At 56.2% G+C, this 139513-nt stretch overlaps 3 protein-coding genes across 20 annotated transcripts; 1 reads left to right on the top strand and 2 right to left on the bottom strand.

Annotated features, from left to right (window-relative positions):
• Positions 1 to 25922: 25922 nt before the first annotated feature.
• Positions 25923 to 83273, top strand: IKZF1 (IKAROS family zinc finger 1). 14 transcript variants are annotated; one of them, XM_087821445.1, is made up of 8 exons: positions 25923 to 25962; positions 30587 to 30706; positions 57742 to 57801; positions 61396 to 61656; positions 65365 to 65532; positions 69883 to 70008; positions 74130 to 74264; positions 82564 to 83273. In XM_087821445.1, the coding sequence occupies exons 1-8, from the start codon at positions 25923 to 25925 to the stop codon at positions 83271 to 83273; spliced, it is 1620 nt and encodes a 539-aa protein (XP_087677571.1). The 14 variants fall into 14 exon arrangements, with proteins under 14 accessions (XP_087677571.1, XP_016053803.1, XP_016053808.1 ...); XM_016198317.2 differs by lacking the exon at positions 57742 to 57801; XM_016198322.2 differs by lacking the exons at positions 57742 to 57801; positions 61396 to 61656 and having other exon boundaries at positions 74130 to 74234.
• Positions 83274 to 96957: 13684 nt separating this feature from the next.
• On the bottom strand, positions 96958 to 100424 carry FIGNL1 (fidgetin like 1). The gene is made up of 3 exons (XM_016198284.2): positions 100263 to 100424; positions 99352 to 99439; positions 96958 to 99016 (listed from the first exon to the last, which is right to left on the bottom strand). Exon 3 carries the CDS (start codon positions 99004 to 99006, stop codon positions 97012 to 97014), a length of 1995 nt encoding a protein of 664 aa, XP_016053770.2. The 5' UTR covers positions 99007 to 99016; positions 99352 to 99439; positions 100263 to 100424; the 3' UTR covers positions 96958 to 97011.
• A 4146-nt stretch (positions 100425 to 104570) lies between these two features.
• On the bottom strand, positions 104571 to 135253 carry DDC (dopa decarboxylase). Of its 5 annotated transcripts, XM_016198333.2 has the most exons (13): positions 135053 to 135253; positions 133287 to 133400; positions 130886 to 131005; positions 125819 to 125953; positions 124168 to 124311; positions 121470 to 121536; positions 120497 to 120591; positions 116950 to 117017; positions 109414 to 109490; positions 109128 to 109147; positions 107962 to 108060; positions 105605 to 105706; positions 104571 to 104771 (listed from the first exon to the last, which is right to left on the bottom strand). In XM_016198333.2, exons 1-13 carry the CDS (start codon positions 135251 to 135253, stop codon positions 104571 to 104573), a joined length of 1443 nt encoding a protein of 480 aa, XP_016053819.2. The 5 variants fall into 5 exon arrangements, with proteins under 5 accessions (XP_016053819.2, XP_016053821.2, XP_016053820.2 ...); XM_016198335.2 differs by lacking the exon at positions 124168 to 124311; XM_016198334.2 differs by lacking the exon at positions 133287 to 133400.
• Between the last annotated feature and the right edge of the window lie 4260 nt (positions 135254 to 139513).

The following is a 139513-nucleotide window of genomic DNA, read 5'->3' as shown; positions in this document are numbered from 1 at the left end:
TAGTGCCTTCGGGCTGCTGTAACAAAACACCACGGCCCTGGCAGCTCATAAACAGCAGATATTTATTTCTCACAGTTATAGAGACTGGAAGTCAGAGATCAGGGTGCCAGCCGCGTAAGGCGAAAACCTCCCTCCTGGTCACAGGCTTCAAATTGTGTCCTCACGTGGTGGGAGGGGCGGGGAGCTCTCGGGGTCTCTTCTATGAGCGCGCTGATCCCATACATGAGGGCTCCACCCTCATGGCTTAAGCACCTCCCACAGACCCCGCCTCCAAGACCATCACATTGGGAGTCAGGATTTCACATGTGAATCTGGGGGGGCACCAACATACTTTTATAAAGAAGCCCCTGGCTTCCTCAGGGCACTCAACATGCTCCTCTCGTCTTCCACACGGCAGTCGCCATCCTGAAGGGCATCTGATGCCATGTGTCTTCCTCACTGAGCTTTGGGGCTCTTGAGTGGAGGCGTCGTATCATAGTTTTCTCTTCTATGTTCCAGGCTTGGGGCCCAGCCTAGTACCTGGCCTGTAGCAATAAACAGTTGACAGTAGATGGGTAAATAAATGATGGGTAGAGAAAAAAAATTGGAGGTGGGAAAGAAAGGGAGGAAGGAACTGAGAGGAAGGAAGGGAGGGAGGAAGGGAGGGAGGGAGGGAGGGAGGGAGGGAGGGAGGGAGGGAGGGGGTTCAGAAGACCACAGGGAGCATGGGGGCCGTGTCCGGCTGTTCACCTCTGGTGTGTGCCACCTTCTGCACCAAGCAAAACATCACCACAGAGCTGCTATTTGGCTTCACCCAAGAAGCTAACAAGCTCGGCCCGGGGCTAAAAGCTCCAAGCGTCATGTTGGTTTGGGGAATTCCCTGCCCCTCTTGTGCACCCCTGCCCTCTGCTCAGGTTTAACAAACACCCCCAACGGCATCCTCCCTGGGTACGCAGCCTCCCCAGCCTGGCTTCCCTCACTGAGTATAAGCATTTAAGGTTCCTCCATGTCTTTTCATGGCTTGATAGCTTCTTTTGAGTGCTGAGTAAGATCCCATCGTCTGGATGGACCACAGTTTATCTACTCACCTCCTGAAGGGCACCTTGGTTGCTCCCAAGCTTTATGACTAAAGCTGCTATAAACATCCACATGAAGGTTTTGTGTGGATGTAAGTTTTCAAGTCCTTTGGGTAAAGACAAAGGAGCATGACCGCTGGATCATACGGGAGAGTATATTTAGTTTTGTAGGAAACAGCCAAACTGCCTTCCACGGACGCTGCACCGCGTTGGGCTCCCACCAGCCAGGCGTGAGAGTTCCCGCCGCTCCGCGTCCTCGCCGGCATCAAGGGTTGTCGGTGCTCTGGATCCTGATGGGTGTGTGGTGGCATCTCAGTGTTGGTTTAATTTGTGTTTTCCTCATGACGCGACGCTGAGTGGCTTTTCCTGGCCTACTTACCACTGGCCTCTCTTCTTTGGCGAGGGGTCTGCATTTCTGTGCTTTTTCTTTCAGCGGAAGGAGGTCTCTGACAGCAAATCCTGTGCGGTCCTTACCTCACAGGGTTATTGAATTACCTCCTTCTTAGTTTTTATTTTGGAACAGTTTTCTCCAAAATTGAAATCACATCCGCATTTTATAACACTCAACACAAACCATTCTTGTAGCCTATGACTGGATGTTGTCAAGCATGTTGTCGTATCTAGAATCCCATCAACACATCGGTCCACATCGCTAAGTAATAAGAACACGTTGGCACAAAATCACACGCCGTTTTCCCAACTCGCCCACTTTTATACCAACAAAATTTTACCCACTGTGTAAAAACCCTTTGGGGTGATAGATATCCATTTCAAAATATACCCCACGGGTCATTTTCTTTAGCCTGTTTTGCCTGTTAAACCAAAGACAATTTCATTGGCTTCGCACGGTTTCTCGACTACATGCCTGTCACTCTTATCAGATTCTCTTTTCCTACAAAGAACGTTCTCTTGACTCAGAAGTTTTCTCTCACTCGTCACGTTCTCTGTGCTGGGCCCTGGAAGACTGCAGGCCTTTGAACCTAAAGGCAGCTGTAATTCTTATTTCCACTCTGTGGCAGCTCAGTATTTCCAATGAAATGGGTTTGTGCTGAGATCTGAAGGTTTTCCTGTGAATTTTCCACATTGTAGGCATTTACATAGGCATTTGGGGAAGTTATGGGTTTTCCCCAAAGCATTTCCCACTTACCACAGGGGCCTAGCTCACAGCCGTAGTCAGGATTTCCCCCAGATCAATACACTTATTTTAGTCCTGTGTTAGCTCATCTGCTTAGTTCCCCCCCTTTGCTTCTGCAACAAGCAGCCTTTCCCAAGAGTCCTGGTCTTCACCAGGTGTCTCTCTTCTTTTACTCAGGTGGACTTTCCAAGGAAAATCCTGCCACTGGCCAAACATAAAACTCCTCGGTGAGGGCACTGCCCAGACTAGTCAGGTGGCCCTGTCACCTACAGCACACACCTGCTTGATTTATGCTTCGGGTCGGGAGAGCTCTGAAATTCTTCACTCTGCTCACCAGGCCCGGGTCTGGCCAGAGGGGTTCAGTCACTGTAGGTTAGTAGGTGGTGAAGTCCGTGGCTGTGTTTGTGCATCTTTGAGGGTGTGATAAGTCCTGGCCACGTTCAGCAAGGTTAGCCTTCGGCGCTTGGGGTCTTCTGGGGTGACACAGCCCTGAATGACAGAGGTAGGTAGACTTGGAGATGACAGGGCTTCCCCCTGAGGCTGTCCTCAGTCCCACGCCAGTTTCAGAAATAAATGCATCGCCGAAGCCAAAGTCAAGTCATGAGGACCCATTAGGAGACGTCGCAGTGATCATCTTGTCAACCACGTTCATTTTGGGAAGGAAGAAACCAAGGCTTAAGAAGGTCAACTGACCCACTTGTTCAAGTTCAGAGAGAGAAGCATGACCAAAACCAGGTCTCCTGACTCTCACTAGTGACCCTCTCTACCTACCCAAGCAACCCAAATTGTCCCTGGATCCTGACTCTCTCCATCTACCCAAACTCTACTGAAGCTCGGGAGGCGGGTGGTGCCTCCCTGAAGCAGGCCCTGTTATGGACAAGCCTAAAATTGCCCCAGTGGGGTTGGCCACTATCATCAAACTACTTCCAAGGGACTTTGAATAGAACTTGCTCAATTTGAGTTCTCGCCTATTCAAGTCTAGAATCCTTCATCATGGGCCTCGGGAAGATGGACTTAGAGATGGCCCCGTTGGGTGAGTGGATGTCTACTGAGACAAAAGAGAATTGTGTGCATGATTTAGATGAAAAATACACCTTGAAGAGAATAGATTGTTGGCCCACATGTCCTCAGGAGGCCCCATTCCAAAGCTTACCCTTGACCTCCTCCATCCTTAAACTACTTGGTCTTTTGTCTTTGAATCGGCAATAAGGTTGGGTCTTTAAGAGAAGAAATAAATAGTCAGTAGTTCTCTGGGTTTTGTGCAGCTATGTCTCGCATTTGACAACCGTACGCTCCCCGATCTGACAGTCTGCTGTCACTAACCCGTATGCATATAAGGTGTATGTTACCCCCATGCCTACCGGAGTCTCATTTAGCCAACGACATCTGTCTTCGAACTGTCATGAAGAGCAAGAATAATTATTTTTCTTTTGTGGTGTCAATTCCTCTTTCTGTCATTATTAACCTCGTTAAATACCCTCCCCCCTCCCCCTAGGAAAGGCATGAACTGAGAGCTGAGTTTTAAGCGTATCCCTCATCTAGCTATCTGCTTAATCAAACACCTACTTCTACCCCCTCAACGGGGAGTAGGCCCTTTTGTACATTTAACGAATTCAGGCAATTTAGCGATGGGGTTGAAGTCTATGTAAAGTGCTCCAACAATGAGGGGAAGGAAGACACTGGCCCTCTGTCTCAGCCGGTTAATGGAAGACGTGAAGTCTCAGAGCGCGCAGCGCGGTGGGTCTTGCCGAGCTGCCTAATGCACTACTGGGAAAAGCCTGCGAAGTTCTCCACCGCGGCGGGGGAGGCGGCTGACAGTCGCTGCCGTCGCTGTCAGCTCCACTGCGGGAGGCTCCTAAACGTGTGATGCTGGGAAATGTTTCCCATGCAAAGCTGTCCTGGAGGAAGCAGAGGAGCCCAGCAGCACGGTCTTCCACGCGCGTTGTCCGTGGTTACCCCAAGGCCACGGGGCAGTGACCACAGACACGTCTCCATCTAACCCGGTCAAGGGGAGTCAGAGCAAGGCATGGGTCCCATTGGTCCATCTACATACATCAGCTTGCCAAGCCTTAGCTGAAATCTATCTATCATCTACCTATCATCTATCAATCTATCTATCATCTATCTATCTATCTATCTATCTATCTATCTATCTATATCTATCTATCTATCTATATCTATCATCTATCTATCTATCTATCTATCTATCTATCTATCTATCTATCTATCTATCATCTACCTATCATCTATCAATCTATCTATCATCTATCTATCTATCATCTATCTATCATCTATCTATATAGTGTCCCAAAAAATGTATACACACTTAACAGCTGATAGATCAATTGATGTTTCTTTCTTTTCAGTTTTAACCCATTGGAATTAATAATTATTCAAGCTGTGTGTACGTTTTTGGGGACACCACGTATATATCCATGGAGTCGAGCGGAATCCTCGTGGTGGAGCGGCGTTGCTCCCCAATGGTGTGAGGGTCTCCCTAGGATGCCGTTTCAGCCGAGGAATCAAACACTCAACACCGTCAGGTAGAAGGTCAGGTGTCCAACAGAACTTTGGGGCCGTCAAGAGGCAGCTTTGTTTCCTTTTGTTCCGCTTGCCTGCGCCCGGCAGCTCCTTCCTCTCAGTCCCCTCATCCAGCAAGGACAGAACCACAACCTGATCCACCGTCCTGGGGAGGAGATGGATGAGCCGATGAGGGCTTTCTGCTGATGGGCTCTAAAGCCACGCAAACATAAATCACAGGGCCCTGGGCGCCTCACCCGCCCCAGGTGCCCGAGCTCCCACCAAATCCACGGGGGCGCGGGAGGGTCCGAGAGGTGCGTGCGGGGGGAGCTGGGCAGCAGCCTCGGGCTGACTGCGGAAGCCCCCCCCGATCCCCGATCCAGCGGCAGGTGCTGAGTGTCTACTATCGACCGCCGCGCTTGGACTCGCTCTGAGAGCTCTGCAGGTCCAGGCGTCCGGCTCAGAGGGCATCAATCATTCGGTGCAGCTCCGTGTCTTACGGGCTTAATGGCCTCGGCATCCTCAGGGCCAAAAGCTGCCCTGGGAAGAGCACAGAGGGCTCTTCTCGGGCTGGAGAAGCAAGTGGATCTGACTTTCGCTTCACAGATGATAGCCCGATGGTCACGCAGTAATGACCGGCCTGCAGGTGTGTGATCTGCGTGTAGTACCCATGAAATACCCTCTCCATCCATGTCTGTGTCTCTACGGCTCGGCCCACGGGGCCAACCCCTGGCTCCACCCCCAGGTCAGTCACCTGGCTGGTCGCCCTTAGGTGCCAATGGAATGTGTCCCCAACTCTAGTCAACAGTCTTACCACCATGTACAAATCCCCTACCTCAACTCGCTCCAAGGAGTGGACACGCATTCTGCAAATTCTCCTGACCTCTCTCGTCCAGAAGCCGCGACATCACCCCTTCTCCCAAAAGGCAGGGCCAGTCCCTACCGTGCGCTGGGAAGCAGGGTGCTCTGCAGAAAATCTCGGTGATATACGATCACAGAAAATAAAGGGACATTACAGCGAGGAGTCAAGCCCTCGGTTTACTGCAAAACGCCATTTAAGCTAAAGGAAATTGTGTGTTTCGCTCTGAGGTGGAAATAAAGTTGCCGTTTCCTGAGACGCGCAGCCTAGAAAATGAGCCCTGTGTCTTTGCTGGGAAAACACCTGCGAGGGAGAAGCTTGTGAGCGGAGAGCCGAAGACCGCGCGGCCTCCGGGCTGCAGGAGCTCCAGGGCCCGCTCCACGCTCTGTTCAAACAGCTTCCGACTCGCCCGTTGGGAGGAGGCCTTACTAAGCTACACCTGCCTCTCATCCTGCAGAAACAAAGGGGGATCGGCTCCCTTGGGGTGACTGCCCCCCGGCCCGCGGGGGGTGAGAGAAAGCTCATCGTGAGTCGGGAGTGTTGCGTTTTTAAATCATTCTTTGCTTCCTTCTTGGGAAATGGCTGGAAAGTGGGACTGAAGCGCGTGTGCGGACGGGGTGGACGAGCCGCCGACTTCCCCAGGCCCCCAAAAGGGGTGGACGGAGGCCCCCTTTGCTGAGGGAGCAGCAGGAGGGGAGGAGGGAGCGTTGCCACGTGCAGGGTCTCACAGGTCCCGACCGACAGACAGACGGACGGACATAAGGGAGGCAGCCCCTTCGGCTCGAAGCCTCGGAAACAGTTCCACGCAGACTGGAAAACCCTGTCCTCTCGGGAAGGAAATCGCGTTGCCTCAGTTAGAAAAGTCAGATGAAACCTTCAAAAGTAGGAGCGATGAGTGGAAATGTCTGAGGAGCGACGGGCTCCAGGCACTGAGGAAACAAAACAGAGGAAAAAAATATCTATCGTCACAGAAAGTAGACGAAATAAATGTCAATTAGACCGCACGTTAGAGATGCTAAGTGCTGGGGAAACTAAAGAAAAGGGGAGCGTGGGGATGGTTGGGTGGGGGTGGGGGTGCTCGGGCAGGGTGGGGGTGCTCGGGTGGGGATAGGGGTGCTCTGGTGGGGATGGGGGTGCTTGGGTGGGGGTGGAGGTGCTCAGTGGGGGCTGGGGTGCTCGGTGGGGGTGCTCGGTGGGGGTTGGGGTGCTCAGTGGGGGTTGGGGTGCTCGGGTGGGGGTGGGGGTGCTCGGTGGGGTGGGGCTGCTGCGCTCTGCAGAGGGTGGGCAGAGACAGCCTCAGCCCAGCTGACAGCTGAGCAGACTTGAACCGGGGGCCAGTGTGCAGCGAGCTGTCCCGGGTGTTTGAGGGCCAGCACGGCAGAGCGAACTGGCTGGACACCTGTGAGCAAGGGGACAGCAGCTGGCAGGCGTCGGGGGGGGGGGGGGGGGAGACAGGTGGGGAAGGAGGGACAATCTCACGTGCTCCTGGGACTTGGGCTGTTCCTGGGGTCGGCCGGCCGCCCTCCAGCACAGAGGCGCAGGATCCGAAGGGGCTTCATCTCAGGCTCCCGGCGCTGGGAGGGGCAGGGACAGAGGTCAGCAGATGAAAGGGGGCCTGGGCTTGGACCAGGGTGGTTGCCGTGGAGACCAGAGGAGGCCGGATGTGGGTACCTGTTGGAAGCCCAGCCAGTGGGAGGTCCTGATAAACAGGATGGTGAGAGAAAGACAAGCCTCAAGATGCCTCCAAGGGGTTTGGCCTCAGCAGTGTCCGGGTGCCGTCGGAGGAGATAAAGACGGCGCTGCGAGGCAGGCTCGAGGGACAGACCCGGGGTTCAGTTTGGGGACATGGTAAATGTGAGAGGCCAGTGAGACCTCCAGGTGAAGGAGTCGAGGAGGCAGTAAGATGTGTGAGTCTTCGTCTGAGAGGGGGTGTCAGGACGCATTGATGGCGTGGAGAGCCCCGTCCGGGGCCTCATTTGGGAAGGACGCTGAGAGGGAGCAGCAGTGACCCAGGGAAAACCAGGCCCCCGTGGGCTCCCGAGCGCCCACCTGCCGACACCCTCAGGTTCAAGCACAATGTATGTGGGAGTTTACTGCAAACTTCCAAGCCGCAGATACATGTTCCTGGGGCCAGCGGGATGTTGTACCAACCACCTGGGGAGGGTTCTTCCCAGCTCTGCCCGGAGATGCAGCCTCCTCAGCTGACCCTTGAGGAACACGGGTTCGAACTGCACACGTCCACTTGCACGCCAGCGTTTTCATCTTACGAACAAATGGCATAATGCCCAGTACCGATAAATACGGACAGGACCCTCAGTGCATTTTCTCTTCTTTATAATTTTCTTAATAATGTTTTCCTCTCTTTAGCTTACTTTATATGTGTGTAATACATATATGTGTTATATACACAAAATACGTGTTATTGGGCTGGTTATGTTATTGGTAAGGCCTGGTCAACAGTAGGCTATTAATACTTAAATTTCGAGGAAACAAAAGTTACATGCAGCCGGGCCGGGCATGGCTCAGCAGGTTGAGCATCGACCTAGGATCCAGGAGATCGTGGTTCAATTCTCAGTCAGGGCACGTGCCCGGTTTGCAGGCTGGATCCTGGGTTGGGGCCGTGCAGGAGGCAGCCGACCCATGACTCTCTCATCATTGACATTTCTCTCTCTCTCTTCCTCTCCCTTCCTCTCTCTGAAATCAATAAAAATATTTTTTTAAAAAAAGAAAAGTTACACGCAGGTTTTCAACTGGGAGAGGGTTGGTGTCCCTGACCCCTGCATCATTCAAGGGTCACCTGTATTGGCAACTAGGTCAAGGTTAGTCCCAACTGGGAATCTGGTTACACCTGCGTGCCCTCTGCCATCGTCTTCACCCATTTTCTACTGGACGTCGCCTTCTGAGCATCCCCATGGGGAAGGGAAGGAGCGGGAAACAATGCTGATCACCGGGTGTTCCCACTGAAGACCTGTATTCACGCTCTTGTGTCATCTTTACACCAGTGCCAGCGGCAGGCTCACTGCCCCGTTGTAGGTACGAGAGATGAAGTGACTCTAAGTTCCTGCGGGGAGCTGTGTGCGGCCGGGACAGGCACCAAGATTATTAGGACACTTCCCACCCCCCCTCCAAAACTGTCCCACCTCCTTTACGACTGGGCAGGTGAGATTTGCGACTTATTAACACTGAAGAGAGAGCGATGCTATAACAATACACAACACCTAGACTGGTTTCCCGTGTATTTTACAGATTGAAAAGTCTGTTCACAACCTTACTCTTTCGTGGATGTGCCCATCTCATGATTCCTTTATCCAGGCTGGTGCTTGCTGCCGATTCCGCCTTAAGGGAAATGAACACTTGAAAGAACTGGAGAGGGACATTTTCCGCCAGCTGGAGGACATGGTAGGGGAATGAGAGCTCCAATTTGTTTTCCCCTCCAATGTGCTTTTATTGTGGGTCTTCCCTGGTTGCGCCATGAGTTTCTTCTGCTCCACCTGTTTGGAGGTGGGAGGAGTGGGACTCGGACCCACATGCTTCTCAGCCGGCTGCCCATCTCCACAGGACACTGGTCCTCAGCCGGTAAATAATCCGGAACAGTTACTACTCACAGGGCCCTCCTCTCTGCTGGGCGCATGGCAGGAGCCTCCATGTGTGATCCATACAATCCACACACAGTCCCATGAGGCAGCTTATAGCATTGCCACCGATTTATAGATGGGGAAACCGAGGCTCAGGGAGGGTAAGGAACTTGCTCAAGATCACCCACAGCCCAGACTGTCTGGACTCTCACCTCATGGTCTTCCTGCCCTCAGATTCCCACTCCTGGGGACCACACACAGGTTTAAAGAGACTCCAGGAGAAGCCTGCAGCGGGCATCCAAGGAGCAGAGGAGCCCACGACCCCTCTGGGCCTCGCACCTTACGCTTATTGCCTCCTTTGGTCCTGACAAGAGTGCTTTAGGGTGAAGTAGTGTTTCTTTCTTTTGCAGGTAGGGACGACCAGGCTCAGGGGCCTTGGATAACCTGCGTGAGGTTGTGCAGGAGAGGGGAGGTCTGGGCGCCAACGCCCTGAGCCTCTCACCAACCCTGCCTCCCCTGGGCTTTGAGCCAGGAGCTAACTGGCTCGGCTGGGCCCAGCAGAGCTCCTTTCAGGAAGGGTGAGCGGTGGGTGAGGCACAGGGGGTCTGGGAACCATCTGGCCAGATGCTGTTCGTGGAGGGCGGGTGAGACTTCCAGGTGGCGCTAGGCAAAGCGGTCAGCGGGGTACCTGGGCCCTGCCACCAGCAGCCGCCTTCAGCCAGGCACGGCCTTCCCTGACCTCAGCCGTTCTTGCCACAGGTAACTGCTCTGAAGGGACATTTCTGGCATGGTCCTCTCCACCTGGGAGCCTGCACCCCTGTCCCCAGCCCCAGCGCCCTGCCTCACACTCGGCAGGAAGTCGCTCCGTCCCCTGGAGCTGCCCGAGGCCCAGGCTCCTGCTCGCAGGTGCTCCGGCCTCTATCCCAGCCTTGCCTCCGGGACACGCATCTCAGGCGCTCCTAGTGATTCGGTTGCATCCAGATCCCTCTGCTCACGCCCAGCGCTCGCTGGCTCCTGCCCAGGTGCCCGGCTGGCATACGGACGGCTCGGCTGTGGGCACCCCTGCCCCGGACCCACCGCCCCCGTGCGCGCTGCGGGCCGCGGAGGGGGGGCCTGAGGCGCGCAGAGCCGCGCGGGGGTCGCCGTCCCCGTCGCCGTCGCCGTCGCCGCCTCGCCACCGCCCTTCACACCTGCGAGTGCGCACGGCCGGGATGGAAGCGCGATCCTAACTTGTGCGGCGCGGGGGGAGGGAGGAGAGCCGAGAGGTATTCCATTGGTTGTCTGGGAAAAGGAGCCGCACTTTCCCTCCCCCTCGGGTGGGCACTGAGAACGCGGGGTCGCAGCCAGAACCCGGGCGCCAGGAGGCCCCAGACCCAGGGCAGTGCGCTTGGCTGGCAGGGGACCCCCCCCTCCCCCAGATTCTGGGGAAAGTGCTTCCTGGCGTCCGGAGTCCCGCGAGTGTCCCGAGCCCGGCGGGCATGGGGGGCCCGAGAGGAGCGGCCCCCGGCGAGGGGTGGCGGGGCCCGAAGGCGCGTGTCCCCTCCGCCCGCGGCCCCGCGCGCGCCGCCCGTGCCAGGCGCCCAAGGGTTAAGCGCAGGTCCGGCCGCGTCGCGGGAGATCCCGCCGCGGGCCCGGGGCGCAGAGCGGCGGCCCCCGCCTGGCGCGCGGGGCTGCGGGGCGATGCGGCGCTGGAACGAGGAAGCGCGGCGGCGAGGGGCGGGCCGGGGCGCGCGGGGCGCGGGGGCGGCGGAGGCGCGCGGGGCGAGGCGGGCGAGCGGGCTGCAACCGGCGGCGCCAGCAGGTACGGCCCGCGCCCCGCCCGCGGCCCTGGGGGCAGCCCCGCGCCGGGCAAAGTTTGCGCGCGGCCCCGGAGTTGCGGTTGGGACGGTGCCGCGCGAGCGGGCGCCTCGCCGGCGGGGCGCGGGGCGGTGCGCTCGGGTCTGTGCGCGCTCCGAGCCCCGCTCCGCGCCCAGAGCCATGTCTCGCTCCGCGTCCCGCTCGGCGTCCCGCTCCGTGTTCCGAGCAGCGAGCAGGGCGAGGGCCGGGCGGGCGCGCGCGGCAGGTGGAGCCGGGACCCGCGTGCGCACAGCCCCGAAGTTTGCGGGGCGCGGGGCCGCGGGCGCAGGTGGCGAAGCGCCGGCCGGCCGGCGGGGGCGCGGCGCGGAGGGCCAGGGGCGCGGCCCGTGGGCGGCGCTGTGCGCTCAGGGCAGCCGCCCGGCAGGCAGCGGGAAAGCCGGTCGGAGCCGCGGGGGGTGGGGAGCGCGGTGGAGAAATGGGGAACAATGCGAGTGAGCAACTCCAGGAAGTCATTGTGAAAGAAAGCCGGGAAGAGCGCGGGGCCGAGTGAGCCGGGCGCTCTAACAAGTGCCTGCGCGGCCGCGCCTGGGCCCCGCGGAGCGCAGCCGGCCGGCCGGACGCTCGGCCGCCCCCTCGCCGACCCCGGCGAGCCCGGCAGGGCGCCCACGGAGCCCAGCCTCCGCGGTTGCTCTTGGAGCCCGAGGATCAGTCTTGGCCCCCAAAGTGCGACGCACAAATCCACGTGAGTGTTTTCAATTGAATTTCAAAAGGAAAACCTGGGGTAGCTGGTGGATTTGAGAGAGAGAGAGGGAGAGAAAAGACAGGGCGGGGAGATTCCTAACCCTTGGTTTGGGTCCGCGCCGCCTCTCCTCTGTGCCAGGGGCGCAGGTGCCCGCCTGGCCGGGGCGGGACGGCTCTGAGCTCCGAGCCTTCGGCGCTCCTGCTGAGAACTGTCTAGCTCCAGCCACGTCTAAATTGATATATACTTACACAGCGAGATCAGAGGTCAGCCCTTATGAAGTCATTCATAAAGAGCTTTTTTTTTTTTTTTTTTTATTTGGGGGGTGAGAGATTTTGCTTTTACTGTACAATAAATGAGACGGAGCCTGAACTTGCTTTCTGCAAAATAGAATTATCCCGGTTTGAAAAGTCAGTAGTACTTTTGCTGACTGCGATTTTGGCTCTAGGGTTAGGAGACGCTGGGTAATCGGGCATCAGGTTACTTGAGACTGCATTTGAAATGCGTTTTAGAAACCTGTCAGGGATTCTCGGTGTTTCCTAAGAAATCTCAGGAAGGTGTGAGGGGTTTTGGGGGTTTTCTTTTTCTAATTTGGAGGCACAGAGTATGGCATCTAGGGAGTAAAAAAATGTCAGAATCTCCTCCGGTCTGATCAGGCCCAGCTTTCAGAGGCAGATGCCAGCCTCTCTCAGGGTGCAGCAGGCCCAGAGTGAGTTCAAGGCAGTGTGCCCACCCAGGGTGGGGGCTTAGTTCCCCACCCTGCTCCCCACCCAGTATCCAGCTCTGAGGTACCTTGTTTTGAACTTGGGGAGACAAACTGCTGTTGAAGAAATATCTCCTTACTGGTCAAATCAACTTCTGTTCAAAGAGAAAGAAACTGTGGAAGTTGAAAATATTTAATATGCATGATATTTAAACGTCAATGGAAATGGAAATGATTTAAGGATTTGGTTCACTTTGGTTAATTAGTTGAGAGGAGAGAGAACCCTGCAGGAAAAGGTTGCAGCCTCTTGAATTTGTTTCTTTGTTTCGAGGTGTTTGTTTGATGAGGTTAATGGGACTCATCTTTTACATGGGATTTCGAAAGTAACAATTTAAATATTATTTATATTAAATGTGTCGGAACTGTTTCAGTGACAAATCAGATTATTTGGTTTGTGGCTTAAAATTTAAACAGTAACAAGTATCCACGACAGGAGGATTGCCTGCTTACATCATAAAATATGCAGAACATGTTTTTAAAAAATAACTCGTGTGCACAGATAAAATAATGATGTCACATTTTACAGGCCTGTGCTATTCTGCTTTGATATAATGTATCTGATTTCAAAATCCCTTTTTTACATGAGGAAAAAAAAAGTGCTTCCTGTTCTAAAAGTCCACCAGAGCTGACGCCTAATACATGTTATAGAGTGAAAGGGTTGTGTGTTCTTCCCTTTTTGCCTTGTGGGGATAGTGGAAGGCAGGAGTTTTAGAAACTCCATGGCGCTTGTCTGCGTAGTTCGCCAGCGTCTTCATTAAGCTGCTACATGTTGCAAAGCTACAGAATGCCAGAGCACACTGCCGGCCATAGCCCCTGCTGGGAATGAGCCCGCGCAGTCCGGGAATAAAGCGGGGCGTCACGTTCCACCCGCTGAGCAGTTGGTCCTCAGGCTCCTGAGAGAAGGGAAACTGTGGCTGTCCTTGAAGCCACCCCTTGTTGGAAGATGAAGGTCACTGTGAATTTCCTGGCCCCAGGTCTGAAGCCCACGGGTGCTGGGGGCCGTCACGTCTTCCTCGCCTGGCTGGAGACTGAGAGCCTGAGGACGTGGGTCTCTGGATTGGGGTTTTTCCCCACCTGACTTGGGTCTGTGTGTTTCACATTTGGCTGATGTGGTAGCAGTTTGTCCATGTAAATGACCGACTTGGAGAGCACACCATGCATATGCTGGCTGCTGCAGGACAGGACCCTCCACCCCCACGTACACGTGTGGTATGCACACTTCACGGTTATGTGTGCATCAGTGGATGTAGGAAATACACACACACACACACAACGTGCACACTTGTGCAGAGAGCACATGGGGGTAGGTGGGAAATAGCGCTAGCATCTCCTGGCCCCCACCTGAGTAATGCAGCCCCTTCTTCTTGATTTTTGGGGTTTTTTTTACCTTTTACTAAAACAGGATGGATTTTTAAAATTTATAACGGTCAGTTTGGCACGAATGATGTGAGCAGCTTGGGTGTCTGCCTGTGCTGAAGGCCCGTGGAGTGTGAGTGCGGTCAGCCCAGAATGCGCCGTGATGGCACCGTGTAGGGGCGTTTGGGGTCCTCGTGTCCTCCAGTCTCTGTGATTATGGGTGAGCATCAGCTGTACAGCTGCAGTCTAAGGCGGGTTCCTGGCTGCGGGCTCAGCTCAGAGAGCAGACCCCTGAGAACCTCGCTGCCTCCTGCCAGACGCTGCCCCCCCCACCCTGGCCTTGGTGGCTCCCCGTCCGCTGGCCCTGCCTTTGCGTCTGCAGAGCCCCCCCCCACACACACACACACACACACGTGTGAGGTTCCATCTCATGGGCGAAAACGTGAGATGTCACAGCAACAAGTAACCCAGCCTCACAAGCACAGACGCTCTGGTCCCGGCTGCACCCCGAGACAGCAGGCTCTGTCTTGCTGCAAACAGGCGCATGGAAATGTGGGGTGCAGGGTTAGCAGGGCCACGTTTCCGGGTATCAGCGTCCTGCACACTTTCAAAACTCAGATGAGGAGGGAGATAGGAGTGGCGCCAGCAGGGACTCAGGGCAGCTAACAAGACAGTGTCTGGTGCTGGTGCTGCGGACTCACCGCGCCCGCCGTTGCTCGGGGAGACCTGCTGCTGCTCTGTGCGGCTCAGTGAACGGCTCCCTGCCGGAGCTCGTCCTCTGCGACAGGTTCACAGCCTCGATTTCCCGCGCTGGGCTTTCCTGGCTGATGGTTCACGTAGTTTTTAAATGTTCGATGGCATCTGACAACTATGAGTAAGATCTTATGGCACATTAAGAGTGAAGCGAAACAGCAAACAGAGGAGCGCTGCAGACATTTCTGAGCGGAGACGTGGCTGGCCCGCCCTGCGCGGTGTGTCCCTGCCCCTGTCCCAGGGGCCTGGAGGGAAGCAGCCGAGGCCTGGTCTAGGGCAGCAGCCTCATGGGTTCGTTTTTCTTCATTTCCTCTTGCATTTTACTGTGATAAGTGGGTGGAGGCCATGGGTGCCTTCAGTGGCCCACCCGTTGTAAACTGTTCAACTCCGTGAGAGCCCCGAGTGCCCAGCCTGGGGGCCACTGTCGCCCTGCTGAAGGCCTGGCCCCACTTCCTGTCTCCCATGGCATGTCTGTCTTTGGGGACCTTGAGATTCCTGTTGACTAAAAGGCTCCCCGTCCCACCACAACCTGTCGAATCAGACGCCTGAGTAATAATCTCTGAACCCACTCTGGTCGGGGCAGGAAGCTCGGGCTCCCTTCCTGCCACTGTTTTCCTGGCAAAAAACAATCTTCCCTCCGTTTTTGCATATTTGGCAAGTGGGTCCTCCTTCCTCTCCGCCCCAGTGGAGTGTGAAGGCGGCAGTGAGGAGAAGCCTCCAGCGGGACAGCAGGGTCCCTCCAGGTGGCCGAGCAGAGGGGACTCCGTGGTCCAGGGACCCCAGTCGTCCACGTCAGGACTTGTGTGGGAGGCGCGGGCTCACCGGTGAGTGCCCCCCCCGTGCTGGGTTGTTTGCTGGGCTCGCCTGGACGAGGTGGCCAGTGGCCGGTGTCTCCTGCACCCAGTGCCTGCCGCACCCTCCGGGCATCTGTCTGGGTGACGGAGAGCCTCAGCCACTAAGGTCCAGGGCTGTCTCTGCCTTTAGGTGGTCCCCCCACCGCCGGCTCGCGGCTCCTGTGCGGGCCTCGGGGTAACAAAAGGCTTGCCGTGGGCCCGCACTCGTGGGAAAGCGCGTTCATATTTTCTCACTGGAGGCTGCCATGATCCATTTTTGCTCAGCAATCAGCTCGCTGCTGAAGGAAATCTGATGCTCTTCCTGACATCTTGGCGCCAAAAGTTAGCTCTCCTGGACAGACATGGGTGCGGAGCTTATGGGGGCAACGGGGGGACAGCAGGGGGGACCCAACGTCACTCCTTAGTCTTGCCCCTTTCTCCTCCTGCCCCCCTCAACCCCCTTCCTTTCACGTGTGGGGTTTTGCGGAGACGATTAAAACAACTAAAAAAGGCATAAAGTATTTTTAAGCAGCCTTATAGATACTGAAATAGATTTTTATGTTTCATTTCCGAGATCACAGGCTGAGCCCAACACTCTCAAGCATTCTCTGTGAGTTTGGAATTGTTTAATAATGAACAGCATAGAGTGGATTAGAGTCCCCGTCTCAAGCGAGGTGTTCCGCCGTGAATGTGGATTGGCCAATTTGGGGTACATTTTGGGGGGTTTGATCGGATTTTTACTGGCAACCTTGGAGCAAATGAAACAGCATGTATGATCCCTCCCCAGCAGGAATGGGGAAATGTTTAATTTAGGAGAAATGAAAGGGAGGAATCAATTGCCCAGAAGCTTACTTGGCCACATCCTGAAATGTCCTCCACGGCTTCTAATGGAGCCAGAGCCAGCGGCTCCCCCGCCGAGAGCCCCACTTTTAGCCTGAAAAGTGACCACTCTCCCCTCCTCTGGGCTGAGTTCTGTGCAGGGCAGAACATTAAAGTGAGATGCAGAGAGATCCACGGTGGAATCGTGTTGATAAACTGAGTGTCCCACCTCATTAAATTAAAATCATGCCGCTAATTACCCCAGGTTGTTAGAGATAAGGCAGCTAATTACCATTTAGACATGATCTGGCGGGTTCCAGTGCTTTGCTGCTTGTGGTGTGTTCTCCGGCTTCTGCCAGGCGTTATGTATGTTTCTCTGAATTTAAAGAATTTAAGGAATAATTTAGAGCAGACAAGGCTTTTGTAAATATATATATATATATGTAAATGTATATATATTATTTTCTAAGAAAGAAAACTTCACGTAAAACACTGAAAATAAATTATCTAAACTGTCTAAGCAGGAAAATCCAGCTCCAGCGTTTAAAATGAGTTTTTCTCTCTTTTGCTCCCTGAAGGACGTGGGCATTTTCTGGCCGGTTATAAATAAAGACAGGCCGATGTGTGTAGCCAGCAAATGAGGAAGTTGTAGCTGCTCTGAGGTCCTACGGATGCCACCCCCTCCCCCTGGGTTTGCACGGGGACACTGAAGGCTAAAGGTTGTGGGTTACAAATGGGCTCCAGGCCGTCCTGGTGGGGCCCGGCGCCCGCTGCAGGTCCCATTCGCGTCAGCCTGTTCCCTGTTCTGTGGGGCTGGGCAGCCCCGTCTCCCGATGCTTTGAGGTTTGGGCTGGTGCTGAGCTCTCTTTTACAGAATAAAATGGAATCGAGAACTGTGCTTGCTGATTTGATCCGACTAAAGAACCAATCAGAACACCCAGTGGTGTTTTCTGTAATTATTTGGTTTCTTGCCCGTAGCAATCCTTGTTGCCAAATAACCGATCAGTGTATCAGCTGACGATACATTGTATCACTTGAGACGCCCTGACTCTTCCCTCGGCCCTCTCAGGCGCGGAGTAATTTGACTGTAGCTAAGGCATTTGGAGTTGGGGTGAATGAGGTGAATTTCAGAGGCCTGAGGCCACTAAAAAACTGAACTAGATTGAGGGAAGCTAATTTTTGGGTCTCCATTCTGCCTCCTGTGAACATAATTTAAAATGTGAACATGGATCATTTCTTCAATAATTTTTACGAAAAGTTGCTTCATTTTAACTGACTATAGTTGATAGTTTTGTGGGTGTTGTAGAAGAACTGAGCCCAGAACGCAAGTTCTTTAAGGAGGATTTTCCACTAGCCCGGGGACCATGTGGTCTGAACAGTTTGAGGGCGTCAGAGAGTCACGGGAAGGCTGCACCCTCCTCCCTGGAGCTCAGACAAAATACTCCGCCTTGAAGGTTGGCCGGGGAGCCTCTTACTCTGCGAGGAGCAGGAGCAAGAAGGCATCTGGGGGACAGCGACCCTGTGATGTGTTGGCTGCAGAGCACGTTTCTCTCTGTGTTTGTATCTAGATCCCGTCTCACCGCCAGCCCGACGGTAGAGACTTATCGAAACAAAGTGAAAAACAGCTTCCAGTGCCCGAGACCACGTCCTCAGTGGGCAGCTCGTAACTGCTCCCCCGGTACCGTTAACACGCACTTATCTGTGGATTTATACACAACTGGACATTCCCATCAGGATTTGCATAATTTTACTTCCTTGGGTCTAAATAAAACAGAGCTTTCGCCAAAGACACTTCTGCAAACCCTTCTTTAAACAGAAGTCGAAGGGCCTTGTGGAAACCTCAGGCCTACAGGTGCATTCGGGGGAATGTTACGGGCGCGCAGGCAGCTCTTCCTGCCACATTCAGTTTTCATTTTGAGTTTTAACATGTCCGCGTGAGGCGATCTGCTGGTGGGCGGAGATAACTTCACCCTGAGCAAAAAACTTAGCAAATGTGGAGACGTCGTATTGATCTATTTTTTAAATGAAGGGGGAAAAAAAAACCCTACTTTGAAAATAATAGGAAGGCAGGTTGTTCCTGGGCTCCTGCCTCTTTGCTTTATACTAACCAGAGATGGGCAGAGATGGGGTGTGTCTGAGTAAGTCACGATGCGGGGGCAGAGTTTATACTGTTTTAAGACGCAGGTCTCATTTTGTAGCACTGTTGCCGGCCACGCACGAAGGCTTCTAAAATCGGGAAGGGGGTAGAAGAAAATGAGTCTAAACTTAGATTTTTGCACTTAGGTGATAAAGTGTAAAAAGCCACTTATATTTGAGGAAGCTACTTAGGAAGTGGCTACTGCAAGGGTCAGAGCCAGGAGAAGTCCTGGCCCGGTGCATGTAAATTGTGAGTCTGGTGCCGTGTAAACAGGACCCACTGCGGGTAGTCTGAGAGCTGGGGGCCAGGACGGTCCCCGCCAGGCAGCCTGGTTCCTCCACCGGAGGGGCACATGGGACGGGCTGGACACGGGGGGCGGGTGATGCGGGACAGTCCTGCCAGCGGCACCCAGCTCCACGCCTGTCCTAACAGCAGTCAACATGCCTCCAACCCCATTTCCTCTGTCTTTTTAAAATTCTAAGAGCCCTGGCTGGTGTGGCTCAGTAGTTAGGGCATCGGCCCGTGGACCCAAGGGTCACAGGTTTGATTCCCAGTCAAGGGCAGGTACCTGGGTTGCGGGTTCGGTCCTTGGCCTCTATTGGGGCACATGTGGGAGGCAACTGATCGATGTGTCTCTCACATCAGTGTTTCTCTCTCTCTCTGTCTCTCTCTCCCTCCCTCTCTTCTTCCCTTCAACTCTCTTTTAAAAAAAAATCAGTGGAAAAATATCCTCAGGTAAGGATTACCAACAACAACAAAAATTCTAATACATCATCTCCCATCTCTGTTTCCACACCCCTGTGGTTCTTTCTCTTCTGGATGAAACGCTTCTTGCTAAGAATGTTTGCAAACAGCGCGGCTTGTAGCCGGCTCTGCGGGGTCCCCTGGTCCCCTCGAGCCGTCCACCAGTTCCTGCCTGAGGGGAAAACGTGGGCTCAGGAGCACCCATCTGAGCTGCTCCGCCCTCAAAACGCAGGTCCTCATCGAACAAACCACCAGAGGCCTTTTCTGGGGCTCAGTTAAATGGGGGTGGGTAGAGCCAAACGGGACCCCGCGGCCCTGCCTGGAGCTTGGTTTCGATCTTATTTGACCCACAGTCCCTGTGGGACAGTCGTGAGCACATGCAGATTGGCAGCTCGTTTCTGAGAAATGAAAAGAATCCAAAATGAGATGAGTGAGCGAAGTTTTTCTGGGCTTCTGACCCATTTTGTCAGGTTGCCAGGAAAACCTCTAAAGTCCCCTGGATGCGACGCGATGACCCGTGGGCTGCCGGGCTTTTCTGGGGACGCCGCCTCTTTGAAGGGACGTGTGCGTCCCGGTGAGGGGAGGGACCAGTGGAGATGAACCCTGCTGGCTGGGAGGTGAAAGCACCTTCCCAGGCTGGGGCCAGGGCCTTTCTCAGGGCTGTGACCTGAGGCATCGGGAACAGGCCACAGGCTCGGCCCCTGCTCCTCCCCCACAAACCCGGCCCCTCCAAACCAGCGTCACTGTGCGCAGCAGGAAGTCACCCCAAATGTGACCGCAGCGAGGAGGAGTCGGCAGTGGACAGTGGCCCCGATAACCGGAATGTAAATATGTTGTAGCAGCTTCGGGGGAGTTTGTGCCGATTGCAGAGTATCCAGAGAACACGCTTGTTTCCTGTCGAGGGGCAGGTGACATCATACATTTGGGATTTGGGGCGACGGCAAGGGTAACAGACTGAAAAGTGTCACCATCCCCTGGTCACGGGTTCAAATATCAGCCCCCTTGTCTACGAGGCGTGTGCCCCTGATCTGGCCACTTCTGTCTCGGTCTCGGTCTCCTCATCTGTAAAATGGGACTAATAATGCAAATTACATATAATAATAATACGGTTCAGTGATGCGGCTGAAGATGAAATGTACACGTTTAGCACATGAGTATTGAGTGCTGGGCACCAGGCCAGACACTCAAACCAGAGGCGGGCAAGGGAGGCCAGGGCCACGGTCCTGGGGGCCTCAGCGGTTTCCCTGTGAAATGCCAGGCGCACAGTAGGGTGCTTAAAGCTACCGAACACCAGAATCTTTTCCTTTACCAAGGTTTTCTGGCTTGTGTAAGGTACCCAAGAAACGGATGAAGTATCACTGGGCAGACAGTTACCTAGACAGTGTCGGGGAGGGGAGAGCACTTGTATGGAGGTAGGTATGTAGCCATGTGTGTGCATACATGTATGTGTGTGTGTGTGTGTACGTGTATGTATGTGTGTGTATATGTGTATGTATGTGTGCATGTCTATGGATGCATGTGTGTATATATGTCTTTTTGTTTTTTTTATTGAGATATAATTGATACATAACATTATATTAGTTTCAGGTGTATGATGTAATGATTTAATATTTACATAATTTTATATGTTGCAAAATGATCGCCACAGTTGGTCTGGTTAACATCTGTCGCCACACACAGTCACAGAAACCATTTTTTCTTGTGAAAAACTGTTACGCCGACACCCAGTGACTTTTCACTTTGCCGTGTGTGGTTATTGACTGCGCACCATGCGTATGTGGCGGTTGGCTTTTCGAGAAAAGGAGAGTGTAGCTGTTTGAACCTCGGAGAACTAAAGTTTGGAGGCCGCGCTGGGTGCTCAGCACCTGGGCCAGTGCGGGGCCACCGGCAGCCGGGCAGGCTGTGTCCCCGGCAGGCTGTGTCCCCGGCAGGCTGTGTCCCCGGCACACTGTGAACCCGGCAGGCTGCGTCCCCGGCAGGCTGTGTCCCCGGCACACTGTGTACCCGGCAGGCTGTGAACCCGGCAGGCTGTGTCCCCGGCACGCTGTGTACCCGGCAGGCTGTGTCCCCGGCACGCTGTGTACCCGGCAGGCTGTGTACCCGGCAGGCTGTGTACCCGGCACGCTGTGTACCCGGCAGGCTGTGTACCCCACACTCTGTGTCCCCGGCAGGCTGTGTACCCGGCACGCTGTGTACCCGGCAGGCTGTGTACCCGGCAGGCTGTGTACCCGGCACGCTGTGTACCCGGCAGGCTATGTACCCCACACTCTGTGTCCCCGGCAGGCTGTGTACCCGGCACCCTGTGTCCCCAGCAGGGGCAGGCTGTGTACCCGGCAGGCTGTGTACCCGGCAGGCTGTGTACCCCACACTCTGTGTCCCCGGCAGGCTGTGTCCCCGGCAGGCTGTGTCCCTGGCAGGCTGTGTCCCCGGCAGGCTGTGTACCCGCTGCTTCGGGAGCATGAACTGGGCGGCTTGGAGAGGAGTCGAGCTGAGGTTTTGACAGGCATCTTGTGCTCGTGACTCCACTAATCCAGACTCCGTTTCAGAATTACGGAAGAGCCAGGATCTCAGAGCAGATACCGGGAAGAGGGGAGCTCACCATAGACAAGAGGGGGCACTAGGAGGGCCCAAGGACCGCCACCACCCTCCCCTGACCCTGGCCCTCCGGCTCCTGGGCTCTCAGAGCCGTTCCCAGGGCCACATGCCCCCTGTAGGCAGCAGTGAGGATGCCCCTCGGGAAGCTCCCCGGCTCCTCCCTCAGATGCCACCCCGCCCGGGGCCCCTGCCGCTTCTCCCCGGAGACACCCAGCTTCCAGTCCCTGGTGGGAGTGGCAGGAGGAAAGACGGGCAAGGTCATTTCCCAAAAGTCTCATTGTTCCCAAAGGAAGCTCCTTGGAGGGTCACCCTGGGCCCAAGTACAAGTTCCCCTGGTCTGGCCGCTGGGACCACGGGGCCGTGGGCCTGTCCCTCCTGCTGTTTGGGTCTTTGCTTCACCCTCCACATCCCCTGTCCCCTGAAGTCATCAAAACGCCAACTCTGCTGAGCTGAAACTAGGCAAGTCCTGATGGACCCTGTGAGATAGAAGGACCAGAGAGAGACACAGAGACAGAGAGACAGAGAGAGGGAGAGACAGAGAGACAGGGAGAGACAGAGAGACAGAGAGACAGAGGGAAACACAGGGAGGGAGGGAGGGAGGGAGGGAGGGAGGGAGGGAGGGAGGGAAGGAGGGTCTCCCAGATGAGCGAGCCCTTGGATTTGGAGGGAGGGTGCCTAGTGACAGTGGCTGTGTCTCCTCAGTGGTCGGCCGGCCTCCACGCAGCCTGTCTCTTGCCTTCACGGTCTCTGCGCCCATTTCCCACGCGCGAGATTTAGATGTTCTGGCTTCGAAGAGACAGCGAGAGGGCTTGTGTTGCGAGCTCCCAGGCGGGACGCTCCAGGCCTCGCGCTCTCTGCAGTCAGGGGCTGAGCTCGGCCCTGGTCACTGACCCTCTGGGTTTCCAGGCGGGGGCAGAGTCACGGCAGGTTTCTGTGAAATGGTGACCCCCTCGGGCACCTGCCTCACGGCCCTGCCGGCCTTGTTGCTCTGTCAGGTGAAGGTTGGAGAAAATAATTTGTTAACTCGCTTTGTGGTCAAGTCCTCTCTCCGATTGTAAACGCCTTCCAGCTGAGACCCTTCTCTTGCTACTGGGCCCCACTTCGTGTGGGAGCAGGGGGCTCAGGGAGCTCAGAGCCGGGGTGCTGGAGCCCCCAGGGGTGGGTGGGGTGTCCCTGCCCTCCCAGGGGCAGGGCGGCATGCCACTGCCCTGCTGGGACCCCCAGGGCTGCCCCTCGGTCGTGCAGGGGGCAGTTTCCTCTCTCTCAAACAGTCCCACTCTTGGATCAGTCCTTTGGTCTTAGCCCAAAAGCAAAATGACTGTTACAAAAAGCCACTTTTTTTTTTTAAATCCCAAGATATGCAAATTTGGAGTTTGGGGAAGTTTGAGGGAGCTTGTCAAGTCCCCTTGGTGTGTTGTCAGAGAAGACAGGCCAAGGAATTCACAGGGTCCGGTGCAGGCTGAGACGCAGCGTCCGGTTCCCCAGCTCCTCAGGGTGTCCGATGGTGGGGACCAGCAGCCAGGGGTCCCAGCCAGGGGTCCTCTGGGCAGGGCCAGGACCGTCCGGGCCGAAAGCCCATGGAGCAGCCATGACGTGCAAGTGGGGCTGGCGGAACGTGGGTGAGAATGGCAGTGAGGCCTGCGACCTGAGTGAGGTCCATGCGCTGGGGGCGGGCCGGGCGGGGACATTTAGTGACCGTGGAAACTGGGCTGTTGACACAGCTCCGGAGTCCTCTGGCTGAGTGTGGTCAGCTCCGTAACATGTCCCTCCCCAGCTGTGCACACAGCTGCCGCCCCATCCGAGTGTGCGGACAGCTGCTAAGTCAGGGCCGGTCCCAAGAAGGCGCCTTCCCCCACCCCCCCGGGGTCACAGCGGGTGCCAGCGTGAGGTGACTGCCCAGGGCGCGGGCATTCCCGCCGAGCAGAGCCTGCGCTGGGCCCCGGCCATGGCACAGAGCAGGCGTTTTCTCCTATATGACGTGTCCTCCCACCCACCGGCCTGGACACACGGATGTGTGAAGGGGACCTCAGTGTTGAATTCGGTGTCCACGGATTCTGCCCCTGACAGCAAACTGGGAGGGTCCCCCAAAGGCGCACTGGCAGGCGCACCCTCGGGTGCTGCGTAGGCGGGGAGCCAGGCCTTAGGAAATATGTTTTTCTTTTCATGGGAAATAGCCTGAGCACACAATAGGATATCATCAGTTAAACCACTTCCTACACTGAGGAGTGCATCGCCTTTAAGACAAAGGTGTCAGTGTATGTTTGTAAAATAAAATTATATGGGTGGTATTAAGTGGAAGATACGTTTACAACAATGTATTTGGGATATGTGGAGTATCCTGTTTTTCTGAAAAGCTCTGTGTGTACACATGGAAAACATTTAGTAGTTCTAAGTGGTGGAAATTATGGGCATTGTATGGCCTTTATTAAAAAAAAAAAGTTGTAAGAAATGTATCACTTATGTAGGGAGACGTCCAACATTGAAACAGTGTTGCTGGAGCGGGACCTGCTGCACGGGGCCTGGGGTTCTCCCGTCGGGCCCACCCGTCAGCCCAGGGGCGTCTCCAACCTGGGTGGGAAACGCTGGACGCGTCTTCCGAAAACCGAGCCCACGGTCATGCTGCCCGGTAACTGCGGAGCCGCTTCTCATTTGAGTCCGTCTGGTTTCTCTGTAATTGTTTTGACACGTTTTGAAAGAATCGTCGATGTTTGCCTCTTCGCAGTGGAAGCGTGTGCGACCACGGCACCCGGCTCCTGGCCCTGGGCCGGTTTCCTGTTGGCCTCCGGGGCCCCTGTGTCTGCTCCGGCTGCTCCGGCTGCTCCGGCCGCTCAGTCCCAGGGCAGAGGCGCTGGTGGGCCACGGAGCCTGTTCCTTTCTGTGGTCACCAGCTGTGCCCAAGCCACACGGCAGCCTGGGAGACTCAGGCCGTGCCTCCGACTCCCTCGGGGGCTTTCACATGCAGGCGGACGCCCCTCCCATCCGGAGAGGCTGGCAGTGGTCGCTCGTGTCTTCGTGACCAGTGTCGATACCTCTGGGCCTGGAAACCTGTGTTCCGCGTGCCCCGTAAATACACATGTGGCCTCGGCCTGCTATTGTCAGCCTCGCTGGAAAGGGTGGGGTCCCCTGAGCCCTCCCCCCGTGCCCAGGTCTCTGCTGAAAACAGGCCACAGGGCCCGGAGCCGCACACCTGAGCCAAAGAGACAGAGGTGCCCCGAAAACTGAGACCTGATTTAGATTCAACGAACAGGCCCGGTTGGCCGGTTGGGGCGAGATCGCTGCCAAAGGTGGCCAGCAGAACAGAGTCAAGCAGGATGGCTGCAGTCACCTTTGGTGCCCGGGGCCACCGGAGACCTCCCGGGGCAGCCCAGGACCCTGCGCACACACCACAGCACCCCAGCCCTCTGCCCAGGGACGCCTGCCTCCCGGGTGTCCCCCGCTCTCTGTGGGGGTGGCGGGCGGGGGCGGCCTGTGGCACGTTCGCAGTTGCCACCCAGGGGCAGCTCTTCCCGGCTGGTTTTCTCTTCTTTCTAAACCCATCTGCGGAGCCAGCCGTCCGTCTGTCAGCAAAACAGGAAGGCCCGGGCCTCTCCCGGCCTCCTCCCACCGCGGCGGCCTCACTTCTCCCCGTGGGAGCCCGGTGGGGTGTGAGGCAGGCCCGAGCCGCCGGGGACGGAGGCGGAAGCGCCTGCCGCCTGCCAGGCGGGCGCTGTATTCATTATTGATGGACGGGGCGCGCTGCTCGGAGATGCCGCCCGCCTGGGTAAATGAGACATTCTTCAGCAAATTGCCTCGTTTTTTCTGATTGCTGATTGTGCGCGTGTCACCACGCTGACTCAAGGTTCATCGATGCATGCTCGGTAAATTAGAGAGAACATAACTGTGGATCAGCCCGGGGAATGAATTCCGTGCCTACAATGACCTGGGGCCATTTAATTTTCTGCTTAATTTTGTTGCAGTCAGTTTGCATTTTGGGTTATTATGCAGCAGGAAATTAACAATAAATAACAAATTTGGTCTTTCCGTGCCGGTAATGATATTTTTATAAATCTTTGTAAGGCCGTTTTTTAAAGGATCAAGGTCTGTGCCCGTCTAATACCCCGGCGAGAGCGCGAGGAGGAAAACGCATCCCTCTCGGCAGATAACCTTGTGGAGCGCGCGGGGCTGACTCATCCCGCGCTCACATCCCGCCGGGCTCGCTTTAAACTAAACGCCTTCCTCTCTTTCTCAGGTGACCCCGGGACAATGGATGGTGATGAGAGCCAGGACATGTCCCAAGTCTCAGGTGAGGAGCTTCTGTGACTCCCTGTTGGGGGTTCCAGGAGGAGCGCTGCCCGGGGCCGGAGGTCACAGTCATGTTCGGGGGGGGGGGGGGGCAAGAGAGGATGCTGTGCAGAAGGGGAAACTGAGGCGGAGTTTGTGTCCGTGTTTCATGCTAACTCTTTGAGGCCATCCCAGCGGGAGAATCTGAGCAGAAACCCTTCAAGTTAAAATTGGTTTTACTGTTAAATCTGAGAGCCACTGGGAAGGATTTAACGTATGTCGGTGCTCTCGGGGGGCAGTGACTGATTGATCTCCTCTAGGCCCCAGACACACGCCAAGGGCCTTGTTTAAAAGGGAGGGAAAGGGGGGTGGGGAGAAAGCAGCTCGGAGAAGTTTGGGGCAGAATCTAGAACATGTGTTATGTGTGGAGGCCGCATTGCTCTCTTCCCCGCATGTTTCTTTCGGGCCACAGTGGGCGTAGCTCTTCTCACCCCAGGGCCCAGGAAGTGGAGCAGTAAGTGGCGGGAGGTGAGGCCTGAGGTTGGGTCCCAGGCTGTCCCGCGGGGCGACTCTAGCACAGCCGGCCCAGCTCCCAGGTCCGGAGGCGAGGGAGCCCCCCCCCGTCTGTGCTGTGCCTGGGGGGGGACAGCAAAGGCAGCCTCCAGGGCGTGTGCTGGTTTGTATTTCAGAGCCTCCCAGCTCACGTCAGCCCCGGTTGGCCCCTGTGGACAGTGGCCTCTCAGCGTCCTCTGGGCTTGGCTGACCTGCCCCCGCTGGCGCCCAGCTTTTCATTGGGTTCTGCCTCCTGGTCTACGTCGGGCCGGGTGATGGAACCAGGGCGGGGGCGTGGGGCTGCCCTGAGGCCTGTGTGCGGGAGAGGAGACGCGGGTCCCGCCCCCTGGAGACGGCCCGCTGCCCAGCACAGGGCTCCCCCTCTGCCAGCCCCTCCTGTCGCGGGCAGAGCCTGGACTTTACTCTGGGCTGCAGCCAACGCGCCAAGAGCTGGCTTTCCCATGGTGGCACCTGAGGTACAGCTGGTGGGAGGGACCGTTGGTCAAGCTTGGCCTCATCTCCGTAAACTGAAGTTCACAGGTACAGCGTCCAAGCAGGTGCCGGGGGCGCTGGTGCCGACACTCAAAGACCATGGTGCCTCGTGCCCTTGCTCACGCGGCTCTCAGCAATGAGGGGGCACAGACATGCCAGCCTGGAAGATGCCAGGTACATGCGGACGGGAGAGTGTGCAGCCCATGAACCCGTTCCTTCCTGTGACAGCAGGCCATGCACACACATGCACACTCACATACACACTCACGCACACACTCACACACTCACACACACATGCACACTCACACACTCACACATGCACACACACACACCCACTCACACATGCACACTCACACACACCCACTCACACACCCACTTACACATGCACACACACATGCACACTCACACACACATGCACACTCACACATGCACACTCACATGCACACTCACACATGCACACTCACATACACTCACACACTCATACACACTCACACACACCGAGGAAAATCCTAGAGGATGTGTATTAATTCCTGGCTTCCTCCTGGAAGACTGGTGACGGAAGGAAGGGCGGGTTATGGAAGAAACTCGGAAGACTCAGCTTCTCACCTCCCACCTTTCAGCATTATTTTATTTCCCTTAAGCACGTACTTTGTTTTGTAAACAGAACTGTCACAACAGCAGCCAAAACTATGTGAATGGACACAAGCAGCTCAGGCTCTCGAAGCCTCGGGTGGCTCAGCAGGGCTCTGGCTCCTGCTGGGAGGGGAAGGCTGAAGAGACCGAGATGCGGGGTCCTTCCCCCGGGAAGGGGCCCCCTCAGTGCTGTCCTGTGGCCGGGGGTGGTGACAGTGTCACAGACGAAGGAGGTTAAAAGTCCCAAAGGAGAGAAGAGAGCCTCCCGTTGCTCCTGCTCCTGTGCCTCCCTCCCCGCCTCCCCGTGGGTTTACAGGGTGGACGATGCATCTGCAGAGGGGACCCCTGCGACCCCTCGGGTCCCTGGGCCCGGTTGGGACCCGGCCTGGGCGGCATCTCCACAGTGATTTGTATGCGGAGCAGCTGGTCAGCATTCTGATCTAAGCTTGGTAACAAAAATTGCAAAAGCCTCTGTTTCTCCTCATATTTCTCTTGCCCTTCACATTATATTCACCACCCCCTGGTCCTGGGCTCGGCCGTCAGAAGGGGAGGGTCTCTGGGGTGGGAACCTCACGACACGAGACCGCCGAAGGGAAGCGCTGGCCGGACGATGGGAGGTTCGGGCTGAGGCCTGGTGCGCACGGAGCAGTCATAAAGCGCTGACGACTCCGCTGGGCCGTGTCGAACCCGGAGCTCTCTGTGCCGCGACCGGAGCCTTTACAGTCAGCGTTTTCGCTCAAGATTCGAAAGGTGCTCCTTCTGCTTCCCGCTGCTTCTCCCGTTCAACCCAACGCCAGCAATTTCTCTTTATTTCTAAAACTGAGGGACGTGGCAGTTAGTCATGGAACAAGGGTGGACCCTGGGCCAGACAGGAGCGGACGTCCCGGATCTGAAATCGGAGGGAATGTGTTACAGAACCGCCTCCCTCCCCGTAAATTACTCAGTGTGATGTTCTGTCCACAGGAAAGGAAAAAAACAGATCTTTCTAAGTTGCACCCTATGAAATTGCCACTTTCATGGGTAAAACAATGTTTCTAAATAAGTGAAATCATGTTGCGCCTCCTAAGCTGTTGCAGCTCGAAGCCTGCTTTCCTGCTGTCCCGGCTGTCCCGGCGCACGCGTCTCCGTGTCCTCCTGCCAGCACCTTGGGGAGAGGGGCGCTCGGTGTGGCACATGCCTTATGTTTCTGCGGATGCAGTTTCCAAATAATCCCGTATTACGTAGCACGTTCGCACCCACACACGTCACTCTCATTTTATTCTCGCAGCAGCCCTGTGAGCTAGGCCAAGACCAGGGTTTTTCCCTCATTTTATTCCTGAAAGAGCCTTAAAGGGCTGACTTAGTCCCAGAATTGGTCCCACCGGCACCGTATCCCGAGCCGACGAACTTCTAGTCCCCGTGTGTCAGTATTTGGGGTGCGCTGACTTGATTTAATATCCTTGTATCTTTTATCATCTTCCCGTGGTTTTCCATTGTAAAGGGTTAATTGGGCAGATCTGTTTAAACTCCACACGTGGAGCTGTGTTTGCCCGTCACGAGGAGGGTTCCCGTGGAGGGGCTCGTGTCCGGCGTGGAGACCTCCCGCGGAGGACGCGCCCGGGGTCACAGCACAGGGCCCACGGGAGAGATCGACATCTCAGCGGTTGCTCCGCACACTCGGGGGCTTTTAGGCAAATCAGAGGACCTCTTAAAACTGTCGCTGAGGGAAGGCGGGTGAGGCTGAATTACAACAGGGCTCTCGCGGGTCACTCTCCTGCAGGCCTGGCTTGTTTGCGGGGGGCCCCACTCAGGCTGAGGCCGATGTTTTACCCACCCCCACCCCCCGTGCCCACACAGAGGGGCCTCCTATTGATCGGTCTGGCCCAGGGTATTTTAGAGTCGCCATCCCCACTGTTTTCATTTGTTCTCTCCCTCCCCCACGTAGAACACAGTGACCGTGTGAGCTGGAAAGTGGGGGCCCTGGGGAGCTGGCAGTCCATCCCCTGCTGGAGGTGACCGGTCATCCTCAATAAATTATAGTTTGTCTTGTTTGGTAATAAGCAGATCAGTTAAAATTTTAAAATTATTTTTAAATCATTTTTTATTTTTCAGTTACAGTTGGCTCACAATAGTGTATTAGTTTCAGGTGCACACCCCAGTGATTAGACATTATAAACCTTATTAAGTGATCATCCCAAAAAATCTCACACCCACCTGGCCCCTACCTAGTTATTAGGATATTATTGACTGTATTCCGTGTGCTGCGCTTGACACCCCCATGACTGCGCTGTAACTACCAATTTGTAATTCTCAATCCCGTCACCCCTTCACCCACCACCCCAACCCCCGCCCAACTGGCAACCAGCAGAAAGGTCAGTTACATTTTTTAAAAAGGCAGTCGGGAGTTACCTGGACATATGTGAGCATGGCTTCGGCAGAGAGCAGGGCGTCAGACTCCTGGGGATTCAGACTCTGGCAGTCATCAGGACCAGGTGAAAGGAATGCTCAACACGGGGCTGTGTGATAAAAAAATCTCTAAGTTCAAAACTAGAAGGATTTAAATTGCTGCTCGTGCACCACGCAGTGGGAGTGACACAGACGTTATACTAACGTGGAAGCGTGGTCACCGGCGTGGAAAACTGTTCGTGACAGTGGCTTAAAAAGACATGTATCACCCATATTATCTACGGTATATAAGTATGTGGGTGGGTGCACACACGCACACATATGCACACACGCACACACGCACACACATGCATGCACACATGTGCGCACACACATGCACACGGCTGCACACGCACACGCCCGTGGCTGTAGCCGCCGTCTCTGGCGCCACAGGTGGCCTGTGTATTTGGCCGCCCCCCTCCCCCCCCCCCCGCAGCCCAGGTGCAGGCCAGGCGCCCGGCTTCCCTGCTGGCTCCTCTCCCCAAGGCCACGTCCCCGGCGGTGGCCGCGTCCCCGGAAACTCATGCTCCGACCTCTCTCCCCAGGGAAGGAAAGCCCTCCCGTCAGTGACACTCCGGACGACGGCGACGAGCCCATGCCCGTCCCGGAAGACCTGTCCACCACGTCCGGAGGGCAGCAGACCTCGAAGAGCGACAGAGGCATGGGTGAGTCGCCCTGCTGCTGGCCCCGCGCCGCTCAGCCTGTTCCCATGAGCCCTCCTCTCCCTCTCCCCCCAGAGACAGCGAGGAGGCTGTGGGGTCGTTCCCTCTGCTGCCCTCAGCCACGCGGGAGACACAGGGCGCAGATCAGTAGGACGGGGCCTTTTTTAAAAATTTAGTTCAGTGATTAATTGTACAGACAGACAAGGACTGTGACTAAAGCCATTTGATGTAGATGGGCCAAGAAAAGACGTGTCCCTATGAATCTCTCCCCCCATTAGCAAAGGGCTCCTGTGGGCGAGAGAAGCATTCGGGGGCCTCCGCTCTGCTCACGCTTCATTCCGGGGGCTCTCGAAGCTGGCCCGCAGAGCAGGCTGGGCGACGGCCGACGCGTCTGTCGTTAAGATCGTCTCCCGTTAATCCCAGCGATGCTGGGCCATCCTGCACCGTGCAGAACAAGTAGGGTCGATTCGAGAGTCAAATCTAACTAAGCATAAGCCAGGGAGGTGCACGGGCTTGCCCAGGTGGCCCGCGAGAAGCCCGCCTTGTCCCGTCGGTCCAGTGCTTGGAGCAGCTGATGGGACGGGCCCTGTTCCCTGCACTTTCACATCAACACACGTGCTCTTAACTTACGCACGACCCAGAGAGGGGCTCAAGGACCGAGGGCCAGAGAAACTGTGTGGATGCCTAGCCACTAACCATCATGAGCCGAGCGCAGACGTCACGGTTAGGGCACTGGGGGTCATTACGGAGGAGCTGTCCCCAGAGTCCCCCGCAGCCTGTCGGTGTCACCAAGACATCCCTCAAGGAGCTGAGCCAGGCTAATTCCCGAGGGCTGGGGACAGCACACAGGTGACCAGCCACGTTAGAAAGGCCTCCACACGCTCTCAATGTACCACCCTGATGAACATGAGAGGGTTGGTGGTTCGCCCCCGGGGAGAGGCCACCCACCTCCTGGCAGGTGCCTCTGACTGTCCCCAGGCTGACTGTGTGCCCCAGGGGAGCTCTGAGCTGCAGGTAGTGCCCACACCAGCGCAGGGACAGCTGCGGGTAGGGGCCGGCCCGCCATCGCCTGAGACCTCCTGGGCGCCTGGCCACGTGTGACAGGATTCCCATCTTCTCCTTTCACGATAAAGTTCATAAAAAGTGAATCTCGGGGTTTAAATTTTAAAACACCTGAGAAGCCTCTGTTGGCTTGTGTGCAGCAGCTGGCGTGGGCCCCGGAACACTGTCGGGGAGCAAGGGCTCCCATGGGGGCTGGAGGCCCACGGGGGTCGGTCGGCCACGGCAGGGAAGCCACAAAGCGCAGACGCACAGGTGACACTCGGCCACTGGCGAGGGGACAGGTTTCAGGAGAGAAGGGAGCGAAAGGCCCAGCGAGCAAATCCGCCCTTGCCCGGCACCTGCGATTTGGGGTGGGGCTCTGTTAGCATGTGGGAGCTGATCACGTATTTGACGCGTAATGTGTCGCTGGAGGCGAGCTGAGTGTGTGGCGAGCTGGGAGACCGTGTAAAGGTGGGGAGTCAGCAAGTTCAGGGGGAGGGCTCCCGGGAGGAGCCCCAGAGCGTGGGAGCGGGCGGAGGGCAGGAAGGAGAGCGGCCGCCCTGCGCAGGGGCGGTGGGGCCCGAAGGGAGGCGCCTGTGGGGACAGGGCTGGACCTGCTGGGGGCCTGGCCGAGCCCAGGGGGCGCCGCAGGCTGAAGGCCGCGCCCAGGCCCCTCTCTGGTCACACCCCTCCGGGCCCGGGGTTCCTCGTTTTAAAGTGGCAACAGCCACAGACGCGTCCGCAGAATGGCTCGGGGTTAGGGAAAGACGTAACCGAGCTTCGCGGAGGACACAGAGCGTGAGGAGGGCAGGACCGGCCGGAACGGTGGCCGCTTATGCGGAGCGGGTCCCCCGTGGGTGGAAAGGGTGGAGGAGGCCGGGCGGCCTCGCCCGAGAGGAGGGAGGGAGAGCCGGCCGCGGGGGTAGCACCCGGATGGGAGAGGAGCGAATTGGTCTTAAAATGACCCGTGGAATCAGCAAACTGAAAACAGAGCGAGGCGAGAAGGACGGAATCACTTAGAGGGAGGCGGGGCCGAGAGAGCTGAGGTGCTGGCCACCCCGGGCTCAGCCGAAAGCCAGGGGCCCTCGCTGTTTCCGAGGAAATACCGGGAAACGGGGAGGGGCCGGCAGGTGGGAAAAGGTGGGAAAACACCCGGAAATATCAGCCCCCTGGGGTGTCTGTTTGATGACGAGACAGGGATACTTTTGAGAAGCTCCGAGCTCGAGACAAATCTAACCGCAGCCGGAACAGCTACAGTTACGGACAGATCGGTGAGAAAGCGCAGAAATCAGATGAGAGGGGCACTCGCGCTGACTCGCGGACCTTGGTTTCTCACCTCCTCGCTCCACCCGGTGTTGAGGGGACGCCCGTGGGACTGTGGAAGTACGTTCGCCTGGATTTAAAAAGCAAACAAACCAACCAGCAACCCACACGCCTGGAAAACAGGTGTCGGAGAAACGAGGCCAGGGCAGGCTGCGGCCGCCTGGGGCTCCGCTTTCTCCTGGGCCCGAGCAAGAGGCGAGAAGGAAGGAATTACTTAGAGGGAGGCGGGACCGAGAGAGGGCAGCTGGGGGGATGTAAGTTAGACTCAGAGAGCACCTCCGCGGACTCGGCCCTCGGCCCCCGGCAGAGGCGAGAGCTGCTCCTCTGAAGTGGTCTCTTTAAAAATGAGAGTCGCACCTCTCTGAAGTGGTTCTGTGCGAAACTGCGTCGCGCTGGGGGTGCACTCGGTGACCTCGAGGCGCCCCACACCCACTCAGTCAGCCCGGCAGGTGTGGGAGCGGGGGGGGGGGGGGCCTCGGATCCCGGCAAACGGCTCCTGACCAGGGCCTCTTAAGAGGGGCTCCCGTAGGGATGGTGTTGGGATGGGTGTGTGAAGAACAGATGGCCCGGGCCGGCCCGGCTCCGCGGTTAGCCCTTCGGCCTGTGCTCCGGGGGGGTGTGGGTTGGGCTCCCAGTCAAGGGCGCGGACCTGGTTCCATCCCAGGCCCCGGTTGGGGTGTGTTCAGGAGGCAACCAATCGATCTCTCTTCCCCCCCTCCCGCATCCCTTCCGCTCTCTCAAAAAATCAACAGAAATAATATCCTCGGGTGAGCATTTTGGAACAGATGAGTGTTTTGTATTAAAAAAAAAAAAAAAGAAGAAGACTTAGTGATGTTCTGCCTTTATCCAGCAACCCTGACCTTCCTTCCTTATAGCCTGGGCCGTTCCCATTCCTGCCTTGCCCCCCCTTGCTGCGTGGGTTCCAAGTCCTAACACTGAGCAAGGACCCTGGAGCCCTGGAGCTGTGGGTAACACCCCCGCCCCGGAGGTGTGTGTCCCCCTCAGAGAGGAGGGGCTGGGGCAGGGGCAGCCCCCCCACGAGTCCAGGAGGCTGGGGCAGAGGGGAGGGGGTCCGGCAGAGATAAGGGGGACCCGAAGCAGGACACCCGCCGAGCTGGCCGCGCTGGGAAGGAGCAGCAGATACGCTGAGCATTTAAGAGTCGAAATGCAGGGGAGCCCCAGGGCTGAAGCCCCAGGAAGCTGAGGGGCTGGCCGGGGAGGACCCCCCTGAGCACAGGGGCGGCTGAGGCAGAGGGAGAGGCCGGAGCCAGAGGCCCAGGGGCCGGGAGGGCTGGACTGAGGCTCAGCAAACGGCGTGGCTACCTGGGCAGATGACGGGGACCTCGGACCTCGGGCAGCAGCCGCTCACGTAGAGGCCACTGTGAGGGTGGGCAAGGGCGTGAACCGGGCGCGAGGGCCGGCGGGTTTGCGCCCAGAATGCGCGGCGTTCGCCTCTGCTCGCCGGGTGCCCCTCCCCACGCTGCGCAGCAGCGGCCCGCGTCAGGACCTCGTCACCGCAGCCTCTGTCTGGAGCAGGGGGCTCTCTCGAGGCCAAATTAACTCACCTGGGTCCTTCCCTTCAAGGAGCTGGACCAGGGTTCGATTCCCCCTGGCAAGGATGGAAATAAGAAAGAAAAGTAGGGGGGAAATCTTTATTTCCCCCCCTCCCCTTGGAATCCGGAAAAATGCTTAAGTGTGGAAAAGCACATTTTCTGTTCCCATCCATTCCCTGCAAGTAAAAATCCCCCACTCCACCCGGCCTGAGGGCCACAGGGGGACTGTGAGGGGTTCCTGTGTTGCTACTGGCTATTCAGTGTCAAATCTCACCCTCTTTGTAAAGTTTCCTGCAGGATACAGAGACCTCCCTGAGGGTGGAGGCGAGGCCACAGCCCCTCCTCCCGCCGGCCCCCCGCACAGCCGGGGGGGGGGGTACAGGCGGGTTTTCACAGTGGAAGGAGAAGCTACTGGGCTTCGATAGGCTGGAGATGGGGCAGTGGCGTTAGAATACGGATGCTGAGCTGCTTATCTCATCAGCAGTTGGAGGAAGTTGCTCTATCTGTGCAGTGCATCACCTCTGAGCTGATAACCCAGCGAGGACGTTTATCTGGCAGCATCTGAGGGAGGTGCAGCAGCTCAGCACGTGCAGCCAGGAGGCACTAAGAGCCTCCCGGGGCAGAGCCCTGCCTGCTGGACCCCAGGGGTCAGGCCCAGCTCCGAGAGCCGCCAGCCCAGAGCACTGCCCGCTGCACCTCAGGGGCGGCCCTGGCATGCAGTTCCTTATTCTCTTCTGAGAGATGACTGTAAATTTACCCCCTGGCTGCTGCTCGCCTCCCTACTTTAGGGCTTATTCCTCTTCGTAACTGAAGGATTTGGGGATGGTTCGGGCAGGGCACCGTTTAAAAAGCCTGGTTTCCATCCTGCGGCAGTCTGTCTCTGTGGGAACACCTGGTGCAGACAGCAGGTGTCGTCACCAAGACGTAGCCCCACCAGGTGCCTCCAGTCGGAGAGACTCTCGTTTTCCTGAAGTTCCAAAAAACACAAGACCCAGCATTCAGAAAAATCCTGGTGCTTACCTATAAGTTTCTCAGTTTTTGGAAACAGGCTGTGATGTAACAGGCTCCTTGCTTCCATTTAGAAGTAAATGTTAGGGTTCGCGTTACCTCCCTTCAAAGGTCAGTGGGAAATATTCGAAAGTCATGATCTTCACAGAGCATCAGGACATGCTGGGCAATAACATTACATCAGTGATCGTGTGAGCGTCAGGGACCCGGCGGGATATGTGCATGGAATAATCTAGAAGAGAAGGCAAGGAAGGAGGTGGAGGATGAGGGGTTTCATTCAGGGAAAATGTCCAGAAAGAAATACGATGGAGAAGACGCTGGGAAAAGGAAGGAGTAAATGAATGAGTGAGTGAGTAGATCAGTGAGTGAGTGGATGAGTGAGTGGATGAGTGAGTGAATGAGTGAGTAGATAAGTGAGTGAGTGAGTGAGTGAGTGAGTGAGTGAGTGAGTAGATGAGTGAGTGAGTGAGTAGATGAGTGAGTGAGTGAGTAGATGAGTGAGTGAGTAGATAAGTGAGTGAGTGAGTAGATGAGTGAGTGAGTGAGTAGATGAGTGAGTGGATGAGTGAGTGAGTAGATGAGTGAGTGAATGAGTGAGTGAGTGGATGAGTGAGTGAGTGAGTGAGTGAGTGAGTGAGTGAATGAGTGAGTGAGTGAATGAGTGAATGAGTGAGTGAGTGAATGAGTGAGTGAGTGAGTGAGTGAGTGAATGAGTGGATGAGTGAATGAGTGAGTGAGTGGATGAGTGAATGAGTGAGTGAGTGAGTGGATGAGTGAATGAGTGAGTGAGTGAGTGGATGAGTGAATGAGTGAGTGAGTGAGTGGATGAGTGAATGAGTGAGTGAGTGAGTGGATGAGTGAATGAGTGAGTGAGTGAGTGAATGAGTGAATGAGTGGATGAATGAGTGAATGAGTGAGTGAGTGAGTGAATGAGTGGATGAGTGAATGAGTGAGTGAGTGAGTGGATGAGTGAATGAGTGAGTGAGTGAGTGAGTGGATGAGTGAATGAGTGAGTGGCTGAATGAGTGAGTGAATGAATGAGTGAGTGAGTGAGTGAGTGGATGAGTGAATGAGTGAGTGGCTGAATGAGTGAGTGAGTGAGTGAGTGGCTGAATGAGTGAGTGAATGAATGAGTGAGTGAATGAATGTGATGGTGGTCCTCCCTCCTTTCTCAGGTGGAGACTGTAGTGCTGTAGAGAGAACTTCAGGTTGAAGGGAAGGGATTTAAGGTTCATCACGCAGATTAATTTAGGTCAGTGTTTCTCTGTGGGCACAGGTGGTATTGGGGGCAGAGACTATTCTACCCCTGGTGGGATATTTAAGTACCCATGTCATACCTCTCCCTGGTCATCATGACTCCCTAAATGTCCCACATATTTCTCAGCTGAGACCCCAATGGAAGCCCCACCATTTCACTTCAGCACCTCATCAGTTACACGGTTCAGTGCCTCTCAGTCACAGGAGCTTTGCACATGAAGGGGGCCATTTGTCGCTGATTATTTAAAATTATTTTAAATATAGACAGTATGGTCCAAATCCTGACATATGAATCATATCTGTAGAAAAACTGGACCAGAAAAGTGTGTCAGAACTCACTCCTGGCCTTTCTGACCATACTTCCAGTTTTGACTTCCTGCCTCCAAGGCACTAACTGAAAAGCTGTTTATTTTTACAAACAGAAACCAGTGTTCGTCTCATCTTCATTTTATTCCGACAACTTACACTTAGGATCACCTGGTGCCCAACTGGTTTATGGAGGGAAACACAGACTCTTGTCCCCCAGAGTAGAGAGAGAAGCAGTCTGGTCCCAGTTTTCTCCTCTTCTCTGTTCCATCTGTGTTCAAAGCGTTCGCTGTGTGTCTAAAACAACCAACCGACATTTCGTTAACTTTCCTTCTACATGGGGTTTCAGAAAGAAATGGAAAAAAAAAAAAAAAAAAGGCTTTGAGCTGTGGTTGCCAGTTGCCACCTGTCCTATCTGGTTAGGACATTTTCTGATTTGGGAAGTGTAAATATAACCCAGAAAGAAAGAAAAAAAAAGCTTCCCCTCCTTTTATGCAAAAGCAGAAAGGTTGAGGCACAGCAGAGCCTTACCAGGGCCCCGCAGTTTCCACAGAACCAGTCCCATTTGGTGGAAACAGGGCCCTGGGGAGCTGGCCCCCCAGGAAGCTGCTGCCGGCTCCCACAGCCCCAGCCTGCGTACTTGAGACCAGGACTGTGCCCTCCAGATAAGCCCAGCAGAAACTACAGCATTACTCATTCACTCATTACTGCAGCTGGGCCTAGGCTCTAAACCCTTTGCCTGTTAGGATTTGGGGAATAGCAGAAGCTCATAGGGAGCTCAGAAAGTGCATCCAATTTGGTGGCAGGCTGGATCCAAGGGGAACTAGGGACCATGACAGATCCAGAGAAGCTGTGGGGCTCTGGTTCAGCTGTTGGCAGCTCAAAGCAACCGTGGGTGGAAGAATTTACACCACAGAAATTGGCAAATGCTATAATGAGAGCTTTTTGTTTTGCTCTATGAGAGCTGGTTTACCTAGAGTTTCGGTGTCTGGGCAGCTACTGTGCAGAGCAGGAGTTACTGTTTGGGGAGTGGGTCTTCTGGGAGAGGGAGCCTGTTGGGAAGCCCCTTGGAATAAGGCATAAATGTAGGTTGTCCAACAAGGACTGATAAAAATGATTCTTGGCTGTTGCTGTCACACACTGGAATTAAGGCCAACTAGACTGTTTGTAAATAGAAGACTTCTCTAGCAGTTGTTTTGTCGCTGGGAGAGTTTGATCAGAAGAGGATTCTGTGTCGTATGATTATTACTGTTGCTGTTATTGTGGTTTGAAGACCTTTAACAGGCAAAGCAAGACTTGTCTGTGTTCCGTTACTATGTTATTAAGTTGCAATGGTTTTCCCAGGAAAGCGTTCACCCCCTGACCTCCTTCACAATTTGGGATTGATCTTGGTGTTCTCGAAACAGTCTGAATTCCTTGGATTAAATGCAGCCCCGGGGGGTGTGTACAGGTCTGGGGGTGACCTCTTCCATCACCTCCATGTACACAGTGGCTTCGTTAGGACACTCTCTCAGCGGAAGCTTAGCCATGTGCAGGTGGCCGGGGGACTGTCAAACGCTGGTGACTGTTGAGGACGGGGGGGTTTTCCACATTCCCTGCCTGGGCACCTGACACTTGCAGCTACTGGATTAACTGAACTGCTGTTTCTGCCCTACTTTCAGGACTCAGCTCAGCTGCAGGGCCCTTGTCTCTGCCAGGCTGCCTGCCAGGAGGGAACTGCCCCTACAGGGGATGTGGCTGCAGGGTGTCGGTTCCCACTGAAGCCCCCCGGGCATGATTCCTGCAAAGCCTGGGCTGTTTTGTGTTTTCACTGCCCACCAGGGTGACGGAGGCCTCAAACCTAGGTCCCGGCTGCCGTTACAGTGCCTGGCAAAAGCCCCCATTCCCTTTTTCAGAATGAAGGACTGTCACATTAAAGGTGAAATCCTGCTAAAATGAGAAAAGGACTTTTATTAGAGCCCTGCAGGCACCTATGTGATTATTTTTATTATTATTATTCTTGGATTCCAGTAGAATTTTGCTGCTTTTGAAATTTCTCTGTGCTCTCCAGTTGAACACGATAGCAGTAAAAATATGATTGTGCCAGAGCCCCGAGCACTCTGCTGGCCTCCGTTCCCAGCGTAATGTTAGATAATGACAATTAACTGTCATCTGGTGAGCGGCCGCTTACTGAATCCTGGCGTCACAGTTTCAGAGGTCTTTGGTGAACTCTGTGCTCAGTGCAGAATGCTGTGGGTTTAATCCTGAGATGGTAACAGTTATTGTTTCCTTCTAAACACTGCCTTCACTCGAGATTTTAAAGTCATGCTGTTATTTCTCACTCCCCGTCTCAGTACTGATTTTTAAGTTTGACTTTGTAGCTGAGGGTGTTGAAAATTCTGTTAGGGGCCTTGCTTTGCTTTTCCTGTTTCCACAACTATTTTTTGTGACTGACAGGACGTCTCCCGACACTCACCTAAAAGGCAGCCTGCCCTGTGCCTGCACAAGCACACACACATGCATGAGCACACACACACGCATGAGCACACGCACACGCACACGCACCCCGTCTCGGTGAGGTCTGGGGTCTGGCCCAGCCCGGCCTGGGCAGGCAGCCCTCGGGAGACACGGCCGCCTGAACAGTCCCCGTTTGGGACAGAGGCTTCACAGATGAGTGATAACCAGCATTTCCGGGGCGTATTTGTGAAATATGGGAACCAAGTGCTCTAGGGCAGCTCAGTGCCATGAAAGCAAAACGGGACCCGCATAGGTCATTCTCAGTCTTCAAGTAGCCACATTAAAACAGGAAAATGGCACAGAAAAATAATTTTAATATATTTTATTTAACTCATTTATACAGGCACTCAGTGTGAACAATCAGGGAGCATGTTAGTCTTTTTTTGTGCTGAGAAACTAGGAACTGTTTTATGCTCACAGCACATCTGGGTTCGGACTGACTCAGAAGCCACCTATGGGCAGGGCTACCTGTGGGCAGAGGTATCTGTGGGCGGGGCTACCTGTGGGCGGGGCTACCTGTGGGCGGGGCTACCTGTGGGCAGGGCTACCTGTGGGCAGAGGTACCTGTGGGCGGGGCTACCTGTGGGCAGGGCTACCTGTGGGCAGAGGTACCTGTGGGCAGGGCTACCTGTGGGCAGAGGTACCTGTGGGCAGAGGTACCTGTGGGCGGGGCTACCTGTGGGCGGGGCTACCTGTGGGGTCACATCCAGGGCCATGTGGAAGAGTGTGTCATTATATTATAGGAAACCTTTTAGATTAATCCTTGCTGGAATTTAGCTCAGAACTAGTCATTTATCAAGTCGCTGAAGTGGTTTTTAAGTCAGTTTTCTCTTCAAATCCTTTCTCAGTCATCATCATGAATGACTATGAACGTTTGCTTTTGGCTGTCCCATTTTGGGGCCACATTTGATTTAGAGAAAATGGGGGTCCAGTCCCATTTTCACATCATTTGGGTTTATTTCCTGTAGCCCTGTTTTACCTCTAGGTCTTGGAAGCATTTGATTAAGTACAAAGTAGTGAGGATGGTCAGCACCTAAACCCATAAAACAACCTTTTTCCGAAGCACAGGAGTGAGTTAGATACAGGAAGGCACTGTACTCGGTCTCAGTTTTCGGCCATTCACTCGACGCTCACACCCTCTCTGTGGTCACGTTCGGGGCGAGGAATCCCTTTGAATTTTTGAAACAAGGCGGTTGCTCTGTAGACACAAAGCCCATTGGAGCAGAACACGGGGAGGGCGGGGCTGAGGGGACCAGCCTCCTGGGGACGCTGCAAAGCGAGAAGGGGTTTGCAGGAATGTGCGCGGGGAACAGAGCTTCCCGGGGTCTCCCTGAGCTGAGTGGGCGGCATGGCAGGTGGCCAAGGCGGGCTCTTTGTACTTTTTAGGGGGAGAGGGAAGCAGAGTGAGGGGCACCGCCTGTGCTTCCCCTCAACCCCGCGTCCTTACAGCCCTGGACCCCAGACTGTGTGCAGCCCCCCAAAGCCGCCCTGGGGGAGGGACACGTCCTGGGCAAGGAGGCCTGGTGCTGAGGGCCAGTGCTCCTGCGTTTAGGGAGACGGTGTGCACCCACGTGGCCGCTGTTCCTGAGCAGCCGCAGCCCACGGCCACACAGCAGCCTGTGGCTTTGACTCTGCTGCTGTTGTCTTAGGATTTTTTCTTCTCTCTGCCTCTCTCTCCGCCTCTCCCTCTCCCTTCCCTCCTCCCTGCCTGTGTTTCTTGCGCCCTTGCTTTTAAAACTGATCTCAGATACAGCTCCATCAGGACTCTAGTCCCTGGCCAGGCCGGGCGTGGCTCAGCGGTTGAGCATCGACCTAGGATCCAGGCGATCAGGGTTCGATTCCCGGTCAGGGCACATGCCCGGGTTGCGGGCTCGATCCCCAGCAGGGGGCGTGCAGGAGGCGGCCGATCAATGACTCTCATCATTGATGTTTCTCTCTCTCTCTCTCTCTCTCTCCCTCTCCTTTCTTCTTGCTGAAATCAGTAAAGATATATTAAAAAAAAAAAAAAAAAAGACTCTAGTCCCTGGCCCGGGAATAAAGCACTTGAGAAGGCAGAAAGAAAAGGCTCCCCCAGCGCCTCAGGCACTGCCCACCTGTGGGGCAGGTCGCCTAAAGTGGCAGTGCAGGTGCCGTAATGAGAAGAGCCAGAGCCCCGCAAATCTCAAGGCCGCTAGCTTAGCTCTTGCTTTCCGCTTGTTTCAAGGATTAGACAGGCTGGCCGGTGCGGGAGCTGTGGGCGAGAGCTGCTTCCCGCACAGAGCTGCCCCTGGAGGAAAGGCTGCTGGCTGTCGCGTGAGGGCCGGTGGTCCGCGTCTCACCTTGACATTCTCTGTGATCTAGGAGAGGTACTTTACGACTTCCAGGCTATTTACCTGAGCTCACCTTAGTGCACTTGGAGGCCTCCCGCTCCCGGGGACCAGACAGAGCGGAGCCCTGCGATGCCCACGCCAGCGTTTGGACGCCCGGGCTCTCGGGCCCGTACTTACAGCCAGACTGCGGCACCCTGCGGGCGGGCCCCTCTCTTCACGGTCTTCTTGTGACCCGGGCGGTGCAAACAGATCGTCTCTGGAGGGAGCAGAAAGTCAGGAAGCCACATCCCACCCATGGGATGAAAGTAATGAAAACGAAAGGGCAGGGAGCGGCCCTTAAACCTGTCACCTGGGCATTTCAGTCAGATGCAGACAGAATAAGGGAAATGGACATTTTCAGTTTTGCTGCACAGCTGGAACTGGCTCCGCAGCCTGGAGCCCCCGCAGGTCGCCCCCTCTGGCCTTCTCCCGACCCTACGGGGACACGTGATCCCAATTAACGGCACCCGGGGATCTCAGAAATGACTCGTGTGCCCTGCGCAGACTCCCCTTGTGCAGATGTCCACAGGTATATATTAGGGTTTTTTATCCCGTTCAGCCTCGAAAACGGAGGAGACATCTGAATGCTTGTTGACGTGGATTTCAGGCCATGTCTTCACGGCGCAGTCACTGCGTCCCGCACCAGCGACTGGGCTGGACGCCCGGGGGTCAAAGCTGGTGGACACCCGCTCGGATCCCCACCCCGGGCTCCCGGGCTCGCTGTCTACGGCACGTGAGGCAGGAAGCAGGGCGCGGGAGCCTGTCTGTGAACCAGGCCTAAGGTCAAGGCCAGGCTCTTGAAACCATTGGAAACTATGTAGCAAGTTCCTTAAAAAGAGCGAACCTCGCAGCTCCCGTCCAAGCAGGAGCAGGAAACTACGCCGTGGCCCTGGCTGGTGTGCTCAGTGGCTGGAGCGCCGGCCGGCGCCTCGGGCGGACTTGCAGGTCTGATTCCTGGTCAAGGGCAGTGACCCGTTTCAGGGTCAGCCCCGGTCTGGGCGGGGCGGGGCGGGGGCGGGAGGCAACCAGTGGATGAGTCTCTCTCACATCCATGTTCCTCTCTCTCCCGCCCTCCCACCCTCCCTTCCACTCTCTAAAATTCAATGGGAAAGTAATGGGATTAACCAAACAACACAATTGTGGTAAAATACATAGACCTCAAAATTTGCCTTTTAACCATTAAAAAAAAAAAAAAAAAGATCCACAGAGAACTGAGGGAGCCGGGCACGGAGGGAGAGACATTTTACTCGAATCTAAGTACGAAGCGTGTTCTTATGTATTAAGAATGGAGAAAACCCCACGGTTTCCCCGCGATGTCCCAGGGGCGTTTCCGGGAGAATTCCCACGTCAGAGCAGCGTCTCTGTCGATTTCCTGTCCGCGGGCTGTGCTTTCCAGATTGTTAATTCAGAAATGGGGAAAGGAGTTCATTTTCCCAGTTTGTCGGAGGTTCAGGCTCTGCCACAGGCAGTGAGTGGCCTGACTCTCGGGAGCCGCGGGGAGAGCCCGGGAGCCCTGGGCGAGAAGGGAAAGATCGCGGGCGCGGGGTCTCCGGCGCTGCCCCCGGGGTGGCCCTCCGCGGAGGCCTCGCCTCGGGAGGAGAGGGAAGGAGGGAGACGCTCACCGAGAAACGGCTGTTTGGGACGGGTTCTTCTAGGCGAGACGCCCCTGGGGGGCGCAGCTTCCCCCTGATGGTGGCACCAAGATCAGAACTAGAGTGTGGTGGCTGTGACACCGTGGACCTCAGAGGTGGCGGACGCCGGGCGCGTTCTGTGTCAGGGATGAACAAATGGGACCACCGGCCAGGCGTGGGCCCAGGCGGGCAGCGTTTCTGAAGGTTGACATGGGAAAAGGCAAACACAGCAGAACTCGAGCGGTCAGTGCAAAGCAGGCTCAGTAAGCGAGATGTCAGCCCTGGCCGGCGCGGCCCGGTGGTTAGCGCGCCGGCCCGTGGACCGAAGGCTCTCGGGTTCAGTTTCCGGTCAAGGGCCCCCAGCCCCGGTTAGGGCATGTGTGGGAGGCCACCCTTCAACCTGTCTCTCTCCCATCAATGTTTCTCTCTGTCTCTCTCTCTTCCAGTCTCTGAAAAGCAATGGGAAAAATATCCTCAGGGGAGAATTAATTAAAAAAAAAATAAGTGAGTGTTGTTTTTGCACATGCCCGTTTGCTAAGGTGCGCGGGGCCAGGAGCGACAACGCTGGAACCCTGCCCTGGATTCACTGGGATCGCCTGCCAGGCGGAGGCGCTGGCGGCCCCGGCCCTGGCCCCTCGGTGCGCCTGGCGCGGTCCCCCGGGAGCAGTGCCCTGCCTGCCTCACAGGCGAGGACGCTCCCGGCTGTGTCTGCGCTGCCGGCTGCCCAGAAACGCCAGTCGGTACTTGGAGTTCTCCAGCCTCCTCCTTGGCTCCGCGGTTGGTTATAAAATGAACAAGGTTAATTAACTGATTGATCTTCAATCTCAACCTGTGTGAGCCCCGCTTTCCCGGTGCCCAGTCTTCTGATTTAGACTCTTAGCTGTTCCGTTTCTTACTCTAGGCCTGTGTGTGACCTGTTACCATCCACAGAGCTGGCATTAGCCGGGTGACCTTGGAAGACACTGGCAGGGACTTTCCAGTGGCCTTAGGGGCTGGTGGGAACGGGCTCGCAGTGCCTACTACGCATTCTGGAGTCCTGCGTGCAGTACTTGTTGGGCACACAGTGGGACAGAGGCCTCCCTAGGCACCCACAGGCCTCCCCACGGGGCCGGGACACACAGATGCCTCAGTGGGAGTATGAAACCCACAGCAAAGGCCGGGATCGAAGTCAGTTCCGATAAAACAGGCGTGGGCTGTTTTGAAGACATGACATTTGGGGGGGTATCCCCAAGAATATAGGGTGTCCCCAAAAAATCTGTACTGTAACAGCTGATAGCTCAATTTAAAAAATGAAATGTATTTTAATAGACATTGCCTCTATAATTATTCAAAGTGTATATGTTTGTGTATACGTTTTTGGGGGAACACCCTATATTCTGTCCCCTCAAGAAGGGTAGGATTTTAAGAGACTGACAGGAGGAAAGGGTCACGTTGGGGGGCAAAATCCTGGGCCCGGGGAGCGCCGTGGTGGCTCTGGTGTCTGCGTGGGCCGAGGGGACGATCCCGGTCCGACTTCAGAGAGGGCCTCCCGTAAACGTGTCCCCTAGGCTGGCAAGCGTGGGCGTGAGGGGACCGGCTGGGCGCCCTCGGCAGAGGCTGCCCCCTGGAATGACTGCTGGTTTGAACCTTCTGTTCTGTTCACTTTTATCAAGAGATCTTGTAGGTGCATCACCCTAACTGAAGCCTTGTCAGAAGTAGGGGATGATTCCTGTATTTTAAATAATGTTGTGGGGTCGGCGAGAAATAACTTTGGGGCACAAGGGGCCCCCCAGTGCAAAGTACGAGTCAGGGCTTAGGAACAAGGCAGCTTGTCTCACGTTTTCATTTAGGTTTGAAATCCCAGGGACCCATGTGAGAAATGAAAGAGAGGGTCCCCGAGTAGCTGAGGTGTGTGAGCGGAGCCGCGAGAGGGGCCCTCAGCAGGCGACCTTGTGGCCTGAGCCTGCAGCCCCTCCTCCTGAGCAGCCACATGCTGATGGCCCCCCATCCAGGGGAGCAACATGGGGTCACACTGGCATCCACGCTGGGGTCCGTTTCTCATGAAGGCAGTGCCAGCCTCCCCCTCCCCGTCCTTGCCACCTCCTCTGGTGCTCACGGTGCCAGGTGTGATGTCCAGGCCCTCTGGGAAGGGAGCCACCTGAGCGGGCGGGAAGGTAAAGTTGCTGCAGCCACCAGCAGCATCTTCCCCGGTGGCGAGGAGTGTGTGGCAGGTGCCTCTGCAGCTGGACAGAGGCTCCTCGGGCCAGGCTTGGAGGCAGGTGGACGGGAGATAAACGGGTGATCGTGTGTTACCCCGGCGACACCTGGCATCACGCACCCGTAACCGCCTCCCCGAGCCGTTAGATACGTGCCGCCGAGGTGTGAAAACGTCTGTGCTGTGAGGCTTGCCGGCGTCTCCTGTGCGCTCACCCCTCTCATTTGCGTCGGTTACTCATAAACGCAGGGCTTGGGTGTGATCGGCACACTGCCCCCGTGAAGAGAGAGCTCCGGGCAGGCCGAGCTGCGGGGCCACTGTCCCCGCCTGCTGGGGCTCAGCAGTGACCCCCGCGGTCGTGCCACGCGGGCCTCTACCCGGGCCATTGCGCGTCCGTGAACACGAGCAGCGTGGGCTCCCGGTTTCCCACTTACGGCTGAACCCCTGCTTTTCCTGATGCTGGCTGGGGGTCCTGGCGCGAGGGTCGGGGTTTGAACGCGGCGGTCCTCGCTGTCTAATTCTCTGTGCGTCACATCCCTGAACAGCACCAGCCTGCGACGATCCCCGCAGGTTCTGAGTCGAGCTCCCTGAACCGCTCGCCACCCCACACTTGGCCACGACGACGTGCTCTCTCTCCTGCTGTGTATTCACAGGACACACCCGAGCACCAGCTCCTGCAGTGTTAGGACGTGTGAGGGAGTGCATTTTAGTACCTGGGTGTTTTCATTTTCAAAAGCCATTTATCACGAGGAGAAATCGTGTGTCCTAAGAACCTGATACATTGGGCTCTGCACGATTGCACCTTGGGGTTGAAACATTTCATTTCATCATTTCCCAGAAGGGGCACCGAATTCACCCATTTCCTGTTTTTAATCTCAGAACGTTCTGTGTGTCCTCCAACTCGACCTTCCTGGCAGCGGGACCCGGGAAGCAGCTGACACCAGACTCCCCGGCCCCTGCCTGAGGCTCATGTACTTTACACGCGGTTGCAGCCAAATCTGCTTCTTTGCACAGAAATGGGGACGTGAGGGGCGTTTCTGTTGCCCTGATTATGTGGGAAACCATCCAGCAAGCTGGTCGGCGAACCCTGTAGTATCTGAGCCCGACACCGGTCGCTCATGCTCACAGCCTGCGCCCACCGTGGTGTCCTCAGCGCCCCCAGCCAGCGTCTCTTCGTGTAGCATCGTGGGGGTGGCGTTTCTTTACAGTGACACTTTCTAAACCGCTCAAACCTGCCCCATTCTGTGTTTGGTGTATTTTAACCCTGCTGGATAAGGGATCTTTCTAGAACCTACTAGACCCACTGTAATTGTTTCAAGAATAGTTTGGAAATACCTTGATCTTTTCTTCTGAACCCAAGTTTACTCTTGCCAATGCTGACCCTGGCGTTACGGAGAGACGTCTGCGGGCACCTGCTTGGCACACTGTAGCCCGTAAGCAGGGAGGGCTGTGTCATTATTTCATTCACTTGCTCATTCATTCATTCATTCTTTCTTTCCTTTGCAAACATGTATCAAGCCTCCAGGGGAGCGGGCCTGGGCTTCCAGATTTTCCATAAAGTTACAAACTGCAACTATGTACCCAGAAGGCCCACTGCGCCTTTGTCTGACCAGATGGGTCCTGAACTCGCCTTCAGAAGTGTCACTGCATGTGGAGAGCGTCTCCCTGTCCCCGCATGACCCTGACTTTGAATTCTCCTGTCCATTGGCTTCATCCCTTCGGCAGTATTTTCTGTCTGTCTCTCTCCTTTCTAATTTGCAGCTTCAGATGTGCTGGGTGTTAGATAAGAAGGGGCCCTTGAATTATTTTCACGACTGTGCAGTAGAGGAGGGCACAGGGCCCCCCTGAGCAGAAGGACTCACCCTGAGTAAATAGGTGAATTTTAGTTCAAAGACTTTTTACTTCACTTTTACTTGATTGCCTCAGTGGCCGGTTTTACTTTCTTTCTCCTTGACCTATTGCCACCAGCAGCTGCAGATGGAGCTTCACTTGTCTGTGTAATGTCAATGGGGTGAGACCAACCGCGAGACTCTGGGAAATCTTTATTTTCCCAGGTTTGCATGGTTGCATTTCACAACTCAGAGTGAGGCAGAGGGGTCACGTTTTCAATCTCTCTGATGCCCACGCCGACCACAATGGGCCTGGTGTCTGGCTGCCCACCCGGTGGACCTCTGCTGGCCTTTCCATGTTCCTCACATTTGACCTTGAGGCCTGACCTCTGCAGTGCCTGCTAACGCCGGTGAGGGGCATGGCATAAGGAGGCGGCCTCCTCCTTGGGGCCTCATCTCCAGCCAGACATTAGGGGCCCTCTGAAGTCACAGACAGACTGACTGACTGTGGAAGCTGGTCCTCCGGTGGGGACACAAGGCCGGACGTGTAGGAGCTTCCACGTGAGACCAGGCCCTCTGGCCCCAGGGGCTGTGGGCAGCCTGATGCCAGCCAGGGTCCCCGTGGGTCTCCACCTGCCTCCTGCTATTGAAAGGTCTCTCTTGCTAGCAAATCTCTAAATCTACCAGCAAGTTACTAAACTTTCATTTATTGAAAAGTGTAGATGACTCATTCATGTGTTTCTTCCAGAACCCCCATGACAAGGTGGGAGACGTCCCAGAGCTGGGATGTGGGGACTGTATTAAAACCCAATGGCTCTTTGTATGTTTTCTTGGGAGAAGTCTCTGTCCAGAGCTTCTGTCCATTTTTTAATTGGATTGTTTGTTTGTTTGGTGTTGAGTTGTATGAGTTCTTTAAATATTTTGCATATTAACCCCTTGTTGGAGCTATTGTTTGCAAATATCTTCTCCCATTGGGTTGGTTGCCTTTTTGGTAAAGAGTGTCAAGTACATGGTGGGGGAAGAAGGTTTGACTTTGGGTGGTGGGCACACAATACAATATAGAGGTAATGTATTGTAGAACTGTACACTCGAAGCCTATATAATTTTATTAACCAATGTCACCCCAATACATTTAATTTTTAAAAAACTCTATGGCAAAAGGATCCAGAGAAGGCAGAGTCTCCCCCTGCACCCACCCCCAAGTTCACCTGTAGCTCAGGTGCCTTCACTGGGAAGAGGTCAGTGATTCTCAGGCCTGGGTCCCTCCACAGCAGCCCAGCCAGAGCCCTCTGAGCAGATAGTTCATCTCATCTGAAAGGTAACCCTGGGGGCAGGGCAATGGACAGAGGTGGGGACTGGGCTTCGGTCTCACTTCTGAGCCACCTCAGGGACTGCATACAGGCGCCCCCTCGGCCACAGCCGTCCCAGCGAGGGTGACAGGGTGAGAACTGGCAGCTCTGGGTGAGCACAGCCCCTCCCGTCGCCTCGACGCCTAGGGCAGGGGACAGAGAGCACATGGACAGCAGGGACAGGGCCCGGGGTCACACTGCCTGAGGGGGCGAGAGGCAGGCTGGGGGGACCCAGGCGTCCGCAGCACACATGGTGCCCGAGGTGGCATCTGTGCTACCACATATATTTTTAGACACATGCACACACACACACACACACACACCCCAACAACCAGAAGAGAACAAGATTCAGAGATGAGAAACCAACTTGCCAAAACCAGAGGGAAACAGACTCGGAGGTTTGGAGTCTCAGGCCTTCCGCCCCCCCCATCCCCCCAGCATTGCTGCTCTTTTCCTGGTATTGAGAGGATTTTAAAGTAAAGAGCCGGTGCCCTCAGTGACAGGCCTGCAGCCACAGGCTAAGTGTGACATCTCAGCAGCACAGAGAGCTGGCCCCAGGCGCTCCGAGAAAGCTGGTCGCATCATCTGAAGTTCATCTCGGGGCAGAGGGATGTGGGGGGAAGATGTCAACCACCCTGGTTTTACTTGGCGTGCTCAGCCTGCTCGGGGTCACACCGCTGTGTCCCAACGGCCTGTGGGGGTGGAGACACGAGTGATGCAGAGTTAGAGGGAGCTGTCCCAGGACACCTTCGGGTGGGGTCACCGGGCATGGCAGAGGGCGGGAGGGTTTCAGGGGAAGACGGGCCTCCTCCCCCAGCAGTCCTGGCACTGGGCCCCCATGCAGGGAACCTCGACCTCCCTCCTGGATCTCGGGACGGTGGGGAGCCCGTCAGAGCACTCCCATCGGCGGGCAACGGCCAAGGGTTGAAGGAACGAGGAGACTGGACAGCAGGATGGAGGTGGACACGCAGAACAGTCCTCAGGCCGGCAGCCCCTCCCAAGTGAATTTGCACAGGTCTGTTTGCAAAGAATAAACTGAAAGACGATTCGGAGAAGGGGCCACTCCAGGGTCAGGCTTCAGGGGATAGTCAGCAGTTTTCCCGAGGAGGCCAGTGTGTCCCAGGGAAACAAGGAGGGAAATGGTTCGTTTTGCACCTGCGCCTGGGAGGGAGATTTTCCTTCGAGCCGGGAGGCCTGGGAGGTGGCGGGAACCCCTCCCGGCCGGGCCCCTCATCCGCGGGCCCTGGAAAAGCGAGATAAGGCCCCTGTGAGCAGCCTCCCAACCGCTCCGCCGGGAATGGCTCTGCTCGGCTGCCCCTGGTTATCTCCACGGACAGAGGCGCAGACGGGAAACTCCCAGCTGCTCCTCTGTCCCTGACTCCAGGCCCCGCGTGGCCTGGCCTCGGGCCCACCTGCACGGACAGGTGTGCTCCTGGTCCGTCCGTCCGTGTTTCGGTCTCAGCCCTGAAATGAAATTTTCGGCGAGGGTGCTAGGAACGGTTGCCATGTTTTGACGCTGGCTGTTTAAACACAGGAGAAAGCCTAACGAATGGCCTCCTGGAATTGTTAGGAATGTCTGGGTCTGGTACCGAGCGGGGCAGACGTGCCAGGGACACTTGGACCACATCCCCCGGGGACAGACTTGTCCCTGTCCCTCCGGTGCTGAGAGCTCGGCCATCAGGCCCTTTCAGGAGTCGGATTCAGATGCAAGAAAGGCTGAGGGAATTGGGAGAGTGTGTGTCAGTGTGTGTGTCAGTGTGTGTCTGAGTGTGTCGATGAGTGTGTGTCTGAGTGTGAGTGTGTCTGAGTGTGTGTCAATGTGATTGTGTGTGTCTGTGAGCATATATGTGAGTGTGTGTCAGTGAGTGTGTCTGAGTGTGTGTCAATGTGATTGTGTGTGTATGTGAGCATATATGTGAGTGTGTGTCAGTGAGTGTAAGTGTGTGTGTGTGTCTGTGAGCATATATGTGAGTGTGTCAGTGAGTGTGAGTGTGTCTGAGTGTGTCAGTGTGTGTGTCTGTGAGCGTATGTGAGTGTGCCTGAGTGTGTGCTGGTATGAGTGTGTGTCAGTGTGAGTGTGTGTCTGAGTGTGTGTCAATGTGATTGTGTGTGTCTGTGAGCATATATGTGAGTGTGTGTCAGTGAGTGTGAGTGTGTCTGAGTGTGTCAGTGTGTGTGTCTGTGCGCGTATGTGAGTGTGCCTGAGTGAGCGTGTGCTGGGACGAGTGTGCTGCGGGAGATGCCCGCGGCCCGCCGAGCTCCCTGCATCCCGCGGTCCCGCTTCCCTTTCCGTGGCTTCTCCGCAGCTCTTGCGCTTCGGTTGCCGGGCTTCCTCTTTCCCTGCATCCCTGTATTTCATTATTCGCCGGGTTCCTCTTCTGGGCCGGGAGGATGTGGACACCCAGTTACACTATGACACAGGCCGCCTGTCACAATCGCGCCCGGCCTGCCTCCCGGAGGCATCTGGGCCCGGCGGGGGATGGACGGCTGGGAGGGAAGATGACAGAATGCAGAAGTTGGGGCTTCTGGAGCCCAGGGCCGGCGGGAGCGGGACGCGTCTCCCTGAATCTGAGTTTCCATTGGCGGCGGCTCCAGACCAGACGGGGGGGGGGGGGGCGCGTGCTCTGCGGGGCTGGTGCCTTGGAAGCTCTCTTGCCGCCGGCTCCCAGCTTCCCTCTTTCTGTCTGTGGGGTGTCGGGATCACCTCCTGTGTGTCTCCCCTCTTTCAGCCACCGCCATCCCGACACCCAGCCCGGCTCCCACCGCGAGACCCCCCAGGGCAGGGCCGTCCTCTCGGCTCCCACGGCCCCTGTGACCCCCCCTCGTGCCTGCCGAGCCCCCAGGATCAGCTGCCCCCTTTCCACTGGGGACTCCCTCCTCCCGCTTCCCGGGGCGGTTGCCCTGCAGGAGGCCAGGCTCTGCTGTCACTTCCCCCACCGAGCTCCCTGCCCTGGGTTTGCTCGCGTCTCCGGAGGACATGGATCCCCAGCAAAGTCTTGGCCACGTCTTCCTCCCCCGGCCCCTCAGGCTCCCCTGTGCTCGGAGACTGGGTTTTCCTCGTCTGATTTCCTGGTGAAGCCCTTGGGCGTGGTGGGCACCCACCCTGGTGCACAAGCCCACGGCCTTGGCAGGTGGTGACCTTTCGGTGTGAAGGGGGTCACCTTGTCCTCTGGGGCTCCTTCCAGAAAGAGAGGAGCTGGTGTGTGGAAAGTGCGTCACAGCCGCCAGCCCCAGTGCCAGCAACAGATGTGGGGACAGCTGACAGTGCCCGGATTTGAAGTGGGACCCTCATGGCCTCGCCGGTTCTGTTCACACGTGTCCCAGGAAGTGGTGTTGAATCAGAAACTGCGGGGAGAGGGAAAGGGAGGCCGCGGGGCCCAGGTTCAAAGGAAAGCTGCTCCCTGCAGGAGGGGACTTCCTGAGACCAGCGCCCAGAGCGACGGCCAGAGCCTCCTGTAGGCCACACGAGTGCCCAGCACTTGTCCAGCCTCGCGCAGAAAGTGAGGAAAGATGAGCCGGGCGAGAGGGAGGGGAAGGGGAGGCCTTACGGCTCTTCAGTGGAAGAGGGGGAACGCTAGTGCTTCCCGTTTCTCTTACCCGGGGTAGCAGTCCGCTGGCACGGCCACTGAACTCCGTATCGTCAGGGTGTCACTTCCATTGGGAGCCGCGCTCCTTTCCCGGGGGCCCCTGCAGGAGCCCCCCAGTTAGGAGGAAGTGAGCTTGTGGGTGACCCCTCAGTGCCCGGGGCAGCTCTGGGTCCTGGGCATCCATGGCACTGAGCTGCCTTTGCAAATGTGTGAGCAGGAAGAGCGATCTCTGTGTGCCGTTTACACATGAACACACACGTGCACACATGCACACACACACGTGTGCCCTAGCGCATCCACCCCACATGCTTTCGCCCCAGCCCCAGCCCTGCCCTCTGTAACCGGCTCGGCTGCAGACACGCGGGGGTGTCTTGTGCACTCTGCTCCTTCCCACCCCAGACCCCCCAGCTGGCGGCCTGAGAAACATGCTTTTTGGGAGGAGAACAGGAAGAAATGGGAAAGTCAGGATCGAAGGCTTCGTCTCTACGCGGTGGCCTGCTGACTGCCCCGGGGTCCCCCACGATGACCCCGCGAACACTGACTGCCGTTCAAGCTCAGAGCCTGTGGGAAGACAGAGGGCTGCACCTGGGGGCTCAGGGACCAGGGACAGTGAGCTGGGGGCTCGGGGACAAGGGACAGTGAGACATGAGCTGTTTCTCTTCCTTTGCTGAGTCACCGCTTGCTTGGAATTCTGGCAGGGACGCCCCTGCCAACCTCTGGAAGGGAGGGACAGCGGGGCCCACCCTCTGCGTGTCCTGGGGAAGATTACTTTATCTCTGGCCTCCCTGAAGCCAAGCCTGGGCTCCTGGAATCTCTGGGGCCTGACACAGTGCCAGCCACGGGGACAGGAGGGAAAGGCCAGGAGTGTGGGCAGGGCCAGGGAGCCTGGAGCACTGGGCTGCAGGAGAATGGAGGTCAGCTGGGTCTCCAGTCCTCAGCCCCCCTCTGTCTGCCCACTTCGGGCGGGAGCAGCCTGGCCAGGCCTCCTCGTGGGGACAGCTGCCCAGCGACCACACTTTGGCCGGCGGGGGCAAGCTAACAGTCAGAAGGCTTCCTCTCGTCTTTAAGACTTCCTTTGCCAAACTCCCTTTTCCACAGGCACCAGCAGCTCATCCTGTTGCGTCAGTGAGAACATGCCGCCAGGAAACCCACATCTGAGCCCACACTGTCACACCAGCAGGGGTGCACGCCCAGTAGGTGACACTCACCCGCTGCGGGGCCCACGCTCCAGACACCCAGATGAGGGGTGAGGGCGTCGGCTCCACATCCCTTCACTGCCCTTCTTCCCCTCCCTCCCAGGGTTGTAGTGAACACGGGACTGTCCCGAGCCTGGCCTGTGTGGCTCAGTAGTGTGAGCCTCGGTCTGCACTCCGAAGGGTCATGGGTTCAGTTCCTGGTCGAGGGCACGTCCTTGGGTTGCAGGTTCAACCTCTGGCCCCAGTCGGGGTGTGTGCAGGAGGCAACCAATTGATGTGTCCCTCTCCCGTCGATGTTTCTCTCTCTCTCTCCCTCCCACTGTCCCTAAAATCAATGGGAAAAATATCCTGGGGTGGGGATTAACAACAACAAACCCGTCACATGGAGGGTGTGCCCAGTCCCTCCTGTCCTCACGGGGCCTGCGCAGGGCAGGGAGCCTCCACACACACCTGCAGGCGCAGCTCAGCGGCGACTCCGTGCAGGTGACAGCCACAGGGACGCCCCTGGCTCCGTGTCTGGGTCCAACCTTAGACTGCCTGTGTTTCAGCTCCCGCTCTGTGAGTCTAGACAGACAGCAGCCCCCGCGGCGAGCAGTCGGACACGTTGGCTCGAGCTCCCACCCCCTGAGCAAACCTCGAGCCCCCGCTTAGGGGATGATTTAAGGATGGGTGTCCCCTCCGGCCACGTCCAGTGTGGAAGAATTCCCAGAGGACCCGGGTGTGGCATAACTGGGTCTCCCGTGGGAGCCTGGCCTCAGCGTCCAGCTCCGTGCGGGGTGTCGCTTCCTTCGCCTCAGGGTCTCTTGCTCTAGCGTGACCACAGGTGACAGTGAAACGCATTGCAAAGGTCACTGCTAGCCGCGCTCACACAAGTTAATTAGAGACAAGTGGACTGACCATGCCTGGGAGGCTAATGTGATCTAAATAAAATGTATAAAAGCCAAACGCCAGCATATTTCTCAATTCCCCTGAGTACAAATCTAAACGTGCTTCCTGCCAGAAAATTGCGGGGATCGGTCTCTGACTTGAAAATCTCGAGAATGTTTTCACGTCTCCCTGCAGGAGCAACAGCTGATGTTTATACGCGTAGTTACATGCAGGCTGGCGGGGGGTGGGCAGGCTTCTTTCCAGAACGTTCTTCAGCTGGGCAGTGTGAACAGGACTCAGAATCTGAAGCAGAGACAGCGTTTTATCGGAGCACGTCAGCGATGATTTAGGCAACAGACATTCCCACAAGTGAACTCAGTTTACTCCTGATAAGAGGATGTAGTTCCTGAAATTTAGAAAATGAGATGTTGAGTCTTTTACTCTCTGCACTTTCATAACAATGGCCTGAAATCTGGGGTGGAATTTACTGGACTTGGAGACAAGGCCGAGAGCCGGTCATGGAACCGTCACTTCCCTGCTCCCTGCTCCGTGGCAGCAGCTTCTAGGGCCAGCGGGAGGGGTGCTGCGAGGACGGGCGTGTAGGGAACTCTGTTGGTAAATGCGCCCTTTCTCCCCTATGTGTCTGAGTGTGTGTGTACACGTGCATGTGCACGTGTGTGTGCTGCCGCCGTAGCTTGCACAGCTTCCCAAAGCCTTCCCTGCAGGAGGAGGCGGCATGTCTGGAATACTGACCGTAATGTGTGCATTGGACACGCTCTCAGATTTGCATATTTGCAAGCCAGCCACCAAGAGGGCACATTCCAGATCCACCTCGCAGCCCAGTCTCCTCCCCAGTAAACGGGTGATAGTCCCTGCCGCGTAGGACCCCGGTGGGGATGAGAGGTAGGGTATGGGAAGAGCTCTGTGTGTGCCTGGCATTTGCAAAGCTCCCAGTGACCCCTTGCACAGGTGCGGGGCTGACTAGAGACAGTAGAGTCCACAGGACAGGACAAGACACGTTGTCACATTGTCACATGTTCCTCTGGGACAATGACCTGTCCATGAGGACTGACCTCTTCTTTTTGGAACTCAGGAGCCGACGCATGTGAGCTACGTGGTGCGTGAGCAGCAGCGAGTTCCCGCGGGCCCCGCTCTCCTGGGAGCAGTAGATGGGCTCTGGAGCCACAGCTAGGTTTTGTTTTTTAGACTTTTCATAATTTTTAGGGAATCAAATATTAAGGACAAAACTTTCAAAGTTAGTTGGACTTACACTAGGCAAAGAACAGATCCTCCTGAAAACAGTTAACATGTAGTGTCCAGAGAAGTATTTGATATCATTTATGTTGAACAGTCATGGGTGAAATGGAAACATTGTGACAAAATTTCATATTTCAGGACTCACGCTTGGACTGCCCGAGGTCTGCAGTCTCTCGTGGTGGGAAGTTTTAGATACATTGTATCAGTTCTCACCCCTGAGCTCCCCCGCTAGCCAGTGTAGCAGTGAACTTGAACTCCCCGTGTCTGTCCTCGGCGCCACATGAGCCAGGGCCTCAGAGCTGGAGGGGTGAGCTAGGAACTTGACTTTCACATCAGTTGCCATCCAGCCCCTAATTGGCAGGGTCCTGGGGAACTGTGCAATTATTTCACCAGACAGTTTTATGTCACATCACATATTGCAATGTCCCCGTTTTAAAAAGGTAATACCTACCTTAAAACATCTTTGCTATTTCCCCCATCATTTGAGGTGGCTGTGCCTCTAGGACACGAAACGACCGAGGTTCAGGAAGTTGATATGAAGGGTCAGAGCTCAGTGAAGATGACCGATTGCAAAGGCCTCTGGGAGCCAGCATTGGACTGACAACTGCCTGGAGGCCCATGAGCACATACACGCCTGGCAGACCAAGTGGTATCAGCTCTGTCTGACCACATCTGTGACAGTGACTCTCTTTGTTGGATTTGGGCGACCAGGGAGCAGGACAAGGAGAGGAAGGCTAGACATTTGCTAGGAAAGTACTAAGCCCATTGGTTCAAGCAACAGCTTTGGACTCGTCTCCCAATTTGGGTTTGCTTGGTATCCTGATAGTTTAATAGACTTTTTGTGGGGAAAAGGGCATCTGTGGTTAGATCCGTTTGGAAAACATTGGTTTAAACAAAGTTCTGCAGGTCTGCTTCCCGCAGGATGGCACCATCTTAGTCTACTGACTCAGGGGCCCATCGAATGAGTTTAATTTAGCAGCCACTTGTGCAGGTACCTGAGGGTCACCGAGGTAGCCCTCGTGGAGAGACACTGTGAGTGTGTGCATGCACTCATGTGCCTATGTCTGTGTGTGTGTGCATGTGTACCAGTGTGTGCATCTGTGTAGACGTGCCTGAGGGTCACCGGGGTGGCCCTCCTGGAGAGAAACTATGTGCATGTGTGTGCATGTGTGGTAGCTACTAAGTCTTAAGACACAGGCACTCCCTAGGAAGCTCTGACCTATAAAAAAATGAGAATTGGAAGATTTAAGGTGGTGATCGCATTTATGATAAGACCCACATAAATTCAGTAGCTCTCTTTGAAGTAGGGACAATGCTCTTTCTTCCCCACTTGGTGTGGGCATGAATGTTTTCTACTTTTCTGGGCACAAGCTGAGTGAAGATCACTCGCATGCAACCCGCCCATCATGAGCACCTGCCTTTGTGAAACGAGCATCTCCCAGCAGAAGCCTGGCTAAGGTGCCCGCTTCCCGGGCCTGTGTGTACAGCTCAGGTCACTCGCCATTTGAATGGTTTAGGGTAGAAACCCCCACGAGGTCACACACCGGAGGCTGCTCCCCACCGCTCCTGTGTGACACACATCGCGAACTCGGGCCTCCGGGAGCAGCGGCCCCGTTCCTGAGTAACTGCGGCCACCTTTTCACTGTCTGAGAGCAAACAGTAGCCCGTCTGGAGCTAAGTAATGGCTTTGAGCAATACCACTTTCTTTTTTAAAAAGTGATGTTTTCTTGTAAACTCTTCCTGCATCTCTGAAACGGTATCAACCCGCTTTCTCTCTCTGTGCTTTTTTGTTGCAGTTTCCTATGGGGCTGATGGCTTTAGGGATTTTCATGCAATAATTCCCAATTCTTTCTCTCGTAAGTATATGCTTTGCTTCTGAAAAATGGAAATGTGTGTCCATTTCACTCTGTTTCCATCGTGTGAATATTGTGTGTGTTTTCATCACCTTTTTCCATGCTTGACGACATGAGATCAATTAAACATTGGCCGTTCTGTTCATGAAATGGCTCCCATCAGCAACATCATTTTTTTGATAAAGGACATAGGTGACATTTTATTAATATTTTTGAAATGCTTTTATTGATTTTTTTTTTTTTTTTTTAGAGAGAAAGAAAGGGAGAGGGAGAGAGAGAGAGAGAGAGAGAGAGAAACATTGATCGGCTGCCTCCTGCACGCCCCCTACTAGGGATGGAGCCCACAACCCAGGCGTGTGCCCTGACCGGGAGTCAAAGTGGCAACCTCGCGGTGCACGGATGCTCTCAGCCGACTGAGCCACCCCGGCTGGGCATATGTGACATGTCAGATGTCCAAAGATGTGCTATTAAGCAACCCTCTGTGGTTACGGGAGTAACAAAGGGCAGAAGAAACAGCAGCGTGAATGGAGCTGTTCCTGTGCCTTTGCCGTTACCAGTTTTGTTATTAGCGTGTGGTTGTCTCCTTTTTAGTGAGCAGCTGATGACATGGCCGGGCTTTCTGTCACCGTTGAACAGCCCAGCCTGTTTTCAGGGTCGTCCTCCAACCCTGCAGGACAGGAGAAGGCCCGCCCTGCCCTTCCGTTGCTCCGCAGTGTTCATTTCACAACCGAGAGGCGTCGCGGGCCGCAGGCCTTCGCAGCGCTCGTGGGGCACCGCGGCCACTCCCGGTCTGAGCTGTTAAGCCCAGAGCAGATGTTAATCTCGTCTTTCAGTTTTAGGCCTCGGGAGAGGAGAGATCGTGAGTGTAGCTGAGCAGCATCCTTGAAGGTGTATTTTAAGGAGTGGAGATTGCTTTTTGAAAACATACGGATAGTCGAATATTCGAAGTGATACAAGCAGGTTACCCCTTAGGACTTAACCAGAGCCTGGGTCAGTGGGTTGAAGACAGCGCCTGTGAACCCGCCACAGGCGTCCTGCGGGCTCTGATCTAGGCGCCATCGGGAACGGGGAGGCGGGTCTCCCACATCCTGGGTATCAGAAACCGCCGGGGATCTAAAGGATTTATCAGTGTCGCTCCAAGTCAGACCCTTTCCCGCAACCTGGGCTGGCTGCCTTTCCCACTTACTCGGCTCCAGAGACCCTTCTCCTACTAAGGCTCCTTGGACTCACCTTTTAACCACTAGTTTGATTTTTATTTCTGTGTGACGTGTATGTATGTATGCAGGCATGTAAATGTTTGTATATGTGTACACATGTGTACGTGGGCTTATTTGATTATATGAGACATTGCGGTACTGGGACGGAGAACTAATATGAATTTTGAGGTGAACAGTCACACTGTTGAAATGTTAAGAAGTCAGGTGCACTCCAGGGTAAGGCAATACAACCTAAGACGCGTGTCACTGACTTGAGGACGTGGAGGCTCAAGCATGTGGCAGTGTTGAAGCAGGTCCTTTGGTGAATGTTTCAGTATATAAGAAATGCCTGAAAATAAACAGAATCTAGGACACTGGAGCTTTAATAAGATAGATGGTGTGTGTTTGGATGCACTGCCTGTATATACTAAACAATTGGGCTCACAGGTATTAGTATTTCTCTCTCTCTTTCTCCCCTCCTCCATGCACCCAAATTGTAAATATCCCCCTGGCACAGGGGCTGTTGACTTAAAATATATATATATGTTTTTATTGATTTCAGAGAGAGGAAGAGAGGGGGGATAGAAACATCAATGATGAGAGTCATGGACCGGCTGCCTCCTGCACGCCCCCTGCTGGGGATCGAGCCCGCAACCCGGGCACATGCCCTGACCGGGAATCGAACCGCAATCCCTGCTTCAGGGGTCAACACTCCCCCGCTGAGCCACGCGGGTGGGCCAGTGGCTGTTGACTGATGACCTGCCCACCAAACAGCAACCAAACTGTCCTGGGCCAACGTCGCCACCTAGTGGTCATTGGGGAGACTTGTCCCCTCCCCTCAGCGCCTTTTTTTTCCCCTTAAAAGTTAAAAACATAACCCCCTGGACCTTCTCTGTGCTGGTGCGTGTCCCTCGCTACCCGAGGAAATGTGACTCTGTTTGTAACTTGTCTCTTCATAGGCTTCCTCTTTTCTCTCTCCCTGACTTCGTTCCATTTAATTTTTAAAAAATTGTTTTTAACCCTCGCCTGAGGATATTTTTTCCATCACTTTTTTTCAGAGAGAGTGGAAGGGAGTGAGAGAGAAACATCGATGGGAGAGAGAGACACAGATCGGCTGCCTCCCGCACGTGCCCCGACCGGGGCTGGGGACCGAGCCTGCAACCCAGGTACATGCCCTTGGCCGGAATCGAACCCGGGCCCTTTCAGTGCCCAGGCCGACACTCTAACCACTGAGCTGAACCAGCCAGGGCTGACTTCATTCCATTTAAAAGCCTAAACATTAAGTAAGGATTAAAATATTCCTAATCTTGCATCTTGACGAGAGAAAGAGAAAAGCCTACATTTAAAATGGCGTAAGTGATAAGAAATGGTTTTATTAACCTGTAAACTGCTTAAACGTTTTCGCAAACCTCTCTCCGAGGCAGCACAGAGACACCTACGGGTCCCCTCCTCGCACATGTTCATTCACTTGCCCTCATTCCAGAGACACCGTAAACATTTCCGTTCCCTTTGCTCTCTCCTGGTGAGTCACCGGTGTGGCGGGGATTTCTCTGTTTCCATTGTTTTCACTTAAAAGAGGGAGCCCTCCAAGCTCCCGGGGCCTAGACTCGCGCTATCGTGACGGTCCAGGAACCGCTTTCCGATAGAAACGTGCGTGGCGTTGGCTTCTGCGGAGCCTGGCCGGTGCCCGCTGTGGACGGCTCCGTCTTCGCCCCAGAGACCCGGGGCTTTGCCTGCATTTTCCCGGGAACCTAGAACAGGGCAGGACCCGGAATCCCTCCCCCGGGGCCTTGCCTGCCCTGGCTCTGAACAGGCCTCCCTCCTGCTTAAAGTCAGTAGAGAACTGTCCTCGGTTTGCGGGGACTAACACGCAAAGAGGGGACGTCAGGTACCGAAGAAGCAGACACCTGTCGGGAGCCTGCTCAGCGGCCGGGCACAGGCGGCCGAGCTTCGTTCCGTTACTTACGCAGCAGACAGGAAGGCAGCCTGGAGGGACCGAGGCTTCTCAGGCCCCATAACCACTAAGGAGGGATTTTGCCCAACAAGGTCGCAACCCCGGGGACACAGCTGATGGGGTCCATACTCCGGTGGATGGGGCTCCCCCGGAGGAGCTGGTGCAGGCCAGGCCTCGGGTGCTCCAGAGGTGCCACAGGCTGTCCCTGCGGGTCCGTGGCCTTAGAGCAAGAGGCGGGACTACCTTCCCCAGGCCTTCGCAGGCACCACCACCCGGACCTGCGGAGGGCGGGCGGGCGGGCAGGTGTCCCCACGCCCGCTGTCTCCCGCCATCCCCGTGGTAGCAGCTGCTCGGCCCCCAGGCGGGAGCCCTGGGCCCGCTCTCTGCTGTGTTGCTCCGCCCTGTTTCTGTGATGACACTGAGCGGCCCCTGTGTTGTGTCTTTCAGCCGGTAATGTTAAAGTAGAGGCTCAGAGTGACGAAGAGAAGGGACATGCCTGTGACAGGAATGGGGACGCTTGTGCCCAGGACTTGCGCGCGCTCGGTGCCGCGGGAGAGGACACGAATGGCTCCCACGGTGGCCAAGGCGGCAGAGCTCTGTCGGGAGCTGGCGGCATCCGACTTCCTAACGGCAAACTAAAGTGTGATGTCTGTGGCATCATTTGCATCGGCCCCAATGTGCTCATGGTCCACAAGAGGAGCCACACGGGTAAGGCCGGGGGCAGCGCCGCCCGAGGGGCCTGGGAGAGGCCCCGGGGCAGCAGGGCGGGCCGCCCCTGACCCAGCTGCTGCCCCGAGGGTTTCGGGGGCTCCATGTTGGGCGGGCGCGAGTCCCACCCCTGGAACAACGTGGGGAAGGACTTCCGGCGGGGCCAGTCCGACCCTAGGGGCTCGAGCCTGCGCAGAGACGCTAACGGCTCAGGCGGAGGTGCCGCGGGGGGGTCGCGCCCGCTCAGCAGGGCAGAGGTGCTGTTAGGTGGAGGTGCAGGTGGTTCACCCTTAGACAGTGAGGCCAAACCTTCATATTCATGCTTTAAATTCGAGTGGAAAGGGCTGGGTTCCTAGAAACACCAGCCCGGAGATGGAATTCCAGCAACACGCAGTCAGTCTTCCCCTAAGAGCTCAGGGCAGTTTCTGAAACGATGTCTCCCGTGTGCAGTTCCTCTGGGAAAATGTTTTCTTTTTTTCAGTACATTCATTTTCTGTACAAATTCATTTTCTAAAATTGAGCAAACTTTGCTTTTCCTGGCGGGCCCCTTGCTCCTGAAATTACCCAGCGACGGGCCCATCACTCCCGGGCGTGGGCGACACCCGCGGGACAGTTGTCAGCCCCGTCCCCCCGTCCGCTGTAACGAGAGGGAGGTGAAGGTGAAGGTGGCCACCATGTGATGGACACTCGGAGACACGTCCCCGATGCAGGAGGCCCCTCACAGAGGAGCTACTCCCCTGCTGACTTGCGTGAGGCCTGACCCTACGGTGCACATTCTCTTAGATAAATATCTGATACACGCATCAAATCCTGGCACCGAATGGCCAAAATATAACGGCTCCTGCCCCGATAAAACAGTAATTGCATCTAAGGAAACCTGCCAAGGATGGAGACGCACAGCAGCAGGGCCTGCTTGCTGCCCACCTCTCCCCCGGGGTGGCAGCTAAGGGCCGAGTGCCACCCACACAGAGCGAGGAATTCCGGGAATGGGACATACTAGCAGCCACTTTATGGTCCTTGCCTTGCCTTTAAAAAAAAACAAAAAACAGGGAACTCGTGGACTGTCTCCATAATGGTTTCCACTGGCCTGAACGGGAGGGTCCACATAGAGGCATCGTAGGTGTGACTAACCGGACAGGCTGGGAAGGCTCCCACGCTCCTGGGGTCCGAGTCGAACATGCTAGAAAAGGCCGTTTTGCTGACCACCAGCCCCACCTGAATTCCCCAAGTTTACACCTTCCCAGAGTCCTGCTTCTCCAACCTGGAGACTGTAGGAGTCGCTCGGGCATCCTGTGAAAATGCAGAGCTGGGTCAGTGCAGAGGAGGCCTGGGTGCTGGGCGGGACCCTGAGCGTGGGTGGACGGCAGTTGAGGAGCAGACTGTAGGTGGGACATTTCGGGGAGCCCTTCCTCTGGGAGCCTAAGTGCAACCAAGCTAGCTAATGTCCCCAAGAGGCCAGGATCTGCCCCTGCTCCTGCCCCTGACCAAGGACACAGGTGCACAGACTGGCTGCCTGCCCTGGTAGAGTCACTGGGATTTAAACTCAGTTTTGAATTAAGGATAGTAAAGTCTTCATCCCAGTTCAATAAGGAAACGCCACCTTGGAGAAGCCTGACTTCACCCAGCTGTAATCGGCAAGCCTGGGCCCTGCAGGAGGCGAGTGGGGGACCTTGGCCAGCGGGGGAGCCCACAGATTCGCGGTCCCTGTCCTGAGCCCAACTCCAGGGCCTGGCCCCTTCCGCGCTGACGCCTGTGAGGGGAAGTGGCCGTGAGCCCGCCTCCCTGTTGTCACCCAGGGAATGCTCCCCCCAGCTTCCCGGACCCGTGTCACATGGTCAGGCTAGCACAGGCCATGGGAGAGAGGCAGGTGTCCAGGAGAGCTTGCCCGCGGGAGCGAGGCAGGGCTACACGGCACACGGCCCGGGGGTCCCTAACAGAGGGCTGGTCTCTGTCTGTCGGGTGCTCCTCCGGGCGGCCTGGCCACCAGCCGTTGACTCTCCTCTTGGGCAGCTACAGGTGGCCTACCCTGGGCTCCCCCGGCTCGGCGTGACCCCCTTCTCCGCTCGGCCAGGTCCAGTCCGGACGGATTTGGGCAAATGCCGACTGTATGCCAGTTAGTATCAGGGTCCCCCCAGGCGGCCTGTCGCCGAATATCCTTGTGAATTCAGTTCCATTTTTATAGCAGCGCCTCCCTCCTGCCTCCTTAAAAATGAAAAGGGTGACGGGTGCAGCCGCGGTGCCCACGCGGCCCTTTCACTCAAACGGCTGTAGGTGTTGCTGAACCAGAGAGCCTGCTCCCTTCTACGCCGTCACTTTGGATAAGTGACGTTTTGTTTGCAAAGCCATGAGGATCAGCTGGGAAGGTCGTTAAATGTGCATCTTCGCAGGTTCTATTTTCCTAAGAAAAAAACATCGTTCCTAGGAAGCGCATTTTCATGGTAGCTCAGCGCCGGGCACGGTGGTCACACAGAGCGAGTCTTCTTTTTAAAAAAAGCATCGTTTTTGAGAGAGGTAGTGTTTCCCTGAACGAGACCAATGCCTCGCTCTGGACCGTGAGCGTTAAACGGCACGTTCACCCGCTTAGATCCAAGACCCTGACTGCGCCACGGCGTAGTTTCCCCAGGGGCCCGTTCGTCCCCCTATTGGGTCTGGACTAGGGGCACGAGCTCTGCCCCACACGAGGCCGAGCGGGCCCTTGGCCGCCAGCCCCTCGGCGCCGCCCAGGAGAGAGATCCTAGGGACAACTAACCCACACCTTAGAATCAGGGTGTCCCCCCCAAGAAAATGTACGCACGCTCTGAACAGTTATAAAGGCCGCGTTTATTAAAATACATCCCATTTTCCAAACGGAGCCGCCGGCTGTCACGGTGCGTGTGCATTTCCGGGGAACACCCTGTGTGTGCCGTGAAAACATCGCCCGTCGTCCGCGGACGTTCGCCCACCGCAGCAGGAAGGTTTGGGGATGCGTGCGGGATGCCGCGCCAGGCGCCGGCGGGACACGGGGGGACGCGGGACGCTTTGCACGCCGCGGAGTTTCCTCGCGAGTCTTCCCTCCTCGCTTTGCTCGGCGTTTCTCCTCCGCCTGTCCCCTCACGCGCTCTCTGTCTGTCTCTTCCCTGATCTGCCCGCGTGGGGACAGACAGGTAATGGAGAAGAAATTGAAAGGGAAATACGGGGAGATGTAAATGAAAAGAAGTTATTATAACTGTTATAATGAACTGCCTTTCATTTGAATATAAGAATGTAACGCTGAAATGAACTCGTGATCCTGAAATGCATTTTTAATGAGTTTCCTTTTTATTTGCTGCTCCAGTGGCGTATTTTAAAGACCCTTTTGAAAAAAGCCACATTAAAAAAAAAAGCCCCACCAAATGCCACAACACGCAAAATTGGATATTGGTTTATTCCAAAACTGCTGATCAGGAAGACTGGCTCCTCATCACAGAGCGTTGCAGTCACTTTATTTAAATGAGTCTGAATTTGCATTGTGATGTGCCGCTCTGATTTAGGGAGAAAAAATTAGATTTTCAGATCAAATTGACCCAACCAGTGAAGCGTTGAGGAGCCTGGCAGGTTTCGTCTGAAAGCCGTGTGTTCTATCAGACCTGCAGCCGGTGGGAGTCGCCACCCTGCGGGAGACAACTTTCTTGTCCGTGTCCCGCTCTCGTCCCGGCCGGGGTCTCGCTCACCACCCCTGTCTCCCTCCAGGTGAGCGTCCCTTCCAGTGCAACCAGTGCGGGGCCTCCTTCACCCAGAAGGGCAACCTGCTCAGACACATCAAGCTGCACTCGGGGGAGAAGCCCTTCAAATGCCACCTCTGCAACTACGCCTGCCGCCGGAGGGACGCGCTCACCGGCCACCTGCGGACGCATTCCGGTAGGTCCTCCGGGCGAGGCTGGGGCCCCGGGATCCGGGATCCAGAGACCGCCCGAGCCGTGTGTGGGCGAGGGAGCCCTCCCCGCGGGGTGCCCGAGTCCCCAGGTGCAGCCCTCCGGCGGGCACTGGCCACCCTGGTCACGGTGGCATCAGTGTCCCCGCCATCCTGTGATCTCTCCATGAGCCAGAGGCAGTGGGTGGGGAAATCTCACAGGGAGTCCCACCTTAGGGAAAGTGTTTCAGAAAAGGCCCCCCATCCACTTTTGTCAGGTAAGTGGGTCTCTTTAAAGGAGTTCCCAGCTCTGCTTTCATTGGGGGTCCTGCTAATGCCCACAAAGCTCCCAAATATATGCCTTTGTGTTCCTTGTTGAGCCGCACATGCTCCTGGGCTACAGAGGGTTTCAGGATTTCAGTAGCGTCATTGCACAGGTGATAGGTGACACCTCACCCGGACCTGTCCTGATTGGGCGGACACCTGTCACCTGAAGCCACGCTGCCCCCCCGGGCCCGAGTGTAGCTCTCACACCAGGAGCTGGTCATGTCTCACTTGAGAGGCCGGTTACCAGATTTCAGTAAACACATCCTAGGTAATCGGAGGGCCAGCTGGGTCACAGTGACCAGGAAGCGCCAAGTCCTCAGCTCTCCCCACCGTGAAGCACAAGTTTAGATCAGATCAGATCTTCTGCCTCCTAAGGAGTATTTCTTGCTATTTTTCATTATCGGGTGGCCCCATAATCTTACAGGTCAGAGGAGGACAGTGTGGGGCCTGCATGGTGTGCCTGAGCCCTAGGAAGGCTCTGGGGACAGGAGGTGACAGGCCCTCGCCCCTGCCCTCCTGGAGCTGTCCATCAAAACCATGATGTTTCAAGGACTCCTCTCGAGCAGGGTGCTGGGAGACAGAAGCTTCAGACCAGCTCCTTCCTGACATCCCCAGGGCAGCGCCCATCAGAGGTGCCTCCCCACAAAGCAGGGGTGCTGGGTCCTTGGGAAGGTTTTCCTGGGCTCAAGCCACCTCCTTCCCAAATGTTATCAGCCTAGTTAGTGTAGGGATTCTGTGTCCATTGCTATGTCCATTTCTTTGTCACCCATGTACTGAGCACCCCAAGGGCCCCCTTTCACAGTGGAGGATACAGGTACAAAGTAGCAAAGCACCAGCGTGTTCCCAGTGCTGTGACATGGGGGGGGGGAGCACGAGGAGAAGAGGGTTGGTCTCCAGGGTGGGGGGCATCAGGGGAGACTCCAGTAGAAAAGGGCTTGAGTCCCAGCAGAAAGATGCATTTCTGAGGTTCACCTTCAGAGATGTTCCACCTGGATACACAGTTCTGTAAGTGACCCCAGAAAGGGGTGCAGGGTGCATGTTAGCAAGTGTGGTGGAAACTTGTTATTCTCCTGTGAGTGGAACCTGCGGAGTTCATCCAGGAGCAAGGGGGAGCCAGGTCCTGGTACCCTAGTGCTCAGCCAGGCCGTCCCCTCTCCATCCTGACCTCCTTCCTGGTTCTCAACATGGAGGAGGCTCCCAAAACACTCTTCATTATTAACTTGTGACTATTGGGGGGAGAGTCTTAAAATCTTCCAAGAAAGGAGCCACACAAAGCCAGGGAGTTGCTCCTCCCCTTGAGGGGACAGATCAGCCCCAGTGACAGTGGGACCAAGGCCACCCCCACCCATCTGGGATGGGGATGGCTGAAGGCTGGGGAGGGTGTTGCTGCAGGTGACAGGGAGAACAGGGGCCTCTCCAAAGTGGGATGGTGACAGTGTGACAGTGGGCATTTTTAAATGTTTCCATGCGTCTGTAATGAGAGGCATGTGTCAGGTGGAGGTGAAGGTGTGCGGGGACTAAGTGACAAGCAGGTTCCATGCAGGCTTCAGATGTGATGATTATGCAGCCTGTGTGCAGTGCCTCCCAGGTGATGGAGGACAGAGAAACTTGGCAGATGTCATTTATAAGGTGTCAAGCAGACATCAGCATGGGTGACAGCAATCCAGCACGGGGTTGTAGGGAGCATAGCTTCCCACGTGGGCCTGTCCTCAGCTCATGGTCATCCCCGGATTATGCTGATTTGCAGGAGGAATCTCTCCTGCATATTCATCAGTCCTGAAAGCTTAGGATGAAACTGCTCTCTTTCCTTTCCTGCTGTGACGTTAGGAACACCTGACTCAGTATTTTAGATGACTCTGGCTCCATGCCTGTTTGCTTCCTTGGAGGCCTGGCTGTGTCCTGCTCTAAGTTCTTGAGTAATTCTCTGTGACAGAGGCAGGTTTTGGACAGGTTACTCCTATTGTGGGTCCACCGATGAGCAAGTCAACAATCTTGTCTTGAGGAAGCACCTAATGACTCTGATGGGTAAAGGAAGGTGCCGCTAATACACGGCTCTTGGAAGAAATGATTCAGGTTCTACAAGATGATTTCACTAGAAATACATGAAGACTTCAGCCTGTGTCTGCAAACTCAAAGGTGGCCCCGTTCTGTTCATTGGGAAATGGCCGCTCCTCCATTCTGCCAAAAACGCAATCCGGCTCCCAGCTTTCCTAGCAACTGCCGGTGGCCTGAGGCTCCAGAGACCAACCCCTCCGTGGTGAGGTCACTGTAGAATTGCCCCTCGCTGACAACCAGAGGGGCTCAGGTAGTCGGGCAGGCAGGGGAGGGACCCATTCCTTCTTTACCGCTTTCTTTGGAATTTTAGTTGGACTTTCTTTCCTGAAGAATGTTGGGCTACGCTTCAAGACCTGCCTTAGCTCTGTTGTCACAGTAAATGCCTTTCTTAGGTTCCAGAGTCCAAATCAGTCACATACTCAGAAAAATGGACCTTCAGACACCGTGCCCTAGATATAGGAATTTGCTAAGAAGTTACAGCTTTTTCAGGAAAGGACCTTGCAGGGTTATCTATATTCTGTAAAACTATGTTTTAGGCAACATCGTACATTTCAACGTTGGTAGGGAAACAACACCTTCTACAAATGAAGACCCTTTCTTCCTGTGTGGAATGTTCCAGGGCTCCGATTTTGTTTTTTGTCTCTGTTTCCTTTAACCATAGATTCCATCCACCTAAGGAAGAGACTTAACCAATACAAGCTTTGCTTGACCCATTTCACCCAACATTCCTAGTTAGGTGGTATTGACTTTTACATAATACTTTCAAGTAAGTGAAATCTAACGTTATGAGAAGGAAGGAGAAGACTATTCTGACCTTAGAAGGAAATGTGGATTCTTTAAGAAGTAATTGAAGAAACTTTGTCTGTTTCATCTCTTAAAGTGCTGGGTATTAAAGTCTGGAAACTTAGGCATGATGTGAATCCTAATTTTATTTCCTACAATAATACCCAATAAAATTTAGGAAGCACTTAAACTCACTGTATAGAATTGGCCGCCAGCCATATGTGGTATTTACATTTTAATTTTAATCAATTAAAGCTAAACAAAACGAAAACTTCAGTTCTTGTGACACTAGTCAACCTCAGATGCTCAGGAGCCTCAGATGGCCGGCGGCCCCCATATTGAGCGCGCAGGCAGAGAACACGCCCCTCTGGAGCCCACGCCGTCCTGTGGCTCTTTGGGAGAAAAAAATAACTTGTCTAAGTTAGAGCAAGAAAATGCATTTTGGAAAATAAATGCTCCTTTCATTAAAGATATTGATTTTTTTCTATGTGTTTTTATTGGTTTCAGAGAGAGGAAGGGAGAGGGAGAGAGAGAGAAACATCAATGATGAGAGTCACTGATCGGCTGCCCCCTGCACGCCCCCAGCTGGGGATCGAGCCCACAACCCGGGCATGTGCCCTGACCAGGAATCAAACCTCGATCTCCTGAATCCTAGGTCGATGCTCATGCTCTGAGCCACGTCGTCCGGGCTAAAGATACTGATCTTTATGGTTTCTTAGAGACCTCAAATTATCCAGTTTATACCCTGGAAAGGAATTTACTTTGGTTGCATTATATCCAGCCCCGGTGCAGATGGGGACCAGAGTCCAACTGAAGAGGTGAATCTGTAGATCACTCAGCCAACAGGCCACCTTCCTCCCGCCTCTGCCCAGGGGACCTGTCCTCATTGTAACTCCTTGGAGGTGCGTTCCCGCCAGTTTAAGGACGGATGTCAGTGATTTTAGCAGGAGAGATCAGTGGTCGGTGGAGTGGACGGATTGACATGGAACAGAACTCGCAGGGCTTCTTGGGGAATCGAGAAAACCCCTCGGCGTTACCATCGTTAAAGTTAGCAGTTCTGACCAGTCCCTGACGCTTTGAGCTCTCAGGAGCAGAGTTTTTGGCTCTTTGGTAATGACTGTATTGCATGCATCCCCCCTTCCCGTAAGGCCGGAGTTTAACGGGGGTCTCGAACTCAATTCTGTCTCCTGCAGTTGGTAAACCTCACAAATGTGGATATTGTGGCCGAAGCTATAAACAGCGAAGCTCTTTAGAGGAACATAAAGAGCGTTGCCACAACTACTTGCAAACCATGGGCCTTCCAGGCACGCTGTACCCAGGTAAGCGCCACAGCATGCGGGAGCCAGGCCTGCCCCGGCCCGGGGGGGCCGCCCCCCGCCAGGGCCCAGGGGAGCCTCTGGCCACTGACACCCCACAGTTCCGCTAGGAGCCCACTCCTATCCCACCGGAGGGAGCATGACCTTCAAGCCCCTCCCTCCTGAAATCTGGGGAAGTTTCTAAGATATTAGTGACCCTTGACATTTTGAGGTTGTTTTTGTTTTTTTTTGTCTTTTGTAAATTATTTTAACCTGGAGTATTGGTTGCTCCTTTTTTGTGTTATTTGTTTTGTTTTGTATTTTTGGGAATTCTTACCCAAGGATATTTTTTCCATTGATTTTTTTCGAGAGAGTGGAAGGGAGGGAGGGAGGGAGACTGAGAGAGAAACATCAGTGCGAGGGAGACACATGGACGGGTTGCCTCCGCATGCGCCCTGACCTGGGCCGGGACCGAGCTTGCAGTGGAGGAGCGAGCCCTGACCGGGACTCGCACGCAGGACCCTTCAGCCCGAGGGCCGGCACTAACCACCGAGCCACACCGGGCAGGGCTGATCGGTCCTTCGTGCCTCGTAACCAGCACAGGACGTGAAATCTTGTTGAAAAGCTGCTTTCATGACGTGTATCCAATAAGCGCTTCCAGGCTGGCTGTGGTCGTGGGTGCGAGAGCGCGAGCCTGATTTAGCCATGACGGCCAGCGTGGCGCTGTGGCCGGACTCGGGGAGCGGCCGCCTTTTCCTCCTGAGCGCGGTGCTTCTCGGGGGCGCGCCTGACCCCCCCGCAGATCGTTTAAAGTGGAGAATGGAGGGGAGGGTGGCCCAGGCGGCGGGACTCACTCAGGGACGGCGGTGTCGTCGCAGGCGCTTTCCTCTCTTAGGAAGGCAGGGACGTTTAGGAATAGATCAGCGAAGGCGCCCTCTTGCTTTCGAAGCACGGCTTATTAGCACGACCCCTGGAAAAACAGTCGCTGCACCAAGGCGAGCAGTCCAGCGAGTAGCTGAGCGTGTAGGACGCCACATTCAGCCGTCGGACTCCAGGGAACGGCGCGTGAAGGGAACCCACCAGGGGACGGGTCATTTTTTAAATTCTAAATTTTATTCGATTGTCTTTTATTTTTTACAAGAGAAAGCTCAGGACCTGACCCATTTTTCAGGGGACAGTTCAGTGGCACTAGAACATTCAAGGACACTCAGGTCGTTAAGGCGGGCGAGAGCGGGAGAGAAGGTCAGGCGAGGGTGAAGGTCACCTGTCTGGGCAGGGAGAGGGCACGGGGGGGCCTGGCGCCGTCTCCCCGCCCACCGTCCCTCCGCCCGGGGAGGCTGCTTTCTCTGTGCCCGCTCCTCTCGCCTGGGAAATGGGGACAGTCCCTGAGATGATCGTTTAGCGTCCCGCAGAGGCTCAGGCGTGTTTCCACAGCAGAAAGGTGCTGAGGGCCCGCGGAAGCGGGAGACTAGGTGTTAAACACAATAAGAAGAAGAGTGTAACAGATGCCGATGTGCGGCCAGGCCCAAGGTGGGGGACCAGGGGTGAGAAGGTGGTTTGTGCTCCTTTAAAATGTAAACACTCAGGTGTTGTATTTTTCCGTAAAAAATAAATGAACGGGGCTTAGAGATAAGTGCTGCTGATTAGCGTTTAAATGGCCATTTACCCACGCAACCGGCGCTCACCGAGGACCCATTCTCCACTACACGAAGCCCTATTAAGTACCATAATGCGAGCCTCCCTTTAAAAGTCTACACACGGACTAGAGAAGACAAGCGAGGCGCACACAGAGCCGCCGGTTTTCTCTACTGTCCTCATTACCATGGAAACGCGCGTGAAGCCACAGCGGGGGACAGCTTCCTCGCGGGGACGAGCGGGGCCCATCCCCGGGGCCTGGGTCCCACTTCCAACCCTGAATCTTTTACTGAATGTGACCCTGAGCTCGTCTCTTCAGTGGGAGCGATGCTTCCCGCCTGGCCCACAGCGCGGGGCGAGGCACGAGAGGGGGGGGCGTGCGGGCGTGGAGTGTGCACGCGTGTCACACACGTCCCCAGACACGCAGGGTTAGGCCGTGAAGGACGGCCACCTGAGGCTGAGTGCTTGTCCGTTGCGATGTCAATAACCTTATGGTCAGAAGCAATTCAGTCCTAAAATGTTCACCTCTAACCTCCGGCGCTTCGGTTGTTTGGGGAACCTCGGGACGTCCTCAGGCGCTAGGAAGGCTGCTGGGGGGCAGTTAGTGCCGGTTGAGGGATCTTGGAAAGCTGCAGAGGCTTTAACGAAAGGCCCCCAACACGGTGCCCGGGCTGGGAGGGCAGGCAGAGGGCTGGGCTGGGCTGGGCTGGGCAGGGGACGCCTGGTCGCTTGGCTTCGCTGTGTCTCCGTCATCTCCTCTCTTTCCCACGAGCCCGAGACCCACCCCCACCCACAGCAGACTCTTCCCTCTCCCAACCCCCTTCGCTGGGGCCATTCTTTTGGATTAAGTACAAACAGAACCCAGCTTATAGGATGTAGAAAATATTAATTTTTATGACTGCAGCATCTTTGAATAGAAAGCATTTTGATCACCTGCAGTAATCACCCAATGTGTGCACGGAGCACGTAAGTTCCGCTGGAGGCTCAGGTGCGCAGACTGCGTTGCAGACCCTTGGTGGGAAATACAGTGGAGGGCAGAGCAGCCGGTGACCGGGAACTGGGGGCCGACTGCCCCTCACTCTGAGGACCCCGAGGGTGAGGCGCTCAGGAGCCCGCAGCCGGGCAGGGGGAAACCCCCTGGTGGCACCGTGCCTGCCCTCAGGGAGGGACGGACACCTACGGGGGCCTGTTAGCGCCACAGGTCCAAGTTCGACCAGCAGTATTGAACTTGATGGTTTCATGCGCATCCCTCAAAGACATCAGGGTGTTATGTTGCCCATTGAATAAGAAACACATTTCTGATGTTCAGAATTCCATCTACCAGTGATATTAACCAATTTGAGAAATACTTCTTCAAAGTGGCATTCATAATGATGCAGCGAAGGCATAAAATAACTAGAAATAACCTCAGCGGGTGGCGTGCAAGCCACGAGGAGGAAAGCTACCCAGCCACCCTGCGGCAAGGGGGACGGGGTGGGGGAGGCGGGGGGACAGGGCTGGACACCGCGCGTGGGTCTCCCAGACCCGGGCGTGGGTTCACAGCAGACGGGCTTGGAAATCTTACTGGAATCTGGAAACCATGTACTGGAAAGTGTCTCTGGAGAAAATCAGTGAGGGAATTGGCTCTTTTGTGAAAGAAGAGTTCTGTCTCGTGCTGTGTTAAAATGTAGCCGTGACACGGAGAGAAATGGATACACTTTGCAAAGACCCTGCGATACATCCTCTGGGGTTAAAGGGACTGGTTAGAAACTGTGTGGGAAGAATTGATTAGCTATTGATTAGCTATATGGTCCATTGACATTTTCAGCTCCGTGCACATGAGGATGAACTGCAGGGAGGTGGAAGAGCTGTATTTCCAAAAATCCAACCGTATAAAACTAGGATATAGAGCAGGCCATGCAGGATACAGTGTTGCATCTTCAGTGGCGGGAAGGAAGAGACAATGTGAGGAGAGCACAGATGAGCGGGAAGCACCCCTTCCGTCCAGCAGCAGCTCCCCCAGGGCTCCTGACTCTCCCGCGGCCCCGGGTGCGGGCTTTGCTTTCCTCTGCGTGCGCAGGGCTCAGGAGGGCTGGTTCTCTCCCGCTGCCAGGATTTGCGGTAGCATTTCGAGCATTTCCTCTGCTTCTCACTCAGTTCCCTGCGCCCAGGAGGGAGTCGGACCCTTTGGTCATTTCTGGCTCTGACAGTCCTTCGGTTCTCAGATGCCCAGTGTCAGGACTGACCGAGTTAGGGGATCAGGGAGTATTTGAAAAGTTAAGAGGATTTGTCAAAGGGACACAATGAATCACAGCCCGCGTTATGTTAATAGCGGCGACATTCGGTCCTCGGTCTTGGGGGACAATGTGGAGCCCACAGGTGTGTTCAGCAGGCGGCTCTGAGCAGTGCGGTCACTGGGCAGGTTGCTAGGAAGATTGGAAACAATCTCTGCGTCGGGGTAACGCAGGACAGGCCTGGACCATTCCCCGTAAGCATTTCTAAGCTGGCCTCTCTGATGTCTTTGGCTTTAGTCATTAAAGAAGAGACGAACCACGGGGAGATGGCAGAAGACCTGTGCAAGGCAGGAGCCGAGAGAGCCCTGGTGCTGGACAGGCTCGCAAGTAACGTCGCCAAACGTAAGAGCTCTATGCCTCAGAAATTTGTTGGTAAGAGTTAAACGTTTGCTGTCTCTTAAAAAAACACACAACTCTGTGGGTATTTTAGACTCAGGTGGTCACTAGCGGAGGGTAGGAGAGAGAAAAAGTGTCTCATTTTTTAGAAAGCAGAAATTGGCAAGCTTAGCATGTCTTAAATGCCTTGGGAAATTTTCCAGTAGGCTTCATAATAGGACAAATTTTCTCTGAGTACTTTGTCCTAGACGTGATGTTGGGGTGTCCGGGCGCTCGCTGGGATCTGCCTGTGGACACTCGGTGGGCACCAGGGGGGTGGATCAGTGTGCAAGGGGTCAGAGAGCGGGCCCGGCTCAGCCCGAGGCTCAGGCACAGCCCGGGCACCCCCTGCCTGAGCTTGACTTGGCCATTTTCACTCGGAGCCCACGCTGCTCCGCACACGGGCTGCTTTGAAGGGTTGATGGGCAGAATGACATAGCACTTGGCCCAGGAGAGGAGCCCAGGGTAGAGGGACCCAGCCACGATTGTTGTGTTCACAGGTGGATCTCTGCCTGTGACAGGGCTTTGAGGGAGAGGGCAGAGGAGGCACCTGTCCTGCAGGAGCTTGCTGTCCGGTGTAGGTGGCAGACAGGTGCACCAGCAGCCGCCGCCCAGGCCGGACACTGACGGGCAGAAAAGAGGGTGGAGGCAGGTGTGAGAGTGCAGGCGCTCCGGGCCCAGGGCCACCTGGGTGTCAGTCACAGCCACACGTGAACACTGTCCCCTCGGTGAGATTGTTCAACACCCCCCCCCCCAGCCTTGGGTTTATTCTTTGTATATCTCACAGGGTTTTATGAACAGAAAGTAACACGAAGGATGTGAGAATATTTAGCAACTGTCAATATTAAGGTCAACTATTATCACAGGATCATGGCCGAGGGTCACCTCCAGACAGAGGCCGTGGGGGAGGGTCATGCCTGGGAAAAAAGACCAGTACAGGCTTCTGAAGGTGACAGTGACCTTGAGGGAAGAATCAGGTCGAGTCCATTCCTGATAGAGGAAGAATGGGAGAGGGTTCTCAGCAGGCAGATAAAAATAAAGAGAGGTGATGCTGGTGTGGGGACGGGAGCGGGGACAGGCGGGATACTGTCGAGGACCCAGCGTGATCTGGGTCCCTCACGTCCCTCAGGGAAGCAATAAGAATGAAGTTGTCACTGTGCTCTGGCCTCGGGGTGAGGCCTTGAATGCCAAGGCAAGAAAATATCCTAATTCAGCAGGCAGAACAAAGCACCGGCCTATGCTGATTGGAGCCCCATCCTGGCAAATGGAGACCGCCCTGTGGAGAGGGAGGGTGCGGGGCTGGCATAGGAGGGGAGGCTGTGGAGGAGAGAGGCTGGAGAGAGGGGAGCATTGGGGTCAGCTCAGGGACTCGGTGACAGAAACTGAGAGTCAGGGTGACTCCAGTGCAGTGGGTGCTGCTAACAGAAATGACCGAGCCAGGCTCTGGAGAACATCGAGTCTCACTTTTAATCTGCAGATTTTCAAGGCCTTCGGGGAGCCTGGGAAATGTGTGTTGTCGGAGAGGAGGGGGGGGGTTCCTGGTTAATGAAGCTGGTCCCAGAGGTGCCTGCTGTCCCACAGGACAGAGGGGACAGCAGGAAGGGGGACACACAGCAGAGGCCGCGTGCTTGGGGCTCTAGCCTCCCTCCCTGTTGCACATAAAATAGGCTTCCTTTTGATCAGGTTTTAAATGGAGGTTTGTCACAGGCTGGGGGTAGGGAGAGGTGGGGGAAGGAAGTTAAAGACGCTTTTGCAAACCATGGGCTGGGGACACGTGGGGGAGTCGCCCACACATGTGAGCCTCAGGCTGGGCCGAGGGAGCCCTTGTACTTCCTGAGCGGAGCAGGTGGAGCTCTGGCACCAGGAGCCGTTGGCGGTGGGGCTCAAGCCTCCCAGGTTGAGGGGAGAGTGTGGGGCTCACTCCGGGCGCAGTAGGAACAGTGGCTGCCGGTGGCCAGGGAGACGCTGCAAGGAGGTGCAGCCAGGGGTCGGACAACTGCTAAGGGTCACTGACCTTGGGAAGCCGGGGGGACTTCCTCCTTCGGGTCCCTGCCGAGGGCCTAGTGGGTGCACATGGGCCTCCTTGAGCTTTCGGAGGCTTCTAACCAAATGAGCCTCTCGGTGAAACTGCTGCAGCCACCTCGGTGAGACCACAGCTTAGGTGTGGCCTCGAGATTGAGAAGCTTCCATGTTTAAAAAAGAAAAGAAAAGCCTTGAGCCCTGGCCAGGTGACTCCGTCGGTTGGAGCGTCACCCTGTGCACCAACTGGTCACCGGTTCGGTTCCTGGTCAGGGCACGTGCCCAGGTTGCGGGCTCGATCCCTAGCAGGGGGCGTGCAGGAGGCAGCCGGTCAGTGACTCTCATCACTGATGTTTCTCTCTCTCCCTTCCTCTCTCTCTGAAGTCAATAAAAACATATTTTTAAAAATCACCACAAAACCCAACATCCAGAAATTAGCAATATTAGCTGAGATTCATTCTAAATACCCTTTCATTTCTGCGCCTTGTCTGTGAATGCGGGGGGGGGGGGGGGGGGGTAGGGGGACTGACACAGGTGTAAATGACACCGTGAGGAGCCTGTCGCGTGCGAGATGCTACGTCTAATGAAAGCACCATTTACACGTGTCTTAAATGTAAGAGGAGGACAGGAACCAAACTGGCTCACCTTCAAATAAATATTTTCTCATGAAAATATGTTTGTAAAGGCTGTCTCTAAGATTAAAAAGGTATATTATAAAAAACATTAGAACCTTTACATCACTCTTTATTCATTTATGTCACTTCCGTCACTATCTACTGACTCACTACTTTGAAAAAGAGGGACATCCTCCCACTTCCCAGCGTCCAGTTATGTTTTTATATGTCCACTGTCCAGCTTCATTATTTCACACTCTGTTCTGGAATCAGAACTATGAGAACAGTTCAGCTATTTATTATTAACTCTGTATTTAAATAGATTAAAGGCTCAGACCCAGTTCTTTTATAACTATTTCATTTTTTAAATTTTTTTCTTTTAATTTATCTTTATTGTTTGAAAGTATTACAGATGTTCCCTTTTTTTTCCCCATTGACCCCCTCCACCCCCCCACCCCGCCGTGCGGGCCTTCACCACACTATTGTCTGTGTCCCTGGGTTATGCTATATGCACATAAGTTCTTAGGTTAATCTCTTCCCCCCCCCCCCCCCCCCCCCCCCCCCGCCTTCCCTCTGAGGTCCCTCAGTCTGTCCCATGCTTCCATGTCTCTGGACCTACTTTGTTCCTCAGTCTATTTTGTTCATTAGATTCCACATATGAGTGAGATTATGAGACACTTGTCTTTCTCTGACTGCTTATTTCGCTCAGCATAATGCTCTCCAGGTCCCTCCATGCTGTCCCAAAGGGCAAGGGCTCCTTCCTTTTTATAGCTGCGTAGTATTCCACACAGCTGAAATTCACTATTGTATTAGCTTCAGGTGTCACTGTTTCTGTTAACATCAATCATCTCTTAATTGATTGGACTTTTACGCTCACAGGACTTTTTTCGAGAAGGTCCGATTGGCGTTCTGTGTCCACAGTTGTTTGTGTTTGAGACAGCTGCTTGCTGCCTACTTGGCTGAGCGAGTGGTGTCGGGTCACCCGTTTTGTCCCTCTGAGAACTTCTCAGATCTTGTCATGATGACGATGGTGAGATTTCACTTTCTCCCTAAATGCCCAAAGAGTTCTTTTTTTAACCTTAAAGTTAAATACCCGCATTAGGGTGTGACTTGGAGTTTTGCATTCTGAATAAAAATTTCCCGACATTTTAATATGGGGACTCCCTTTTCTTTTCTTTATTTCTGGGAAATTCTCTCTTATATAAATGCATCTTTGTTCCATCTGTTGTCTCGATTCAGGGATACCAGTTGTCCTATGTTGGGTAATTTGTCTTCCACATCTGTTAGCATTTCACCTTTATTTTTCACATTTATTCAATGTTACTATCTTGTGTTTTTCCTCTGTGTCAACCATTCCATTTTTTGTAGCTTCTGTTTCACTACTTGCTGCCTCTGATCCATGTATCAGTCCTGTAACAACACTGTTTGGATATTTTGTTTCCTGAGACCTGCAGCCTCCGTTTTCATCTTTCTGTTGTTTCAACATGCCTCCTTACGGTACCTTTCTTTTTATTACTGCGTCTGTGTCTCAGAGCCATTACGAGCATTTCCTCCCTTCTTTGAACTGAGCTCCTCTCCGGGGTGGCTCAGTGGTTTGAGTTACTTCCTTTCTCCCTCTGTGCTGCTAGAAAATATTTTCACAGTAACCACGGTGTTGCTTTTCATCTCGCTTGTTCTTCTTGGGCTGATACAGATTGACTGGTGTTTTGACATCCTTCCCACTGTATCTGAGATTTTTTTTTTTTTTTTTTTGTGAGAGCTATCGACGTTTCTAAATCTTGAAAGAATGCCAAGGATGGGGTGGGGGAGTTAGGTGAGGCAGAGCGTAGTGTTTGTTAGAAGACTACCTCTTGGCTGGCTCTCCCCCCCTTGTTTGGAGATTGGGTTAAATGCCCCAAATTTGTTGTCACTGAGCCTGGTTGCCGGGGGGGGGGGGTCCCCATCCCCAGGGCTGTGTGCCCCTCAGTGCAGAGAGGAAGACTTCACTACAGTGAACCAACCTCAGGGCCACTCATCCAGTGTCACCTGGTTCTCACTAGTAGAGGTTTCAACTGTTTTTTTATCAGAAATGGAAAAAATACCTGTTGCATTAACGTTCTGCTGATATGAGGGTTTTAGGGCAAATGCTGAGGATTGTGTTGATTCGTACTTAAGGTTTTTGGAGGTGAGCTTTGCCATGTATCTCATGCCAGAATTTTCTTTTCTTGTTCTTTGACTTTTTCAAATACGTATTTCATTAGAATATGTGTCTTTCTTTACCCGGTTGCCTAAGTGAATTTTGTGGGGGTTTTTTCTTCTCACTTTGTGGAATGTTAGGAAAGAGAGATCCTGTGGCTGTTTCAATATGCCACGGGAATCTGATATATGTGTGGTTTTCCCCCCTCATCTATTTGTTGTTGATACCAAGCTTTGAGAATAACAGATTTCGCCTGGCCGGGCGTGGCTCAGCGGTTGAGTGTCGACCTAGGATCCAGGCGATCGGGGTTCAATTCCCGGTCAGGGCACATGCCCGGGTTGTGGGCTCAATCCCCAGTCGGGGGCGTGCAGGAGGCAGCTGATCAATGAGTCTCTCTCATCATTGATGTTTCTCTCTCTCTCCCTCTCCCTTCCTCTCTCTGAAACGAATAAAGATATATTAAAAAAAAAAAAAAAAAAAAGGAACAGATTTCAGTGGTTGCTTGGAAACCTCAGAACCATGACCTTGGGGAGGAACAGGGTCGTTAGGTGGGAAAGCATCATTTTGGGTGGGGCTACAAGCACTTTTATATTTATTAGAGTTGTCCACAGTCATGCTCCCTTCTCTCGTCGACAGAGCTGGTGGAGGGACAGACCGGGGTGTGAGCCAGAACAGCTAAATTCTGTCCTGGGGTTAGTGTAACAAGACCTTTAGCTCCTCAACACACCCAGAAAAACACTGTGGTTTCCTTCTGCGGCCCAGTCAGTCCTGTTGACCTTCGGAGAGAAACAGCACCTCTGGGCCCCTCACCCGCTTCACATACACATTCCCCCTGGTCGGTGTCTGTGGAGGGGGTGACGGCCACCAACAAGTTTTCTTCCTGTGATCTGAGGACCACATGGTACGTTATCAGGAAACATGCCGCCCTGACCACCAGTAGGTTAGAATGAAGGGAAGCCGGGCTGTTACGTGATAAACATCCATTACAAAGCGACAAATGAGACCTAAAGAGCAATATATGGGTAGAGCGATGGGGCCTCTTCCTAGGCCAGTATCAACAGTCACAGATTTTTTTTTAAATGTGTTTTTATTGATTTTAGAGAGGAAAGGAGAGGGAGAGAGAGAAACATCAATGAGAGAGCTGCGTCCCGCAGGCCCCCTGCCGGGCATCGAGCCCACAACCCGGGCCTGTGCCCTGACCGGGAATCGAACTGGGACCTCCTGGTTCATGGGTCGACGCTCAACCACTGAGCCACACCAGCTGGGCAATGGTCACAGATTTTTTTTTAAAAAAGAATTATTAATAAGTACAATCTGTGGGGTAGTTCATGGGTAGCTTATCCTTCCGTTGCTGGAGTCTAGCAGGAGACCTTGATGCCGGGTCGGGTGGGAGGTGTGGGGAGCCTCCCCCTCCCCTGCTCCTGCCCCACCGGCCACCATCAGCCATGACCGGGACTCCTGGGGGAGCCTGGGGCTGATGCCCTTCCCTTTGTCCCTCCCAGCCTGGTCTTCCCCTGTGGACTGGAGAAGGGCTTCTCCCTTCAGGCCCTCCAGTGGCTTCATTTGTCCTTTGGACAAAGCCTCTTGAGGGCCCAGCTCTGCCCACCCTCCAGTGCTCTCCCCACCCGCCCTGCACCCAGGGCTCAGGCCCTACCACCTTCCCTCGGCCCCTGGAAGCTCCAGGCTACGTCTGACCCATTTCACCTCCTGCTCTCGCTGTGGGACACAAGGGCCCTCGCCCGGCTGACCCGTCCTCTGCCTGGAGCCTGGGTGACCCTGTCCCGTCCTCTGCCTGGAGCCTGGGTGGCCCTGTCCCGTCCTCTGCCTGGAGCCTGGGTGACCCTGTCCCGTCCTCTGCCTGGAGCCTGGGTGGCCCTGTCCCGTCCTCTGCCTGGAGCCTGGGTGACCCTGTCCAGCCAGCCTTCTTTCTTCTCAGAGGACGAGGGAAGCCCTGTGAGGTCTGGCTCTGGGGTCAGCACCCTGCCTGTTCTGTGCTGCTGGGGAAGGGCCCGTTCTTACTTGCTCGGCTCTGTGTCCCCACTGTCTGGGCCTCAGTAGATGTTCAGTGAAGATGTGCTGAAGGAGGGAAAGGAACAGAGTGAGAGGGGAGCTGTGAATGTGTCCCACACGCCCTGGGTGGCCTCGTGGGCTTTGACGTAGGAACGAGCCTGGGCGAGCAGAGCTCATCCGTAGCTGACGATGACCGGCAACAGCGATCGATGGCTTTGCCGTGAAGTGGAGGTTTCGTACTGAGTTCACAGCCCGTATATCGAGAAGGCGTATCTTCGAGGAAATGTGTTTTGTTTCTGTATGAAAATGTTTGCTCAAAAGCTAATCACAAGAAGCCAAAGCTAGACTCGGGTTTTAGCTTTCACAGGAAGCAAGCTTCCTGCAAACCGCGAGCTCAGATCACGGGTGTCCGTGGGCCACGGGGGCTTGCGGCCCGTCCTAGGCAGCAACTCCCGGGGCCTCTCTGGGTCAGTCAGTTTATTATTGTTGTTGTTAATACTCACCCCAGGATATTTTTTCCATTGATTTTTTAGAGAGAGTGGAAGGGAAGGGGGGGGGAGAGAAACATCACCGTGAGAGAGACACATGAACTGGCTGCCTCCTACATGCCCTGACCAGGGCGGGGGATTGAACTTGTAGCCCAGGTACGTGCCCTTGGCTGGGAATCGAACCTGAGCCCTTCGGTGCTCAGGCTGACGCTCTAACCGCCGAGCAGCGCCGGCCAGGCCTCAGTCCTTTTTGAAAGAACAGGTGGACATCACAGCCTCCCCCGTGGCTCGGTTTGCCGCCCGCTTCCCCCACCTCTGTGGGGTAGGGCCCGGGGGCCGCCGGGGGGGGGGAGGCAGCGGGGCTCCAGGCGAGGGGTGTGGGCAGCAGCCGCGAAGCCTGAGCGTCGCCTTTAAGCCGAGTCGGAGCCCATCTGGCAGTGTGGGGGGCGGGGGGGGACCGCTGTCCTATCACCCAGAACGCACCGTTCTCAGGCACTCTGATTAAATTTCTCGCAGAATGTTAAAGCTCTGGATTTAAAATACATGATGTAATACTGTTTTAAATAAATACATTGCAGATTCGTGTGAATAGTCACATGATTATGTATTTTAATTAGATAAATTCATGATAAATTATAAATTACGTATTGAACATACATCCTTTCAGCGTGAAGCTGAAATATAACCATGTTTAATTATATATGAAGTTATACAGAGAAAGGACCCAGCCCTTGCTTTAGTCTGTTTAAATCTGTGCTTTTAAACCGAGAGGCACATTCCCTGTTCCACTGAGTCATTACTTGTGTGTCCAGCAGGATTTCTTTAAATGCCAACCCTGCCTGGGCCGGGCGCTGGGCTGGGCTGGGGGTGTTCGCACTGCAGCCTGCGGACCCCCCGAAACTGGGTGCCCCCGGGTGAAGATTTGGCTGTTGCTGCCCCACACAGGGCTAACTAACCCCGCCTCCCTGACTGTCGCCTGCCTCCCGCAGGTGACAAGTGCCTGTCGGACCTGCCCTACGACAGTGGCACCGGCTACGAGAAGGAAAGCGAGATGATGCAGAGCCACGTGATGGACCAGGCCATCAACAACGCCATCAGCTACCTGGGGGCCGAGTCCCTGCGCCCGCTGGTGCAGACGCCCCCGGGCAGCTCCGAGGTGGTCCCGGTCATCAGCCCGCTGTACCCGCTGCACAAGGCCCACGGGGACGGCCCCGGGAGGGCCAACCACTCGGCCCAGGACAGCGCCGTGGAGAACCTGCTGCTGCTGTCCAAGGCCAAGTCGCTGTCCTCCGAGAGGGAGGCGTCCCCGAGCAACAGCTGCCAAGACTCCACGGACACGGAGAGCAACACGGAGGAGCACCGGGGAGGCCTCATCTACCTGACCAACCACATTGGCGCCCACGCCCGCAACGGGCTTTCCATCAAGGAGGAGCACGCGGCCTACGAGGTGCTGCGAGCCGCCTCTGACAGCCCCCAGGACGCCTTCCGCGTGGTGGGCACGAGCGGGGAGCCCATCAAGGTGTACAAGTGTGAACACTGCCGCGTGCTGTTCCTGGACCACGTCATGTACACCATCCACATGGGCTGCCACGGCTTCCGCGACCCCTTCGAGTGCAACATGTGCGGCTACCACAGCCAGGACAGGTACGAGTTCTCGTCGCACATCACGCGGGGGGAGCACCGTTTCCACATGAGCTAAGCCCCCCGAGGCCGGGGACCCGCGAGGAGCGGCGCCCAGCCGCCTCCCGGTGCCGCGGCGTGGACTGGACGGGCCCGCTGTGCTTTCATTTCTGGATGGTTTTCTGTTCTGTCCCGTTTTTTTTAAGTTGGTTGGGATTTGCTTTGCTTTAGGAAAACAAGGTTGTTACTGTCAGAAACAGGGTTACCTGGGGAGCCCCGAGACTGCCATGTTGGGGGGACCGCCAGCTGAAATTCCTCACCCGTGGTTCCTGGAAGCCCCCTCCCCCAAACAATGTCATTTTCGGAGGGTATTTTGTAAAAGCCGGGCCAAAACCTGGGAAGGCTGGCTGGTGCCAGTGCTAAGCCCGGCAGGCACACACCAGGCGTGCTTTCCAAGCCCCGGGGTGTGGCCGCGCAGGTGGGTGCTCCAGGTGAGCCCTGGAGGCGCCCCCTGGCCCAGCGGGGCCTTGTCGGGGGTTCTCCTGTGCATTGTAGGATATTTAGCAGCATCCCTAGTCACTCGCCAGTACTCACAGTCCACAACTAAAAACCCCCCCGACGCTGCCCAGTGTACCCTCAGGGGCAGGTCACCCCTGGCGGAGAACCCCGCCCCCGAAGGCCTGGGAGCTTTGCAGGGAGAGGGCACTGGGGGACTTTCCCGGGCAGCGTCCTGGAGCCTCACTCTCGAGCCCCGGGAGTCATTATAAATTTTATAACTGAAATAGCCCCCTTCAGAAACATACCCTCCCGTGCGCATCTGAGTGGTGGTGGAGGGACGGAGCCCACAAAGCAGCCAGGGGACGCCTTGCGTACAGAGGAGTGTGGCGTTTTGAGACTGGCGATAAACACAACTGTCCTCATCCAGACGGTGGCACACCGAGACCCTGGGCAGGGGAGCCAAAGAGCTGGCGACGGACGGCTCTAAGTCAACACCCGTTGCAGAGAAAGAGACGCCCAAGCCCAGCGACCGTAGTCCAGGGCGAGAGGCTCCTTAGGTCCCCGGCGTGCTGGCCACTCCGCCGCCGTTTCCCGGCCGGCCCGCGAGTCCGCGGGTTGAACCCAGGGCTGTACATAGCGATGGCAGGAGCTCTTTTCTGAAACGCTTCCCCCTCCCTCTCACCGCCTTTCACAGCCAGTGCCACTGTCTGTTTCCACACCTCTTGCTGGGGTTTTACATTGTAACAGCATTTTCCTTTGAAACATTGTATTTAAATAAGGTTTTCTGTAAGGGCAACACAGTAGCTAAATTATGTTCACCAGGTGGCCACAGTCTGTACCAAGAGCTGTTGCGGGCGTCCCATGCCTCACGCCCCTTCCCTCCGTGGTGTCTGTCGTTGGGTGGTGTGCGGGTGTGTCTTGGGGGCTCTGTGCATGGAGGGGTGCCTGGGTTTCGCGCACTCTCGGTGCGTTTTAAATAAATATCAGAGGCAGGAGGGTTGCAGGAGCAGGTCCAGCTGCTGAGCAGGAGGAGAATTCGCCCTTCGGCCTCCCCGGCCCTCCGGTCACCAGCTCCCCTGGGTGCAGAAAGCCCGGCACCTGCTCCCAGCCCAGGTCCCTTCTGTCACGTGTACCTTAGAGCCGGGGCCTGTCCTCGCTGGAGAGTCCCTAAGAATTGCACTGTCACCGCTTTACCACCCAAGGCCTGCCCCAGCCCCGTCGCTGCAGACACCGGCGTGTTCCCGTCCAGCGCAGACGCAGCCGCGTCATGAAGTCTCGGAACGTTTGCCCGGAAACGGCGCTCCCCAGGCGCGGAGCGAGGGTGCGCCTGTGTTGTTTTGTTTTGTTTTGTGCTCTCCTGTTTCTGTTCTCCTTTGATTACAATGTTACTCTCATTCTCTTATCTTGTTGCCAAAACCCAAGTGGGATGGAACAGACCTGCTAGCCTGTGGGGAGGCCGGTGCCTCCCTCCCCCCTCGCTCCTCACGGTGCAGCAATAACGAAGGACGCTCCCCTCGAAACCCACGTACCTCTCACCGGCCTCCACGTGTGACGTTTTACTTTAACATGAACCGAAAGCAGGCTTCGCAGAGACGACGGTGTCACAGCAGAAGCCCGCCTGCCGCTGGCGGGACGGCGGTCCCTGAGAGCCAGATGCCAATATGCAGTATCGTCCCTGACGCACCCCAGCGTACTTTCTTACAAGGCTGTGTGCCGGGGGTCAGGGTCCCCTTTGCTCGTGTCTGATGCTGCCGCAGGTCTCCAGCTGCCCCCTGGCAGGTACATGTACAGGACTGTCAATGAGAAAATGCAGTTGTTTCTCTGATCTGCCTCCTCAGTGATGTTAAGTTATTTCGGCTTAGGTGTGAACAGGGTGGACCCCTGGAGGAACTGAGTTCCCTTTTGTATACTTTGAGATGCCTCTTCTGTAGTCATAGAGCAAATAAATGCGAGATACTGTAGGACCCACCCACGAAGTCCAGCTTGCCTCGGGGAAGGCGCGGCCGAGCGGGATCCCTGCAAACTCCGCCCGGCGGGGCTGGCGCGGGCGCAGGTGAGTGGTGTTTCCAGGCGCTGGGCGCCTCCTGGCCACCTTGCCGGGCGTGGCACCTCCGGGTGGGCAGGAGGGCGGGCAGGCAGCGGGCAAATAAAATGAGCCTGGCTCTGCACAGCTCACGGCTTACTGCCGGAGCGGCGGGCCGAGGAGGGGGCGCCGAGGGTCCTCAGGCACACGCTGCGCGCTCGGGCAGGTCTGGGTGGTGCCGGGGGGTCTGTCTCCGCTCTGCCCCAGACACGCATGACCAAAGCCACGTGGTAGGTGTGAATCCTCTGTCCCTTTTGGAGAAATGGCCAGACGTCCTGTGGGTTCAGGTCCAGTAAACAGGAGATCTGAGCAGGTCTACGCTGTGCAGCGTTTCATCCAAACGGCCAGAAACTCTAATGAGGCCCACAGACTGCGCTGCGTCAGCCCCAGGGTGGGGGCTCTCAGAGCGACCCTTGGCCAAGGCAGCCTCGTTCGCGGTCACCCTCCTGACAGCGTGTCGCTTGGGTAGAGGACGTGCCCACTGACAAATGGGGCCCACCGCCTGACAGCCAGGCCTTGTCATTTCTCCGTGATCGGGTTGCACTCACCTGCAACCACCCAGCTCTCCTGAGGGGAGAGGTGACCTGAGGGGGTGGGCCTGGTGGTGACAGTGGGGACAGCGTCAGTGTCTGCAGCTCGATTCCTCGTGAAGCTTGACGAACATGGGGGGCGGGAACGGTGGGCGACGGAGCTGCTGGCGCCAGTCACCTCCCGGCCCCCAGTTGCGACTGAGCGGGTCGGAGCGGGTCCTGGAGCCCGGGATGCGGCCACGGGGCACGGGCCGGGCGCCGGGTCTCAGTCTCAGGAGCCACCCACGGGATGACAGGTTCCATTCCTGGGTTTCCACTGACTTTTTTTTTTCCTTCAACCTCACTTTAGGATATGTTCATTGATTAGAGAGAGAAAGGAAGGGAGAGAGAGAGAACAGCGACCGCTTGCGTCCTGTGCGCCCACCACGGCCCACATCCTACATGAGCTGTTAATGGGAAAAGGGAGGCGCGCAGAGGGTTTGAAGAGGGGGCTTGGTGCCGTCCCACGGAGGCGGCGGGATGAGAGCGGAGCGCAGGTCTGCTGTGGACGTGAGGGCCGCAGGAGGTGGCCACCTGTCAGGAAGGCTGTGGCAGGGACAGGAGGGCGGTGGCAGGCCGCCTAGAGCAGCGCGCAGAGGAAGCGTCGCCTGGACGCGAGGAGAGCCGCCAGTGCAGCCCCCAGACCTCCCTCCTCAGGGGGGGCCGTAACAGGTCCCCCAAAAGCCAACAGATGGAAGAGGCACTGAGAAGAAGCCACCGGCTGAGCATCGGAGCACTCGCGGTGCCACATGGGGAGCAGCTCCGGGAAGGGGTGGCCAGAGGATGCCAGAGGCCACGGTGGGCGGAGGTGGGCTGGGCCCAGAGAGAAGTGGCCGAGAAAATGGGGAACTCACTGCACCAGGGGCCAGACCTCAGCTTGGACCTGCTGCCTCAAAAAAGCCAGCTTCAGGGTGGGATGCTCCTAGAGAGGAAGGTAAACCCTCACTGTGAAGTCCCCTTGCTTTTTCCGCTTTGCGGCAAAGCCAAGGACAGGAGCAAGGTGACACCCCGGGCTCTGTCCCCTGCGCTGCCCTCCTCTGGGGCCAGTGGGCGCCTGGGGAAGTGGGGTGCTGGTCCCCTCCCTGCTCCGGGAACCAGGCCCCTGGGGCCTCCTGGGCGGTGGGGCCCCACCCGCAGAGCAGGACAGGAAGCAGATGCACCCTCCAAGGTCCCCATGAGCAACTGGGACCCAGCCACTGGGGGAGGGAATTTGCATAATAAGGGTAATTTGGTACCAGCCTGTCCCCCGAAGTGAACAGCATGGATCTCGGTACAGTTAACAAATTTCACTTCCTCTTTCCCACATGCTGTCAACCTGACTCGAGGTGACGCTAAGCTTGTGGATGGTCCAGAGATGTCCTGCTTCTCCCTCCGGGCGCTGGGCCCGCAGGCTCACGCTCCCAGGGGTCCCTTCCCCGCCCGTCCCCGGGGCGCCCCCCCCACTAGGGTGCCTGCCACCCGGGAGCTCAGCCTCGGGGACCACGGGAAAGGCCCCAGGCTGCCGGAGCCCTGCTCTCTGTGCCTCCTGGGCCGTGCACCTCCTGCGACGCCTCTTGCCGCTGCTCCCGCACCTGCGGCGGCTTCCTCAGGGCCACTGTCCCTCCGGCTTCCTGTGGCTAGGGCGGGCCCGGCCCCCCAGTGAAGAGGGCCTGTGGTTCCAGGGTCCTCCCCTCGGGGCACCACCCTTCCCAGAACCCGCCTGGGCCCCTTGCCCACACCCAGATCCACCCCTCAGAGCCTCCCAATTCCTTTTTAAAATGGATTTCACCACCCCTGTGGGAAACAATCCTCCGTGTGTACTCACTGGTATAAAAATGAAATAGGCTTGCCCTGGCCAGTGTTGCTAACGGGTTAGACCGTCAGTCTGTGCACCAAAGGGTCACGGGTTCGATTCCCGGTCCAGAGCATGTAGCTGGGTTGCAGGTTCGATCTCAGGCCCGTCTGGGTGCGTGCGGGAGGCAACCAATCGATGTCTCTCCCTCTCTCTCTCCCCCTTCCACTTGCTCTCTAAAAATCAATGGAAAAACATCCTCAGGTGGGGATTAACCAAAAAAAAAGAGAAGAAACAGGCTTGTCTGTGAGCTCTGGGGTGTCTGACACCATCGCTGTGACTCCGAGAGGTCAGGGGGAACATGGTCTAGGGTCGGAGTCCGCAGGCCCCAGAATGACATCCGGCCAGGTCGAGCCCTGACCCCACGCCCAGGTGAGCTCTCCAGCCTCCTTCCGACCTCCGTTCAGACCCACCTCCCTCGCCGCACACCGTGGCCGCCGGGCCTGGGATGCCCCACTCCTGGCCGGTTCTGAACTCGTCCTGCGGCAAGGCTGAGCCGGCTGTGCCTGATTTTGGGATCTCTCGAGAGCAGGCCTGTGTTCCCGGGGCCTCTGAGTGAGTCTGCGTCAGGTTCTCACAGTGCTGAGTCAGGGGCCCACCTCCTCCACCGGCCTGTGAGGGCAGAAGTCTCGCCTCAGTATCCCCAAACCCCCACAGCAGGCAAGAGGTTGGGCCCTGCAGCCGGGGCGGTGTGGGCATTGGGGATGACACTGCGCCCCGACTCCCTGGCCCCAGAGATCTGATGACCTGGACCCCCGGCCACAGCTCCTCCTTCTGAAGAGCCCCCCCATCTTTCCACCTGCTTCAGGGCCAGGGGCACTCTCCCCGGAGAAAGGCGGGAGGCAAGGGGCACAGGCCATGGGCCCCCGGGCTCTCCTGCTTCCTCCCGGCATCCTGGCATTCAGGCCCTCTCCGGGGTCTCGTCCGGGGGACAGGCTGAGCTGCCCTGGGGGAAGCTGCTGACCCGGACCCGAAGGGGCTGTGAGGTAGAGAAGGCAGGCCAGCCAGGCGCCCCCGGGCCACGGGCACCTCAGCCGAATCTGGAGAGACTGAGGCAGACAGGAGAAGGAACAGAAACACTGTCCTAGGAAATGCTCAGCTGAACCAGAGGAGGCAGGAGGCTGGCCCTTGCAGGCCGGGCCCCTGGAGGGGACCAGCTGGAGGGGCGTTGCTGAGCCAGGAAGGGTTGGGGCTGTGCGGGAACTCGGGAAGGAAGAGGGAAGGAGCCCCTGTGGGCCCTGGAGCGGCCGGGGGAGAGGTGGCAGCCTGGGCCTTTGGAGGAAGGGCGGAGATGGGTGTGAGCGTCGATTTCAGGTAGTGAAACCAAGGCCAGGGAAGCACAGTGACCATCTCAAGGTCGCAGGGAGTCACCCTTGGGCCGCATTCCCTGGAGTCCTTGTGCACAACTCGGAGGGTGGGGCAAAGGGAAACTCCACACACCCCTGCCCCCTGGGACAGACACACTGCAACGCAGCCTTGGGGAGGCAGCCGAAAGATGCGGTTCGGGCGGCCCTGGCGGTGTTGCTCAGTGGTTAGAGCATCGGCCTGCACCCGGAAGGGTTGGGGGTTCGATTCCTGGTCAAGGGCAGGTACCTCGGTGGCAGGCTCGATCCCCTGCCCAGTCAGGGCACACGTGGGAGGCAATCACTCGACGTGTCTCACATCCATCTCTCTTCCTCTCCTCCCTCCCTTCCACTCTCTAAGGACCCACGGAAAGACACCCTCACATGAGGATTGAAAGGAGAATGCACGAGGCTGCATTTAACCCAGCTTCCTGCTTCCCGCAGGTGGATTTAACCCCCCGATCCCACCGCCCTTTTATTATCAGCAACATGCAGTCACCACAGGGGCACAGCCCTTCGGGAGAAGTCCCCGCCCTAGGAGAAGTGCCCCGGACATTCCCCGAGCGGGAGCCGCAGGGACCCGACTGGTGGCTCTGCCACAGAGGCCCCTCCTGTGAGCTCGGCTCAGCCTCCAGGGTCAGCCTCGCCAGGGGAGTGGGACTGTCCCGAGCTCCAGTGCATCCGCTGGGGCAGGGTGCAGCCGGCTGGGTTCCGGAGCTGAGGGTGGGGGTCTAGGTCTCATCACCTTATGGCAGGAAAGAGGCCTGTGGGTGTCCTCGGCGGGCAGCCCTGACTTTGGGCCCGGGTAACTCAGATCCGACTTGGGTTCTGAGTAGCTGTGTTCACACGTGAAAAATAGGCAACGTGCCACTTCCAGGCGTGTTTCAGGTCTGGGCCTCGGTGGGAAATACCGTCAGACCGGCTGTGAAATTCTTGGAGACCGGAAAACAGAAAAGGCATTCATGTTGGCTGAGTTGACGTACACCCGGCCCGTGCTGGGGACCCTACAAGAGTTTCCTCGCCATTCTTACAGGTTAAGGTATTTCCATCAGCAAATGCGGAATCCCAAGGTTCAGACAAGTCAGGTAGTTACCCAGATACCCCAGACGACACCATTGACAAGCAACACGCATACTGATCTAATAGAATATCTTAGAAATATAGAGAATATGTTATTTTTAATGTAGAAGGGAAGACATCAATTAAGATAATAAATTATCTTTGTTTTCCAAACAGTCCCCTATGCCGGGATGTCTTCAGGTTTTTTAAAATATGTTTTTATTGATTTCAGAGACAGGAAGGGAGAGGGAGAAAGAGAGAAACATCAATGACGAGTCATTGATCGGCTGCCTCCTGTGCGCCCCCGACTGGGGATCAAGCCCGCAACCCAGGCATGTGCCCCGACCGGGAATTGAACCCCGACCTCCTGGGTCATGGGTGATGCTCAACCACTGAGCCACGCCGGCCGGGCAGTGCCCTCCAGTATTATCCATAGTTGACAGTATACAGACCTTCTGGGTTAGACTCAGCCATCGGATGTCTTGGGGAAGAGTCGTCAAATTTGTTTCATGTGAGTGGTGCAGACCTGCTTACAGCACTGAATGCTGGGAACTGGGGTGGACAGAAGTTTTTTGGGGGGAAAACATGATAAGGAAATCTAAAAATTCCCTCCTAAGCATGTGCCTGGGTACTGATGATGGAATGAAGACACGTGCTGAGGAAGGCTTGGGATTCAGAAGAAAAATCAAAGAATTGGGTGGGGAAAAACAGCACCAAAAACAAGGCTCAGCCATACTGAACGTGTCACTCTGTTGTCATTCTTTTCAAAGTCTCACCAAGGTGCCTACAAGAGATGCAGTATAGCATGTCCATGAGCCACGTGTGGCCGTGGCTACCACATGGGCAGTGCAGACGGGCCACCTTTCCAGTCGTGGATGGCCCCGTGGCAGCATGCCGACAGGCCCGCGCCTGCCTTGCTCCCCAGCCCCGAGGTCCAGCTCAGCACCCAAAACAGGGCGGTGCCCAGCGGCCACCATCTCCCGCCCCCAGTGTACCCTGGGCTCCCAGCTTGTTCCCCACAGAGCCTTCCCCAGGGACCGAATCCTGAAAGCTGCCTTCAGTATTCAAATCAGGCAGCAACTTTCACTTCCCCAGGGGCCGGGCCCCTCACTGCCAGCAGGGAAGTCAAATTTGCCTGAGGCCACAGTCCTCTCCCAGGCCGCTCACTGGGCCTTGCAGAGGGTGGAACTGCTTCTCCCCAGGCCCAGAGGCCCCTCAGCGTCCGCCCAGTTCCCTGGGCCTGCCTCTGAGCTGGGCCGGCCCCCCGGTGACTGGTGACCTCCAGTCCCCTCCTGGGAGCAGCAGCCAGAAAACAGAAACCGCGGTGGGAGCGGAGGGTGGGATAGCAGCAAATAGGGAAGGACGGCTGCGCCCGCTGGCAGGATCATCCTGCTCTCAGGAGAAAAAGGGGAAAAGAGGCAATCGCCTCCCGCGCGCTTCTGCTTCGCCCGGAGAAACTGCTTGCCTCATTTCCTCCGCAGTTGGGGGAGCCTTGTGAAAGCTGCCGGTTCCACACGGTCTCACCCGGGGCGGACCCCGCTCCAGGTCGCGTGTGCATCTCTGCCCCTCCGGTCAGCTGCCTCTTCTGGGGAGCACGCGGGTCTCCCCGGCCTCCAGGGCAGGTGAGACGCGGCTCTGGAAGGTCCTACAGGAGGGCTGGAGAGCTCCCTGTGCGGCCTGGGACCATGTCAGCCAGCAGCAGCCACCGAATGTCCCGGCGTGTGTGAGCTCGTAGCAAACACAGGCCCGAGGGAGTCGGGGCAGCTCCCTGATCCCACGTCCACGCGTGCGGGCGGCAGTGAGGCCTGCGTGGTTCAAGCAGCCCGACCCCCCTCCTCTGTAAACACAAGAGTGTAAAAATGCAGGCAGCCTTCTGCGGGATGATATGAGAAGTAAGTACCTGGAAACTGTCCTCCAGGTAGTAAGCTCCTGGGCGGGCGTCCTCATGTAGCTCAGGGATTCTCGGGGAGATAACAGAAATTTCGAGGGCGTGAGTGGAGGGAAGCCGGCCCCCAGCCTCCCCGAGCGTCCCCGCCGTTTTCTTGTGTCCGGCTGACCCTGGAAAGCACAGCCCACTTTCTGGGGAGTTGGACACAGTCCACACATGCAGAAAAACCTCCCAGTAAGAGGCACAGCCAGAGTATTTTGAAAATCTAATTAAGCGTAATTTTTTTTTTAACTTAGGTGATGTACATTAAAATAGATAAAAGTGAAAAGACTTAAAAACGTGAGCTTGTAGCAAATTCACTGAACATTTTCTAGCATCTGAGTTGGAACTCTTTAAAATGACATGAAATCCGGAGGGGCTGTGCCCAGCCAGCCCTGGGGCCTGGAGCCTGGAAGCTGAGCGGCGCTCTCCCCCTGGTGGTGAGGGTGCCGCGGGGACCCAGCCGACAGCCCCGTTTCCAGGGCCCTTCCAGCACCAGGGGGAGCCACTGCGACGCCGGCCCAGGCCCCGCTGAGGCACCTGTCTCCTGTGTGAGCGGATATTCCGGGCTTTTCTATCCTTCCGAGGTTTTGCTAGGAGGATGCTTAGCCACACCCTCTGCTTTTCCCCGAGACGCGTTGCCCTGACAATCAATCTCCCCACTGAACAGACACTGAAAACACCTTTTCTCCAGATACTACTCAGAGCCTCAAATACCCGAAGCACAGCACAGAGACGGGTCTGGGCAGGAGGAAGCACAGAAACTGCTTCAGCGCACACGAGCCCGCCCGTTCCCAAGCACGCTTCTCACTGACTCCTTGGGGTCTTTAGCAAACATCACCCTGTGGGAAATAAGGGCCCTGGCCTGTGTGGGCCAGTGGTTAGAGGATCGGCAGGGCACCCAAGGGTCTCAGGTCAATTCCCAGTCAAGGGCACATACCTGGGTTACAGGTTCGATCCCCAGCCTTGGTCAGCGTGCGTGTGGGAGGCAACCAATCGATGTCTCTCTGCCCCCCCAGTCTCTCTAAAAATCAATGGAAAAATATTCTCAGAGAATTAACAAAAAAAGAGAGAGCGACAGGAACACAAAGATTCTAAATTCCAGTACCTAGAATTTTAATACAGAGTGGAGCAAAAGGTTTACAGTTGTTTGTATGGAAAATAATACAATAATAATAAATAACAATGTAAGAATAAAGTGTTTGAATACTGGCAACTGTAAACCTAGGTTTGCCCAGCCTGTATCTCATACCAGAAAGAGCCCGATTCAGTGGTTGTCTGACCCTGGGCATGTACACAGGTGTGTGGTTACCGGGGTACGTGCTGGGTTTTTCTCCTGCGAACTTCAGCTGTCTCTTCAATGTACTTCCCCGTTTAAAGCTGATAACCTCTAATCTCAGAAGAGCTCCTTTAAGTCAGTAACACCGTTTATCAAGTTATCAGGGAATTGGTTTTGTTGCTTTTTAAGAAATGTCCTATTTTCTCTAGAACATTATAAAGTGTGTTCTGTTTTCTGTAAATTAACACAGCTAATGTGGTAAGGGAAAGACTACACTGAATTCCCCATTTGTTGTGTCCTATGTTTTACATAAATTAACACAGCTAATGTGGTAAGGGAAATACACTGAATTCCCCACTTGTCAGAATAGGGACTCATGACTCGATTCCTCAACTTGGGCAGAATTTTAGAGGCACCTTAAGTAATGCGAGTTTACCTTGAGTTGCCCTTCCTAACCCACCTATTGCGCACGCGGGCTGCAGCAAAGACGAGCCCTGCTCCTTACTTAACGACGTTGCTCAACAGCCTGAGTTACCAAGTCGGGAGGGGTCACAGCCTCTTGAGGGGACATGGGTGGGGCTTCACCACCTATCGCCCATTTTGTCTGGCCATGACGCCAGGCCAGTCTCTCGGCCGAATCTCGCCAACCGATTTGTTGTTAAATGAAAATACTGACCCTTCTGATCAATCAAAATATTCATTTAATCAAGAGTGTGAGCTCCATCCAGCGGTGAGCAACCTAAGGGCTTAGGGTGGCGCCTGGCACAACAGGTGCACAACAGGCCGTAGGCCAGAGCAGAACGGAGTCAGCGAGAGCCTTTGAAATTAGTTACAGCCGGGTTTTTCCAAAGTACCAAGTGGCTCATGAAAAACTTTTTCCATTTCTATGTGTACCACTGTAGGGTGGAGGCCGCTGCATTTTCCAATCTAATTTAGGCCGGCGGAAAGGAATGAATGATGAAATGCTGACATATTTACTTTGCATCTACTAAGTTTATCCATTAAAATAGATTTATCTGCACCATTTCCCCTAAATTGCGATCGTGCCCTGGCTCCCCAGCAATTCTATTTTGTGCAATTACGTTTCCGGAAGCTTGGCACGCACGCGGGCTGCAGTGGGCGCTCGTGCAGGCTGCGGGTTCCTCTGGGTCAGAAGCACGCGCCTGGCCAGGCTGTTTCCCCAACGTGAGAGCTCACCACCACCCGCCCCCAGCCCCCGGGACAGGATTTATCAGGTCTGCAGCCACAGACGGGCCGTCAGGCGTGCGCACCGCCTGCTCAGACTCCTTTGTAAAATGGGTTTCTGACCAGTCTCCTAAAACGAAGGTGAAATCGGCACGTGCCTCGCAGCTACTTTTTAAAGCTATTTGGACAGCTCTGCTCAGTTTGGAGTCGGATGAATGACTGTTTGCAAAGGATTCTGATTATGAGAAGTTTACTTCTAAATACAATCTCATATATGTGCAAAACATGTATTTTAAAAAAGTTTATTAAATATTTATCTATGTTTGGTCATTGTCTCTCCAGCCCCATCTCCACATGCGGTTTTCTAAGAACCTTTCGGGGTGTTTTAATTCTTACTCTTGCCCCTCTATCACTTACTAACAAACCTACTGCCACAAAGACAACAAAACCCACTAATTATGCAACAACTGTACGTCTCACACTTTAAGAACACTCTTTCACTGAGTCTTTAAGAATCACGAAGGGTGCCCTGTTGTTAACAGTCACACCACCTATACTGTTCGTGTGCCGTCAGGAGTGGAAACTCCCGTCCCCCCACCTCCTGCCCCCGGGGCAGCAGCGTGGCCCAGAGCCTCCTGGGGCCTTCCCTCCCGCCCAGACCTACGCCAACTACTGCGCGACCGGCCTTTCACCGAGCAAGAGCCGGGGGCTCTCTCCCTGTTGAGGTACATTCATAGCATTCACCTGATTTTTAAAAACCGTTCCATAAAACCCCATGAACAATTCTCTATTGATAGATGTTTAAGTTGTGTTTCTTCATATATTAAAGTTTCAGTGAACTTATCTGTAGAGCATTGACCTAGAAGTAGAACGTTTTTGGTAGATATGATCAAATTGCCCTCCTGGAAAGGCTGGACTCACCACACTCCCCTCACAGGGTGTGGCAATGGCCTGCTCTCCAAACCTTTACTGCGAACTATCAGTATCCTGACAGTTTCCTAGTGTTTAATTTTATATCTTGCTGCTTTGGCTCCCTGTATAAAGGCGACTGACTGGTATGAACAGCAGTCAAAGATCACCAGACATTCAACAAACTTTTGTTTACAATAAACAAAAGGTGAATAACCTACTATCCTGCCCACAGCCCCTCCACAGGACGAGTCCCGCGGCTGTGTAAGGGAAGATGCTGGTGCTGTCTGCTCGCCTGGGAATCGGTGACGACACACCAGAGAGAACGCGGGGACGCCTGTCCTGCCTCAGCACCAGGGACTTGGCTCTCGGGCGCTCGCAGTGCTCTCCCCAGCGGCAGGGAGCAGCCCTTGCCACCTTGTCTCCCTCCTCACCCCTACTGTGCAGTTCCCACAATGGCCTGTTACTTATAGAGCAGAACCGTGCATCAGACACCCGCCAACATTTACTTCTGAAAGACACCGATACTTCAGGCTCTCACCTGGTGTTAAATACAATGTTAGACATCACCTGCCCCCAGAAACCCAATCCTCGCCTTTCAGTTCTGTGGTACATCTGACACTAGACTACACTGTGCGTTCTGAACATGTTTTATTAGCTGGTCCTGCTAAGAGAAAACAGTGAGAGGTTACAAACCAAAGTAAAAACTGGCCCTTTCCTTCCAGTGTTTGGTGAGACCTTAAATTGTAAACAACAGTAAGCAATGCCGTCTCAGTCGTAAACCATTACGCTAGCAACGACAGACGTACTTAAATCACACACCCTCACACACAAGTAAGACGTAAGAGTTTCAATCTGAGCTCGCTGTTCATCCCACTGCACATCCTGAAGAGAGGCCCATTAGAAACAAAACAAAAAGGCCCCTTCATATCGGGTATGAACAGGTGTACACACCAGGGAATCACTGGGAGAAAACCCAGCTTCTATCGACACGGGCTGTCCGTCGGCTGTAACATCAGAGTTGTTGTTATTCTCTCTCACCTGCGGCATCAGATTCAGAACACCCGCCCCCAGCCTGCGCTCAGAACGGGGATGCACCACAGAGGTGCCCTCTCTCAACTGGAAGGGTCCCGTTCACTTTCCACAACCAAAAGTTCTGTTCCAGTTTTCATAAAGCTCTAGATCTTTCGGGGACACGCTGGGCCGCACGGTTCTGAACGCGTTTTCAAAGTCAACGTACGTTATGGGTGGGACTTGGTCGGCGGTTATCGTGGCGATGTCGGTGGCCTGTAGGCTGCGGATGGGGCCCAGGGATGCCTCTCTGCACAGCTGTGTCACGTCAGCCCCTGAGAACCCTTCCGACTGCTGCACAACCAGCTCCAGGTCCTCCTCACGGAGGAGGCACTGCTCCTTGGACATCAGGTTAGTCACGATCTGCCTCCGGGCGGAGGCCTCTGGGAGGGGTATGTACAGCCTTTTCACCAGCCTCCTCCGGGCAGCCTCGTCGATCTCCTGTGGCCGATTGGTTGCTCCCACAACGAGAATACGATCTTCTGAAGATGTGGTGGCTCCATCCAACTGGACCAGGAACTCGGTCTTGATCCGCCTAGAAGACTCGTGCTCACCATCCGCCCGCTGGGATAACAGGGAGTCGATTTCATCAATGAATATCACAGCCGGCTGCTGGCACCTGGCCACTGCAAACAGCGCCCGGACCATCTTCTCCCCCTCGCCCACCCACTTGGAGGTCAAGGAGGAGGCAGAGATGCTGAAGAAGGTCGCCCCAGACTGACTAGCGATGCACTTGCCAATCAGGGTTTTCCCCGTCCCAGGGGGACCGAAGAGCAGAATTCCCTTCGGTGGGCCTCGCAAACCGGTGAAGATGTCTGGCCTCATCATGGGCCACACAACGATCTCCTTTATCGTGGCCTTGGCGAATTCCACCCCTGCGATGTCCTCCCAGTTTACTGGGGGCCCATGGTCCATGATCTCACTCATGATCAGCTCGATCATTTTTGGCTCCAAGCTCTTCAGACGCTCGTCAACTGGGTGTGCTGCATCTGGGGGTACAGCCCCATCCGGCTCATGCTGCACCCTCCCACTCGCGTCCCCCCCATCTGGCTTAGGGACAGGAGGGACAAACTTCCCAAAAATCCCTCGGGATCGACTGGCCCCCAGGGACTTCTTCACGCCGCCGTAGGAAGACACTGACGCACGTGCGGGCTGCTGGTGCTTTTTCTGCTGCTCTACCCACAATTGTTCCTTGGCAGTTTTAAAGGTGGATAGGCTGCTTTCCTCTCGGTGGCCATTACCTTCTGTTTTACCAAGAGCCTTATTCAGAGTCGGGGCAGAAAGGGCATTGGTGGGGCCAGAGCTGTACAATGGGCTCCTGTCACTGAAGGAAGGGAAACGGGATGGATGGGGTAAGAACATATTCAGTCCCGTGCTGGATTTAGGAGAGCTGCCATTTTCCTTTCTGACAGTTCCAAACAACGGTGTGGCTAAGTCACCAAATGGTGTCGAGTACGTGGGACACGTCTTTGGGGTGTTAGTGGCCACTGGTGGCTGGGCATTGTGAGGGCCCAACGGACCGCTCTCTGGGATGTCCGGGGCCCGGCCTGTACTGGGAGCTGGCTTAGTCAATGGGTCACTCTCCCTAGAACAACAAAAGCTGAATTTTGGAGGATCGGGGACCACGGCCCCTTTATGGATCACTACCATGGCATCAGCAGGGGACAACAGGGAGCCTCGGAACTTTTCGCCAGCCCGCATCATCTCCTGTACACCCCTCATCTGGAAAACGTTATCTATGGACAGCCCAGACTGCCACTTGTCACTGTCAGCTTGCTGAGCACCTGCTAAAGGTAAAACGTGTCCTGCATAGTTATTCAGGCCAGTTTCAACATTGTCAGAATCGATAACTGCAGAGTATTTCTCAGCATACTTCTTGAACAGTTTGGCAGCACAGACCTGGGAGATCTCGGAGTTTGCCCACGCGTACTGGATGCGCAGGATCTGTGCCCGGTAAGCGTCTGCCTTCTGCCCCGCTGTGCACGTACCAGATGTAGTTGTAAAGTAGTTCTTCTGCCACTCGCTTAGGTGCACAGACCTGGAGCCCGAGGCCTGCATTTTACAGGCTCTGTAACAGAGACAAAAGTGAAAGTGTCAGTAACAGAAGAAGACAAAGGTAGACTTTTAAATCTCTGCTCATACTGGATTTTTCACTTATAAGGTAATTTATAAGGACAGACCATTTGCAAAGGAAATACTAATTATTCATAAATTTCAAGCATTCAAGATATAAAAGATTAAAGACTCAACTTAATAATGCCTCATTATGGGTTAAACTGTTGTAGTTATATAATAATTTTCCTTGCAAACAGGGAAAGCATTCATAGGACTTAAAAGTAATCAGCAAAAAGAAAGGCAATACGGCAGCAACGTGGAACTATATACAGACAAAGCAAAACAAACCAAGCCCGGGGTTCAGTATGGTCTCCAAAAAAAAGCAGGTGAACAATCTCAAGTGAGCCTCTTACTGTCGCTGAATCTTCAGTTTCATCTGTAAAGTGAGAGAAATCATTGTCAGAATCAAGTCACATAACAAGTATAAAAATGCTTTGAAAACTATTACCAGCCCTCGTGCGCGAATGTAGAAGCCATGGCTGCGCCTGTGAAGGCGGTCCCTCGAGACCAGTGTCAGCCCGGGAGCCAGAGCTCGCACAGGAGCAGTCTCACTCCGGGGGCAAGCACGTCCCTGCGTGCAAAAGCCCTGGATGCTCCCGCCACAGGTGAGAGCAGCGCGGTCACGCGTGGGAACCAGCACCACTAAGCGTTTGTAAGGACGTATTCGTGAACGAGCACCTAAAGCAGGAAGCTCCAGGACTCTCACTGTTTTCCAGACTCACCTGAAGTATTAGTAAGTGAAGCCGTCTTGATATACAAACTACGAGAACAAGCTACACAATCTGCTAGTAAAGTGCTTATATTTTTTATTTCTTCCCTCAAGTTATTTTTATTCCTCCTTACATTAAGTGAAAGTTATTTTAACACAATTATAGATGAATATATCCTGTTGCTGGCTGTGTGGAATTTACCTGCCAACCCATGAGGAAAGGAGGTAAGAAAATGTTCAGTCTCCTAACAGTATTGCAATAAAGGAAAACCCAAGACCTTGTGTATTTTAAAAGTCACCTTGCAAAGCACCTGTAAATATAGCTTAAGAATCATGTGTAATAGTTTCGTATCTCCCATAATACCCTACAGAGAATCTGTCCCACTGTAGGTAGGTGTTAATGAGTCCTTGTTAAAAAAATAAACTTAAGACTCAGGGAAACTCTAATTTGCTTAAAGTTATAAAGATAAATAAAGAGTCAAAACTACACCTGCCCTCTCCCGACCATCCCTCTTCTTGCTACACCATTTTAACGTCCTTTGATCTCTTCTGTGCAGCGCTGGAAACAGGAGGTTGGAGGCAGGTGACTTGGAACAGGTGTGTCACAAACTTTCCTTTCCTGTGGACATCCCCGTGCCCCCCGCGGCCCTGGGATTCCTGGAGGCCGAGTTCTCGCCCCTGTCCCGGGCAACACCCTCCCTGTCCTCTCCACCTGAGGAAAGATCCCCAAATTCACCTCCCTTCTGACCTCCTCCCTGGAACGCAGTCTCCGTCCAGCAGCGGTGGACACGGACAAGCGCCTGTTCTAACCCACACCTGCGGGCCAGTCCTGGTCAAGGGCACAGCCCCCGCCCCTGCGCCCTGGTCCCCGTGCCCTCCTGGCGCCTCCAGGTCTAGGCAGGGCGCTGACCGAGCCGGGCCTCTCCGGCCTCCGCGCACAGGGGACCTCATGTCCCGCGCAGGGGCTCCCGCGAGGGGGCGTGTTTCCATCACGCGGACCGTGTCCAGGCCCCGCCTCCGCGGTCGGCATCGCCCCGTCCGGAGCGACCGCGGGGCCGCCGGGGCGCCCCGCCCCCAACCCCGCGCAGATGCTGCAGAACTTTCCAGACCCCCGGGCACGGGGCCAGCGCCGCAGCCGTGCCTTGCCGTGGGCCGCGTGGATTTGCAATGAGCCCCGCGGCCTGTCCGTGGCCCCGTGGCCTGGCGGGGTCACAGCGGCACCCCTTGGCGGGCAGGGGCTTCTGGCTCCGCGAAGAGCTCGGAGCCGCGCCCCGCTCAGCAAACGCCCCGAGCACGAGCCCGACCCCACAGCCCCCACGCACCGCCTCCCTCCCACGCGCGGGGCCGGCGGCAGCGCAGGTCTGCGGGGTCTACACGGGCTCCGGGCCAGAACCACTCCGGGCCGGCCGGAGACGCCCCCGCGGGGATGGGGATGGGGATGGGGATGGGGCTGCCCCCGCCCCCGCCCCTAAAAGGCCGGTCGCCGGAGCGCGCGGGTGTGGAGGCCACGCCCACCGCGAGGACCGCGGCGGGATCGGGCCGTGCGCCACCTCCCGGGAGCCCCGCACCCCGCGGCCGCGCCGGGAGGCCCGCGGGGACTGACCTGCCTCCCGCGGGGACTGACCTGCCTCCCGCGCCTCTCGCTCCCGCCCGGGCCCGGCTCCCCGCGCGCCGCGGCCCCGCCGACCGGCTGCCTCCGAAAAGCGCGCCGCCCGGCGTGCGCCTGCGCGCTGCGGCCGTGTCGGCCCCGTGCGGTGCGTGCGTCCGTACGGGGCGGGCTCGTGCGTCGGGGGCGGGGCCTAGGTTAGCGTCGGGGGCGGGGCCGCGCCAGGGGGCGGGGCCTGGGCTCGCGTCGGGGCGGGGCGTCGGCCTGGGCTCCGCCCGGGCAGCGGGAGGCGGTGCGCTCGGGGCCGGCGCGCAGGCCGAGCGCCGGGCCGGCTGCCCGAGGGGGCGCGCTCCGCGTTTCTTCGGACTGAGCTTCATTCTCCCGGCCTCCGCGGTGACGGCGCGGGCTCCGAGGTGCGCCACGTCCTCAGGCGCTCACGGGCGCGCTCACCTGCGCTCACCTGCGCCGCGTCCTGGGAGGCGGTCCCCGCGGCTCCGGGCCGGCCCCTCCCCCGCACCGGGCGCCGGCGGGCAGGTCCCAGGTACCCAGCGGCTGGGACTGCGTAGCCGTGCGCGTGAGGCCCACGTGAGTTTTTAGGGAGAACAGGGGACTCGGGGTCCCTCCCGGAGCCCCGCAGCCCCGCAGCCAGCACATCTCCACCACCCCCACCCCACCGGGGCTCCTTGGGGACCCTGCCCTGGGGACCGCAGAGCTCTTCATGACCCTGGACTTTGGCTTTAGGGAACAGAACCACGTTAGGTTAGTTTCGTGAATCGCATTTTCACCATGAGCCACAGAAGAGCCACACGGCCACCTGCTGGGTAGCTGATGCCACTGTGCCACACAAGCAGCCTGCAGGTTCGCCCTTTGGGCCTGATGGCGCGACCTACAGATGTCACCAGGGGCCGCCTTTCTGGGTCCCCTTCTGCCGTCTTCTCCCCGGGGGGCTTTCCTCCCAGGCCTGGGCTCCTTGCCCCAGGGGGACCCCGCAGACCCAGGAGCCAGCCACATACTCGCAGCAGGAGGGAGGGACACTGGGAGGGGATCGTGCGCCCAGCAGGCTTCCTCTCCCGTCTGGGCTCAGTGGGGCCCATGGGTGTCCCTCCCTGAGAAAGTGACTCTGCAGGTGGGGTTGGGGGCGGAGGGGAGCAGAAGACATGTAAACGGCTGAGACCAGCCCCCCCTGCTCTTCATGCTCGGTCTTGCTTTTTATTTCTTTAGAAGTTGGAGTCACCTCCAAGTAAAACTTGTATGTCGTTAAAGCCCCTAAAACAGTGCCCGGCGTGTACTATACACTCAATAAACATTGTGGAATAAGTGAACACTGTGTAAAAACATTCAAGGATGCCCTGCCTTTGGCCGCTTGGAAAAGATAGGTCCATATTTTAAAGATCTTCCGGGTTGAGGGTAGAACAGGATGCTCGCCAGACACAGTAGCCATTGCACTTGACTGTTTATTAAGCACTGAGCCGCGGGATGGAACAAGCTCGAGACCACCGGTCACATAGCCACAGGCTGCCCGGGAGATGGTTCGACAGGCCCCTCCCACCACGGGCAACTTCAAGAGCACGGAACACTATGATTTTTTAATTAACAAAAATCACAGCCAAATAATGAGTAAAAGCTGTATGCCTTGGGATTAACATTTCCCATAGCAAATAATATTTCTTCACTGATGAGAGACTGAAGAGACGCCAGCACTTGCTCCTGGTAACTGGAGCAAGGAGCTTGCGCCCAGCACGGGCTCCCTGCCGCGGAGCCGGGATGGTGCTTCCCTTCCTCTCACCCCGGTTTTCAGATATACTTCTGCTCAACTTGGAGCTCTACAGAGGAAAGAAAAATAGCATGAACATGTGGCTACATTTAAAAATATATTAAAAAATCGGGATTTTGTACACGTCCCACTTGCGCACAGAGAAGGGTATGTGGTATCTCCAGGGAGCTGGGGGCAACGGGAAGGGAGCCTGAATCGGAAGGGAGGAGATTTGATTGCCGACCCGGCTTCTCTATGACACATTTTATCGAGGTCAGCTGGAATCTGTGCCCCGTTTCCTCCCCCCTGTGAAACAGGGACAGCTCCTCCTTTCTGTCAGAGCTGTGGCCCGTGGGCTGGACATGATGACCTCAGGTACATCCCAGGAGTGAAGGTTTCCATCACTCTAGTGAATCTGCCCAACACAGCAAAGGTGCGCTGTCATTTACTAATGTATGCAACGTCAAAAAAAAAACCACCCTATTTTTATATACACACTTCAAATAATTATAAAGGCAGTGTTCATTAAAATACATTTCTTGCCCGGCCAGGCGTGGCTCCGTGGTTGAGCATCGACCTAGGATCCAGGTGATCAGGGTTCGATTCCCGGTCAGGGCACATGCCCTGGTTGCGGGCTGTAGCCAATCAATGACTCTCTCATCATTGATGTTTCTATCTCTCTCTCTCCCCTTCCTTTCCTCTCTCTGAAATCAATAAAGATATATTTAAAAAATAATAATAATTAAAAAAAATACATTTCTTTTTCAAAATTGAGCTGTCTGCTGTTAAAAGTGTATACATTTTTGGGGACATCCTGTATATGATACTATGTAGAGTATATATGGTACTATATATAATATAGGGCAGTGTGAGTATATATGATACTGTATAGTATAGTCTAGCTGTTAAAGCAGGTATACATTTTTGAGACACCTTATATGTGATACTATATATAGTACATATGATACTATGTATAGTATAGTCTAGCTGTTAAAGCAGATACACATTTTTGAGACGCCTTATATGTGATACTATATATAGTACATATGATACTATATATAGTATATATAGCTGTTAAAGCAGATACACATTTTTGAGACACCTTATATGTGATACTATATATAGTACATATGATACTATGTATATAGTATAGTCTAGCTGTTAAAGCGTGTATACATTTTGGGGGGACACCCTATGTTATGATACTGAGTTGCCTCAGTGGACGCAGAAATCTGATGGAACATTACAGAAATACACCATTGTACGCTATTGATATTTTCACATAACAATGCAAAGTAGAAGTCTGTCGAAGTCTCTAAAGAACCACCATAGCGTACGGTCCCTCCCACCTCTCTGGGCCGGACAGGATCCTGAGGCCGGCACCCCTTCTAAGTGGAGGAGGCGGGTCCCCGCGGCTCACCGGAGGCGCTGGCTCCCCTTTACTCCTGCGCAGCCTCCAGCAGCGCGCTCGCCAGCGTCTGGATGTGCGCCCAGGCCTGCTGCACGTGCGCAGGCTCCACCGTGCGGGCGCAGATGGCGAAGCGCAGCACGAACCTGCCTCTCAGGTGGCAGGGCACCAGGTGGATTTTTTTGGCACTGCTTATTCTGTCCAGAAGGTCTTCGTTCAGCTTGTTGGAGCCCTGGAGGGATCGAGAGACGGGGGCCGCATCTCAGCGGAGAAGCCACGGGACCATTTGCCTTTCGTTGACAGTGGAAAATTCAAACAAATGATGGCTCCGTGGCCCTTGAAGGGCCGCAGCCTGTCCCTCCCTATGTGACAGTCTGTTCTTGTTTAGTGTGCTGTCAAGAGATGTCCTTTTCTTGGCTTTTTTAAAAAAGTGAAGATTCCTGGATGTGAGATCTCTTAACCCATGAGCTCAACAGCAGAACTGGGGTTCTCACGGCACCATGAAGGGGTCACCGCTCCCAGCAAAGAGGGCTCCGGCCTCAGCCATCGAGCACGGTCATCCCCGGAAAGCAGGATGACTGAGTGCCAGAGAGCAGCGGTCACACACTGCCCTGCCCACCAACAGGCCAGCCTGGGGACTTGTGAAGGTGCAGAGTTGGCAGGTCTGGGTGGCCCAAGACGGGCGTTCATCACCAACTGCCAGCTGACGCTGAGGCTGGCCCAGGAATGACACCCGAGGGAGCAAGTGGACAGGTGAGGCCTCAGGAAGTGGCAGTGGCCGAGACAGATGGACAGAGGGAATGGTGGGCGTTCTGGGACCAAGGGTCTTGATTCTCCTTGTCAGAGTGACCGAAGAAGAGTGGACACTGCCTAGAGAAGCCTGCGTAGGGCACGGTGGGCAGTTAGGTGGCATCAGGGCTGGGCCGCGCGAATGGCAGCCTGCAGACCGGGCCTGGATTGTGTGGTTGGGGAGTTAAGGCAAGTGTTTGAGCTCAGAGGCCTTGAATGACACTCTGCCCTCTGTCACGTTAAAAGGGCATGGAGACGAAACGGGCATGGGCTTACCTTCAGCCGGAAGCAGACCAGCCCCAGAGTGACTTCCGCACAGACTTCAAAGCGCGGATCCTGCCTCACCAACGACTCGAACTCGTGGGCCAGCTGCACGTGCTTGGAAGCGAAGGGGGGTCTGTGTGAGCCTCTCCTCGGCTCATTCCAGAACCCAGGCCCTCAGAAACCACTTCTGCGATTCAGCGATGTGCCCTGGCCGGTGTGGCGCGGTGGTTGGAGCATCGGACCAGATACCCAAGGGTCATGGGTTCGATTCCCGGTCAAGTGCACATACCTGGGTTGCAGGTTCGATCCCTTGCCCAGGCCCCGTTCAGGGCGTGTGTGGGAGGCAATCAGTCGATGTCTCTCTCACACCGATGTTTCTCTCTCTCTCCTCCCTCCCTCCCTCCCTCCCTCCCTCCCTCCCTCCCTCCCTCCCTCCCTCCCTCCCTCCCTCTCTCCCTCTCTCTCTAAAAACCAATGGAAAAAAATGTCCTCCGGTGAAGATTAACAAAAAAGCTATAATAACTCACTGATGTGCCTTTAGCTGTTTTCTTCAAGTATCTATGTCACCCACTCGCCAGCTGTCCCCACACAGGCTTAGAAAAAACTCGGTTACCACGGGGAAAAGGGCAGTGTCTTCAGGAAAACACTCCCACCCTTTTCTTCTGTTTCTGTCCCAGCAGAACAATTGTTTACGATTTTAGAGGAAACGCTGCGGAGCGGTGTTGGAACATTCTAGAAAGGAGGGGTGGCTAGCAGTGGCCGAGAGGCTCCTTTGTGCTGGCCCAGCACCCAGAGCAGCACTGCGCCAGCCACACGACAGCCCATCGCCCCCGCAGTCCCACCCCCACACCCATCCTGCAGATGCGGAGACTGAGGCTGCGCTCCGCCTAATGCGGCTGCCAGAGGAGAAAGCTTCCGCTCTACGGAGGCCCCGGCTGTTTGTTATGTGAGAGCCTTTGCGGCCCCGAGGGCGTCAGCCCTAGTCACCGGCACCGGCAGCCTTCCTCTCTGGATAATGCCACCTTACTTCCCTTCATGGAACTCAAACGTGATTCAGACGGCACCCGATCTGAGAACGTGGTCTTGGTGGGTGTCTTCCTGTTCTAAACCCAGGCGCCCAGCCTGGCGCCATCCCTGGGAGGGTTCGGGGCACCTGAGCGGTACTTGGGCTCAGAGGGCGGGTGGGTCTGAAGCCCCCTTGGGAAGAGCAGCTCCCAGTCACATGGGAAACCTGGTGCCACCAGAGGGCGCCAAAGACTGGGGCCTGCCGGGCACCCGCCACCCCTTGGCGGACCACAGGCCCGGCTGGGGACAGGCTTGGCCCTGCCACTCTCTCTGGCAGGACTGGGACCCCCTCGGAGGGAGCCTCTGGGTGTTTCCGACCCAAGGCAGCATAGTCCCACCCAGCTGCCCCTGAAGTCAACGCTGGGTTCGTTATGGAGACACAAGCCACCATTTTTCCAAGTTCTTTCCCCAAAGAAGCCGAGTCCTCGTGTTTGAGATGGGGATCCTCAGACGGAGAAGGGCCTCTTCCCCGTGGACTCACACGCACCCTCGAGGGGCAGGCAGGGGCCAGCGTGTTTGGCGGGCGCTGAGCAGACGGACGCCTGTCCGCATGCCCCGTCTCCGAGGATGGGCCGGGGGCATCCCGCTCGGCCCACAGATGCTGAGCCTCCGCACCAGGCCGTCAAGTGAACAGCGGCGACGTCACAACCACCAGAACTGGCATGAAAGCTGAGGGCCCGTGACCACCCAGATGGGGCTGAGGCTGGGGAAGGACGTCAGGATGGGAGGGACCTGGCTGCAAGCAGCAGGCCTTTTACAGGGGCTCAATGGGGGGGGGGGGGGCCTTGGGCAAGTCCCAGCACACAGTTAGGCCTCAGTTCCCTCAATTGTTTAAAAAAACACAAAGCAGGTGCTGGGACTTGGAGTAGAAGGGTGGTCCTCACATTTGAGTATCCCTCGCAGCTGAGACCCCTGAGAGAGCCGGGGGGTCACGTCCAAGACCCACCGGGCCAGGTGACCTCACCCCACCCCCGTCTAACCTTTCCCTTTCCGGAAGGTGTTGGGAGAAAAGCCTGTGTCCTCCCTGCTGCCACCCTGCCTGCGCCTCGCTGTCGGCCACACGTGGCTAAGGCGCCAGCTCGGTGCTGTTTCCCTTTGACAGTCTCCCGGCCCAGTCGCCTGTGGTCTTGAGGGAAATGTCCTAAAAGATCCGTAATCGTGCTCTGACCGTCCTAGAAACACCCTGATTGCAGCAGCCCGAGCTGGCCCTTATCACACATTTGCTCACTGTGACATTGACTTCATTTCTAGAGCCCCCGACCACCGTGAGGTCACCCCGAGAGTAACCAAGAGAAAGAAGTCACCTTGCGGATGTGGGCCTGCAGTCCCTTGACGCCGTACATCCGGAAGACAAACCACATCTTCAGGGAGCGGAACCTGCGGCCCAGCGGCAGCTGCCAGTGCTGGACGGAACGGACAGGCTCAGCGGGGCCGCGGGCGGGGAGGCTAAGCCCTGGGAGGGGTGGCAGGTCTCCCAGCAAGCTCTTCCCTGATGGAGAAAACCTGTCTGTCCGCCCGTGGCCGCTCCTGCCTCAGGGGGATGCTGTTCTGAGGCCTGACTGTGCGCCTTGGGTTTTAGGACACCCTCCCTCTGCTCCGGAATCATTCCCCGGCTCCCTCGCTCCTTCAGAAAGCTCCCTCGCCGGTCCCTTCGGCGCCTGTGAACGTTTGCTGAGCACACTGTGCGCCCCCCAGCTCTGCCCGCGGCTGCGGCCAGGCCTTGCAGGCCAGGTGGGCACCAGAAGGGCCGCTGCCTGGCCTGATGCTGCGCCTGCCGGCACGAGGGCCCCTAAACAGCAGGTGGCCAACTCCTAAGCTCCGGGCACATAATGCCTTGGGCTTCATCTCCGTAGAGTAAGAGAAATGGCCTAGGGGTGTGTCCGAGGACCAGCTGAGGAGTCAGGACACTGGCCCTTAGGCCAGAAACAGCCCTTGGAGAGGCACGGGCTCTGGGTCTGTCGGCACAGCGGCACGGGATGGTCGTCACGTGTGTGACGGTCCACACCTCTGGTGCCCTGGGCATCCTGGGGTCCAGGCAGGGGTGCAGACCCTGCTCACTGCAGAAGCAGCCAGGGTGCCATGGGCTCCGGGCTGGGGGGGCACTTGCTGCCCCCGAGCGAGGTGATGCTCTGACTGTGGCCTCCCCATGCCCGGGAGGCCGGCTCTGGGCCCAGGGCAACTGCACAGGATGGAGACAGAGACAGAGGTGCCCGTCTCCCAGGTGCAGAAGTCCCTGTCCCCCTGGAGATGGTCATTTCCTGCTAACGTGACACCTGAGGTTGGCGGTCAGCAGAGCTGCCCACTGCCGGCCTCATTTGCTCCTGAGGACCCGGTGGGAATGTGTCCTTTATGGGACCCTGATCATGAGGGGAACACCGGACGCAGCCCGAGTCGCGGCTGTGACAGCCCCCACCCTGCCTCCCTCCTGGATCCCGCGACCCCGGGCCCGTGAGACAAAGCTCCCACTCACCCTGTAGTCGGTGATTAGTCCTGGGAAAGAGGGAGAAAGAGAGAAGCCATCAGACACGCCGGGCGATCACAGGCCTAACCCTCCTCACGGTCACGGTCAGTCAGTCCCCTCCCGGCCCAGACATGAGGCCCGCGAGCTCGGGGCCCGGGTGTTCTGCGTGGCCCCTCCCCAGGCGCCCAGAGCACACAAACGCTGAACTGTGAGTGGTCCCCATGGGTCCCTGTCCGGGTCACTTTCTGCAGCCCCGACGGAAACAGACTGCAGCCTGCAGGCAGGCGCCACTCACCCGAGTCCTGGTGGCTGTGCTGCAGGTACACGGGGTCCAGCTTGAAGGCTCCCGTCAGGTCCACCCGCTTCTTCACCCTGGTTTAGAGAACAGACGACCACGGGGCTTAGAGGGGGCGTCTCAGCAGGGGCTCCGTGCCCCCCTGCCTGTTTCCCCTCCACCAGGCCCAGCCTGGGCACCCCTGCTCCGAGACCCCTTCCCTTCCTTCCACTCTCTCTAAAAAAAAATCAGTGGAAAAAATATCCTGGAGTGAGACTTAACCAAATAAGAAAACAAACAAAAGTAATAATAAATGTTTGGTGTTTCTCTCCCATTCGGGGACCACAGGGCCCACATCCCTGGCATCTTTTGTATGCCAAGGAGATGGCAGGTGGCTGGGGCCCCCGCTTCAGGGTGGGGACTGGGTGCCAGGAAACCAAGTCACGGTTAGAGGGGTGCAACCGTGAACCCCGTTCCCAGTCTCCAGGGAGGGGCTGGAGATTGAGCCCATCGCCAATGGCCAGTGAGTCAACCAGCCACGCTCGTGTGTGAGGAGACCTCCCTCAAACCCTACCCGACGCTGCCGGGTTGCCAGCCTTGCGGGTGAGCCGGGGGGAGACGCTGTGCTCCCCCAGTACCTCCTCCTGGGCATCGCTCCCGTTTGGCAGTTCACCTGCCTCCTTTCTACAAACTGGTAAAGGTAAGGAAAGCTCTTTCCTGGGCCCTGTGGATTGTTCCAGGAAGTTATCAAGCCTGAAAGAGTGGGGGACCGTGGGAACCCCGACTTTATAGCCAAGTGGGACAGAGAAGTACAAGTAACCTGGGACCCATCACCTGTGGCTCCTGTCTGAGCCCTCACCCCGTGGGGACTGCACCGGGTCAGGGGGTCGGGGAGGGAACTGAGTGAGGGACACCCATAGGTGTCTGGAGAGCTGGGACATGGTATCTGGGGCAACGCCCCAGCGGATGTCATTTCCTCCCTCTGTCCCTCCAGGCCCAGCGCCCGACCCCCACGGGTGTCCTAGTGTGTGGGGGGCAGACAGAGGGCTCGCGGGGAGCAGGCGATGCCTCGACTGTGACACGCTGTCCCCAGAGCTCAACCCTCCTGCACCGTTTGTCCCCGGAGCACGCATGGGGGGGCATCCTCCCGGGCAACTCAGGCCCCACCTGCCACACGGGCAGGGATTTATGGTAACGGCCCCTGTGTCCTTGGGCAGCGTGGACATCGCCTCACAGCAATTCTGTGGCAAACAGAGCATCTGAAGGGCGAACTAGAAACATGGGTCTGAGGGCAGGTTAGGCCCGAAGGCAAACACAAGGTTAGAGTCCCCGAGAGAAGGCAGCGAGCATGAGGGGGGAGGGGGGCGCCAGGGAGGACACGGGGAGGCTGGGCTCTTTGGGGAAGGGAAGGGGGCTGCGAGCCTCAGGGTGGGGCTGTGCCGTGAGCCGTGTGGCCCTCTCGGGCCTGTGGAGGGGCGGTCACGCCTGCTGCCGTGTGCGCAGGAATCTCGCAGCATCGCGGCCCCTGCATGAGGACACCTGGAGGGTCCCCTGTGGGTCTCCCTGTCCTTGGGAAAGCTCTGGGTCTGGCCTTGGAGATGGGACAGGGGAGCGAGGGGTGGACACATTCACCCTCCCGGAGAACTCCGGCCTTTGTCACGAGGTTCACACGGCCCTCCCCGGATGCCGGCGTGACCTCTGGGCTGCTTTTTCTTAATTTAAAAACATCATTCAGTGTTAAAACTATGTCTTAAAAGGTATAAATAATACTACGCCCACCAGGCTGCTTCTGAACAAAACCTGCGCACGCCGGAACCCGGGTGTCCCTCCCCTCGCCGCCCCCAGAGGGCGCCCGGCGACTGCTGGGTTTATCGGGCCCAGTTCTGAGTTGACACAAAGCCCTGGGTCGCTGATTTTCACGTTTCTGAACATAATACAAACTCAAGGTGTTTAAACCTAAATTGCACCGTTTCTGTGTCATTTTCTGCAATTTGCCTTTTCTCTCAAAAAAGAACCCAGGCAGGCCCTGGGCACCCGCCCGTCCAGGGGGTTGCAGTTCACGCCTGCCCCCTGCCGCGTGGGTCCCGCACAGGGAACACCTCGGGCCGTCCGTCCTACTGCTGCTCATTTACTGTTAAACACAGTCCTGGTCGGGGGGCAGGACGCCCGTGGGACCGTGTAGCAGGCGGGGCGGGGAGTCCCCACGCTCGTGCCCACACTCTGCTGGGACAGACTTTCTCCTCCATCCACAGTGTTTCCTTGTCACCTTAATTTGCATCTATTACCAATGAAGTTGAGGAACTTTGAGCCTGTTACGAGGCTACTCCAGCTTCCTCTCTGGCCAGGAAATTTCCGTTCATTCCTCTATTAGCTTGTTTGCCTCTGTGCTTACGGAGGACTGTAAAATCCTGTCAATATTTGGAAGCACCGTCTCTGGCCTCTGTCCCCCGACGTCAGCCCCTCCATGCTCAGCCTCTCACCTGCGTCTCCAGGTTGGAGGGGACCGGTCCCCCGGGTTTGCCCTCACCGCTCCCTGGGCCACCCTGGGTCTGGGGAGAACATCTGGCGCAGCTTTATCAAGTCCCGATACGTCTCAGCCTTGCCCTGTGCCTGCCGCTGGGCCTGCCTCTCCCTGCGGGTGACCTGCCTCCATCCCGGCTCTTCGCACTGGCTTCGGAAACTGTATCACTTTCTTCATAGAAACCTCCAGAGGCTTTGCTACATTGATGCAGATTCACCTGATAGCTTTCCTTGCTCTTATACACAGTTTCTTCTCTTTAAAAATATGACGCTTGCTGTGTATTGTATATGTAAAAAACCCCCAAAAACCTTAAAAAATGTTGCTTATCTAGAAGTCTTGCCGTGTCTCTCGTTGATGAACTTCTATCGGAGAGTCTCTGTTCATGGCAGACAGTCCCACCCGGGAACCACGCGTCTGGCGTCCTCTCTAATCGCCACACTTCTGCGTCTCGCTCGCTGCTCAGCTTAGGACAGTGCAGTGCTGAGGTCAAGGGTGGGTCATGGAAATCCTTATTTTTTCCTGGTTTTAAGAAAGTGCTTCTAATATTTCACCATCACAAACAGGTTGACTGTAGTTTTGGGTAGATTTTTTTTTTTTTTTTATCAGATTAAGAGTGTTCTTTTCTGTTCCTATTTTGCTAGGAGTTTTTTCCTGGGTGGGTGTTGAATTTTATTAAATTCCGCATCAAATGCGAAGAAAACATTTTCTTTCTTAATGGTTAACACGGCGAGTGACATTTTAAAATCGACTATTTTTAAATCACCTGGGCATAGCCGGAGTACACACAGTTTGGTCACGATGTAGTATCTTTTTTAAAAAATTGAATTTTATTTGCTAACGTTCTACCAACGCCTAACGTTTGAGCTGGTCCCGTGTGTCCTTCCTCAGCCTCTCCTCTGGCTCTGACCCATCACCCCAGGGCTGTGCAGGTGGAGGCAGGTCCGGGGCTCACGTGCGGCTCTGCGGCCCGCTCTATGGTGCCGATTCCCCATTTCATTAGAGTCCCTTCGCCTCTGTCGTTTCCCTCCTGCTGGTTTTCCGGGGTGTGTGTGTGTGTGTGTCTGTTGTCGGTTTCCAGCTTCGATCTAGTTCATCATTTTCTGATCCTGTTTTTCTCCAAGTCCTGCTCTGGCCACGTGACTGAAGCTAGTTCGGTTGCAGATTCGTATCCTTCAGTTCTTGGTGTTTCCGATTCCAGTTGAACTGTGTTTGTTGATCTGAGACTCCAGCGGGTCTGGGGTGTGTCTGCTGGTCTGTGTTTCGGTGCCAACTTTGCTTTTCCTGGTGAAGCAGATGGACCAGGATCATAAAAAGGGAGACTTCAGCTAAAAAAACAAACAGGCGTGTGTGTGTGCATCTGTGTGTGTGCATCTGTGTGTGTATCTGTGTGTGTGCATCCGTGTGTGTGCATCTGTGTGTGTGCATCTGTGTGTGTGCATCCGTGTGTGTGCATCTGTGTGTGTATCTGTGTGTGTGTGCATCTGTGTGTGTGCGCATCTGTGTGTGTGTGCCTCTGTGTGTGTGCATCCGTGTGTGTGCATCTGTGTGTGTATCTGTGTGTGTGCATCTGTATGTGTGTGCATCTCTGTGTGTGCATCTGTGTGTGTGCCTCTGTGTGTGTGCATCTGTGTGTGTGCATCTGTGTGTGCATCCGTGTGTGTGCATCCGTGTGTGTGCATCCGTGTGTGTGCATCTGTGTGTGTGTGTGCATCTGTGTGTGCATCTGTGTGTGTGTGTGTGCGCACATGCACAGAAACTTCCTCCCTCGCATCGGCCGTCTCCCCTGGAAGGGGCCTCAGGTAAAGAAAGTCTCCCCATCACCAGATACACCCCCGCAGGACGGCCGTGAGGGGCAAGGGGAGCGGGCCCTGTGCTGTGCTAAAATCAAGGCTTCTGACATTGTCTTTTGAAAACCTGCAGCTCAGCACAGGCTCCCTGAGTGAGGGCTCAGGTTACCTCTCGATGCCGGCAGGGGCTTAAAGGATTTACGATACTAATAGGCACCAGGTCCGAAGCACAAAGAAACCAAAGAGATAATGTCAAAAACTCCACGAAGGGCCAAGAGCAAGGTCTCGATTCAAGTCTCCCCGTGACTATGGTGGTTAAAATCTTCCAGAGTAACTGAATTTAAAAAAAAACAACAAAACTCCACCTAACAGAAGTGTACAAAAGCTATAAAACTTTCCATGATAAAATCTAATTTTATTCAGAAAAAAAATCCAGCCTCTTTTTAAAGGCAGATAAAACCTGCTCTGGTGCATGTGGAGTTGGAGGCTTTCTCGGGAGAATATCTGATATTAAAGAGATGCTAAGACCTGAGCAGAATGTTTCCTAGTCACATATAAAAGATCTGAAAAGCCAAATGAGGAATAAAAAGCTCATGCACAGAGTAATGAAATCATCGCGAAACATCTTCACTGCGCTTGTGATGATCACAGTTTTAGAAACTTCCATTATCTTGTCCATTTCAATATTTAGAAGATAGAACCAATGTGTTTGCTTTAAATCACGGACTAACCATTGGTAAAATTTCATTAAACAAGAGAGAGACGCTTCTTACTTTAAGGAACACAAAAACGCCCCCGAGAGCAACGGAAAAAAAGAAATCCATTTTTAGCTTGTTCGTCGTATTAGCAAAATCTTAAAGCGTATCTATTAAAAAATTCACAACTTGCCCGGCTGGTGTGGCTCAGTGGTTGAGCATCGACCCATGAACCTGGAGGTCACGGTTCGATTCCCAGTCAGGGCACAGGCCCGGGTTATGGGTTCGATCCCCAGCAGGGGGTGTGCAGGAGGCGGCCATGACTCTCATCATTGATGTTTCTCTCTCTCTCCCTCTCCCTTCCTCTCTCTGAAATCAATAAAAACATATATTTTTTTAAAAATTCACAACTTAAAATTGTTTGCTTGCCTTCGACTCTTGGGTGTGTAGAGGACACCTGTCCCCCTCTGCAATAGGCTCCTACACGCGCCCTCGCTGTGTGTGCTCTACGGTCAGGACACCTCGTTACTGCTGTGACCTCTTACGGCGGCAAATACTTGTCCCGACCGTGTGGATAGTCAGGACAGTGCGCGAGCTCGGCCTTGTCTTCCTATCGCCCACTCGCCGGCACCACGCCGCAGGGAGCGGCCTGTCCCGGGCCCTGGGCAGACACGCCAGGTGCTGAGATGCGGGCCGGCCGCCCCGCCGGCCAGGGGACACACGCTGCTTGTCTGTGGCCGCGAGGCTGTCTGGCCTCAAACCCAGGACCGTTCAAGATTCAGGGAGAACGTGGGATCCGCGAGAGCTCGCAGAAAAGCCGAAATACAGCCGGGGCCCGATCCTGCCTCATTCACACCAAAAGGCAGCTGTCGTTTTCCAGTGTCTCCCGGATTCGTCCTGACAGTTCCCGTGTGTTCTGCACTCGGCTCCGTTCATAAAAGCGCGTAGGGCTTGCCTGCGGGGCTCTCGCCCGGCGTCCCTGAGACACAAAGTCTCTGACTCGCTTGACTCAGGACTGGTTACTAACGTCACCTCCACCGTGTGAACCCGTCTGTGGCTCCGGCCCCGGTTCGGCGCCTGTAAGATGAACGTCTCAGCGCCTCAGTGGCTGTCCCTAAAGCAGGAGCGGCAAAGCCAAGGCACGGGCCCCCGGGCAGCACCGGAGGCGGTGAGAACCGAGGCAGGAGAGAGCTGCTTGAGAGCAGGAGTCCTTCCGGGCGGGACATTCGCGCACCCGGCGCGGTCGGCGAACACAGCGGGCCGAAGACCCTGGCGCCCTGGAGGGAGCGCGGACACCACGGTCCCCTTGTCCCTGTGTCCAGACAGGCCAAGAACTCAGGCTCCTGTTTTACTTCCCTGCAGAACCCGGGGCTGGAATTTAACTTGGCGTGGCGTTGACTGCGAATGCCGGCCCGTGGCAGAGACCCCTTGATCCCGGGGACATTTCACTCTGGCTCCAGCTCCATGTGCTCAAAATCAAATCCCTTCCAATTAAGCCATGACCCCGCTTCCTCTGTGGCCTGGAGGGGGCTGCCCCCGAGGCAGGCGCCATCCCACCGGGATTCCTGGGGGAGGGGCCGGATGGGGGAGGGGGGTGTGAAGGACCCGGGCCCCAGCGCCTTGTCCCTGCAAACACTTTAGGAGGAGAAACGGGGGGAGGGGGGGCTGCTTGGGTGCAGCGAGATCAAAGACACGTAAGTTTGCCCAGAGTCGAACAAACAGGAATCACAGGCATAATTAAGACGAGAGGGTTTAACATCAGCTGACCTGGTTTAAATCCCTAACTATTAGCCGAGTGGCTTTTACTAGTTGTTTCCCATGGGCACCATTATGGGCCAGTCTGACGCTCCCCCCAGATTCCTGCGCTGACGTCCTGACTGCCCACCCCCCGCTGCCCCCCAAAGAGGACCCATCTGGAAACAGCCTTTTCAAAGGTGATTGAATTAAAATAAGGTCATAAGTCTGGGTCCTAATCAAACCTGACTGGTGTCCTTACAAAACTCATCACAAACTTAAAGAACCAGGGCCTAGTGTTGCCCTGTGGCTCCTAACGGCTGTTCCTCTAAACATCATCCGTGGGACGGACTGTCCCCACGTTGACGCTTTGGTTCTGGCTCTCGCTGTGAACACACTGTGAGTGTGGTGCGGCGGTTACGGAGGTCGGGGGGTCTCAGGAAGCAGAGCTCCTTCTGCTCCCCTCAGGACCTACACTTAGAGTCAGTCAACACCTAAGAACAAAACGCAGAAGCAACCAGTTAGAAGTAGGCCCGGAGGTTCCGCTGCGTCTGTTTTATGTCAACACGGGTCAGTCAGATCACAGATTTGCTCTGGCAGCTTCTCTTTCCCGTTGCCAGTGTGTCGCCACAGCCGGGCGGGTGAGCAGGAATGGGTGACAGTGTCCCCGGGCGGGTGAGCGGGGGTTGCCTTGGGGCGAGAATGGAAGCAGGTCTGAGAAGGGGCTGACCGTGCCCCCAGCCCTGGGCCCCCACCGACCGCTGTTCTAAAGAGCCCCGGACACAGGGCCGTTCATCAGCCAACAAACAGGGAGACTCACCACATGGCCGAGCAGTCAAAATTCACCAGAAGCCACTTGTGGGGGTTAAAATTAAAGGAATCTGCAAACTGCCGAGAAACAAAAAGATGGTTGAGTTAATTCGCATTTAGTCGCCGGGAGGTCACAGACACAATAACCAGCCGTCTGGCCCTGGCCCGGGGCTCAGTGGGCCGGAGCATCGTCCTGGACCCCAGAAGTTTGTGGGTTCGGATCCCGGTCAGGGCACATATCCAGGTGGTGGGTCAGATCCCCAGGAGGGTCACATATGGGAGGCAACTGGTCAGTGCTCTCCCTCCCTTCCTCCCTCTCTCTCTAAGGTCAATAGAAGCACAAACTCAGGGGGGGTTTAAAAACTGGCAACAACCAGCAGTGTGCCTTTGCAAGTGAAACAGCGAGGCCCGTGGAGGGGACGTGAGGTCACTGAACCCGGGGTCCGGGCTCTGGGGACGGGTGTGGGCAGCTACCTGGCCCCTCGGAACCTGTTTTTATTCTCACTCAAGTGGCAACAACCGAGCTCCCCGCAGGAAGCATGAAGCCGATACTGGTCCGATCCTGGGCCAGACTCGCGAGCAGGAGGAGGGCACTGGAGTGGGAGAACCGGGGTGCAGGTCCCCCGTGAGCCGGCTCTGGGGTCACGTGCCCATTGTGGGCAGCACCCGTAGTTTCCAGCAGAAAATGAGAGAGTTCAACCACCCAGGGGCCCGGGAGAGCACCCTCACTTCCCACAACTGCCCCGAGGGCTGAGTTTTTGTGTTTTTCAAAATGTGCGCCCCGCTTTCTCTCCTGATGACAGGGCCCGGGCCACCTGGAGACCGGGGGACAGGGCCACAGGGCTCATCGGTAATTGGAGCGGAAGTAGAGGTGGGGCCAGGCAGGGCCCCCGTCTGCTGAACCCCCCGATGGAAGACTTGGAAAGCTTCCCAGAGCTCCTCTGTTTGGTTCCCGGATGAGCCTGGAGGAGGCAGGAGGGGGCGAGGGGCCAGGTGGGCATGAGCGGGGACATTGGTCAGCCGATGGCCCCACTCGGGGGGCGGGGGGGGCGCAGATTCATTTCCTTCCAGGCTTCAATAAAAGTCATTCTGAGAGGGAGGCAGGAAATTACAAGGAGTTGCGTTTGCTGATCAAAGGTAGCAAAAGGTGAAAGCTGGGCTTTGTCCGCCAGGAATGTTATTAGCTCGCTCCTGGGGGGCTGCTCTGTTTAAACTTCTTTCATTACCCAACTGCGATATTTTCCTGCTGCTGACGGGGAGAGAGGGCTCTTATCTCCAGGCGGGACCCAGACAGGATATTGCAGCCCTTATCGGAGCCGCTGAGCTGAGCGAGAGGCCGCCCGGCAGGAAAGAGTCCCCGAGATGGGGGAAGATGCTGACCTCCTCGCGGGCGTGAGATCCTGTCTGCGGCTGATAGGGTCCCGCGCAGGGCCTGCCGCCGCGGGGGTCTGACAAGCAGGCACCCCCGTGAAAGGTGACACCTCAAGTTCATGGGGAACAGAAGGGAGTCGCAGGAAAAGGTCTGAAACCCTAAACCTGGTGGTTAGAAAGGACCGGCCAGGGAGAGGCACACAGACCCCCGAGAACGCCTCCCCCTGCCCTTTGTCCCTCGAGCTGCCGGGAAAGCCAGTCCTGGGGTTTATGGTCATCCCCACAATAAAAGGTGTTTATTTAATTTTTGTTGTTGGTAACCCTCACCTGAGGATATTTTTCCCATTGATTTTCAGAGAAAGTGGGAAGGAGTGGGGGAGGGGGGAGAGAGACATAGGCTGGTTGCTTCCTGCGTGCATCCTGGCTGGGGCAGGGATCCGCAACCCAGGTACATGCCCTTGACCGGTAATCGAACCCGTGACTCCTTGGTGCATGGGCCAGCGCTCTAACCACTGAGCCATACTGGCCGGGGCAATAAAACCTGGCACAGAGGTGTGTTCTTCACTTCCCAGCTCCAAACAAAACCAGCGATCCGCACGGCCTGCAGGGGGCTGGGTGTCAGCACCCCACAGTCAGAACCTCTCACCCTCCTCCCATATTCACAGGGGCCTCGGGCCTCTGTTTACGCCCCGAGGATTGATCTAAGCCCTCATGTGCATTCAGGGATCAATAAGTCATTACAAAATGAATGAGGGAATCACTGAATGTCGTGGAAATATAAACCAGAAAGCTGCTTCCTCATCAGTACTACAGGGACCCTTCCTTCCAAAGACGGGGACATTTGTATTCTGCGCCTCTGAACCCCCCGTCCTGCTATTATGGCGTGACCAGATCCAGACTGGAAATTAGGAAACTGATGGGCGGTGGGACGAGAGTGGAGACGGGTTCTGAGGGGCGGTCTCTCCAGGCCCTGCGAAGGTTAATAACAGCATCTAATGCATACACAGCGCTCACTGTGTGTGCCAGACGTGGGCTGTAAGCCCATTAAATATGATTAAGTCCTCTGAGCCTTACAACAGCCCCTCGAAGGTATCGACTGACTCCATCCTGTGAGGTGTGGAGAGGACACCTAACCTGCTCAAGGGCACACAGCTGGTCCTGGAGGAAAGCTGGGGTCCAAGGAGGCCTGGTGGCCTCAATCCTGCACCCCGTGCATGGCCAGGTCTCAGGAAGCCCCGCCTCTGAGCACAAAGCTGATGCTGTGGCTCCTCCATCACATCTCCATCCCTCCCAAGCCGCCTCTCCAGGCATCTGAGTCCCGGGCAGGGAGGAACGTCCTGCTCCGTGAGCTGCCACCAGGCCTGAAGTCCTGCTGGAGCCTAAAGTAGCACTCACAGGTCACCCCAAGGTCGCATCTCTGTGTTGCGTCTGCTGCCCTGCGAGGAGCAGATACTGGCAGATCGTTGTTTGCGCTTGCTCAGGAGCACAGGTGTTTCAGTTGGCATTACGGGCCACATTTTACAAATCCCGGGACACTGAAATGCATCGGAAGCCGCTCGTTTGATCCTGGGTAAGGTGAACACCGTGCTCAGGTGCAGGCCCAGAGCCCGGCTGTGCCATCGAGCGGGACCGAGCTGGTGTCTCCATCACTCCTCCAGCGGACATGCCTTCAGGAGGTACTTTGTTCCTAAGTGTTTCCCCACAGCTTTATAAGCCGACACATCCTGTCACAGCAGCCCTGCCCTGGACTTGTGCAGACTGGGACCCAGCTGTAGACGCGAGGCACACTGTGTGAAGACAGGCTGTGGGACCCGTCATAGGAGGGGTGACTCCCCATAACCACAGGGATTGGGTTGGAAATAATTTGCTGACACATGGAAAGTCACATCCTCATAAGAAGCCACTGATCACATGGTACTTTTAAAAAGTGATCTCATTAGCCCGGCCGGTGTGGTTCAGTGATTGAGCCTTGTCTCCTGCACCAGGAGGTCGCCGGTTCAACTCCCGGTCGGGGCCCGTGCCCGGGTTGCGGGCTCGGTCCCCAGCAGGGGGCCTGCAGAAGGCAGCCGATCGATGGCTCTCTCCCAGCATTGATGTTTCTCTCTCCCTTTCCCTTCCTCTCTCTCTAAAAATCAGCAAAAACATATTTTTTTAAAAAAAGCAATCTCATTAAAGAGCACACCCACCTCCACGCCATTCAGGAGATGCCGGAACTCAGGGCAGATGAAGGCGCTGCCCGCGTAGGCCGCGTCCACGTGCAGCCACAGGTCCTCCCGGTTGCCTGGAAGCCAGGAGCCACGCGTGAGTTCCTAAATGGACGCCCTCCTCGAACGGGGTTCGCGCGGGGTCTGACAGCGGGCCTCGTGCCGGCCCACGGCCCCTGGGCAGCACTCACTGCCCTGGCCTCAGGACCCCCACAAGCCTCTTCCGCTTGAAGGCAGCGAGCTGAGGGCAGGGGCCGCGCTGCTGGCTGGGGTGCCTGGCACAGACCGGGGTTCACCGCACGCCTGGAAAGTGCGGGAAGATGGAGTGATCACCCCCCTTGACCCCCAGGCCGATCCTGAGGCGCTACAAGAAAACCTGAGGCCTGTGGTTGAGGGTGGGGGTGAGATGGCCCCATAAACACAGGAGCTCAGGTCCTTCTTTGGAGAAATCCAGTGTTGGGGCATTGATTTGCTCAACCACTTTAAATAAATACCCTGCTGAACTCTACTCAGTAGTTTCAAGGAGGCTAAAGAGACAGGCAGGACGACACACTTCCAGGGTGGCCAGTGCTCGTGTCCTGCGTGTGCACGACCCTCCCGCAGGGCCCTGCAGGGCTTGAGGAGTGACTTCTCCTCGCGGGGGCCTTGCGAGCTTAAAAATGAGGGGTGTGGGATCAGCTCAGCCTTGCTCTTGCCCAGTTAGCCCAGGTTCGCAGTTGGTGGCGTTCAAGCTAATGAGGTTCAGGCCGTTGCAAATACAGAAAGAGTTTGGCAAACAATCGTCATGTGAAGTAGCATTATGATAATGTTCTATTTTATTCTGTAATATACAGCATTATATCCTGTTTGTTATGTTATTAAGTTAGTATTATGGAGGAGCGCCCAGGGGAAGGTCTGTCTAATTCCCACGTACCTACTGAGACCAGTTTCAGAAGAAAATATGAGTGGTACTCACAGACGGGCCCCACCTCCGAGAGCCTGTCGAAGGAGCAGCAGGGTGTGGTCCCCAGCGTCGCCACCACCTGGCGGTTACAAAGCAGATGTCCCATTAAGACCCCTCGCCTGGGTCACTGTCCCAACCTCCACCTGCCCAGTGACCGCCCAGCGCATGGGATGTGGTACTTGGTGACGTCTACTCTGGGAGATGTGGATCTGGAGGGCACATGATCTTTGCTGGAAGCATCGTAACACATGGGGAGAAACAGATCTGCCAACGGAGAGCCAGGCTGAGGCTGGAGATGGCTCAGAATTTCCCGTGGTGCGAGGGGCGGAAACCAAGCCCGTTCCGTGCCAGCGTCCCCAAGCTCTGCTCTATCGACAGGATATCTACTGATCTAAGAATATTCTGAAGCCTGGCCGGTATGGCTCAGTGGTTGACCACCGACCTAGGATCTAGAAGATTGAGGTTCGATTCCCGGTCAGGGCACATGCCCAGGTTTCAGGCTCCATTCCCCAGTCGGGGGCGTGCAGGAGGCAGCCGATCAATGACTCTTATCATTGATGTTTCCATCTCTCTCTCCCTCTCCCTTCCTCTCTCTGAAATCAATAAAAATGTATTAAAAAAAAAAAAGAATATTGTGAATATCACTCCTTCTGTGAGGTGGAAAGTTGGGATTGTTCCTCAGCTTGGTGTGTGTGCGTGTGTGTCAATGTGTGACATTATTCTGAGGCCTGGGCTTGGCAGACATAATATCCAGTCACAGAAACCTCATGTGTTGGACACGGTTATGGTCCACACTCCACACTGACCTACGTGAGGCTCCAGAGGCAGGCCAAGGACACTCAGAGAGATGGAACCTCGTTGTGGCCAACTCTGGTTGTCCATCCAGGGAAAGAGCCCAGCGCCCTGGGCCATGCCAGAGACCCTGCTAACCAACCCAAGACCCAGCAGCCCAGAGCGGGGACCAGGCTCTCGGCCGGAGGCACCTGCAGGCCCTTTCGGCTCGGTGTCCTCGGTTGCAGGGAGTCAGCTGTCCTAATCCTCAGAAGCCACTTTAACCAGAGCACCTGCCACGCCCCGGGCTCTGATTACCCCGGCTCAGCTTGCCGCGGTGGCACTAACCTGATTTCGGTGGAGGCATAATCACATTTGTGCAGGGGAGGGGGAAGGACAAGGCTGGCGCCCGTCTCCAACAGCCCCCGGGGTCCTGCTGCCGAGGACAGGTCCCTTCCAGAGCCTTCTCTCCCACCCGCCTTCATCATCCATCCTCCTGCCTGCTCGCCTCGGATGGGCGCCCGGCGGGCACTGCCCTCTGCCTGTGGCCTGACCTCAGCAGGCGGGAGGGCAAACCATCCTGAGAAAGCTGGAGAAACTGTCACCACCCAGCACCTCCCTGGAGGGCAGAGGCTAGCCTTCCGGGTTCAAGCCTGCCAAACAGGCCCTGGCTCTCAGCAGGGGTGTGCTTTGAGGGGTGTGCACCCCCTTGAGCACAGGATGAAGGCAGATGCATGGAATTATTGTGGACGTGCAGAGTTATAACCACTAGATATGTAAGTCAAGGCCAGCTCTGCCCTCTGGGTCTGGGCCGTCCATCTCTCTGGCTTCACTGGCCCTTAGTGGCTGGTTTAATATAACAAATTGGCTGCATTTCCTCAAAAAACCTGTGGTCACTCACATCTCCACATCTGGGCTGTCAGTTGAGCCTGGGCTGCTCTAACAATTGGGAAATGCCCAGAGCGTGAAGAGTGCCCCCGGCCCCCGCCCCGGGCAGCGTGTCCCGGTCCTGGGTCCACACGAGGACCCTGAGTGACTGTGAACCATTTCCCAGGCCCGGCTCAGTCCCTAGTGACTCAGGTGAGATGGAATCAGGACGGAGCCCCCAGGTGATGCCAACATGCAGCCAGGTGAACGCCCCAGGGCCAGTGCCATGACCACCACAGGACACAGCCTGCTCTCACGGCCACACCGGGGTGACAGTCCCCAGGCTCTAGTTACCATGCCAACTTTTTCTTCCCCACCAGAAAACGCCTGTCTGTGCCCAGGAAAACCAGGTGCCCGTGGCTGGTTAGGGATCTCACCCTCCTCTCTCACCAGTTACACTCCTAGTGTCCGCGGACAACACCGATGGGCAGCAAGGCCTCCCGTGCGCCACGTGTAATGTAGCTCACACTCATCATGTGCCCCTCGTGACAGAGTGTCTGCCGTGGCCTAAAGAACCTTCAAACTGTGGCCACTGTCACTTTGCAGGAAGCAGGAACTAGACGTCTCACCCTAGCCGGGTCTCGGGGCTGGGGTCCTCTGCCCGCTGCGTTCTGAGATTTACTCAGGGGAAGGAAAATACGCCACTCCTGCCCGGCCGGCGTGGCTCAGCGCTGGAGCATCGACTCAGGATCCAGGAGAGTGCAGTTCGATTCTCGGCCAGGGCACATGCCCGGGTTACAGACTCATGCCCAGTAGGGGCCGTGCAGGAAGCAGCCGATCAGTGACTCTCATTTTTGATGTTTCCCTCTCTCTCTTCCATCAATAAAATAAATATAAAAAAAAAACACGACTTTTCCTCCAGCCTTCCTCATGGAGGGGCCAGGGCCTACACGCCACGTGGCCTGGGAGCCCGCGGCAGCTGGAAAGTGGCCTGGCTCCCGGGCCCCGTCCCAGGCCCTGGTGGGGCTCTAACCCTCCCAGGAGCCTTTGCAGCCGGCGCTGCTGAACTTACGAAGAAAGGAATCAGACCCTCGGCCTTGTCCCTCTCCAGCACCTCCTGCAGGGCCGAGGCGCGCATGGCGAACTTGCTGTCCGAGGGGATGGCTTTGAATTTCACTCCTCCAATTAATGCAGCTCTTTCCACGGAGCAGTGGGCCTGCAGAGAGAGCGGCGGAGTCGGGTCGAGCTGCACGCGTTGGCCCGGCGCCCCTGGCTCTACCGAGAGGCTCCGGCCTGCCCTGCCCGGGAGCACATCCCAGCCTGCTCCACGCGGGCCCCTCGCTTCCCTCGCCCTGCAGCGCCCCAGAGCATCTCCCCATCAACAGTGAGCACCCTCCGCCCTGCAGCCAGCCCTGCTCCCCTGGCACCGTGCTGGGGCGTCACCACCCTGAGCAGAACAGCCCCTGGAGCCCGCGTTCCTCACGGGTAATGAATGCCCCTCACTCCCAGCACCTAGAATGGTGCCCGCCAAGCAGTACCTGGGGGAAATCGGGAAGCCACCACAGTTCCTTTCGGCGGGGCTGAACTCCCTCCTAGAACCCCACTGGGAGAGGCTGCACCCCAACACTCACAGCGATTTATCCCCTGGGTGTTTACTGAGCGCCTACACGCGCGATCTCAAGTTTCCTCGTGTGCCCTGGGGGACGAGGGAGGTGTAGGCACCAATGACCCGTTTTCTCCCCTCGCAGGTGTCTCAGGCGTGGGGTTAGACCACCCACAGGCGGAGGGCCCTCCCCAGCAAGCGCTGAGCTACGGGCACTGAATCTATCTCAGGCCGCACATACAGGGTGTCCCCCAAAAATGTATACACACTGCAACAGCTGGTAGCTGTTAAATGAAAATGAAGTGTATTTTAATAAACACTGCCGCTGTAATTATTCAAAGTGTGTGTATACATTTTTGGGGGGACACCCAGTATTTATGAGCTGGGACGAAGCTGCCGCAGCTGAGATGCTGGGGTTAAAAATGCACTCGAGATAAACGTGTCAGCAACACCCGCCGGCTGTCCCGGGCGGGCGGAGCCCGCATTCCTGAGGGCGGGGCGCCCATACTCTTTAGTGACCTTTTGACTATGGTTTCCCTCTCGGATTCACTTTCTGCTGCTCAGTTCTCTTTCCTCCTGTTTGTTCTCAGACAATCCTATTTGTTTTCTAGCCCCTTTCAAACGGCTGGTCAGTGGGATCCCAGGGACCCCCCAGTTTGCAGCTCTCTAACCCGGTCCGGGTTCAGTTCAGGGCAGTTGGGGGAGCAGAGACCCCCAGGGCACGTGCTTTTGTCCCGGGCTGATGGTGAAAGGGGGTCAGAGAATTCACATGATTTGCCAGAGATCATGGGACTTAAAACAACGGAGCTGGGATAGGAGCCTGGGTCCGAGCCCCGTGTCCCCCGGTCCCCGCAAGGCCGCTCTGAGGGTGGCCGGGTGGTCTCGGGGAGGCCAGGGTGGGTGGCCATGGAACTGGTCACTGTGGCTTCGCAGCAGGTTTATTTTCAACTGGGTTTAGTAAGTTCCCACCTTGGGCCCACACCTTCTCTGTGTATCTCTGTGGCACCCGAGGGACACTTCTTAGATTTGATAGGGTGCTGCGTGGTCTTGTTTTGTTTTGACATGAAACAAAACACACAGATCATGGGGGCTTGGGGGGGCTTCGGGGGGACACACTCACCTGGTCCGAGCCGTAGGCCACCAGTTTCTCCATGATGGCGGCTTCCGTCAGCCCCGGGCGGGTGGCCTGGAGGTGGCGTGTGGCTCTGCTTCGAGCGGCCAGCAGGGCCATCAGCGTGGCCTCACTGGCGCTTCCCTAAATGAGAGAGAAGGGGGACATGCCCTTCAGAGCACAGCAGGGGGTCTGGGCCTCAACTGTGGGAGATTCTTTATTAAATCTCTATGTTTCTTAAAAGGTTAATCTGAAATTAGGAGGCTCACCTGCTCCACACAGAACTCTGAACTCCCTGTGGCTGCTGCTTCAGCTTCAGTTCTATCAGAGGGGAGCGGGGCCCCGGGACTAGCCGCCGAGCCTGGCTCTGCCAGCATCATCCTCGGACGGAGGCATTGTATTTGCTTATAAAAGGGGTTTAGGACCCTGGCTGGTGTGGCTCAGTGGTTGGAGCGTCGGCCTGCAGACTGAAGGGTCCCTGGTTCAATCCCCGGCCAAGGGCATGTACCTGGGTTGCAGGTTCGATCCCAGGCCCTGGTCGGGGTGCGTGTGGGAGGCAACCAATCTGTGTGTCTCTCTCACATCGATGTTTCCCTCTCTCTCTCCCCACCCCACTTTCTCTCTCAAAATCAATGGGAAAAATATCCTAGAGCAAGGATTAACCAAAATAAATAAAAGGGGTATATTTCCCTCGAGCCTCACAAATCACCCTGGAGGCCCCTCAGCGCCCAGTGTCAGCGGCTGCACTGCGTCCCCTCAAATTCCTCATGTCAAAGTCCTAACGCGAGGACCTCAGAACCGACCGAGTTTGGAGATAAGATTCTAAAGAGATTAAGTTTAAAGGGGGTCTTCAGACCCAGGTCTCATCCACTCTGGCTGGTGTCCTGAGGAGAAGAGAGGGGGGCACGGACGTGGGTGCACACAGAGGGGTGGCCGGGTGAGGACACTGGGAGAAGACTTCACCTGGTGGCCAAGGGGAGAGGCCTCAAGGAGACCAGCCCTGCCGCCCCCTAGGCCTCAGACGTCCAGCCTCCGGGACTGAGAGACGGTCAACCTCTGTTGTTGCAGCCGGGCTGTGCCACTTCGCTGTGGCACCTAAGCACGGGGCACAACTAATGCCAACAGCTTATTCTGGCAGAACAGTGGGGGATGGTGCCGGCTGCACTCCTCCGAGGTGGGCTCAGCACCCAGCATGTCACCCCACTTAATGTGCAGGGTGACCGTCTTCTCAAGTTTCGCCGCCTTCCGGGGGGAGAGCAGTACTCAGAGGGGGCCCTGCTCCCCCGCGTCGCGGCGCATGGGGCCTGGCGAGGAGCCGCCCATGCCCGTCCCGTCCGGGCTGCCCGGAGCCTCCCCACGGGCATCAGCAGCCTCCCCGGTTCCTGCTGCCGTGACCCCGGAGCCGTAAGTCAATCTTACAAGCAGCCCAGGAGCTGAGCAGGATCCGTGTCAGAGAGAAACATTTTAAAAGGTTTTAAAAACTTTAAAAACTCAGCAGGATTTTTGCTGACTGTGAGAAAGGACTTACAAGATTTTAGAGTTTTTCCAGAGAAATACTCAATAAAACACGAGGGGTCAACCTTTTGTTCACAGCTATCCTCTTGCACTGATGCTGATTTCCTACTTTATTTACCAATTTACTGCTTTCACTTCTTCTTTTAAACCAACTCACATCCCCGGGGAAGACAGGCTAGTTTTAAAGATAGACGCGTTTACTCGTGGCTGTAACGTGCGGATGGCAGACACACGTACACAGTCTTCTTACTTCCACCTCGGCAGTGGGTTTACACCTTCCTCAGGCCCCATTTTCCCTGGTGGTGATTTTAGACTCGGTCCGAGAAACCGCCAGCAAAGCTAAGCCAGCAGCCGCAGCAGGATGGCTGAGCAGCCCGGGGCGGGCACGGGGGCTCTGGGTGGGGGCACTGGGCGGCCCTGTCCTCTCCTGTCCCCACATTCTGCATGTCCTGGAACCTCACACATCCTCCCTGAAGGTGGAGAGGCTCCCTGAAGGCCCAGCTCCTGGATGGGAAACTTCTGACCCCGGCCCTCTCGGGGGGCCGCAGCCTCTCTTGTGACCCATGGCTCCGCGGTGTCCACGTGCTCCAAGCCACATTCTAAGTCTGGGGCCCGCCACGCCAGCTCATTAGGCATTTCCTCTGGGCTCTGTCTACATCCTGAGAGAAGACCCCCCTCCTTCAGGCAACAGACGTGACTTTGGAAAAGCCCTGGGACACCCTTTCAGTCGAACCCCAGCTCCGGGCTCAGGGGAGACAGTGGGTTCTGGGCCCTGGGCTTGAAGCAGACTCTTGCCACGGGCGGGGTGGGACTGTACGCTCTTGTGCTGGGAGCATCGTGACACCTCTGCCTTGTCACAGCAGACAAAGGTTGCCATGGCAAGCCCACCGAGAGGCAGGCTGCCCGGCCGGGAGCGGAAACGGCCCCCCAGCCCCGGTGCTCAAGGGTCTCCCACACACGACGGAAATGGCTTTTCTTGCACGAGCGCTTTCAAACCCAATTAAGAGGCCATTTGCAGCCTGTTTGTCCAGCTCGGAGGGTGAGTTGACATTTGCCTCAGACGCCCGTCACGGCTCCGGTGCCGGCGGCTGTGATTACGGCTCCCAGGGGCCCCGCATCCCCCGCATCCCCCCGCATCCGGGGGCCGAGGCTGTCACCAAGCTCAGCGATCTGGGGCCTCACAAATTACAACAATCAGCCTGTCAGCCAGGAGGGCGCTTCCTGCCGTAAACACAGACTCCCTCCCTGCCCTGTCCAGCAAACGGAGCACATCGGATCTGAGGGGGGTGAGTCCCCGGCCCTGAGCGCCCAGGACTAATCCCACCAAACTCTAGGCTTCTGTTGACTCTAGAAAACAGAACTGAACTTAAGGAAAAGATAACTGAGAGATTTAGCCTTGGTGGCACCCACGGCTCTGACACTGTCACCCGAGCAAATGGTCCAGGTGAGCTGGTGGAGCGCCCACAGGCTTCATCCGTGTCAGTCCTGGGAGGCAGGAAGGCTGGCCGGGGGCAGCTCCTCCGACCAGAAGAAAACTGTCCTGTCCGGGAAACACTCCTCGTCAGGGAGGAAATGTTGCTGCTGGCTGAGTCTGAGCCTGTTCACAGCTTCCTGAAGCTTCGCTCGCCTCACAGGGACTTTTTCATCTGCTGCCCACTCAGAGTCACTGATGTAGGAGGGACACCGGTGAGGCAGGGAGGACAGGGGATGGGTCGGGCCCGCCGCCTGGGCCCAGCGGTCCCAGAGGCATCCATCCGTCACTGCATGTGCCCGTTTAGCAAGGCAGGTAGAGATCTCTGCGTCAGCATCACCTGAGCGACACCTTAGAGCGCTGATTCCCAGGCCCACCTGCCATCTGTCCAATCCTGGCTCCAGGGACAGGGTCCAGTCACCCACACACTGGACGTGTCCAGCAGAGTAAGGGCCTCCCAAATCTGTCTGGTCTTCATCCTGGGACCTAGGACTGTTCACCTTACAGGGACCAGAGATCTCGCTGATGAGATTAGGCTAAGAACCTGGACACAGGGATCAGCTTGGATTATCTGGATGGATCCAATCTAATCACGCGGCTCCTTAAACATAGAGAACCATCTGCGTCAGAGGGAGATGTGCATGAAGGAAGGTCAGCAAGATGGAGCTCAGTGGGCTTTGGAGGTGGAGGAGGGGCCGTGACCAAGGAGGTGGGAACCTTCTAGAAACCAGAGACGTCAAGGGGAGGTTCTCCAAGGCGCCAAGCTGGGCTACAGCCCCGTAGACCAGTGCAGACAGGAGGTGAGAGGCCTGGCCTGGGTGGGCAGCCTCGGGACGGGACCGGGGCTGCCTTCCCTGTTTACCATGGCCACGCCCGCCGCGAGGCCTCCGGGTTTTCGGGGTCCAGTGGGCAGGAGAGCAGCTGCCTCATCGAGTCCTCAGAGCCTTTGCAAAGACAACGTCTTAAGAAAGCGAGCCGAGCTTCCCCGACATGTTACCACACACCTGGCGCAAGGGGAGTGACATCGGGCGGAGGGTTCCTGGCAGGAGAGTCCACCTTCCTGCGAGGCAATGAAGAAGCCACACGTGTGGGTCTGCCCTGCAGACCCTGGTGGGGCGGACGTCCACCGAGATGGCCTTCCTGTCTGCCTTGTCCCCGACGTATGTTTTGTCCCACAGCCTCTCTCAATGGTGCGTGGTGAACAAACAGAAGGAATTCGGTGAGCGCGTTGGAGAGGCAGCCTCTCCCGTGAACTACCGGCTCCCGTAGATGGAGAACTTTGGCCCTGGGTGGCATGGCTCAGTGGTTAGAGTGTCGGCACGTAGACCAAAGGGTCGTGGGTTTGATTCCCGGTCAGGGGCACATACTTGGGTTGCCAGTTCGATCCCCAGCCCTGGTCAGGGCACATGTGGGAGGCAACCAGTTGATGTGTCCTTCTCATATTGATGTTTCTCTCTCTCCCCCCCCCCTTTAAAAATCAAAGGAAAAAGTACCTCAGGTGAGAATAAACATACAAACATACAAACAAAAGATGGAGAACTTTGTGGGAGCCTTCGAAACACACAGCCACGGGGCCACGGGAGCACTGAGGGCCTCCCTGCGTGGTGGCAAAGACCACGGTTCCACAGTCAGACAGCCGTGGCTCAGACCCAGCTCTGGACTGAGCAGCGGGGGCCGATGGGCATGCCCCCTCCCTGCTCTGTGCCCCAGTCTCCTCATCTGTAAATACAGGTATTGAAATACGGCCCCGAATTCATAGCATGGTTGTGAGAATTAACTGAGAAATGCCCAGAAAGGGTTCGGGCGTGGTGGTCGGAGACAGGGACCCAACGCGTGCATCAGTCACTGCTGCTTTATCACTGGGCACCTGCCAGGTGACAGTCACTGTTCCGTCTACCACCAGCAGGGCCTGGGGAAGCAAGGGAGAGATGGCGCCAGATCCCAGTCCAGACCCAGTTTTCCTAACAGCTCAGCTCAGCTCCGCTTCCTCCAGGAGAAACAAGAGGCCACAGCCAGCACGCCAGCCCCTTCCCCTGCAGCTGGGGCCCCGTGACCCGCATCCGGGGGCTGGATGCCCCCTCCCTCCTCACCTGGATCACCCCGCCCCCCGAGCCAGCTTTCTCGGCCAGAAACGCCTCGGGCAGCTGCAGCATCTTCCCCAGCCAGTCCAGCATCACCGTCTCCAGCTCCGTGCACGCGGGGCTCGCGGCCTGGGGGGAGGAGAGGAGTTAACCCGGCCAGCTGCCCTCTGCTTCCTGTCAGCTTGTGACAAAGGGACGCACAGACAGGACAGCTCTGTTACTGCTGTGACTCAGATTTTATCAATTTAACAGAAGCTTTTAAACATTTGCAGAAGGCCCATCCCCAGGGGGTGCTCAGCGGAGGGTGTGCCTCCCCTCTTGGAGTTTCAGGGAGACAGTGACAGAGGCTGGTCCCGGGGACCCGGCAGCGCCCCTGCCTCCAGCAGCTCGGAGGCCTTCCTGGGCCACTTTGGAGGGCTGAGAGCCTGGCCTGCCAGTGTCCCCTTCCCTCCTGTGCTTGGGATGGAGGCGCCCTCACCCCTGCCCAATCCCAGATCCGCCGCAGGCGGCCATGTGCTCGCCGCGTGCGAGGGTTTGCACGTGTCCACCAGTGACCTCGCTGCCCTCCACCCGCAGACTTGGCCTCTTGGGGGTGTCACCCCGTCCCTGCCCTTCTCTGCCACAATTCTCTAGGGGCTGGTGTATGAACAGGGGCCAGATCTTGCAGAATTTTAAGAGCAGCAGGGTTCAATCTTCCTCCCAACCCAGGTTAAAATCGTCCAACCCTGGATGCTCTGCAACGCTGGACACGTGTCAGACAGGGGCTCTCTGACCAGGACTTGCGGCACAGTGGCCGTAAGGACAGAGTGCCCCGGTAATTACCCCACTGCAGGTCATAGGCACCATGTGCTCGCTCAGCCAGCCATCTGCTTGCTTAAGAAAGGTCTAGAAAGGCTCCCTGGTGGACCCCTGTGCAGTCACAGGGACTGGGACTGAATTAGGAGCTGGGCTGGGGGCCTGAATCTGACCTTGCCTTTGAAACGCTGACACTCTTGAGCTGGTGGCCTAAGAGCTTGCCCAGCTTTGCTCCTGGGGCAGGTCGGCCTTGGCTGTACCCGAGATGGACCGAGCTTCTCCCTCCCCGTGGGTCTCACTGTGGGGCTCAGGGCCCTGCGCTCCCCCCATGTGCAGGGGCTCAGGACGCATGGCTGATTACAGCAGGCAGGACTCTCTCCGCCCTGCCCATCAGGCCCATCAGGAGGGTTCTCCCTGTCCCTGCTAATCCCGGCTTCTGGTGGGACCCAGCACCGGCTATTAGGAGCCAGGTCTCGGTGGCACAGCAGCCGGGACAAGTGCAGCTGCCTCCGCACCCCAGAAAAACCAGACTGTCTCAGAAAGGGCACACACGACGGGTACCCTGAAGGGACAGGACGGCTCTTGGCCGGCAGAGCGGAGTGACCTTGGCCGCGGTATCTAAGGAGACAAAAGTCCTTGCTTCAGAGGCGGTGAGCTCAGAGGGACATAGGAAGGTCGTCCGGGTCACAGTGGCCATGCCCCGGCTGCTGTGCCAGCCCAGGGAGGGCTCGGGCACCTGACAGAGCAGGTCAGAGTCCTGGGCAGACAGCTGGGCACCCTCCAACCCTACCTGTCTGGGTGAGGCTGCCAAGACCACCGCCTGCGCCTCCGACCCATGGGGGGGGCAGCCGATGGGGTCTGCTGGGCACTGAGCACCCACAGCTCAAGCCCCAGGCCCTGCCTCAGCACGAGCCAACCCAGCTCCATGGCCCAGACAAGAGGACGCCGTGGACCCAGAGGCTGAGGGCAGACCCTGGCTTTCACATCCCCTCCAGGCCAGCAGCCTAGGACCCTGACTCAGTGGGTAGGCGGCTCTGCACCCCCGGTAGGCCCTGGGAAAGCAAGGACCTTCCCTCTAGGGCTGTGCTGGGAGCAGAAAGCCAGGAGGGAAGGCCAGTCCCGCCCGCCCCCTGAGCAGGGGTCTCTCTAGCATTTGCCCCCAGGTAACGGGGGCCTGGCTGGTAGGTGGACACAGGAGCTGGCCCCAGGAGCCCAAACTCCTGATGGGGACCCTCTCCCGGTACAGAAGTCCTGGCTGAGAGCAGATGGATGGGACGAGGGCAGTGGCATTTCTCCAACTGCAGATCCTACAGAACCCCTCTGGTCGGCTTGGTGGAAACTCAGATCCCCAGGCCTGGCCGTGGACACCCAGGACTGAGATTTTCATCCACACCACGTGGCTCTGAGGAAGCTGGCTGTGCAGAGTGCCTGGTGGTCGCTGATAACTTTTCCAGAAGGGTGCCTTTCTCTCTAGGCCCCTGTGTTTCACTCCCCCATGAGGCCCCCTCGCCAGGGCCAGACCCTCATCCTGTCTCCCAGGGGCGCTGCCCCCCACTCAGGCCTCTGAGAAGACACACCACGTCCCCAGGGCAAGACCCGGCTCCCCGACACTCACCCAGGAGAAGCCGATGCAGCCGATGGCCCCGCACAGCATGTCAGCGAGCATGGCCGGGTAGGAGCTGCCCGTGGGGAAGTAAGCGAAGAATCGGGGGCTGTGCCAGTGGGTCACCTGCGAGGGGATGGCGGTCACTCGGCATGAGAGGAGCCCCCATGACCCAGCCCCTCAGTGTGCACAGCCAGGGACGTCCCTAAAACAAGTGTTTGCCATTCTGGCGAGGAGTGCGTGTCGGGAGCCGCTCGCACCCGAGGCCCAGCTCCGTGTTGGAAACCTGGTTTTCTAAAACTGCTCAGTATAAACAAAAAGTCTAAATCAGAAAAAAATCTAAAAAGGCCTGATTGTGGAGGTTTCCTCACCCGGTCTCGCTGCCACCCCGCCCTCCCCTGTTGAGTCCCTTCCCTCCGGCCCCTTCATCCCTCTGTCCCCAGCTGCCATCAGCACCTGAGGTGGATGCTCCTAAACTGGCCCTCGGTCAGCCGGGGCCCAGAGAGCTTGACGACTATCCCTGCAGTCACACAGCTAGCAGGGGGCGGGCTGGGCTTCCCTCACAGGGACACCGCCCCAAAGCCCTGCTCTGCCCAGCCCCGCTCTGGCAGGGAAGGCCCCCATCTAACCTGCAGGAAGAATTCCACAGTCTCCTGTCCCCCCTGTCGTGAGGGGACACGTCCTTAGTTGATGCCCCCCACAGTGTGAGAGCATTAGGGGGCGGGGTTAGATTAGACCTGAGGGAGGATGGGCCATGTGAGGACCCTGGCCGTCTGCAGGCCAGGATGAGACCCTCACCGGGAACCGGGTCTGTGGGCCCTGTGATCTCGGACCCAGGCCTCGGAGCCCCGGGAAGGAGGGGTCTGCAGTGCGAGCGCCCGGCTGGTGGTATTGCACATGGCAGCAGAGCCTGACGTTTAACACACATCCCCCTGGGGGGTGACGCGGAGGGCGTAGCGTGTTTGCATGACCGGTCGGCAACGCCAGCACCACCCGTGCTGGGCTCAGAGTGCAAATGTCAGGGACACTCCTGGGGAGGAGCATCTGGGCCGAGCCCCTGAGCGGTGAGGTCCCAGGGCTGGGGCCCCACTGGGCTGGCGTCCGGTCTCAAGGTGATGGGCGGGAGGCAGGGCCGGGGGCCGCTCCTACCACATCTGCCTAGGTGACCCCCGGCAGGGAGGCCTTGCTGTGGAGGCATGAAGCCACAGTGTGCGCCCTTTGACCCGGGACTGCCCGCCCACCTCGGAGTCACGCGGGGTGACCGCCGCCGAGGCTCTGCCCACACCTGTCCGGGGCCCTCCATGCACCGCGCGAACTGTGACTCTGGGCAGACGAGCCAAGTCCCCGTTCTCACACGGATCAACAAAACATTCCCGCGCTCATGCGATTTGCCCTCTGTGAGCGTGGAGTGCAGGCCTGCGCTGCATTCTAAGCGACGGACTTACTTCCAACCACCCCTGGGGCTCTCGCCTCCACCCGGCACATCCGCCCGCTCACACAGCAGGGTCTCCGGCAGGGGACGGACCCAGGGAAAGACACTCACCGCCCTGGGAGCCCCCCGATCTGGGTTGCCATCCTGACTCCATCGCTTCCTAGCTGTGTGAACTTAGACTAATCGCCTAACCGCTCTGAGCCTCAGCTGTAAACTAGAAATGACAAGGGCGTCTGTCCAGAGGGGTGGCTGCGAGGATCAGGGGACATGCTCCATGGGAACCCCCAGGGCCCGGCAGGTGCCCCATCGACGCCAGTCCTCCTGACCCTGACGCGGGAACACTCACCCCCGGCATGATGACCTTCTCCACGTCCTTCATGATGTCCTCGTAGGCGTCCGGCTCCTGGGGGGCACAGCTGGGGATCAGGGGGCGCAGGTAACCGGGCTCCACGTCGGGGTAGACCTGGCGTCCCTCGATGCCCTCGATGTAGTCCGCTATGTAATCCACCATCTCCCGCCCTCTCCTCCTGAACTCAGTCGCGTCCATGGTGCTGGGCGTCCTTGGGAGAGAAACTGCAGAGATGAGGAGACCAGTTGGTCAACAGGAAACCACACGGGAGTGGGGGTGTCCAAGCAGGCTGACCGCTGGGGCCGCCTGGGCAGTGCCCCAAGTGCCCCGGGGACCACGAGGTCCCACGTCAGGCAAGCTCTCCTACGTGCGGAAGCCGAGGAAGTGACCCTGGAGCTGGAGACGCTGGCCGACGCCTCCACCGCTCTCCAGCTGGTCAACTATAGACGGCGCCACATCTGGCGCTCTCACTGTCCACACTGGTGGGAGAGACACACTCGTTTCCATGTCCGTGCCAACTGTGATGATGACACTGGCCCCTGACCAGCTATTGAATATGTCACTGGTAAGATGACAGTCTTCTTGAAGGAAAGATTTTAATCAAGAGACAAAGTGTAGAAAAGCCAGCAAGTTTATTGGCCGCAGCAGAAATATACTTGGGGCAGTGAAACAAGGAAGGGCCCAGAGGAGGCCACAGGAGGGCCGGGGCTGGGCTGCTCTGGCCACTGGGGAGTCAGAGGAAAGGGGGCTTCAGCCCGGGCTCTCTTCCGTCCCATCCCCATTTCGGTTTCCTATCACCCGTCTCAAGGTGACCGGGCTCTCTACCATAAAAACACGTCCCACAGGAGCTTCCAGTGGACCCTCCTCAGCAATTCTGTTGTTTGGCTCCCAGAAACCAGTGAGTATCTCAGTTGGAATTGGTCAGAAAAGCCAGGGCCGTATTCTCTCACCGTTAGATTAAGTCCCTTTGCAAACCCACCAGGGTCCTAGAGAAGGTCAGGGAAATCGTTCGGCAGACTCCTTAATTCTTGATCTAGTCCAGGGAGTGTACGCAATACCTGTTTCCCGTCTCGATTAAGGCCAATTTCAACCAAGAGACAAAGCGTAACAAAGCAAGCGATTTACTGGCTGTGTAGAGATACACTCGGGGGGGGGGCGGACCGAGTGGGCACTGCGGGGGAGCCCCCTGGTCAGTTACCGAGCTCAGTGTTCACGGCCCGGTCTTCCCGGCCTCCTCCGCGCCTGTCCCTTCAGCCCCCCAACCCCCGTGGGTGAACCGCCCCGTGTACGTGCCAGGAGGGACTGTCGCCCACGTAGCTGAGTGATGTCCTGAGATGGAGTCAGCGACCTGATGACCCTAAGTCCGAGTACGTGAAGCCTGTTTCGGCTTAAGATTTTTACCTTAGGCCCTGCAGACGTGCAGGAATGCACGAGGCCGCTCTACCCCTCCTCTCCCTTTGATGTCCCGGCTCCTGTCTGACTCGCTCCCTATCCTGACACTTTGATTGATAAGTTCACCGGGTTCCCACACTTCTCGGCCCTTTGGAGTCCTCCTTTCACAAACAGCTTGCTCACTGGACTCGCCCCTGCTATTTCGGTGAGATTGCAGAAGCTCTAATGCATATATGCATGTCAGTTATTTGGTTAATCTCTCCCCCCACCCCCGCGCCTTCCCTCTGAGATCGCTCAGTCTGTTCCCTGCCTCCGTATCTCTGGATCTATTTTGTTCGTCAGTTTATTTTGTTTATTAGATTCCCCGTGTGGGTGAGATCATGGGATACCTGACGGGCTTATTTCGCTCAGCATAATATTCTCCACGCTGTCCCAAAGGGCAACAGATCCTTCTTTTTTACAGCTGCGTAGTATTTTTTTAAACCTTTAAATATTCGAGTGACCCCTATCGGCTTGATCCCGGGGCAGCCCACGCCGTGCGCAGGTGGGGCTCAGGGGGAGGGACTGTGCGAAGTTCAGCGCGATGCCTGGGTTCTCGGAGCACCAGCTGCCTCAAGAAAGAAACAGACACTCACACACGCACTTGCCCCCCAAAGAAATATCCCTAGTGGGGCCGCAGGATAAGACCTGGTTACTATTTTAGAATCCCAGAGACCTCCCTAGGAGGCTCGTAGCGCAAACCACAGAGAATCTGGGGCTCATTTCTGTATCTGTCTGATATTTCGTGTCCCTGAGCTGGGCAAATATTGGCTAGAAGATGTAGACGGTGATAAAGGCCACGGCCGATGCCTCTCCAGGCCCCTGAAGCAGTTTCTGTTGACATAACCCGGGGGCAGTGCCGGGCAGCAGCTGAGCCCCCTGGCATTTCGCGAGGAGCCCTTGACCTCGCTGCACATGGCACGAGCCGGCCTCGTCCCTGGACTTCTGTCCCGGCGTCTTGTCACATCAGTGACGGGCACAGATGGTACCAGCCCCGTGCCTGTTTATGAGGCTGAGAGGGAGCCACGGGAAGTCTAAAGGATGTGCCACACTGGCTGTGGCCACCAGGCCTCTAGAGGGCTTGGGTTTTTTTTTGTTTTGTTTTTGTTAATCTTCGCTCGAGGATATTTTTTCCACTGCTTTTTAGAGAGCGTGGAAGGGAGAGAGAGAGAGAGAGACATCGACGTGCGAGACTCACCGATGGGTTGCCTCCCACACGTGCCCTGACGGGCCAGGGATTGAACCTGCAACCCAGGTGCATGCCCTTTACCGGGACTCAAACCCATCACCTTCGGTGGGCGGGCCGACGCTCTGACCACGGAGCAGCCCCGGCCAGGGTGGATTATTCTCATGATTCATAGGATTCAGGGTCACCCACAGACGCTCAGTTAAGTAACAGCTTCGTTTCTAAACAACGCAGTAGTGCTGGCCAGAGTCCTAGGAATTAGGAGGGAACTTAGAGGATTTGGGGGACAGCTGAACAGACAGTCGCCCTCATCACCGGACGCATCTCGTTGCTAGAAGCTTCCCTACGGTCAGAGTGGGAAGGTCCAGTCCTGCTGGGTCCCCCGCGGTCCTGTCCCCACGCAGGAAGAGCCCGGCCAGGAGCCAGCCGACTGACGGGAAAGCAGCCATTGAGCCCTGTGCCTAGACCGACGTTTCTGTGCCCAGGAGAGAGGAGAGACAGGGCATCCCAGTCCCAGAGGGAGACACGCTTTTGGAGGCATTTTCCCTGGAAAAGCGTAAAAAGAATGTAAACGCTTTCCTTCTATCAGGATAGAAAACGAGAGCCAGGCAGGGCTGGGCCCCGCCGGCAGCGCCCGGGGTCTGCATTGAGACCACGGCGTCAGAGCAGCTGTGGGTCCTCGGAAATCCAGGCTGGTGGCAGCCGCGCCGAGACGGACGCTCTGCTTCTTCCTCCGTGAGGCCAAGGTGCCCCTCCTGAGCCTCCGGTCATTAAGCCCCTGGCCTCCCACCGCACACAGGCACCCCCCTTACCGCCGTCTTCCCCTCCTGCCTTCACTTTTGGGTAAGTCGAGGTACTCTTGTTGAAATAGGGGTCCTCCGGTCGGCTTAGGGAAGGGCTCATGCCCAGCCGTGTGGCTCAACTGGTAGAGCCTCATCCCATGTGCCAAGAGGTCGCAGCTCGATTCCCGGTCAGGGCCATGCCCAGGTGTGGGCTCCATCCCCAGTCAAGGGCCTGCAGGAGGCAGCCGATCAATGACTCTCTCTCTCTCCCTCTCCCTTCCTTCCCCTCTCTCTAAAAAAAGTCAGTAAAAACACATTTAGAAGTTTTTTAAAAGGTGAACATTTCCATGAACTTACATGGGCCAAGTCCCACGTCAAGCTCTCTGCCTGTGATCTCTTATTTCATCTTTGCAATCACACTGTCGGGACTGTCACCCCCTCCCTCCCTCCACAGATGTGGAGGCCGAAGCTCAGAGACTGAGCCACCTGACCCAGAGCGCACGGCCCGCTGGGGAGGTCAGGGCCACAGCGGGCTCCAAGCTCTGCCCACTGACCGGCACCTCCCGGGCACGCTGGACCCCAGCCAGGCCCGGGCACATCCAGCAGGTTTGGCCAGAGCACAGGCTGTCAAACCCTGAGAAAAACCTTAAGATCAGAAACTCAGAAAACCAGTTCCTCCCCGCGCCTGCAGGACCGCTCCCAGGGCGCCTCCCTCAGTTCACCCAGATCACATTCCTGCGCGCAGGACGGCTCTGGGCGTGGACGGCTCTTCCCGGGGATGGTGGCCCCTGACCGCCCCCGGCCCCCATCCTTAGCCTGGGCAGCGGCCGGGATACGAAGCACCGCACGGAACTCCAACCGGGGCTCAGGACCCTGCATCTGGCTGGGCTCCCAGCACGCGCGTTCTCTCCACGCTCCAGGCCACGTCAGCAGACGGGAGGCCCCGCACAGGCCCGCGCCTGCTGCCCATCCGGCCTGCTCTGGCCTGGAGGCTCCCTGCCGCACCCCACAGCCTCCTCGGGACTGCAGTCCAGCAGGGCTGTGTCCTCTGTCTCGGCT

This window comes from Miniopterus natalensis, chromosome 10 (genome assembly GCF_054644295.1).
Source record: "Miniopterus natalensis isolate mMinNat1 chromosome 10, mMinNat1.hap1, whole genome shotgun sequence".
Taxonomy (NCBI): domain Eukaryota; kingdom Metazoa; phylum Chordata; class Mammalia; order Chiroptera; family Miniopteridae; genus Miniopterus; species Miniopterus natalensis.
The sequence above is the reverse complement of the archived record's forward strand: the minus strand, read 5'-3'. Positions and strand labels throughout refer to the sequence as shown.

Coding starts and splice junctions, on each gene's coding strand:
- IKZF1 (XM_087821445.1), top strand. CDS start 25,923: ATGGATGGTGATGAGAGCCAGGACATGTCCCAAGTCTCAG. Junction 57,802..61,395: donor AATTCCCAATTCTTTCTCTC/GTAAGTATATGC, acceptor TGTGTCTTTCAG/CCGGTAATGTTAAAGTAGAG. Junction 65,533..69,882: donor CCACCTGCGGACGCATTCCG/GTAGGTCCTCCG, acceptor TGTCTCCTGCAG/TTGGTAAACCTCACAAATGT.
- FIGNL1 (XM_016198284.2), bottom strand. CDS start 99,006: ATGCAGGCCTCGGGCTCCAGGTCTGTGCACCTAAGCGAGTGGCAGAAG.
- DDC (XM_016198333.2), bottom strand. CDS start 135,253: ATGGACGCGACTGAGTTCAGGAGGAGAGGGCGGGAGATGGTGGATTAC. Junction 121,537..124,167: donor AGGGTCTGATTCCTTTCTTC/GTAAGTTCAGCA, acceptor TGTAACCGCCAG/GTGGTGGCGACGCTGGGGAC. Junction 105,707..107,961: donor TGCAGGCCCACATCCGCAAG/GTGACTTCTTTC, acceptor TTCGCTTCCAAG/CACGTGCAGCTGGCCCACGA.